This window comes from Ammospiza caudacuta, chromosome 6, assembly GCF_027887145.1.
Source record: "Ammospiza caudacuta isolate bAmmCau1 chromosome 6, bAmmCau1.pri, whole genome shotgun sequence".
Classification (NCBI taxonomy): domain Eukaryota; kingdom Metazoa; phylum Chordata; class Aves; order Passeriformes; family Passerellidae; genus Ammospiza; species Ammospiza caudacuta.
Genome location: NC_080598.1, coordinates 22,301,452 through 22,439,982, shown reverse-complemented (window position 1 = coordinate 22,439,982; position 138,531 = coordinate 22,301,452). Strand labels below are relative to the sequence as shown.

General features: G+C 40.1%; 1 protein-coding gene across 2 annotated transcripts; it reads right to left on the bottom strand.

Annotated features, from left to right (window-relative positions):
* Positions 1-50,935: 50,935 nt before the first annotated feature.
* EHF (ETS homologous factor) lies at positions 50,936-85,148 on the bottom strand. Of its 2 annotated transcripts, XM_058806749.1 has the most exons (10): positions 84,944-85,148; positions 66,520-66,619; positions 63,837-64,082; positions 63,457-63,516; positions 61,019-61,087; positions 60,860-60,928; positions 57,693-57,752; positions 55,105-55,300; positions 54,172-54,305; positions 50,936-51,125 (listed from the first exon to the last, which is right to left on the bottom strand). In XM_058806749.1, the coding sequence occupies exons 2-9, from the start codon at positions 66,614-66,616 to the stop codon at positions 54,206-54,208; spliced, it is 897 nt and encodes a 298-aa protein (XP_058662732.1). In that variant the 5' UTR covers positions 66,617-66,619; positions 84,944-85,148; the 3' UTR covers positions 50,936-51,125; positions 54,172-54,205. The 2 variants fall into 2 exon arrangements, with proteins under 2 accessions (XP_058662732.1, XP_058662731.1); XM_058806748.1 differs by having other exon boundaries at positions 50,943-54,305.
* Between the last annotated feature and the right edge of the window lie 53,383 nt (positions 85,149-138,531).

The following is a 138,531-nucleotide window of genomic DNA, read 5'->3' as shown; positions in this document are numbered from 1 at the left end:
CTGCTCATTCAAACACAGTCTCGCATAATTATGACAGAATCTTCTTTCAAAATCTTCTGGACTGGCCCCCTGGTGGCATCAGTGTAAGCTCAATTGACCAATTTTCTAGTTGGGTATTGAGACCTCAGTCCCAAGGGTGAGCTGAGCCAGGCTAAGTGCCAGCTGGCCCTGGTTTCTGCTAGGGGCTGTGCATTCCCACCACTTCCCTTTCCATCATCTCTGGCACTTTTTTGGAGCTTCCATGAGGTGAATTAACTCTTCGGCCTAAAATAAAACTACTGTGGGAGTGAGGGAAAAATTGTTTCAATTATTTCCTACTACTAAGTCACTGATAAAAACACTGAATCGAGTCAAAGGTGGCTCCAAAGAGAACCTAGAGCCAGGGCAAGAGGAGATGGCTGATGCCAGAGATGGCAGACACCACTTCCCCCTTTTCTGGGGGATGACAATTAAGGTCAGTGTTCGTGTACCTTAGGCATGTTTGCCCTTCCCTCTTGTACCTCTGTACCTGCAATGTGCAACATTTAACCCTTAGGGGGACCTTGGTTATGGTAAATAATGGTTATCACTGAGTAACTACAGGTTGTTTGCTATATGTTTATTGATACATTTTTTCTTTATTAGACATTTGTCAGGGGCAAATAGTTTGTCACTATATTCCACATCTTCTGAGTGTATGTGGATTGCAGTAAGAACTTGTGTGAAAATGCTATTTTTTAGACCAGAGGGTGACTTTGGACAGGCTGCTTCACTTAAGCATAAAATATCTCTGACGTGTGTTCAAGACTTGAGAGGTGCAGCTGACTTTAAGGGAAAGCAGACTGTAATTCTCTCAGCTGTTCTTCCCTGTGGATGTACTAATAAAAACATTTCATGTGACAATCCAATTAGTCTTGAAATCTAGCTGCCACCTATTGATTGTGACCTTTAATTATTTATTTAAACTGTCTGATTTTTGCAAAAAATAACTTTGTGTGGTATTCTGATTATGATTTCAGAATAGGTGATAATTGTATCGTTCCATGATACTGATGTTTTATAAGGATGAAGAACATTTTATATTTGATGTTTTTTTGTTTTGCATACATAAAGACAAACCATAAAAGAACGCTCATGAGGAAAGGTATTTTTTGCCAAATATATTCCTCTGGGGTTGTGTGAGTTACAATATTCACTTTCTCATGCAGCTACAATTTGCTCTGTAGCCTTTCTAAATTCTGTAAATAATCACATTTCTACAGTAGTAGTTAAGTTATTTCATACAGGATTCCTAGATGCTCAGAGTCCCATTTAATGATTTGGAAATTAGTTAAACGCACCCTTCTCCTGTCTTCTCATATGAATCCTCATCAAAGAAATTAATGCCTTCACAACTCTGGTGGCTTCATAACCCTGTGAAATGATTACTGTTTCCTGAAGTGCTCACAAAGCTCTGGCAGTTCAGCTCTGATTATGTAGAACAAAAATAGGAAAATGTCTCATACGATTCAAAGCTTATTGACTCACATAATTTTTAAGTCTATCTCTTTTCCTGATGTGAATATTAGGCTTTTAAGCCAGCTGGGTTTTTTTTTTTGTGTTTGCAGCAAAGACTTGATCTCCACCAAAGCTGATTATCTTGGTTTAGTATCACAGATAGGCTCATGGCAGAATGACATAATTCCCATTTAAATGGCTCATCCAAAAAGCTAAGTAAGTTCCAACGTTTCTCAATAAAAGTAACTTCCTAGCAAACATCCTGCTTGCTTTCCAAGAAGGAAATAAAACTGCAGAATACAGGATCTCGAAATGTTAAAGAGATAGAACTCTTAACTTACCGTAAGCGGTTATGTTGCCAATGTATGTTCTGTTGTAAATGCTGTAATGCCTGAACAATTGGCATCCTCTTCAACTCTGAAATTTTAATTAAAAAATTAGTATTAAAAAAGCCCACTGACTAGTGGAACATTACAAATAAACCAGTAGCCTTCCTCTAAATTGTTTTTTTGCCACACATTTTGGCAAACAGGTTTGTAACAGTTTTTTGCTATTTTACAGAAGATGGCAAATGGGAAAAAAGATCCCTGGAACATTCTAAATGGATTACTCCCATACTGAGGAGTAGAAGAAAATATATAGTTTGATATTAATCCTTCCTGATTTCAAAATTATTAAAAACCTCTGAAAATGCTTCATTTTTCAAGCAACTTCGTATTTGTATTTCAGGTTTGTTCTAAGGGGAGGTGAACCCTTGCAGGCTTTGGTTTTGTTTTGTTTTCCTAGGTACAATAAAAAGTTGTTCCTTACAGAGCCAGGCTGTGTGCAAGGACAGCCCTCCGAGCTGAGACTTTTGTAACAGGGGTAGAGGAGCCTGTGATTGCACTTTGATACCAACTAATCTGACCCTTCATGGGTCTGGATGTTTGCTTAAATTTCAAGTCGGCTTAATGTTGAAGGCTTAATGTTACTCCAGAAGAATGCTACCTGACCTGATTTTTAAGAGTGAATTTTTAAGTCCCTAAGTCTGAAAAAGTGATCTCAGGCATTTATCCTGGTACTGCTAAAGGTTTTGCTGCATATAATGGATGGTAAATAAAATCTGGCTTTTGGTTGACTTGATTAGCACAGGCTTGTATTTCTGCTAAATAGGAATGCCAGAGTTTCAGCATATACTGAGTGCACCATTGCAAAATTATTTTGGAGAATGAACCTCTAGTGGAACCACATCCATTGCCTGTTTCTTAGGATTTTATTCTATTTTAATCTATTGAAATCAAAAGCAATTCCAAATATTATTTTTTAAAATTTTTCTGTAGTCTGCACACTTAATCTAGAATCTTCTAGTTTTTCCTAGAGTAGTCAAAGAAAACCAGTGACTGCCAAACGCTCAGTACAAAAAATGGATTGAGCTTGTTTGTGTGGATGGGAATCATGGAAATTCATATACTCTGAGTAGCATTGACAAACACACTCTGTACTTATATATGTCTGTTGGGGTTTTCAACTCTAAGAGACTGTGCTGTTGGACTAGCAAATTTCTCCCATCTATGACAGATAAAATTACAGGTTAATCTCCAGAAACCAGATCAACAGGAATTTATTTAAGTAGTTAAGCATAAATTCTGTCTCCTTAATGAGCCTCAGATTAGCTTCAATTTCTCTCATGGTAATTTCTGGTTATTAGAAACAGAATACACTGGATATAGAAGAAAGAATAGGTTTTATATTTAAAACAAAGAGCTGGATGTCTAGATTTTGTGGCTGATTGAACTGTTACCTTAAGGTCATGCCTTGAACAGTTCACTTTGATGGGAGTTTCAAAAGACCTTGAATGAATCAGATACTACCCTAAATCCCATTGGAAAGTTATGGGATTCATTTTGTTAGCTCCCCTCTTAACTCCAAGGATGTAGTTGTCTTTATTTCAATCAGGAGTAAGAAAGAAAAAAACCAGAGAAGGTCACCTTGAGTACAAGCTGCCAACTTAATCACTGCTGTGTCCCAGTTTGATATCAAATATCTAATTGGTATTTTTTCCCCATGCTAGAAACTTGTAGTTAAGAAAAAGGTTACATAACTTGATTTCACCTAGAAGGAATTTACAAACCCAAGAAATCAGGAACTGAGCTATCCTGCTTACTCAAATGTGCATTAAGACTACCAAAAGTAACACAGCACAATTTTTGTGACTCTAATTTCTCTCTTCCCAAAGGACACCAGTTCTCTGTCTTTCCAGATGAAACCTCTGTTTTATAATGTCATTTTTTAGTTCCTGTTCTCCAGACAAAGTAGGTTACCCTGCCAGTCCCCTTTGCAGGGCAGTTCCTGAGAACACTGCAATAAGGAATATGTGTGAATGACGACTCCTCATTGCCTGGGCTCTGCAGGTTGCTGGGCACTTAACACAAATGATTCCATTTCTTTTGTCTTTATGCTTTGTCTCATTTCCGTGCTTTATTCAGTTTTAATCCTGCTTTTCTGTAAGACTTTCTTCCTTCTGGTGTTTTCCTTACAATCATTGAAACCAAATGTAAACTTAGTACCATTTGCATTCTGGTTGAACTTTCAAACCCAGGAATATTTTTGTGTTGCAAACATCTCTTTCCTGATTCATCTGCTACATCCCTGACATATCTGGGCATGTCCTGTTATTGTCTGTTTGCAAAATTTTGGTACTTAAAACAGTTAATGTGTCTTTTGTATCTCAGACACACTAGGATTTTGCAAGCAAGTGTCTGTTGATTGCAAGAGCATATGAGCAAGTATGAGACTAATTTCCTGTTAAGGAGTCGCTACATTAAAAGGATATTTGCATAATCATAGACCAAGATAATGTAGGGAAAACCCCTGAGATCATTCTGCTGCCAGGATTAAGCCAAGCCCAGCATGTAATTTATTTGAATGCATGAAAGCTGCTTCTTATCGTTCACTTCTATCTCAAGTCTCCAAGCACTTTAGTTGGCAGCAGCAGGCTCTAACTCCTCCTGGGTAATTCATTATCCTCAACAACTTTTAAAAGGGTTATTTTAAGTTTAACTTAACAGTCCCTGCAACTTAATTAATACAATAAAAAAACTATTCCTTTTATGAATTTCTGTCACGTGTTCAAAATCAAGCTGCACCATCTTCTTGGGTCATCATTTTATTTGATGCCCTCCCCTTCAGGTTATGATAACTTCAGAAATATTGCATGCACCACAGAAACAGGGGTTCAGGACTACACTATGAAAAACAGAGGCAAAACCAATGAGATTCCTAATGCAGGTACTTTTTTAAACTTGTATACAAAGAAGTGTCCTCATAGGAGTTCAGCAGAAGGGCCTCAAAAGAAAGTACATTAGCAATGAAAAATCAAGGCACATACCAGTGCTGTTTCTGAACAGATTAATAATTAGGGCTGGAGGTACCCGATTTACATTTTAAATTCAGGTGCATGCTTGAAATTATATTTGGAGAATCTCATTATCAAAGTAAAGAATTTGTCATACTTGCCACCTGGTACTTCCTCCAGGTAAACATGCTTAGAGGCTTATGGCTAGAGTGCTGTAGTGATACCTGAAAGATTTGGTTTCTTTTTATTTTTTACTCTGCTTGGATAAGTAAGTTATTTGAACCCAGAAATCCAATTACCAGGGGGGAAAAAAGAAGCTAAAAAATCCCAATGCTCTCATGATTGCTTGCCATGGTTAAAACAAATGGGGATACAAAGAGATGTGTAGGTGTAGCAAGAGGGCATCTGCTGTTTCTGAAAAGCAGCTGAGGGAGGAGAGCATTCAGTAGCATTCAGTAGCATCTCAGGGACAGCTCAGGCTATCAAACCTCCAGCCACAGCACAAGAAGAAAGAGCAAGCATTATGATAACAGATTATTAATTGTAGGAAAGTCAAAAAGAGAGATTATAATTAAGGTCTCAGACACCTAAATAAAAAAGCATCTAGTAGCAGTGGTAGCAACATTAGCAGATAAGCACAGTTAAACAAATAGCATGATGATCACTGTCCATTTCAGTTTAAACACCAATTGAACAGTTCTACTCCACTAGAAAATTGTACCATGATTTATTACAACTATGATTAAAACAGCACAGCTCTAGTAGCCTGAGTACTTCAATATTATTAATAAAAGAGGTTTGTACTAACCTACATTAAGATGTATTGTCCTGTTTGAAACTTCTAGTCCTCAGTAAGGAAGACTTCTATACATGAAAAAGAAGGTCTAGATATTTTAAGTAGTTCATACAGCACTGATTCCTACTAAATTTTTGAAAAGGTAAAAGCAAAATAATCCAATACTGAAAATTAGGAACTAATTCCATTCAAACCAGAAGAGAACAAAGACTGATGCAGTAGACAATAAGTGTAACCTGAGTGTAACCCTCGGTGTAACTCAAAACTCACATTGCACAAAATAAATTCTCAAAGACAATGAAATGACAATACAGTGCAAGCTGTTCGCATAGGGAGACAACGGACTGAAGACAGCCATCCCAGCTATATTTAATTTCTCTCCATAACTTGATAAAGGTTCCCAAGCTGAAACACTGAGACCAAAATTGTGGCATTATGCCATATAGCATCATTATGCAAGACATGAGCTTTCCCTTATCATCTTTCTGTGCATTTGGAAATCTATACAGAAATTGATGTGAAGAAATTTATCAGAAGGCTTAATCTCTGGGGGAAAAAAAAAAATCCCAAAACTACTCTGCTTATTTCCTTTGTTATTAATGATAGGCCATTCACAGCTTCACTTCCAGAAATCCTTCAAAGCTCTGCAAGGTTCCAATTTGCTTTACCCATCTTTACCAGTCTCTGATTTTTTTTTCCCCTCATATCATATCCAGAATTGATCCTAACAACACAGGGGTCAGTTTTACAAGGACTTCTCTATAGAAGAACTGCCCACACATGAGAACTGCTTTAGTATGAAAGAAGGAATACAGACTATTCATATATGGTAAAAAATTCCACCATGAACACAACATTTCTGAACAGAGGAATAGGCCGCAGATGAACAGGAAGGGGCATGCTAAAAGCCATAAGTAATTAGTGTTAAAACCCCAGAAAATCTGAGTAATACAAAAGCAGGGATCACTAAAATGCTGTTATCCAGGAAAGGTTAAAATCAGGATAGTTTCATAAATTGTATTTTTGTACCTTGCCACCTCTGTGCTGAAAATGTACTTTTGGCTATAACTAATTAATTAGACAGACTAATTCTATCTATAGAGAAAATTATCACTGTTTTCTATGCTTTTTATATTGACTAGAAAGACGAAAACATTAAAAAGTCTAAGATCAGGCTAGAGATAATTTCACCAGGATAAAGAATAATGTAGCAACTGAAGACTTCCTTGCAGAACTCTTGCACGCCCTCCTTGAGGGGCTGAGCACAGACAGCGATTTCAGGAGCAGGAGATACAACATTTCCTCAGAATTTGCAGATGTCCTTGAGAATTAGCTTAACAGGCTCTTGGGATTACCTAAAATACTTAGTGAATTCAGCTTCAAGAGCACAAGAGCAGTATAAAATCACAACATCTTTCCCCAAACTACAACTTCAACGCCTGAGTTCTTAGAGGAACTCCAAGTTCCTGCTGTGGTTTAATCCCAGACTAAGCCCCACGCAGCCACTTGCTTAATGATCCCTGCTGAGCTGGGTAAGAGAATCAGGAGGGGAAAAAACACAATTCAAGCATTCAGATAAAGGCAGTCCAATAGGTAAAGCAAAAGCCACATGCACAAGCAAAGCAAACCCAGGAATTAATTCACCACTTCGCATGGGCAGTGTAGAGCTATCCCCTGGAAAGCAGGAATCCATCACCCAGGATGATGGATGGGTGATGGATTTAAGGGATGGGATGGACTTAAGAAAAATGCCATCGCTCTGAACATATCCCCCTTCTTTCTTTCCCCAGGTTTATATGCTGAACATGACACCATATGGTCTGGGACGTGTCTTCAGTCAGCTGGGGTCACTGTCCGGGCTGTGTCCTCCCCCCTGTACACCCCCAACCCCCTCACTGGTGGGCTGGGGCAAGGAGGCCTCAGTTCTGTGTAACAGTGCTGAGCAATAACAAAAAACATCCCTCTCTTATCAACAGTGTTTCCAGCACAAATCCAAAATACAGGCCTACACCAAAGACCATGAAGAAAATTATATTTATCCCAGCCAAAACCAGCACAAAGACAAAGGTGTGATTTCCAAGTTAGGTACAAATCAATTCCTGTTCAGAGAAGTAGTATCAGATGTTTGACTCTTCTGTGATGTACCTAAGCTCTGTAACTGTTTTGTTCTTCTTTATGCATCTTTCAAGCATTTTATGGCTTGAAACTGCTGTCCAAAAAAAGGAGGTATGTTTCTGATACCTGTAATGAACTGCCTTGTAAAAATTTTGTACTCAACGATAGAAGAAAATTTCCATTTTTAAAATGCAAGCTGTATGTGAAGTAAAATAAGGAACCAGTAGCAGACAATGGGAGCAGCAGTAGGTCTTTAATCTTGAGCCATATCTGGGTGTTAGACTGAACAGAGTGGAATAGCAGCCTCCTCCTATTTGAGAAATCCCAACCTAGAATCCATTCCTAAAGGTGGATGACTAAGCACTGTCTTTGAATAAAATGCAACCAGGGATTTTTTTTCCTGGGGAGAAGGAAGTACCAGTTCCATCAAGTTGTATCCAAGGCAGTTATTTAGAATTATGAAAACCTGGTACCCTTTTGTAATAAGAAGGTACAACTAAATTTCTCCCATCTCAGGACAAGAGCTAAAACTTTGGTTATCCTAAATTTGGTGGGAATACTCTCATTCCTTTTGGCTGAAAATGTTGTGAAATTATTCATTGGCTCAGAAAGAGATAGCAGTGGGTACCTATGAAACCTCAAGTAACCAATAGGTCATTTACATGGGACAGGGGAGTCTTGAATTTTATTCAGGGTTTAGTTTATAGGTAGATGCTTGCATCTCTGTCCTACTTGTTCGTTGTTTGTTTGTTTGTTTTAGCTTGAGCTAGGGTAAGATGAGTAAGTAGAAGGAAGCTCAAGTACTGTCATTCAGCAAAGCTTTTGTCATGGGAGATGCAGAAATGAAGACCCTCCAGCAGCAGAAGGAATCACAGTGTACTCCGTACTGGAGATTTTTGAATGAGTGTCATTTATATAAAATGGAATTTTAAAAGTTTCTTTTCTGTGTCAGTTACAAAAAACATTTCATTCAGAGCCTGACCCAGATGTGCTCACATCCTCCAAAGACATCAAGATTTTGGCTCCTGAAAGGGTTTAAGTTTGATGTATGTGCTTGGTTGTTCAAGGCTTTTGATTATTGCACACAATTCCAGAAGAAATTTAGATGACAAGGAAAAGAACCTATGGATTTGATATCTGTAATACAAATACTTAAGAAGTTTGAGAAAAGTCCTTGATCTTGAAATGGAAGTTTGAATAAGCACTTTGGAATAAATCTAAAGAAATGAGCAATTACAGATTCCAGGCCACCCTTTTAACAAAAACCTCTTTTGCTTTCCATGTTTCTTATAATCTTCCTTTGGTCCAATCATTCATCTCAGCAAATTTTTCATTTTTCAAATTAGTAACCTTTAATAAACACACCCCTGTAATTTGCATTGATAATCCTTTTCCCTAGAAGAGTGGGTGTTGCTGCAGGAACATGTCCAGAAGTTGCTCACCAACCAGTTACTACTCAAAAAAAACACTGTGCCAGTAGCTATTATGACTCAATAACAGATTGAAATCTCTTGTTATGTGTTAATATGGGATAACAACTCCCTTAGAATTTCCATTAATAATGAAGCATCTTAACAAAATACAGACAGAAAAACAGCTGCTGTTAGCTTCTACTAGAAATTATTCCTGCAAGATCTCTGTATTACATTAGCACTCAAGACACTGAATCCCAATCTTCCAGACACCCAGAAAAAAAAAGATACCAGGCCCAATTCAACTGCTGACATGTAAAAATGAGTAAATGCACTTTCAAGATAATGCAGTAACACAGATACATAGTGCCTTTGTGAATGCAGTAATGTTACAGTGTTAAATCCTGCAGTGTTCTGACTAGAAAGGGGTTAAGTTCACCTGAAATAAAAGCAGAAGCCTCTTTGTGTGGCATGAAAGGAAGGGAGTTTTTAATACCTGTGTAACAGCATCATTGTAACCAGTGAAGTCTATTCTAAAAGAAGTGGTTTAATATAATTCTTTTTCATGGAATACAAGCATACATTGAGGCTTTGAATAAACAACCTCTTATGTTTTTAGAGAGCCTAAAGATCAAATTTTCTCTCTTATCAGCCAAGTGTTTATGTCCACTTTAGAAACTTCAAATCTAATTATTAGATTTATTGGATATGTCATTTCCACTCCAATTAAATGAAGCTGATTCTATCTACCTCTCAGAATTAGAAGTTGGGGTTTGGAGAGTTAATGTCACCCAGAGTAAAAGGACAACAGTCCTTTTGCTTTGTAAATGAGATAGAGCATTAATTTCACCATGTAACTCAAAAAACCTGTCTTCAACCAAATCATTTGCCACACAAGAGGACAACAAAACCAAAAAAGACTGTTTGATCTTCATTTATACATGTCAATCAAGTACCTCTTCTCTTCCTCCTTTCCCCCCAGTTGTGCACCTTTCCCCATTGCCCTACAGCAGTACAAGGATAAAATTAAACAAGGGTACTCGCTCTATTTTTTTCCATTTGTTTTTTAATAAGTTATGATAAAAGTTGTCAGTATTGTTTAGAGAGGTCATGGGAGTAACATTTTCTTGCTGTGTTAGCTTGGGATTTTTTGTGCAAGCATTCTTCCAAAATGTAATTTTAAAATGTTTAAATATCAGTCAGTTACATGATTATTGGAAAATAGCAAACACTGAACGTGCTATCTTAAGTTAAACATGCAAATTATTGCCACTGCTGATAGTTACCACCAAATAATTAATTTCAGTGGAGTTTTTTTTCCACAGCAACTATGCAATTAACTTGTGTGTCTAGTGTTATTTCAAGATGGGTGTACTGTTCAACTTGCTTGAGTTATGCAATACAGGTGTTCTGTATTTGATGAAACATCCTGTAACCTGAGATCCTTGCTACTGAATGGGTGGAAATGTATCCACTCAGCAAAGTGGCCGGGGTGAGTACTGTTCGCTCTGGAAAATTACAACAGAGGAAACAAAGTGTACATAGAGGGTGTGGTTTAAAAAAAAAAAAAAAAGACTGATAGCCTTGTATCAGTGGGACTCATGAACAACCTGGGTTTTCTGGATTTTCCTAAGGCTTTTCATACTGTCCCTCACAGAGTCCTTCCGGACAAGTTGTCCAGCTGTGTGGTGAGTAGGTGCACAGTGTGCTGGGACAAGATGTGTCTGAAAGCCACAGGGTTGTAGTGAAGGGGGCTTCACCTGCCTGGCAGCAATTCAGCAGCAGCATTGCTCAGGGCTCAGCTCTGGGCTCAGTCTCGCTCCATGTTTGTATCAATGGCTCGATGCAGGAGCTGAATGCATCATCAGCAGGTTTGCTGACGCCACCAAACTGGGGGATGCTGTGGACTGGCTCGAAGGACAAGAGGCCTTGCAGAGACATCTGGATAGATTGGAGCATTAAGCAGTTGTTAATGGGATGAGATTTATCAAGTACAAATGCTGGATTCTGCACCTGGGATGGAGGCGCTGAGCACAAGTACAAATTGGGAGAGGAGTGGCAGCAGGGATCTGGGGGTGCTGGTTGGCAGCAGCTCAGCAGAAGTCAGCAGTGTGCCCTGACAGCCCAGAGGTCAAATTCCATCCTGGGGTGCATCAGAAAGCATCTCCAGATGGTCAAAAGAGGTGATAATCCACTGTATTCAGCTTTGGTGCACCCTCACTTTGCTCACTGTGGGCAGTTCTGGGCCCCACAATCTAAGAAGGATGTGAAGGGATGTGAATGTATCCAGAGAAGGGCAAAACAGCTGATGAAGAGGCTGGAAGGAATGTCCTATAGCAAGGAAGCTAAGTCTTTGGCTTTGTCCAGTGAGGAGAAAAGGAAGCTGAGCTGTGGCCTCCTTGGTCTTCACAGCTTCCTAAGAAGGGGAAGAGAGAGGCTGGTGCTGATCTGTTCTCTTTGGTACTGAGTGACAGGACAGCTGGGGCAGGTTCAAAGCTGTGTCAGGGGAGATAAACCCTTACTTGACATTGCAAAGCATTTCTTTACTGAGAGGGTGGTCAAATACCTTGCTCAACAGGCTTTCTAAAGAGTTGGTCAGTGCCCCAAACCTGTCAGTATTTCAGAGGCATTTGGGACTTTCCATGATAATATAGGCACTCTCCCTAATAACAGGTTTTAACTTCTGGTCAGCCTTGAAAGTAGCCAAGCAGCTGGACTAGGGATGATCACTGTAGGTCCCTTCCAACTGAAATATAATATTTTATTCTATGCTATCTTATTCTATCCTGTCCTCCTCGCAACCACAAAAAGCATCTGGTTTCCTTTCATGGGTTAGGTCAAGACACTGAATGGCCGGAGCCATGTTTTCCTTATCTGGGAAAAGAGGATAAAATTCCTTTCTGCTATGCTCTGTAGATTGTGACCAGTATAATATGCCCTCATGGTAGAAGGTCAGTTATGGTCAACTGAGGCTGTTTAAGTACAGTTAATAAATAAATACAATACTGGGGGAAAGGGAGAGGAATATAGAAGAGAGAAAAAGGAAAAAAATAAAAAGAAAGAAGAGAAAAGGAAGCCTATTGAAAAAGTCAAATAGAACAAAGCCTTTAGATGCCAAGGGGACATTAAGAAACACACACATGAAGAAAGCACTAGGAAAAATATAGGGTGAAGAACCTAGAACAAGAGTATCTAAAGGGCAGAAAAATAGTAGAGCTTAGAAAAACATTTACTTTATAAAAGTATTTGATAACAGAAAAAACAGTGATGAAACAATGAGCACTCTGTGGCACACCATTTGTTTTCCCTACGCTGGAAAAACAAGTTTCCTTCCCCTGTAATTGGTTGCATTCCTCTGTGATATAGCCACACATCTTGGACCCCTCTGAGATGAGAGCTCCACAGAGCAGAGACTCCCAGAGAGCTGAGAAGGTGAACCCAAAGTACTTCCAGAGAAAGGCTACTACAAGAAGCTGCCCTGAGGGCCAGTAACTTTAGCTCTAATTAAAGTGTCTGTTAGCAGCTTTGTGGTTCCAGTCTCCCACAGGATGTCCAGAGATGACTTTCACAGCTTATTTCTGTGTGTGTAGCGCAGCTAAGACACCACTCCTGATCCCCTGCAGCAAAGGCAATTACTTTTCTTCCTTTTCCCTCTCCGTGGAAACTTCTGAAGTTGAATGGAGTCTAGGCTTCTGTTGGGGTTCTTTACCTCACCTGTACCAGCCCAGACACTGCAAACAAACATGAGCCAGCCATGACTGAGGTGGTTGGATATGACTTTCCCTCTTAACCTTTGTGTTGATGTTGACTCAGCTCCTTCACCCTTCTCGTGCACGGCAAGCTTCATGCCCTGCTGAAAACAAGCCCAGGGAGATGCCACCAGCCTGCCACCATTCCCAAGGCAGGGAATGGCCAAGGGCTTTGAGCTCAAAATACTGCTGTGAGCTGTAGGAAGAGCCCTCAAAGATGGGAGAAAAGGCAGGGGTTTTGAGGAGCAATGTGCTGGAAGAAATATTTCATGCCTGGCTGAGAATTATTTACAAGTTTGGCATTGAATTATCTCAATCTCAACAGGATCCTATTGATTTTGATAGAAATCTAATGGCTATCCAGGGAAGTCAGGTTCAGGAGTTTTCAGAGGGTTTGTCTTTTAGTTTTTATTTTGGGGGGATGGGGGAGGGAGGGAGGTGAAACTTGTTATTTGGAGGGTGGGAGAGCTAGGGAGGGGGAGAGAGGATGACTAAATAAAAAGAAGAATCCTGCTTTGCAGAATAAAACCCCAGAGTATTTGCTAGTATTCCCCCTTTCTCATGATGCTGCATTATTTTCAGAAAATTACATTAATGTTTTCCAACTTGACTTCTGCTTCTGTTTGCTTACGTTTCATTCCACATGTCCTATACTTCTATTAATTCACAAAAATTTCTTGGTGCAACAACTACACGTGTGGGACACATACAAAAGCTACACACACGTTTTGGGCCAAAAAAATGATCCAGTGAGACAGTGTCTGTGACAGGTTTCTTAAGGCAGAAGCCAGCTTCAGTCCACTGAGTATAAAGGTTCAGAAAAAATTCCTTTGTTTTATCCCAGGGGATGTCTAATCAATGGCCTGGGAGCAAAGTCTGGGCCCTGACTTTTTACCAGGTCCTACAAGACTGTGGCATGGAGTGATCAGACCAGCTAATTCAGAAATACTGATACATGTGGTGGGCAAGGATAAAGACTGGGTGTTGAAGGGTTCACTCAGTTTCTGCTGCACTGTGCAAACACATCAATATGTTGCTCCCTTCTACCAGTCTAAGAAGAAAAGTGACACCCAAGCATTAGGAAAGTGACTGTCCTCAATTTGTGCAAACAATTACTAGAAGCAGTCCCATAAACTGGGATACTCATGTACAGCCTGCATGTATTTTTCATACAGGGCAAATATATAAAGGAATTATTCCTTACTTGACCTAGGGAAACACCACTCCCACTCTGCACACAATTACATCTTTTATGTTCTGCATGAAAGAATATACTGCAAATGAATCTTAGTACAAAGTTTAAATAAAGAATTGCCAAGTAATAATTAACTCAGTCTGTCATTTATTATGATTAGGCACTAAGGTAAGGTCAGTTTCCTTTAATGCTTTTCAAAGAATGTACTCATTTTAGAACAGGTATGACCAGTTACACAGACTTCTCAAAAGACAAAGTGTTCTCCTCTTGGCTTAGTGATGCCCTGGGTATTCATTTTCATTGCCAGTTTTGACTTAATTATCAATATCACAGCCATGTTGGCATGCTAAAAGCCCAGTCACACAGAAGTGACCCAGCACTTTCACCAGCTACCTCTCCTGTAAGGTTTACCTTCTGGGATGAAACACTTTTCACAGCAGGACAAGATATGCTATTATGGTCCCAGTGTGAGCAATCCCAAGTTACACTTTATTTCTAAGCTCTGTTACTGTGGGAGGCTCTTTGGGCGCAAGTGGTCAACCAGAAAACCAATAAAACAGACCTAAGTATGTACAGAATACTTTGCTGTGTACTACAAAATATCTTACAATGGAAATACTTTTTGTTCTCACATCCTAGTCTGGATGGTGTTTTGAGAGCAGGCTGTACCGACTCACACAGGCACAGTTCCACAGATCTATTAACATTCCTCCTTGTCAGTAGGCAGGATTTGTCTGGTGCTGAGGTTCTGTTGTGGCACCCCAGTGCACTGCACATCACCTACTAATGAGGTCTTATTTTGAGACTTTTGGGTTAATGGTAATATCCCAAAGTTATTATTTACTGTTTATATTATAGTTGCACCTAGAAACCCCAAATGAAAGGGTTCCATTTAATTAGGTATTTTGCAAACAATAATAAGAAAGAGTTCCTGCATCACAGATCTAACAGGGTTCTTATCAGACAGGATAAAAGCAACGGATGAAAGAGATGAACAAGGTGGGAGTGGATTGGAAAGTCTGCTTTACAGTTGTAAAGCAAACAGACTTCCCTGCAGCTTGCTACTTGTCTAACTGATGGGAGTGGTTCATGAGCATCATAGCAGAAAAACGTTTTGAGGAGGGATTTAGAGGAGGATAAGGAATAAGGTTTTATGATTTTGGCGAGGACTGGTTTCTGCTGCTAGGGACTGCAGCAGGGAAAAGATTTAATACTTTGTTTATCACTGAAAAAAGCACAACTGCTTAAGAAGTTGCACTAGGCGATCATCCCTCACTTTAAAATTAATTAACGGCTACAACATATGGTGAAAGATGATTTTTCTAATTGACTCAAGCCCATTTGACAGCTATAAACTGAAAACAGTTTTAATTTTCATCTCCTGTGAGCATATATAATTATATCCTCTCTTTGTTGTTTATCCTGAGGTTGATCATGCTCCAGTAGGGCTCAAGTCCAGAGAGTATAACTGTATGTTGAAATGCAAATTGCACAATAACCATTGTCATAGAGACTTAAATGGAAAATTATGAGATTTGTTATAATCTCATATGGTTTTAGAGAATATTAAAAAAAAGAAGAAAAAAGAAAAACAACCCACCAAAAAAACCATTTTGTGAAATAGAAAATATGACCTCATTTCACAAAAATCTCAAGCTTTTTCCACAGTGGGTTGAACAAGATTGTTTCTTTTCCATTTATTTCTATGCTTTCAGTGGAGACAACCAATGCTATCTGACTTATGTTGCATTAAAATATGTATCTAAATTTGAATCAAGTTAAACCCTTAAGAATATAATAATTTAAGATGTCCTCAAACTGACGTGTATGCTATTGGCAGCTGCAAACCCTTCCTTGCCTTCTGTGCCCCTCTGACACTGATCCAGGGTCCCTGGGTGCTGCTCCAGGCCTGGCTGTGCTTCCATCAGCCCCTCAGCCCTGGCAGGAGCCTCTCTCTGCTGCCCGAGGAGAGGAACTTTCACTCAGCCAGTGGCCCTTCACTACCTACTTAAACCCAGACTAGATCTGGTGCTTTGGTTCCCTGCACTGGTGCAATTCAATAAATAACCAAGCATGATGCTGGTCAAGCTTTCAAGCAGGTGAGTCAAAAAAATTGTATGCAAATCTCTTCTGCCTTGCTCTTTAATTACATCTCATCTATTTGTTTTGATTTTCCCCCCTGTATTCCCTGCTGCTTAGCTTCTGTCAACAATCTACAAGGCATTTTTCAATTGATGAATGACTTACCCATACAATATGTACCCATCTAGTCATTTTCTGCCCCATGGGCTCATGCCCTAAGCTTGGTCACTTTTTAGCTTTCATGTGCTTACTGAGACAAATCAGACCCTTTGGTAGACTGAAATAACCTGCTAAATGTTCTATAAATCACCCGTCTCTACCCAGTCAATCTCTCAAGCACCCCATTACTTTTCCTGCACAGTTCCAATAATAAATTCTCCTATTTTTTCTAGGGCTCAATCTCACTGTTTTCACTGACACCTATAAAGTTTTATTTCAGGAAACAGGAAAATTAACCACAATCTGTATTTATTTACATCCACATAAAATAAATCCTTGCTAGAATTGTTAAAGCACCTGGCACAGATTTAGAAACATAATTACAATATCATAGAATCAGTCAAAACACCAGCTGCTCTTTCTCTCCTGTATCTCTTCCATCAGCTACATATCATTCATTATTTAGTGAGAAGATTCAGTACAGATTAAAACTCATCCTAAACCATATCTATTATGCAATCACATCTTTACCTTGCTCCTGTAGTTAAGCATCTCTTGGATAATCTTTGAAAAGAGGCTATGGGGAATAAGCAAACAACTTCTAAAAACAAAGCGTTAATGTTGTCTTCTATCATGTAGCTTGGATCACTGCACCCACAGCACAATTCTGCCACTTCTATTAGTCAGAAATTACTTTAATGTAATTTTGAGAAATGCATTGAAGAAGCCTATCCTTCTCACCAGACTGAAAAGCAGAGAATTAATCATCCACATAAGATCTGAAATAATTCCTACTATGTGCTATTATCTGATTGATAGCAAAAAGTATTTTCAAAGGTCAATAGAGAGGTGGAATGCAGAATTAAATACTGATTAGTCAGGATAACACTGGTAGTTGAAACAAGAGCAAGTTAACCACCTAGTCCAGCAAATAATTACTACTCTTGTAAATTTAACATCTGTGAGTACAGCAAGAGAGGCATGTTCAAAAAAAAAAAAAAATGGCCCATTTCAATATACCTGGATGAAAAAGAATTCAGCAGAGTTCTTCCAGACAGTCTGGCAGGAATCAGCCTCTGCTCATGGGAGTATATTACAGCAGGTACCTTACAGTTTCACCTAGGACACTTCCAGGCCAGCCAAGATATCCCTGCTGATCCAATCTGAATTTGCACCAGATTACATTTTGTGCAATATATGTTCAGAAATGCAGGGAAGCCTCAAAATTTTAATTGTCAGTTAAATACACAGGAATGTGTATTCTGTACATTCACTTGAGATGCTCTTCAGTGGGTGGGAGGCTGGAAAAGAATGCCCAGGTGAACATTTATGCTGTCAGGATGGAAAATAGGCATGTGTTGTGTCAAAATGTGTACCAGAAAAACATGAATGCAATGTAATGAATGTTATCCAGAAAACTTGATAAATGCCTGCTACACTTAATTAGATTAATACAGCCATTGTAAGTGATACTTAAAATCAGCTTTTTGTGAAATATTGGATACATCTCACTACACATGCTCTTATTGTTTCTTTTATCAGAAAAAACTTATTCTGTGGTGGGATTGGATATGGTACTTACCTGTGAAATACTTCCCAAACTGTCTAAGCATTCTCTGCATAAGTACAAAATGTTGCTCTGTTTTCTTACCCCTTGCTGGTGGAAAAGGCTATGCAAACATTTCTCAGTAGCATCAATAAAACCTTGAAAGCTCTATGCAACTAAAGACTGGAGTGCAAGAAAGTCTCTCCAGGCCTGCAGTTGGACTGTACCCTCTGGGTCATCTCAAGAGACTGAGAGATTCCATTGACTGCTTGGCTGGCTGTTTTATTTTCCCTCTATAGTTTAGTCACATCTCTACAAAATCCAGAATTCCCCTCCCCCCTTATTTTTTTAAAGTCAGCTAAAAACTAATAAATATCTGTCAGCAAGCAGTTCATCAAATAGCAATGAGAAACTTTGGTATATCAAAGGGCAAGAGATCATAGAACAGGCATTTGTCTAAAATGTAGCCAGATTTTCCAAAGAGCTCAAGGATAATTTTTTCAAGTGCTCAGGATCCACCTCCATACGCAAATTTTCAGAAGTGCTCAAAGCCATGTGCGCCACAAGTCTTTAAGAACAGGCTGAGTTGATTTCGTTCTTAAGACAAAGCCAAGCTTTTGAAAATCCTGTCCCCTTTGAAATACTTTTGCTAAAGGCTATTCCAGTATCCCAAAGTTATTATTTTGGATTCTATGCGTATCTGTACATCTCCACAAAAGAATCTTATTGTCAACCTGATATTTTGTTAAATGAAAAATAAACACATTTGTTTCAGAACATAACTCTTTCATTTTGTTATTTTTGAAACAGTTTCCTAGGCAGCCTTTGTATGAAATACATCATCCTTGAGTTTTGGAAACCTTTTATCATAAAGACATATAATTTTTCCCTTGCAATAATTTATAAAGCAGGCATTCTATTTTGTTTCCTTTACAGATATACCTATTCCTAACCTAATGCCTATTTTCCCCACTACAAATACTGTGGCTTTTATATTTTAGTCAAATTATTCTGTTGGTGTATGGGGCACTATATTTTACAAAACCCTTAACTCAGAATAAAATATGGAGAAGAGCCTCAGAAAACAATGGTGACTGTTGTAGTTATCAATAAGAAAATTCAAGAAACTGGAAGAAAAACAGATTAGAACTTGAAAAAGGGTCAGGTGGAGGATGCTACACTTACACAGATATGTTCAATTCAACAAAAAAGAGAATGGGCAATTCAAAACTGACTGTTCAAAAATAATTTTGAGTACATGGAGGCAGGGAATCTGCCAAAGCCTAGGCTGCACTCAAGTAAAGATTATGCAGCCACAACCAAAAAATGAGAGACTGACATCACCCTCGGATGTGTGAAGCAGAGCACAGCCCGACAGACACATGAAAAATCTGTTCTCAGTGTTTGTAAGACTTCAACTGAAATACTGAGCCTATGGAACTGATAACCCCACTTCAATAAATATGGCATCTGGAAGTGACAGAGGAGAGCAAGAAGAGGCAGGGATCTCCAAAAGACTGCAAGAACAAGAGACTGTTGACTAAAAAAAAAAATTTCAAATAAATGTGCACTACACTTGCAGTTGCAAAAAGGACAGGTATTATCCCTTTATCAGTGACACATCCATCTGGGAGGAGCACAATTCCCAGGTGATAATCAAGTCTGCCAGAATTCTGAGATACAGCAATATATTTCAGGGAAGGGAACCATAAGTGACTTAATTATCCAGTGGCCATGGAGATTAAAAAGAGGAGGTGAGATGGAGCAGGAAAAGGCTCAGTTCCTGTTCAGCAGTAGGAATGCAGAGAAAGCAGAGGAGCATTGACAGGGATGGCAGTTTGGTGACAGAGTCTCTGTTGTACACCAGACTCTGAAAGTAAATCCCTTTAGGAGATGTCACCAAGGGCATCTGGTGTTGATATCATGACATGAGAGAAGAATATTCCCTGTGGAAAATTCCACTCTCCATACAAATAATGCAGAAACACTGCACAGTGTGGCAAAGACTTTTTTATTTTTTCCAGGTTTAACATGTAAACAAATTTGAGTGGACTGGAAAGAAAGAGGGAAGGTAACTTGAAAACATCCTGCTGACCCAAACCTGGAGAAGTCTCTTCTACATTTCAAAGCTCACGAGACCATTTTTGACTGCGGTTTCTGCTAAAACATAAAATGAATCCTTGGAGACTATCAAGCACAAGATTAGTTTCTGGCTGTGTGCAAACGAAAAAGTATCTCAATGACAAAATGGAGTGTCCAAACAGATCACTGAGAAAGGCTGAGGAATGTGTGGTTTTGAGGGCTTTTGAGACCCATCTGGGCAAACCTTCTACAACATGGTCTGCTTTCATGGTTTGCCATTCTCTGTGATGGAGGTCCGAGCAGAGATCTCCTGGGATCCCTCCCTACCTTTATGACTGTGTGCTGATCCTATGGATTCCTTTTCCTTGAGGTTACCAACCATGGAGGTGACTTTTCTTCTAACTGGAAAAGAAATCTGTTTGCAAGGGAATGCTTGATGGGTCAGTGGGTACCATGAGGGCCCTGTGTGGGGTGAGTATTTCAGGAATGGCCACCTCTGCACACAGCTGTGTCCAGGCCCTGACGCCAGTGGGGACACAGGCCTGTGTGGGGTGAGCATTTCAAGAATGGCCACCTCTGCACACAGCTGTGTCCAGGCCCTGACCTGGACAGGCCTGTGTCCAGGCACTGACCCCGGTGGGGACACAGGCCCGTGTGGAGCGAGCATTTCAGGAATGGCCATCGCTGCACACAACTGTGTCCAGGCCCTGACCCTCGTGGGGGCACAGGGCAGGGACCAGAGGCTGCTTCCAAGCTGGAGGCTCTCCAACGCTGCAGTGTCCACCGTGCAGAGAGACTCCAGTGGAAGATTAAAAGAAATACTTGTGTGTTGCTTGGCTCAGAACACCCAGGAAGGAGAGGAGCTATCCTGAATTGCCTGTGGGAATTTGTGACTAGGAGCAATGGGGGTAAAGTCAGGTAAAGAAAAACAGTTTGAACATCAGTAAAATTTCCTAACTGTGAGCGTTATTAGACTGGAATAATCTCCCCTAAGGGAAGCAATAAAACCAACATCATTTGCATCTTTGCAAACTAGACCAGACAAAGCACTGGGAAATATACTGTGGGGAATAATCCTGTAAAATGATTGCAGTAATTTTTCTCATCTATTCTTTCTTCATAGGATTGCTTCATACATGGAACATGCCATACTCTTTTTCCTGTAAGTTTATTCCCTTTCCTGTGGGTTGAGTAAAACCCTGAAGGAAATTATACCATTCTAACCAAAAAGTAACATATTAAGACAATTTGCATTTTTATTAAAAAAGACATATTTTATCTTTAAAATATAACCAGTGATAGACACAAGAGCATAATCTCTAGGATAATGACACACTTCAGTACACTAGGCAATTAGGTTTGCCTTTAATTATTTATAGTTTGACATGCTGCTCATACAAATGCTCTGTGTAACAGGAGGAAGTCAGTTTGACCTTAATTATTGCCTGTAAATAATTCCTGAATTGTAACTAAGTAGTGCCTTTTAAAATGTAATTATTATAATGCCAGAGTTACAGAGCTCATTGATTTATAATTACTTAATTGTTTCTACCCATTAAACCACAGCTGTGATAGGTTCATCTTGCCTACATGCACTAGCCTGGAAACTGAGGGGTTGTGGCCAAGAACTTGAGTTAATGTTATCTCCCACAGTTAAATGGCTGAACAATCATTCCAGTCTGGTCAAGGCTAGTAGGGGTCACCAGATGGCTGAGAGATCCTGGGCAATGGGCTGGGCATTTCAGCACACATCCTTCAGAATAATAATGAGGGGAGAAGGAAATACAAAATACCCATATCTCCAGGGTCCTGAGCTCTCACCAGATCTCACCAATCAGACCAAAAACTACTTCTTTGTGACACTGATTTTACACTTTTGGGGTCATAATGTATAGTGAGCTATTGGGCATACTGCTAACCATGCTGCTGGGAAACAGAAAACCCAAAAATTATGTAATTTTTTCCTCCATCTATCAACACAGGGTATCTAGCTGTTTTCACATTTGTATGGAAAGGAGAGACTGTCATTTTGCTTCTTGTGACTTGCACTTCAACAGTGTAAGAGCATTTCACAGAGAGAGTTCAACCCACTGTGTTGTGACTCGAGCCCAGCCAGGCACTAAACCCCACACAGCTGCTCCAGTCCCTGTGCTATCAACAGAGTTTCCAGCACAAATCCAAACATAGGCCTGTGTTGGGTACTCTGAAGAAAATTAACTCTATCCCAGCCAAACCCAGCACACACACATGATCCTCCTGTCTTTAATATGTTTGGTTCTTTGTGTACCACTGTCTGGTAATCACCATCCAAACCACTCTGTTATATTACATGTGTTCCTCTGAGAGGAAAAAAAAGATATATTAATAATGAAGCATTTTAAAGTAGTCAGCATGACACACTTTCACTTAATTGGTAAACCTCATCTGCCAGAGGAGCAGAGTTCCTCCGATGTCAATTCTGAGAAAGTAAAGATCCACTTTCTGCTGAAAAGATATACTACATTTTGCTCAAAATGAAGTGGTATTTAGAAATAATCTGTGTAGATTTTAAAAGCATTAAAATTTTTATTTAGTTCAAATAAGCCTTGGTTCAAATCTTTTGCTGTCTTACAGTGCAATCAAAACCAGCAGGTAAGATTGTATTAATTCTGTGTGCTGTAGAAATAGACCCTAGAAGGAGTGTTAGAACTGTGATCTGACCACTCAAATAACCATTCACAAAGCAGGTCCCAGGAACAGGAGATTATGCATGTTCTCAGTATTAATACATTTTTAATGTGTTTCTTAGAAATGCAATCCATATTGAAAGCCTGAGAAAACCTATTCTGTATTAAAGAACAGAGAAGTTAAGAACCATTAAAGAAGTTCCTTCTGTGAATTTCTTTGGACTATGCCTAAGACCCTGAAGCTGAGAATGAAGATTTTTTTGTGCAAGCTGTAGATATACTTTAGGGGTTAAGGCAATTAACCCTTCAAGGATGTGTTCCAATCTCAGGCTTTTCTAGTCTGTACAGTGTGGAGGAAAAAAAAATACCAGCACACTTCATTTCAATTTCTGCATGCCTAAAAAGAGGAATATTAATCATGTAGGTTCACCAGTCAGGTTACATCTAAATTCCCCATGGTAAATGAGACTAAAGAAATGCAAACTATTCTGGTGCTGTACAATTCAGATGTAGTGATAATGCCCTGCTTGTTATTACCAACATTCCACAGCAATTAGGGAATTGTGGAAGAATCCTAAATCTATAGGAAGAAAATCAGATTGCCTCGAAGTGTGGTCCTGTCCCATCATGTGACTGAAAGTGTAGGATTAAAAGAATCTCTATCTCAGTGTTTCTTGTGCACTTTTTAGTTCATAATTGAAGGCAGCCTTTTTTCAACTGTCAGTTAAGCAATTACAACACAGGTTCTTGCCCTCCTGTGTACCCTTCCCAGTCATCCAGACTTTGCAGCCAAACCCTGCTCTCAGTTCTGCCTGCAGAGACCTATTCCTGTCAGTCTGTCTGTGTTATTCCAACAATAGGCGAAGAACAACTTGCTTAAATGTAAGAGCCATCCACTCCAAAGTGTTGATTCCCTTGAAAATGTGATAAGTTTCTTTTATCTATTCTGCTTTTTCAGATACAGCATGAAGAAAAAGCATAAACTTGGAAGCCTGTGGTTTGAGTACATGCACAGAGGTACTTGAAAAACCACAGTTTCAGAGATTACTACTTGATACTAAAAAAAACCAGAAACCCCAATACATCAACACACAGGGACTGTAAACACTCAGAAATAAATTTTCCAGGTCCATGATAAGCCCTTATACTGGGATAAAGAGAATGAGTAAAACCTCTCCTAATAATTTCTAATAGAAGAAATTTACTAATTAATTCTTTTTTTTTTTTTTTTTCCTGGTAAACTAAAGGGACATAGCAGTGAGGTATTCTCCTGTTCCATTGTCAATCCCTGCTTGAATATTTAATGTATACCTAGGAAAGTCTTCTTCCTTTGCCATCACCCTGCCTGACAAGGAGAAAAGCTATTTTCTTCCTCACCCCATGTAGGCACACAGGTGTGACATCCTGCACCTGCACCATCTGTACTAACTGTTAATGTGGAAAAACAGCAAATAAATTGGAACTGTCCTGTGATGATGGCCAGGCACACCCTTAAAGAGCACCCTTCCATAGGAGGGAATCAGGCAGAGGGAGAGCTGAAGGGATGCCCACTAGTGCAGGCAGAACAGCCAGTAAAGACCATGTCATACAGCTCTAAGCTTGCACATCACATGTCCTAAAGAGACCTGCTCTTTCAAATTCACCTGCACAGGCTTGCTTTCTTCTCCTCCAGTACTGCATGGACTCACTCAAGCTTTCAAAAATATTACCTATATATAAAAACATGTGCACAAAAAGTTACTAAGAAAACAATTTGAATTATAAGAGTACCGAGAAGGTAGGGCTTTCTTTTTTTTAAGCATTTGTGTACATTAAAAAGGACAGCTACTACATGAAAAAAGAGTGTGATCAAAGAATAAGATTAACCTCGATAACTGACAGTCTTACTTGAGGACTCCTAAAGCCAAACAAATAGAGGCACCTCCCTCTATTTCACATCTCACTTTATCCTCTCAGATGGGAGGTTCTGTAGGCATAATGCCCTTTTCACACAGGGCCTATTAATACACGGTCTAACACACTTTTAACCCTCTTCTAATTGAGATCTGTAAGTAGTGAAATACAGATTAAGTACACCTCTTTCCATCCAGAGCACTTTTCTGTCAGCTTGAAAGAACTGTCGAAACAGACACCTTGAATTAGCACAGAAGTCATACGTGCTGACATGTGTAATGTAAGCAGATTGTCCCACTTTTCCACCTACTGAATTCTTATTGCTAATCAAATTAATAGCCTCTGATTATTTCAGATGGCCACTTGGCAAGTGACAGCAAAGATAAAAGGCTGGGGCACGTTGTGGCATGTTACTTGGGTTTTATCTGCGCCATTTCCAACACACTTTGCTTTGTGTATTTCTCTCCTCCTCCGTCGCCCTTGTCACTCTTACAAACATGGCACCTCTGCTTCCCAGACTTTGGGAGCATTGAGGCACACAACGATTTGAACACACACAAAACCTGGTTGAATTGGAAGTCAAATACATAATTTTGCTTTCCCTACCTTTTTCAATTCGTCGCCTCTGTTCTTAGTGTCCCCTCCCTTTTTTCTGCATCCCGTTTCAGCTCACCAATACTACCTGGTGCTCATTTTGCCTGCAGGCGTCCCATGCAGCCCTTGCAACCTCACACACCACCCACTGGTACATTGCTGGTCTAGAGATGAGAGTGAGGGCTGAGGGCCATGCTGGGCTGGGCACAACCCATGAGCAGGAGGACAGCCCTCCCATCATCCTGGAGATCCTGCAGGATGAGTATTTGAAGACATAAGGGGTAAAGCAAACAAAGAGGATGCAGATTTGGTACAATATTTGCTTGTTAGATATTTGGCCATATTCACACATTCTGAGAACAAATGATAGGCACTGGAGGGGTAGGATGGTGGCTCCTTTGCCAAGCACAAAGAGGATATATTTTCCCCTCCTCATTATCCTACTCCCTCACCTCAGACTGAGGCTAAACAAAGCCATGAACAACCATGGTGAAACAACAAGGGAAACTACTGGAGTTTTCGGATGTGAAATGATTTGGAATTTTTTATTGAGCATTGACATATTTTCAGTGATAAGAGAAGATGCACATATACACACAAAAAAGAGGTCTCTTTCCAAGAAAAACAATACAGTAAAATTCTGATCATAATTCAAGAATTAAAGCAGTATGTGTATATGTGATAGATCTCACAGAAGAGGATCTTTTGTGATGTTCTGCTACAAGGGAAAGAAGAAAAACTGCGCAGACACGAGAGCGTAGGAGCAAACAAGAGCCTTTCTGCAGAAAGGATCAGTTCATGGAGCACTGAGGGCACACCAAAGGGGCTTAGTGGGTCAGAGTACTTTGAATGCAAACGTGCTGCTTGTCAACCTTTTATACCCACTGCTCTTACACTCCTTACAACTGACTCATCTGCATTCAGAAAGCACTGCCCACAAAACTAACACTGTTCTTATAAAACCTCTGATTCAAATTCCATTTTACTTAGCTGGAAAAAAATAAGGAAATTGTGGAGACATCCCCAAAAGTTAAGTAAGGACCACTAAATGAGTGCAGAGAATAAATCCAATTTTTATATTTTTTTAATCTGAATTTCCCTTGGCAAGAAAACAGACATAGTATGAGTAATAACATTTGTATGAAAACATAGCACTTGTATTATAAAAATATATCTTCTTATTTAAAGAGGAATAGTATAGCTGTGTGATTTTATTTTATGCAAAGTCTACTACAGTAGAGCAGAATTCCTTAACAAAAAGGGTCAAGATTTAAACTATACCAAGCCCAATATTTCACAAAGGCCTCACTATGTTGGAGCAGCTTAACATGCTGCTGGCAATAAATACAATAATTGCATTCAGTCAGACAGAAAAATAAAGACAGGGGCCCTGAATTATCTATCAGCATAGGTCTTTTACCAGCTCAAAAACATTCTCTCATTATTTGCTCCATCCCATATTCTCTTTAGGAAGTCACTAGAGGGCATCATCAGCTACCCAATCCTGCCTGCAGACCAGGTCAGATCGGTCATACCTACCCTGCCCAGAGAAGCTACATTGCTCTCTGTAGGAGTGTCTTCTGCAGAGCTCTGAAAACTCAGATTCCAGTCGTTCCCACAGCCCTAGCAGAGGAGGTCCTGCAGGGGCACACTGAAAATGGCCTGCGTTGGGTTACAGCAGAGTGGAGAATTCTTTAAAATGGCACTACTAAACAGACCTGTCCATCAACATCCTTCACTACTTTGTGGGATTATTTGTTAAAGCACTCCCATACCAACTTTTCCAAACTGCCCTGACCATTTGGAAAGACAAAGTGCTGAATAAAACACGATAAGATGAGTAGCTTTGTCAGACCCAGGGCAGGAATCAGCTCCCACAGATTCACCATGGAATGGTCTCCTGTGCAGCACTCCTAACATCAACCCAGTTCCCATTTTTCCAAAGGGCTCTTACAGTGAACATGAGAGTTGAAAGATCTGGGTGTTGCATGAACTAAAGACATTGGGGAGAAAGTCCATCAGCCCCATTCTTTATTTATCCTTTTCTTACTTGCTTCCTGTGCTTCCTAAAAAGTCCCACAGGTTATATCATCTTCACAGCTTTGAATTTTCATCCATAAGCACAATCCCCACTGTCCCAGAATCCTTAACAATATCACCACTTGGACAGCCTTCCTGGTGGCAAAGCATGCACATACAACCTGGGAGACAGGGAGGTTTTGATCCCTTGAATCTTATTTCAGACAGTGCAACACACGCACAACTCTCACCGGGGTGAAACCCAGGCACAGGCTCCCCCCTGCTTATCATCCCCATGTCCCAGTGCCACAGCTGGGGCATGGTGTGGGTGTGACAGGGCCACAGGACTCGTGTTCCCCTGTCTGTGCACAGGGAGGGCACAGGGAGCACCTGCTGCTCAGCTAAAGGCAGGGCAGAAGAGCTGCTGCCAGTGTGAGGCCTCACTGCTGGCATTTTCCAAATTAATCTCTTCTGTGGGTGGAAAGCTGCAGTACCTTGAGAAAGGTCTTCATCCATCAAAGGACTTGGAAGGAAGATCCTTTTTTCAGGAAATTATGGAGTTCAGAGAGACTGTGGACTAGAGACACATTGGCTTATGGCATGCAAAATACACCTGCCTCACCAGGGTCTCCCAAGAGCAGCTTTGGACCACCTCCAGAGCCTGGAGCAGGGCAAAAAGCACCTGAATTTCCAGTGTTGGAAACACCTGTTCTACAAGAAACAGGTCCATAGGTCATAAAGAGTTTGTTTCATTTTGATTTTCACCTGGGGTTTTCCCTTCAAAGGGTGGGTATGTGGAGCTGTTCTATCTGTGCTAGCTCCCAAGGGCATGCTTCAGTTTGGAGGAAATAAATAAGCAGTAGGGGGATAAAACCCCTGCCCTGCACTCTGGGCCATGGTGTACCTGGCACAATGTGCAAGAGAGCATCTTGTTTACCAAAATAGATCAAGTGTTGGAAGTACAAGAGGAACTGGAGGGGACATTGCTGTCTATCACTGAAATTGTGGAGGAGCAGAACTGTAAAAGGCAAGTGAGGTAAGCAGGTAGGTAGGGATGAAAAAAAGAATGGGAAAACATTGGAACTACATCCCAATTAAAGAGGTAAAACATTCAGACTGAGGCACAAATGATCTCATCACCTTCATTGTCCAAGGCTTGGAAAAGATAACACATTTTAGTTAGAAATATCAATAAACTGCACTCAAGTGAAGTCACAGTTGTGGGTATCAGAAACTTCAAACGTGGTTAAATACCTCTGTGAACATTCCATGTAACTTTCTGGGATGAAAGTTATCAATGCATTCATGGAACATCCAGAAGAAAAATCACACTAGAGTAAAAAGTTACTGTTTTTTCTATATGTACTGAGAGGTGAACTGGAAAGAGTGGCTCCTACCTTCCTGTGTACAAGCAATAGGAGGACATTTGATGAGTATTATTCACTGAAGCAGAGGTACAGTCTCAGTCACTCTAACAGAAACCCACCCGTTCCCAGATCTACAGTGCTTACTCACAAGCCAGCATTTAGATATGCAAATAACAGCACATTGTTATCAGCAGTTTGTCCAATAATATTTCCTTTGTTTCATCAAAAAGGCGTATCAGTTTTGTGCAGTTGGCAGTGAATATGCAAAGAGGAATTTGAAAAAGCAGGACCAGCCAGAACAGCAGCCTCTGCCAGCCTGATTGCAGGCATGGCTGATGTCAGACCATGCATCAGAAGGTTAGGGTGCTAATGACTTGTTGATGTGTTTGACATTATGCAGCCATCTCTGAGCAGGTATTTTCAAAGTAAGTGTTGTTTTTATACATGTTTCCCTATTACTCATGAGCTGGAAGTTTCAAGGGAAAATTTTGAAAACAAGATAAAAGCTCAAGGGGACTGGGAAGAAGAGAAAGAGAAAGCTTGTCTGAATACTCACATTACCTAGTCCAAAACACAGAAATGTGAAATACCATGTCCTTGGTCACAAGCCTGTTAAAAAATCAGAAATACTGGACACTTAAACTCATCTTCTCAGCTACAGTAGTAGAATCATTGAATGGCTTGGGACCTTCAAATGTCATTTAGACCAACCCCTTGCAATGAACAAGGAAGAGTCATTTGTTTATATTCGTGTATACAAAATAAGCTGCAGTCCTTGAAAAGAAGTTAAAACGTATTCAAAAAAGAGGAGAGAATTTGAAGTAATGGATCTAACTAAATTATCATCCTGAAATAATCCAGCTAGTTTATCTTCTTTGGGGTTTTTTGACAGTCTTTCCTTTGGAGATTTGCAAGACAATTTTTAGAGCCTAATTAACTTTTTGCATGAAGATGAAGTCCTTTCATTTTGGAGAATTAATCACGCTTAATCTCCAGACACTAGCCATTATAACAAATCTGTCTGTCCACTGTAACAGCAGGATTATGAAAAAATAAATGGAAAGTGACATTCACATTAGCCTGAGAGTGTTTCTGGCAGTCCCTAACTGGCTTTTCTAGGTGCTATGACTTTAACCCATCATCACTTTTTCATTATAAGAACCGAGCAGTGCAGTGGGTTAGGCTGCCAAGAGGCTTTTTCAGGCATTTGTTATGTCAGTAATGTTTATGTTTGAAATTATCAAGCCCCTTCTGAGTGAATTGCTGTCTTAAACGCAGGGTTCCATGCTGCCAGCTGCAGACCAGCTGTGTGGGGTGGTTTTAGAGTCAGTGTGCTTTGGGCACAGAGGAGTGCGGAGTCAACTGCAAACAGAGGAACCACAAATGCATTGTGGGCTGAATATCCAAAGAACTTTGTTCCAGGACTGAAGGTGCTGGAAAAAGTGTTCCCACAAGGCACTTTGCATAAAACAAAAATGTGTGTATCTGTATGAGAAGGCAACTGAGCAAAAATACCAATGCAGTGAAATATGTCTAAGAAAGGGGAGGGCAGGGGGTGAAAGGAGGAAGGTGGAAGGGGGAAGAACAAGCTCTCTGTAGATAAAAGGATTAAGAACCACGGAAAATATTCCCATAACCATGCCAAAGAAGAAGAGATACATTGTTGGGTTTTGCACTTCAGCCAGAAATGCAATCAGTGCTTTGCAGAATTCATGCAGAAATATGGCTGCCTAGGAGAGTATGTGTTCTGAGGTGATTCATATCAGCTAAATAAAGGTAATTAAAGATATAAAGGACTGAAGCAGTAAAAACAGGACTGAGCTATTTAACCAAGTGTGACAGCTTTGCATGACTGATTATTCATGAACTACTCCTAGGTAGTTAAGAAACATAAAATGTGATTCATTATCTCTAGAAAGAAAACAAGCTATTAAGAAATCTAACTTCTTGGTGTTCCTAAAACTAGTATAAATATTTGAATTTCTGTCTATAAAGTTTCTGAAAAACATGAATCACCCATTCATCCATTCACATAAGGCACATATGTATATATACATCTATTTCTTAGATGGCAGTTAGCAAGTAGGCCTGAATATATGCAATGCAAATGTATATCCCAAAAGCCTTATGCAATTAGTTATTATTTCTACCTAGTTCTTACCATCTATTTTTATGGAGATCAACTCTAAGGAATGCTAAATCAGCAGCCTTTATAAAAGAGAAATGATCCACCACATTATTCTCTGATCAGGTTGAAAGCTCTACTCTTCCCAGGTATGTAATTGTGCAGCACACTAAATTATGATCATAAAGTGTATTAAAAACTCTTAATTAACTCTTCACATGCAGTAATTTCAGCTCATTTACTTCATTAGTTAGCTGCTAATACTGAGTGCACTGGAAACACATGTATGTGAGGGGGTTAATGTGAGAGCCACTACAACACTATGAATTACCAGCTCATTGCACAGCACCTAGAAAATCCCTAATTACAGCTCACAAGCTCATAATGAACCAAACATATATAACTATGGAATGATCTGTTAACAAAAAAAAAAAGCTTACACTAATTCTTGTTTATTCATCTGGACATCACAGCAGGGTAAGAGATAACTGCTCATTTACATGTCATTTGGACTTTTTGTTATTTTTTTAATTTCCCCTGCACTTTCTTCTGCTAAGCATGACTATTTCTCTTGGTTTGCTGGGATTTTTTTTTTTTAACTGATGAGGTACAGTATATAAATATATATTATAAGGAGTCATGCCATTATAACCATGTTTTATCATGAGCCTGCTTTAAATTAAACATAAAACGAACACTAGGAAATTGCTATCAAAGGTATTTGCTATAAAACAAAGTTGCTTGACTATTGAGTGCTGTAATTGGATATTGCTACATTTGCCAGTGTGATTGCAGTTGAACTATTTGGGTATTTTATGGAAGGTATTTTCCTGGAATGTCCAGCTGATTCAAACAGTAAATTTCACAGGCTAGCTTAAAACAGTTTTTCTTTCAGGGTAAAATAATGGCACAGCTTCTCCAGGTTCACTTTTGGAATTACTGCATTTTAGTTAGGTTTTCCTTCATCCTATGCTACTCATATTGAAGAAGAAAAAGAAGATACTTTATATAAGCACCAAAAACCCACAAAGAACAGTATCTTGGTTTGAGACCACTAAGCCACCAAAAAAAACCTCCAATCATACCTCTAAACCCCCTTCATATTGATTTCTACTGTTGTTTTCTAGGTCTTTTTTTTGTCAGTATTTCATTAATAATTGATAGCAATATTTCTAATATTCCTAGGTTTGTTCACTGTATTTTGATTGCAACTACAACCTGGAAACTTGCAAGTTTCCAGGAACAAAACAAAGCTTATATTAAAAAAATATTTTATGCCATATGAATATGGAAATTACTTTTAAAAATTGAGTGGCCCTTTATAAAGTTACTGCTATATCTGACTCGACTGCCCCTTACTCACTTTTCTTTGCCACCAATTAATACTTGCAGCTAAAAGAAAAGGACAGATTTTGCAAGGAACTGCCATGTGATGTTTAGCTTTCTCTGCTTTCACTGGCTAAAGTTTTGTTTCTCTTACTATAGCCTGAGGAAAAATAGTCATCATAACAGCATATATTCTCATTTTCCTCATGGAAATTTTGTGGAATTTAATGTCTAACCTTTCTGTAAAACCTTTAAAACCCTTATGCAGCTCAGCTACAGCAATATCTCTCTTCATGGATCATTAGGGTAAATTACAACATCTTATAAAAAAAAATATGTATGACTTGAAAATATTTTTACTGGACTTTGCAGGATTTCCTCCCTTCATCTGTTCAATATAACTTATCCGTAGAGATTAAATGCAGTTTAGAATCTATGTCCTTGAATGTAGTAACAGCTGTAACACGGTGTAAATAAAATAGAGGCAAATATACTGCCAGAAAAACACACATAGTTATGCAAAACATAAATTAATGTTATGTTTGTAGGATTAGATGTGGAAGATACTTGTGGAGGTTGTCTATGCTGCCTCTCTTTTTTGTGAAGGTTTGAAACAAGTAGAGATAAATGTAGCCAATACCAAGGACACCATCTGTGGTTTCATGTGGTACCTGTCACTGGACAAGAGAACATCCTGTTTTCTGCAGAATACCTGCTCTGCATCATCCTGCAAACCTGCTTTGTTCCAAGAGATCTTTGTAGCACTGGAACAATTAGCCTCAGTGTTGTTACACTGCAACTTCATCAGCCCAGGAGAGGAAGATACACGATGCAAATGATGACCTGAGGACTCGGGAATTTAATATGCAAAAAGACCACATGCAAACTTCAGTGGGGAGAGATCCCTGTAATATGGATGAGTGCTGGCTTTAGAGCAAGATGGAACGATCCTGCTGGAATAAGTCATTGCATAAGTGTGTAACATCCTTCTCTGAACTTGTGGATTCAGACAGCCTGGCTCTGAATGTGCAACACTGACCCCAAAATTACTTTGTGGATAGTCACAAATACTCTGGAGGAAAGCCAGTGGTCGGGCTTTTAGCTGGAGTCAAGGCATTTAAGCTATATGACATAAACGTTTTCATTGCGTGATAAAAATTGTTTGTGGCATCTAATAAACTCATCATCTGGTTCATGTAGGTATTCACTGCTGTTATTATCCCTGTGGTTAATAGTAGTAGTGATAATAACAATCTGCCAGTCTTTGTAGAGACTGGGCTTTGCAAGCTAAAAAAAAAAAGGCAGAACAAGACTCAAAGAATTTATGCTGGAAATGAAATTTCAAAATCTATTTATTTATTTATCTGAGAGGTCGTGTCACACACTGCTGCCACACACTGTTTTAAGGCAGAGTAGCATAAAATAAAAGCAAAAACCAGCTTGTTTGTCTCTATCAGCATATGACCTGGAGAGCGTACGAAGCTGACACTCTGCCTTTTCACTGCCCCTGTTGCAGAGCAATAACAGACAGACAGGTGTGGCAGCCCATCATGCTGTTAATCTCTTTTATCAGCCCAGCATGAATGCATAGAGCTCATGAATCAGAGTCCAAAGGGTGGATGAGAGAGAATTATCTTGCTGCTACCTGTAGAAATGGAGGTGGCATTTCTCCTGTAAAGCAGGACCATTTAACCCACACTGGTCCTTGCCCTCCAGACTACAGGGGCCTCCTTGGCTGGGAAAAAGAAGGAGCATAAATTCAGCACTGCTAGGACAAGGAGCTATCCACTTGGCAGGGGAAAAGAATCTCAAATTCTCATCATAAAGGCAGAAACCACAGTGCTGCAAGCTCAGCAAGGGCTCAGCTAAACAGGCTGGGGTGCCAAAGGGCCGGGTGGTTTTGTCACCCTGCTTCTGTAGGACTGCAAAGCCCATTCAGTTTGCAGATCCCACCACCATGTCCCTGCAGGCAAACTAAACCCTGCAGTGCCCAGGACCATTGGACTCCCTCTCTCCATGCACGCTTCTAGCAGGGAGCAGCCCATCCTAAAACATGCCGGGAACTGCTGGAAAAGTGTGCCAGGGATGCTGTGAAAGTGTAATGGCATAAACAATCAAGCAAGGAGCGTTTCTTCACTGTTCAATTTAGCAGCTCAGATATAACCACAGAGGCCATACATGTTTACTTCCCATCAGAGCTTCCCAAAATGGTTATGTTCAAGTGCCAGGTCTGTGCAGAATTGACCAAATCCACATCTGCTCACATCTCATTCTCTTCAGCAGAATTATAGGAACTTGGTCAGATACAAGAAACATTACTGGCTTGAACTCTCCCAATTCTTGAGACTTTACAGGAAATATTGAATGGGAAAGAAACCAGATATAGTAAAATCTTACATAATCCTCTATCTCCCCCAGCCTGGCTTAGATGTGCTTTCTGAAGGGCTCCAGACAAAACTTTAACTTTTGCTTTTTTTATCATTACTCTTTTGCTTCAGCTTGAAATTAAAACCAAAAAGGAAAAAAAAAAGTTTGCTTTTAGAAACAGATGAATACATTATGCTTGAATGGGTAAAGAAAAAAGGGGATTTTTCTTTAACCAACTTGCCAAAATTAATTTTGCAGTGAAATTATTCTTCCCTCAATCCTGCCTTTCCTTCTTCAATTGAACTTACACTGAAATAACACTCTTAATCCCCAAGAAGCATCAATATTTTTGCTGTAAAGCATTGCACAACTTGTGGTATGGACTAATGCCATGCATTAGCCATGAAGCAAGGTTTGACGTAGCTAAAGAACATCAAGTACAATACCACGTTTTATCAAAACCAAACAGCAGAACAATGCACACAAGGCTCTCACAAATATACCAGACCCACCAGATTTCAATCTGATAAAGTCAATACAGAGAAGAAATATAGTGTACAGTCTGTGTTTATTAGCACAGAAACAGGCACAGCAGTTCCACGCTCCCTCTGCTCCTTCTGCGGCTGTTAACCCAACAGAGAGCTGGACCAGCCTCTTACACTGAAATAGTGGGAGTTTGGAACTTGGAGATCTGTGGTTTTCCACCAGAGCTCACATCCCTCAGAAATGCCCTGGAAGGGACTTGCTCTCCCCCAGGCAGACAGAGCAGGCAGCATTTTGGTTTCCTGGGAGCACCTGTCCAGAGACCTTAAGCAGGGGACTGACCTCTATCCCCATCTCTGCCTGCAGCTGGAAGGGAGGCACACACACTACCAATCAGTTTGCTGGCAGGGCCTTAACATCCATCCCATGGCCTGCTGTGCTTTCATGGGTCCCTAGTAGCAAGGAAGAAATAGGTTAAAAAAGAATGTGGGGTGCACCACAGAGAAAAGGTGGCGAGCAGGAGAGGCTGAGGCCTGGCCATGGCTGTTGAACCAGGGTGGCTCAGCAGTGTCCCAGCACAGCCATGCCTCTCCTGCCTGCCCTGCCAGGCAGCACCAGGAGCACCCAGGACACTGGGGGTGCATCCTGAGGCACACAGGGGGCAGCACAGAGGGGCCAGACCCCAGAGCTTGGAGACCTAGCAGTGGTTGCATGGAGTGCTGCATGGGCTGATTGCCCAGAGGCTTATCCCATTTCCCAGGAAGGTTTGGCTGCTGGCCATGTACACACAATTCAAGTGCCACCAGTACCTGAGCACACCAAATGGAACACAGCTGCATGCCCACCTCCCCGGCACGTTTTCTTATCACATGGGTTGTCTACCTTGACAAGATGGGTGCATAATTGTCCATGTGCCTTTCATTGCCCAGTGCAGAGGAAAAAGATCTGATCAGATGTTTCAGTTTGTCTGTCAGGGTGACAAGCAGTACCATGCAAAATTGTGCAAGCCAGTCCAAACACCAGAAGCAACATCACCCTTAAAACAGAGATCCACCTAATGATGTAAGAGGCTAGCCCTGCTAATTAAGGAGCTACAACAGCCCTGGGCAGCAGGTGAAAAACCACGGGGGATGGATTTCTGCTGCACTGTGCACAGGCAGTTCAGCAGAGCAGCTGTGCTAATTTTGTGGCCACCCTGCTTCCACAAAAGCCTGTACCCAGCCTGGCTGCTCAGGATGACCCAGGGCACCTCAACACTGCACCCTGTCCTGAGTCACACCTGAGCTGAACTTTTTGGCTCTGACATAAGGGGAGCCCCAGGACATCACAACAATTTTCTTGAAAACACAGCTCTTACCAACATTACCATGTTCCTCACTTTTTCTTCTCATTTCTGGGGAAGATGTGTGAGATGCACCTTGCAGAGGGCTGACTGCACTGCTTATTAACCCTGCACAGTCCATGCTGGGGTACAGCATCCCTTTGGTGGGTACCACAGGGTTTGGGTTACACTCCTTAGGGACCCATCTTCATGGTTTGCATTCTGGCTCATGCCTATGGTGAGGCCCAGAGGGAGGTGGAATGGAAGGAAAGGCGTTGACTCCCAACACTGAAGCTCAAATAATTCACCATGGACACATTTAATAAAAAGAAATAAACATCCTCAGTGTTAGGTACATGGTGGTTGAAAAAGTTAAGAAGAGATTGAAGCTCCAAAGTGAAGATAATTAAAGAAGCAAACACTGCTGAAACTCATGTTATGACTAGTTTACAGTAGAGCCAGGGTTTTTCTTAGCCCCATAAATATCCTAATTTAGACACCAATCCAAACCTCATTTAATGAGATGTATGGAAATACTGCAAAAAGAGCCTGCCAGTGCTCCTGACTTTGGAGAGCTTGAAGTTATACTGCATGACTGATTTTCCCCACTATGTTTGTTCTTTCAATCATGATTGAAGCCAGATAACACAAAAGGTATGTTCAAATGTTTTTAAAAAGAAGCTTTTCTGAACCATTATTATATTCTGAAACATTTGTTTTAAGTGAAGATTTAGTCTCCCTGAACAGGTTTGTTCAATGTAGCAACCAAAATTAATAATTTTCTCAACTGTCATTTTAAAGGGCAGGGAATGAACATTTGTCATTAAAGAGGAGATTTACAGGCTGCTCTGATTTATGGCTGGGCTGTCTGGTGTATGTTATGGCTTGGATTGACATGAAGCCATTGTAACTTAGAGTAAACTAAATAGGGACCATAAATGGAAAATGTTTAAAAGGCCATTACATAACTGAATAAATGGGCTGAAAATCTTGTCTGCATGCCTCTCCCACACACATTAGCTGGGGATGACGGTTTCACCTGAGATTGAATCTCATCTGTTGCCGCTATATGGATTGCCAGGCTACAGCAAATATTACTAATCACATCTAATTATTTTTGAAAGAACAGTGAAGGAAAACAAATACAATCAGATAAACTTGGTCCTTTTGCAACTTCACCAAGTTTGCTCTACCATCATTATATGTAACATAGACAAGAAAATGTTAGACATTAATAAAATTATCTTTTTGTGTAGAAACTCGAGGGGACACTTAACCTGGGCACAAATTTTGCCTCCCAGGCACTTGGCTTCACACCCACATTTCAAGGTAACCCTTTGGTTATGCCACCAGCCACCAGTAGAGAAGCCAAGCATTTTGCAGCTCACATGGAAGGAAATGCAGGGTCAGAAACAAAGGGCTGAGAAAGAAAGCCATCAGCTATGCCTTCTGCCCAAAGCTGTGCCCTCTCACCCCTGGGAACGTGCATGACTACAGCCTGTAAACCAAGGGAAACAAAGTCACCGCAGGAGAAATCTGCAGCTCCTTTTGGCCACCTGATTCACAGCAACCACAGCATTGCTGAGCAAACACTGGGGGACAGGGACAAGTTTGTGTGACCCACAGGGACTCTGCCATGGGAACAGCAAGTGCCCAGCCTTCACCAGGCACTGACTCACTGCTGGGATATTGTTCAGAGGCATTGGAAAGGCCATAGAGATCCTACTGTTATTCCTGGGCAGCTCCCTAGTGACCTGCCCTTGCTCTCCCAAATCTTTCCTCCAAGCCTTTAAAAAGCAGTTGTATGCTGGTGTTTTCTTGGGAAAACCTCTCAAATACTTGATCACCTATGCTTATTTATAAAATTCTTCAACTGCTTCAACTACCCCAAAAATTTCATCCATCTGCCAGGTTTTTGTTTAGACTATGTTCTTCTATATGATGAACAGAAATGTATTGGATTAACAGAAACAAGCCACAGGAATGTCCTCATCCTGGCACTGCCTATGTGGCCTGGGATAGCCCCAGTGCTCCCCTGTGCCAACCTGCAGATCTGCCCTCAGAAAAATATGCTGCTCCTCCCTAGGCCAGGCTCAGTTATGTGATGGGTGCTGTGATGGTTGTGAGGCGCTCAATTACCAATGAGTCCCATTTAGGGATGGTTTTTTTTAATTCAAGTATCCAAGTGCATTGCCCAGCATCTCTGTGCACCTCTTCTTGTCATCTTCTGGGAAGGGTTCAATGTTTCTCCATCAGTTGTGATGACTGATTCTCCACGTGCCTCTACATCTTCACTTTACAACAACAAAGTAAATCTGTTATCAGCTAATAATTAAATAAATATTAATCTAAGGTGCTTCATATGAATGCAAATAGCTGTTTGTGAAGATTTCTCCCATAACCAACTCGGCACACCTCTTCATTTTTATTTTTCCGGACATCTTCATTTCACTGACAAATTCAACTGAAATCCAGGCTGAAAGGTTATAGCATATCCTAGATTCTGTAAAGAATAGAGAAAACTCTCAGTGAGAGAAGTTCCCAGTTTCTCTGCTACAATGATTTTACAAAGCTCTTAAAACATGGCTGAACTATTTGGTATGGCAAGAGGCAATTGTATTGATTCATGGTTAACAAATTGCCCTCTTTCCAGAGAACCAAGATGTGCTTTCATTAGAAATTTAAAACCTTGGGGGGTGTTGGATAACTGAGCAGTGAGTAATTGTGATATGGAATCTTTCATCTGCAGCAGTCAGCTGCTATCACAGCTCACGTGAAGAATCACTAAAACTTCTTGCTGGATGGTGCCTATGCAGGACCATCATCCCTGGAGCACCAAGTTGGTGCCTATCAGGGCTGCCATCTCCAGCAGCATCTCTCCAGCCCTCCTCCTGTATCCTGCAGTTGAGAAGGGGTGAGGCAGGAGCTGATTTTAAAATGATAATAAAATCTACAGGGGATCATAAGGACAATTTTACCTTAGCGGTTTCTGGAGATAAAACATTTCGTGCCAAAATATCATGACTGCTTCTGGTCTCGAGCAGGGGAGGACAGAGTTATTCACAAGCTATAGATTTTTTTCTCAGAATGATGGAAACATTCAGAGAGTCTTAAAGCTGTGAGTATCATAACTATAAGCAGATCATTCTGCCACCTTTCCTACATTGCTGAAATCAAATCTACCCATGAAGTGAAACAGCAGCTCTTTGAGAATTTATATATTTAGCTCTGCTTTCTTTTAGCTTTTAAATTCTTTTCATTGACCTTTTAGGACTTCTGTAACTTTTTTTCCCCCAAGAATGAGCACATGCAAATTATTTTTCTGCTCTATTTCCCTCATTAGTAATATGTAACTCTGCAGGCTTGTGTATTTAAATCCACACCTATAGCATATCTTGTGGTCAAGTTGCCAACTCTTCTTTCACATACATTTAATTTCCTGGGATGAAATGCTGATTCAAGTGGACTTAATAAAGAAGTAAATAATTTAAGCATGGAAATGAAGCTGGTGCATGTGAGAGATCTTCTCCAGGCATCTCACCAGTGCATACCAATGGTGCAGTTTAATCTCTACATCTTTTGTTTGGTCTGATTAGGCATATCCCAATTCCTATTAGGCATCAGGAAGAGAGCAAGTTATCCTCAGAAGATAGCAGCATGAGACTGAGTCCTTGATTACTGATATATCCAAGCCCGACATCATTGCATGTACCTGAGGATGACAGAACCAAGTGCCAAATCCATTTTGCTGTGGTCTGGCAAGTGCAGGAAGATGTTTCTCTCTTGTTAACTCTTGGGCCATCATCTCTCTTTTGATTTTGCACTGGAATTCTCCAAATGCCAAGGTAGAGAGAGCCTTGTTCTAGGTAATAGAATTAACTTAGTAGTGCTAAGTAAATTAGTCATTAGCACTTATCTGTTGTTGCTATAAACTGATCTGATACCACAGCCAGCATAGGCTTGCTCTTTCTTTGCATAGGATTTTTACTCTTCCTGCAGTGTTGTGCAGAGTGTGCTGCTGACCTGCAGTGTTTGTCTGCTGACTCTCCCAACACAGGCATTGCACATCCTGCATGTCCCAAACCCACATGCAAACACAAAAATTGTTCCTTCAGTACAGAGGATCCTCAGATAATTGATCTTAGTAGACTGCAGCCAGGCTTTTGTTACTGCCTTCCTACAGAGCAAGAATCACTCAACATGGAAGATCAACACTAAGGTGTTTTGTTTCTATCAGCTGCATTTTGGATAGCTAGATCTCCTTTCCTTGGTGCTTTATTGATAGTGATATGGAAGTTCAATAGTAAGATTTCTCAGCTTTTCTCTTTAGTTAAGAAATCAGCTGAAGACTGAAACTGGAGAGTGAAACCAGAGAATGAAACTATTGCAAAAGAGATGATCCACATGTGAAAAGGGAAAGAAAATAGCACAAACTCCTTTATCTTGTTCTGTTTCTTTTAAAACTAATTCCACATATTCACCTTTCACTGAGTGTCTACCACTGCTCAACAAGAATGGGATTGGCTAAAAGTTTCAATTTTCATGAAACAAAAGCCAACTAGGCTGGCTTATTAACTGGGTAGATGATCTTTTCTGTCAAACCAGAAATATCTATGTTATCTTTCATCTTTTAAGGTAAAGAATTTTTTCTAACAAATAAATAAAACCAATTTAACCTTATTTTCTAACACTTTCAGCAGAAGCGTTTCACAAGAAATGAGAGCGCTTCGTGGCAGCTAAATGAAAGGAAAGGACAATCCCAAGCAGGGCAGCTGCTTGTACCTGGCAGATGCATTTGCATTCAGGATCTATTCATATGTCATTGAGGAAGTTGATTCAGCTCAAGTCTACACAGGCATGTACATAAGCATCTCAAAAACACCAACTAGAGACTGCCATTCTTTTGTGTATAGAAATGGTGTGAGGATTACTGTACTTCTGTTTCTGACAAAAATATTTTGAAGGCAGGATTGAAAGGTATTTTAGGATACTGCACCAGGCTGGATGATGAAATTGTGTTAGATGCATACAGGAAATTTTTTGTTGCATCTTTTTGTAGCTAGGACAGCAGTTATCTGCAGCACATGATGCTGCCAGTGTAGCAGCATAGGCCAATCTAGGTTAATGCTCTCCACAATGTAATGAGAACAACAACCTCTCAATTTCTTTTAACATTTGAACTTTCATTATCACTCACCTGCAGGGAAACAGTACACAGTAAACAATTACCTAGCAGCTTACAAAGGTGAGGCTCAAGCATGACTCAGAGTAGGTCATTGTGAGCTGTTCTCCCACCTGTCCTCTGCAGCCAGTTTGAATACTGCACATATTTGCATTTAAAAGGTTTGTCCACATGCTACTCTTCTGTCCAAAAAATGCCTATGATTTCTTGCAAAATATAGAAAAAATTGACCAAACACAACAGTGAAATCCTAACAAAAGTCAACTTTATGAACTGTCAATGCATGTAGCTTGGTCAGAAGATTTTGAAAAATATTTTTTTTCATGGAGACATTTGTGTTTCATTGGTGCTTACATGATTCATGAAGACATATTGCAAAGTCATAAAAAGCCAAGCTGGAAAAGATCTAAGATGATGCCAGTTCATTGCTCACCCAAAAGAAAGATCATCTGCACTTCCCTAAGATGTTGGTCTAACTGGTTCTTACAAATGTCTGCTGTTGGGATTCCTATCCACACCATCACAAATCTCTTGCGTACATGTAACCCAAATTTCATTCATTATAATTCTGGCTTGCTATTACTCTTTTTGTCTCACTAGTAATGGGGAAAGAGTAATCTTTTTCTGTCTCACAACTTTTTACATGTTTGAAGACTGCTACCATCCTTCTGTAAAATTACTCTGGTTTTCCAAACTTTCTTCATAAAATATCTTTATGAGCTTCCCAGTCCTTCTTGCTGCACTACGAGGTAACTGGTTTTGTTTGGGTTTTTATTTTTTTTAATTTTAAAAGAAGTACCGTGTCCAAAGCTGAACACCTTGCTGTACCTAAAGCTAGTCTCACTTCTGCTGAGTAGGCTGGAAGGGCAGTGTTCTTATCTCACAGCTGTCACACCTATTTATATCCAGTTCTCATCCACTTTTTTCACAGCAGCATGGCACTGCCAACTCGTTTATAACCGGTGAGCCACTGCAACACTGCAGTCCTTCTTTGTACAAAACAACCATCCAATAAGTCATTACCACCTCATATTTGTGCAATTTGCATATTTGTGCAACATATTGAGCCATTGCTCTTGCTTTTGTTTGTCTGGAATGGCCTTTTACTTATTTACTTATCACTTTTGTAGTGTATCATCGTTGCCCTTGATTTTCACCCTTTCCTTCAAAGGGCTGGCTGGCATGACCTACAAACTCAGCAAACTGACTCTGTTTCTTCATAAGCAAAGTCATTAATGAAAATACTGAATAGTACTTGGCCCATGAAAGATCACAGGGGAGTCACATTTAATTCAACTTAGTTTGACAGTGAATCACTAACAGCCACTCCTGGAGTACAATTTTGCAATGAGTTTGAGCACAGTTTAGAGTAATTTCATTAGGATCCTGTTTTCATGCTTTGTTTATGAAAGTATCTATGAAGCAGTCAAAAGCCTAACACAGTAAACCTAATGTGTTCTCTTTCCTGTTTATAAAGAAATGTCAGCCTATCACACTGACACAGCATAAAAGTGGTTGGGATTGTCCTTGGAAATCCATTGTGGCTTTACACGTGTTTTGCAAATAGAAAGAATATGGGTAGCAATTTTGGAGAAGCCACAGTTATACTTTCTGACCTACATTTGACTTGGTCCTCTTCTCCTCACCATCCCCTTTTACAGAACAGTTTCTGCTTTTACATTTTCAGTTTACCATAGCTCTGATTTTCTTCTTTGAATACACTGTTAATTCAAAGATCGCCTCAAACACCTTCCTAAACCATTTGAACAGAAATGGTTTAAGTTTCCATATTTTGGAAAGACCTGCTGATGTGAAACATTCAGTTCATATTCTTTAGTCATTCCATTCTAAGGTGTCATTTCTTTTTTTCTGATCCTAATTTTTGTGGGCATGCTGATCAGGAGTCCAACCAAATTGCCAGTGGGAAAGTTTCAAAAGGCTCTCACTAGTCAGATGGGTACAGAGAAAAAAGAAAAAATAAAAGAAATCTATTCCAAACAAAAAAATAGCTTTTTATATATATTGCAGTATACTTTTTGAAAACTTTCAAGATATTTTTAAAAAATAGTATGTTAAAATTTTTAGAAGTCATAAGTCATGTTTGCTATTACTTAACTGCAACATACTTTCTGGATAAAAAATAGGCATAAAACCAACCCAACACAAAAAACATTGTGATTAATTTAAGAACCTAGTATTTCTTTCCTGTTTTTCCCCTGAGTCATGCATCAAGAAAAACCCTACTAGCAGAAATTTTCCACTTTCATACCATGCTCAGTACCTCGGTTATAGTTTCTACATGGTGAAATAAAACTGACAGGCCCAAAGTAGATTTAAAGATTTATGAGAAAAAAACTCCAGAGACCATTACCCAAGCTGTCTCATCTGTAGGTTATACTGGGGCCCCGTGGCAAACTCTTGCTTTCCACACATTTGAGCAGAAAATAAAGCTGCATAGTAGAGCAAAAGGCATTGCAGAAATGGTCTTTTCAAACATATCACGCTCCAGAAATAATTCAGCAAGAATGGGTGTTGCAGTTGCATCTCCCACACAGACATTTGTCATAAGCCAGCTTTGTGCTTCAGCTGCAACCACCTGAAGCACTGAGAAAGATTTGTGTCTGGATACGACATGGCACAGTGATGAGCTGCAGAGTCTCTGTCTGGAATGGTTGGCACCATCCACCACAAGATCCCTCCAAGTGACTGCAACCAAAACAGTTCTTTTCATATTCCTGTGCACACAACAAAGTCCTTTGATAAGTAACCACACAGCACATCACAGAGGTATGAGCACATCACCCTGTTTATCAAAAGCAGAATTTAGGAGAAAAACATTTACAATTACACTAAAGGAAAGAAGAACGAAGCCTCCATTATCTCAAAACAAAAAATCAGCCTTTGCCAATGAGAAAAAGAGAGGACATATGCTGAAGTGTTTGGTAAGTTTGGACTCCAATATACAGGACAACTTCTCTGGGAATCCACTGATGTATGAACACATGTGACACATGGGTCATGGATTCATTTCCATATCCAGGTAATGATCCAGGTCATAGCTAGGATTTATGCTTTGTTGCATTTGGTAGATAAAAACCAACATACTCCAGAACATCTCAAGATAGTAAAAACCTGAGCTCTCCATGCTACCCCATTCCACTGCAGTGCATGAACCTGCCTTTTCACCAGGACACAGCAGGAAAAGGAGGATGGGCACTGTTACTGCAGTACCTTGGCCTCCCCAGCTGTAAAGGAATTCACCTTCTGCTACCCAAACTTTTGGACCATAGACCTCTTACTACCTCAAGCAGGATATAAAAGGATACTTGTAGCTGTCGTGCATCAAATAAACCCACAAACTTCCTCAAAGTCATATTTTCTTTGCTAATTTTCCTGGAAGGAAGCAGCAGCATCTATTCCTCACAGGGCAGTTCCCATCTGCCCGTGTCCACCACCTGAGGCAGAGAAGCATTGTTGTCTCTACATCACCTCTGTGCCCATGCTCGTGTGACCACAACAGATGCCTGGCCTGGACACCACAACCAAAACCAAATGTGTAATTGCTGCTCAGCATTAGGTAGGAGATGCATTTTTCTGCTTCACTCCTTTGGGCAGATGTATAAGCCCTGGGAAGAATCTAGCCAAGAGAAATTGATTTTCTGCAACCAAGCCTTTGCAGGGGTGTGATGATCCCCTCCACTTGTGGTTTCTTAGGGTTTTTTTTCAACCAAGAATTTTCAGTGGGCTGAGGAAAGAAGTTGTGGGAACTGGCAGAGGAACTGAGCTGTGTGGGTTGATTACAGAGTATTTAAAAAAAAACCAACATATTTACTAGCATATCACATGAACACAAATAATGCAGTCCTGAAAGTTTGAAACTGAAAAAATATGTAACTGCTCACAGCTATCCTATCCTGCTGGTGCCAGTTTGTTATCTGCAGTTTATTTTCCATCTTGGTTTTTCATGGATAGGTGATTGCTCACTGCCTCTGAAAATCAGGCCATACTGGTGCCCGGTGACAGGGCCTCAACCACTTCTCTTAGGAGAGATGAAATAATTATTCTCAGATATTAACAGGCAAATGCAGCATCCAGAGTTCAAAAGGACTTAATGCATCACACTGCAATTTCAGTCATAGCAGTTATAATAGTTTTTAATTCTGACTGTGCACTGCAGCATAGTGATCATGGAACAGCTCTGCAGACCAAGCAGCTCCAGTTACTCAACCCGCCCTTCAGCAGGACAAGTCAAGAAGTTATTCCCAAACCTCATCTTTGCAGTTTCTCCTTCTAAAGTTATATTCCACTACTTATATCTCTTTATCTTGGTGATACAAATAAAAAACACCAACATCATCCCAAGCCCATTTATCAGTGGTTTTGATTCCTTTTCTTCCCTCACTCCTCAGGCATGGATGTCAGAGTTTCAGAGATCCTTGTGACTCATGTGACCTGCTCACCACCCTGTGAGGACACTCACTAGTAGGAGGTATCTTCCTCAAACAAATACCCTGTGTTACTGACTCCCCAGAAAACCTGGCTGTATTGCTCAGCAGAGGAAGTTTGCAATACCCCTGGATTGCCACATTTAGTGTTAAAAGAGTTTCATGCCCCAGTCTTACTGGTCCCTGGATATTTGTGCTTTGATAAGCACACAAAAACACTCTTAAGGCCAGAGAAACAGCATCATAAAAGTACAACACAAAATTATCTCATTACCATACAAAATTAAAATAAAGGTGTTGCTAATTTAGATATTTACACACTTCCTAGGTTCTCACACACATGCGCATGAAGTCTCTCCATGAAGCAGGTGATCACTTGAGGTGTCACAAGCTGGCTTACACTGAAAGAGTTGCTAAAGGGGTAGGAAGTCATCTCCCACTCCTGTTCCTCTGACTGCAGGTGTCCAATTGCTCCCTTGAGTTGGGACTAATGATCCTGTGGCCTCAGAATATGGAGATCTAACACAAAGACTTCCCTTTTTCATTTCAGAGTGACTTCTGGATGTGGCAGCGCTGGTACAAACACTGGGCAACAAACAGGCACAGAGAAACAAGACATGAGAGCCAGAGCTGCCCTTTCAGAAGAATTTCAAATCAGCTTGAACAGGCTATGACTATTATCTGCAATCAAGCTCAAGGTGTTTCACATGGGGGATGATCTGGGACATATGTTTGTGATAAAGCTCAACTTCTAGCCTTGCCTTCCTCCAAGCTGAGGAAAGGCTTGCTGGTGTACACCCTTTGTGGGGCGGGGGATCTGCTTAAAGCCTCTGTGGCCACAGGTCCCCAGTAACTCTTAACCTTGATATCCAAACAAAATACCAGTTTTTAATAGCTCTCCCACAGTGTTTCTGGCTTTTACAGTGTGACTTCTTTTTCTGAAACATAAAGAGTCTTCAAAAATGCTGATGGTCCTTGGGCGTAGCTGCACGGAGTTATTATCTTGCGAAACCATTTATTTAAGGTGACAGCAAAGCTTATTAGCTGCCTTTGTTCTTAACTTGAGTATAAACAAATGGGTTATCCATGCATAGTGAATGAAATTCTTTCTACACACCAGAAAAAAAAAGTTTTAACACCACCACATAACTTTTCATTGTATGTGTGTTTAAAAATTGCATCAGATAAAAAGTCTGGGGAAGTAGGAGGGCAAAGTGCATGTGTGTGTCATACAGTGGCAGCAAAGTAAAAAATTGGATTAGCTTTATCATCTAATGCTAAACTTTCTTGAAAGTAAATACAACTTTTATTAACCCTTCACCTCCAAACCTACTGGAAAAAATACAAAGTGTCCATAAGACAAATGTGACTGCATGGCAGCTGCTGGGTGTGCCATGTGTCCCCAGGCAGAGTGCCCTTCTCCATGAAATGCCTCCTGGCATGCCGGTGATTTCAGTCTGAACATGCTGAAATGTTTCACTCATGAACTATAAAATACTGAAAAATATTGGTTTGGCATGAATAACTGGTGATTCATCGGCATTTGTAATTATTTGGGGGTATGGAGGTAGTCTTGGCTTATTTGTATTCTGATTTCACATGAGAACATTGATATGAAACAGCAATAATTGAATCTGATAAGCTCTGGGGAGCCTTTCCTCAGGAGAGGAGGTACGATTCAGAGAGAGATACAGGAGTACAGAGGGAATTCTAGAAGGATGCATGGAGAGTTGCAGGTTGCTCCACATCACAACTCATAGGTTTTATATACTCTTAAAATGAGTGATCATCATCTCAGGCAAAGCTAATTACCTGAGACATTATGATTCTATCTGCAGTGAGCAGGATGAAATTCAAGGGGATGTGTTCTCTTTTTTTTTTTTTTTTTATTAATTCTATGTCTATTTAAGCTTTCTTTGAAAATACAGGGATCTTAGACAGCATAAGATTCCAGTCTATGAGTATTTGGTGGTGAATGTTGTTTCTCCTTCTGTCAGTGTTTGGGCACAGGCTTCACAGGATGACTGTGTTGAGAAGTACCACAGTCTACCGGCGGCTGGGCAACATCAGACCTGTGGTGTGAGCCTCCATCCTCTATGAAATCCAGTGACTCCCTAAGACAGCCCCTGGTTACAGATTTGGGTTGCACTTTTGAATCTCCCCACTTTGGCAAATTAACAGCCTATAAAGATGTGAACTAGAGCCAGAGGGTTTGGTCTTAGAACTCAACAACTCAAAAGACAAACACCTTATTTACTCTTCTGGGGAAAGAGCAGTTTCCATGGGTACAGCCAGTGATGTCACAGCCACAGCCCTTGGGAAAGGGATGTGAGAAAAAAATGGAGACGGAAGCTGACAAATAGAGAGGAAAGCCAGCAAGACTTGAAGAAGGGAGAGTCCCCTTCTCCCAGACCATTTCTCCAGCTGGCAGCTGTGTCTTAGCATCCTCATGCCAGCATCACCTCCAGGAACTTCAGCAGCACCAGTAACCGTCTGACCTTTCTGCAGCACTCACAAAAGCATCTGCAATGCATTCTTAAAAGTCTCCAGCCCCTCTTTGCTTTGACACATCTGAGAAATGCAGATGAAGGTGTACAGTGGCACTAGACCTCAGTAGAGGGAGAGCCCTGCAGTCTCCAGAGGCTGCAGCATGGATTCAAACACAGCATTTCTCCTCACCTCTGGCTGCTATGAGGTATGCCATCCTGTGCCGTTCCTTAGTGAGCTGTGAAGTACAATAATCCCCTTGCCACACAATGCTGAAGGCTTCATTATTGTCCAAAGCTTTCAAAACACAGGCAGGAGCTTTAGAAAACAGGTTTTAAGGTGTTGAATTCAGCCTCTCAACATACTCAGGTATAAGAAGAGGGCTTTCACAATCTTCATGCTCTGAAGTTCTCTTCACCACTCCTACAGAGGCACAGAGAGGCTCCTCTGCAAAATTCACAAGATGTGTCACTGATACTGTATTTATCCCCAACTTCACATCTTGTTCCCAGGGACAAGTATAAATGCTAAATAAGGAACCAAGAATTTAGAAAGAAGAAGCTACAGTTTGCCTATTTGCTTTGAAATACCTGCTACAATACAGATCATCCATCTCCTTCTTCATTCCCCGTGTTGAGACTGAATCCTATTGTCGAATTTCAAGCCAAGACGAAAGCAAAGAGGATATCATACCCTACTGAATACAGAGGGGAGAAATTCTTCAGCAGAAATAATGCTTCAGTCATTTTTCATAATTAAATTTTTTTAGGTACACAAGATGATGCAGCACACAAAGAAATATTGCTATAATTTCTTGTTCTTCTAAAAGCTATAATTAAACTTGTAAACACTAATTTATGTTTAATTTTTGCGACCAACTTGTGATGGAAAGACTATAAATAGACTGACTTGGATGTTATTAATTTTTTTTGCACATACAGCCTTTGTATTTCCACACAGAATTTTTGGTGCATTAAGACCTGGTCATTGACCCAGTCACTTCTTCCTGCTTTATTTGTTTCTTTCCCTATTATTTTCTTTAACACCGAAGTGACTAAAGGAGCTAAATATCTGGGGAAAGGGTGGCTGTTGGAGAAAATTCTTGGCTTGCACAAAGTTTAGAACTTAAGACTGCATTGTGCAAATCTTCATCAGCAAGGGAGCAAATACTGAAAATCCAGAGAGATAACCTATCTTTCAAATTATTGTAACTCACCCATTTTTTGGAAGCTATTAGTATTGGTAACTCTTAATCACCTTTTTTTTTTGCTAGTACCAAATTTCACTTACCTGAAGCAATTCTTACTTGTCCTTGATGCAGACATACAACCAAATTTATATCATGTTAAGATGTAGGTAGACTCTGTTTACAGCACTCGTTTTATTTATTCTCAATTTACATAGGATTGGTAAACTGAATTTTGCTTTGAATTTTTATTTCACATGGCCTTAGACTGCAGCTGAAAACTGCAGTTTTCTTCAATTTAAATGACAACCAAAAGACGAGTTTTGGTTTAATTTTTTTTAATGGGGGGTGTAGGGGAGCTTATTAGGTGTGCAATTATTTGCATGCTTCCAAACAATATTCTCATCTGTGTTTGTCTCAAATATTGGCCTCAGCTTGCTAGAAATAAAAGCCCCAATCACTTACTGGAAAACCAGCTGTGCTTATTTAAATCTCAGTCTGAACTTGCCTGAAATCTAGTTCCAATTCCTTTTGAAGCCTACTTTGGGACTCCCAGGTTCTTAAACTATGACCACTCTTGGGACACTGATTTTGCATGCTAAACATGGGGCTTGTACTTGGGTTCAAAATTCAAACCCATTCTCCTATTTATGTGGATATAATTGGACCCCCTTTCAAATTCCAGGTTCAAATATATACTGAACACTTCCAGAGCCACCATCCTCCAACACCCATATGCATCATTTCAATGGCAGGGGAACCACTCGCTTAAAATTCTGCACGTTTGCAGATTAGAGCATGATGATGTGGCCTGTCCTATTGCAGTGAAGCTCCTGATTGAGATTCCAGCCCAACTCCAGATGTGCTGGCACAGCAGCAGGCTCAGCTCTGTGTGTCAGACTGGCTGCTCTGCACCACCTTGTGCTGCCAGCCCGGGACACCAGCAGGGCACCACAGGGGCTGCACCCAGCTGGCACAGCCACAGGAGTCTGCCCTGACTTGCTTTTAACTGTAGGCATTTTCACTCTTTTTACCTCAAACTGCAGAGTGAATCAGGAGAGATGTTCCCTTTTCATAGCCACCATTTAGATAGAAAATAACATGAAGGACAGGATTTCTTCGTTTCAGCTGCTTTGACTCAGTAAAGGAAATGCTCGGTTTGAGTAATGGCATCCTTAATCAGCCTAGCCCTTGCACACACTTCAAAATACCTTGAAGTTAAATCAGTGCTGAAGTCAGGCCTTTGTTAAGTTTAGCAGCCAAACAAGAAAGGCAGTCTAGCTGTGTTGACATTATCCATTATTTCGGTGAGGCCTGTGAGACATAAAACAGGTTTGGAAACTGAGTATCTTCACAATAGATCAGGTATTCAACATATCAGTAAATTTAAGCTATTGGATTTTGTTGTTGGTACAGCACTCCTTTCATAAATATTAAAATATTATTCAGTACTGAAAGAATTCACATCAGTCACTTCCAATCACAAGAAATAAAAAAGGGAAGATAAACGTTAATCAAATATATTCTTTCATGAGTGTTTTATTTGAATTTATATCATATTCACAAAAATAGAAACAGTCTTTAGAACCATTTTGTGAATACATTGTCTCCAAGCAGAGATTTACAATGGCAATAGTGAAATATCTAACTTGGATTTGTTTCCACACGTAGACATTGAAGACGATGCTGTGAGAAGCAAGCAGGAATTATGCAATGTGCTGCAGAAAGAAACATGAAAATGTAACTAAACATTTTAATGTCTATGTAGTTCAACAGCCTACATACAGTTTCTCAGGATGTTTTTAGAGCAAGTTGCTCTAATTTTGTGCAGAAAATATTGAGAGTGCTCATGCCAACCCTTTGACGTTGTGATTTGCATCTGACTGTATAAATATAATATACTTTCCTATCTAGAGCTTTATACATACGAAAAATTATGGTACAATAAAAATCTATACACATGGTGCTACCAGTTCAGCAGCTGCTAACTTAAAGGATACATCTAAAAATATGATTGCTCAGCCTCTGAAACACAAAATAAAAGAGCAATCAGAAATGCTTTTTGTTTAAATAGCAATTTACATAAAAATTCATCTCTTCATTTTCTCCGTTTGCTTAGGTCTGGTAAAAAGACTCTCTTTGGTTGGTTGCATCTGTCCTTGGCAAGAACTGTAATTTTAAACAGTCCTTTGTGTTTGTCTTAGGCAAAGGTTTGTAAAACAGAGTAAATGTTGGCTGGCTTCTATTCCAACTTAGTGCTATTGTAATGCTGAATGACAAGTACCTACGACACTGCAAAGTTCTGCAGGGTGGAAACAGAAACTTGCATGATTTCCATGTGCTGAAAGATGTGACAGTGGAAGACCATTTATACTGCACCCCAACGTAAACACTCTCTCAATTTATACAGAATGCTTCTAAGTACAGTTTTATCTTTCAAAACCTTTTAAAAGCAGGTTTAGCTGCTGCTCAGCAACCAAGTGGTGACACGCATATATCGCAGGTTCATTTTATCTCCCAAGAAATTTTGTGAGAGATCAAGTAGAAAGCAAATTCAAGAATTATTACAATCCATTACTATAAGATAAATGTTAACCTAAGATAGAGTACAACTGCATTGCAGATTTGTGATGGTACCACTGATCTCAGATTTTCATCCAGGGTGTGGAGGTGGTGTGAAGAGCATAGAGCAAAGGGCTACAAACAACCATCAGGTAAGAGGAAGAAATGGTCTTAGGAGCAAAGTGAAAGTGCTCTTCTTATCTGGTGGCCTGATCCTTGTTATATGAACTACAAAATGATGTTAAAGGAAGTGAAATGTAGCAAATCAAGATAAAAAATGAAATTATTGAGTTTGCAAAAGCAAGCAAGGCTAGCACAGACAGTAAAAAAAAAAAAAAGAGATACAGACTGAGAGAAAAAAATGCTTTGAAGTACACAGGCTTATTATTTGATTTGTAAATAAGATGAAGCTCTCTCCACCCAGGTTATGAAAAGTAAAAATTGTCATGTATGGGTAATTGATGGTGACAGCTCTCGCATACACAGTGTAGGAGGTGGTGCTATTGTTTAACGTGCCCTACATGTGTAGATAACAAGTTAGGCTCTCATGTTTGCCTACAAATTGTTGCTAAGCACTTTTTATACCCTTCATATTGATACTTCTGTTGTCTCTTGGTTTCATCTCTATTTCCTTTTAAGACAAACAAAAATAGAATATCCTGCAACCTCCAGCTGTATCTTGCTGTATTTCAAGCTAATATGGATTCAAACCCAGGGGATGCCTCAGGAAATAGATATTGGATGGATTTAATACACTTGATTTTCTTTTTTTTGCCTTTTCTTTTTTTAAATTTGGACTTCTCAGTCCCTGTTATTGTTTTCCAAATTCCAATCCCTGAAAAAGTAATTTGAAATTGATCTTGGTTTCACCTCTGTTAACATCACCAAGACAATCCTGTTTCTCGACTCCCACATCTCACGTACTCAGTGACCTGGTGAAGTGCTGCCTTCTCTAGATTTTATTTCCCTACATTCTGCATATGCTCAGTGCTGGCAGAAAGCATTTGTGAGTTGGAGAAAGGAAAAGCTGCTGATGAACACTCAGTGTCTGCATAGTGCTGCTAGAGGTGAACCCAAAATACTGACCCAGATCTGAATGTCCCTAAAATTTCAGTGTCTTTATGTTAATGGGGTTTTTCCTCCAAGAATCCCAAGCACAAATGACAAATATAAGTGCAGTATAGAGTTAGACTTGAGGAAAGCAGAGGGAACTAATATTTTTCACACAGTTTAGCTTTGCATTTCTCAAAGGTTTTTTGAAAGTATCTGTCCAAGTGAGACTTGACCTTCCAGGAGGATCACAGCTGGGGAGACTGCTTCCTCATGCCAAGGGATTAATAAAGGTTCTGCTTGCCCACCTCCTCACTGCTCTGTATGGCACAGATTTGAAAGCTTTAATTAGAAGTGCAAGAGGGTGAGAGGATTACTAACATTCCTACTGGGAAACCAGTGCCTTTTAATAAGTTTTCCCAGTCAGAAAACAATCTTCCTTCAACAGCTTTTGGTCCCCAAGATCAACACTCTTCCAGCAGTTCAGGAGGTTAGGGAGGACACTGAGTATTCAGGTAAGGTCTGGTCCTAAATGTCTGCCCACGAAAAAAGGTCTCAGTGGTGGAGGTAGAATGGGCTCTCCAAATAAATGCTGACAGCCAGCTTGCACAGCCACTGTTCTTGTGGCTGGGATAAGCCAGCTGAAGAGGAACCCGCTGTCTAATTCGAGAAAAGCAGCTGAAAGCCAGCAAAGTATTAAAACACTCAGAAATCAGAGGTGGGAAGGAACAAGTGGTATTGGCCAAGGAAAGCTATAAACCATCTGACTATGGAAGAAGGCTACTTGGCTCAGAGATGCTTTACTGTTTCCTCCACTTATTGTTGCCTTCCAAAGTGGATTATCATACTCCCTAAATGCCCTAATATTTAGCTCCTTCCCTTTCTTTATATGACTCGTAAATCACATTATGCCTGTATGATTTAAAAAAAAAAAGAGGAAAACTTCACAAGAAGGGAAAAATAATCATAATTCTATAATGTTAACTTATATCACAGAAAACTGTGTACATTTTTTCCCCATACAGGACATACTTCAAATAAAATAATTTTAACACCAATAATGATAATGTTCTTTCTTCCCGACAGAAGTAGAATTGTTTTCTCACCCCAGTTTGATACATAAATATAAGAAAATAGTCTTTGAATATTTACATCCACATGTTTTAAATGTTATTTCTTGATATATTTAATTTTCATTTTCTCTCCAACCACGGGCATTCTTTCCAAATTTATATACTAATCTCCGACCATCCACACGCTCAAGGATTTCTCTTTTGTAATAGTATCTGTTAAAATAAAAACAGAAAAAGATACAAGAGTAAATTCACCTGTGGTACTAAAAGGCCACTGCCAACTAGACAATTCCTTAGACTAGCTTAAAAAGTCTTGATTTTCTATTGAGATATATATATATATAATATCTAAGATCATTATAACTGAATGACAGAGAAGGAAAAATTGATGTTTTCTTTTTCCTTTATATTAATTAGCTTCTGACTTTGAATTTCACTGTGTTTCAGGTCAAAGCATATTGCTGTATTTATCACACATTCTTATGAGATTTCACAGGGTTTTTTTCCAGATAAGCCAGGATCTGAAAATCAGACCGAAAAAGAACCTCATCACCTTTTTAAAAATATATTTTGAAGTTTCAGAGATTATGAAAAAATTCTCAAAATGTTGAATTAAAGAGGAAAGAAAATCCTAACACCAATTTTAAGACAATGGATGGTGGGTTATACCTAGTTTCTGAATGTTGCTGGAAATACCAAGTTCTCCAGCCATTACTGGGCCATTTAAACATTCTCAGGTTTCTGCAACCAGATTCCCTTCCTACATTGGTTGTCTGGATGGAGCCAAACAGAATTTACTTATCTATAAGCAATTATTTGTGTTTTATATATCATATATTTTACAGAAACAGGAGAAGAAAAGAACATCATGCTACAATCTCAAAACTGGTGTAAGAGACTGTCAAAGAAAGCAACTTTTGCTGTTGAGAAATCATTTTTAAAAGTCAGACAAATCCTCCATCCAGCTGGTCTGTGTACGTGCCACAGTCTTCCTCAGCAACATGCAGCTCACCTCATAGCCCGGCTGAGTTTCTCGTAAGTCATGCTGCTGTTGTTTTTCTTCTTTCCCCACAGCTGAGCCACAGCTTCAGATTTTAAAAATCTGAAGACACCTTCTGACCGGTCTTCCCACTTGATTAATCCTGGGTTTTTCTCAGGATTGAGAAGAATATCTCGAATAAATTCCCAAAGATGAGTTCCTCGAGGGTCTGAAAAAGGAAAGAGGGCAGGAAGGAGTGTCTCCAGAGTTCTCTGGGCTATGCTTGCAATTTTTATGTCATCTACAGAGGGTGAAAACTCAGGCCATAGTTTCTGGAGCACAGAACCCCCAACTCAGAGATATACAGGTGAAAAACACTGGCAGCCTTTCGACTGAAGCATTGGCCTCAGGCAGGCAGGCAGGAGCTCCAGCAACCAGGGGAAGCAGAGTCCAAACCTCCCACTGCTTCCTTCTGCCTTTGCCACTGTTTCTGCCCTAAAGAGAACATGTTTAAGCCTTCCCCTCATCTCATTTGCCCATTTCTCCTGATCTCTGTCTACAGCACAGCATGTAACCTGATATTATTGTGTGGCACATGAAACAGCTGAGATTACTGTGAAGAAGGCACCGAACCTCCTTGCATTTAAAAGACAGACAGAAGGCACAGGAGGTGAACTGCCATTCTGCATGAATAAGTAAGTAAGAAGGTGTAGAGTGGATAGAAAGACACTGACAAAACTGGCCAGCCAAAACTGTGTCTAAAAAGGAAACCAAAAATTTTGACCATGGTGTACAAAAGACAAAAACAGATCTCCAAGTTCAACAGGTAGTTCTCTCAGTTTAATCACAAATACGTCTTACAGTTACTATAAAGATAGCACCAGAAAGTCCAGGTAAAAAAAAAAATTAAATAAATCCATCAAGTCAGATGAAGTAGTTTACAAATGAAGAATAACAAACGCAGTGACAAGGTGAGCCAGAGAGACAGCAGTCCTTTGGTCTGACTTCAAAAGCATGCAATTAGACCAAATTAAGCAGGAAACAAGCTAGTCAAAGATGTGAAGGTAACTTGAAAATGGTATGCAGTGCAGTATAAGTAGAATTAGATTTAAGTCAACTAATCCATTATTTTTCTTTATTATTATAATTGTTTCCTGGACCCATTAAAATATGGTAGACTATCTGGACATCAGTAACTTATGGTCACGATATGGAGCAGTACTGAAGGAACTGGAAATGAAGAGGATTAGCCCAGACTGCCAATGTCACCTGTTTTATATGCCCAGTCTGTTACTGATGAGATGTTAGAATCACAGAATATATCAAGTTGAAAAGGACCTATAAAAATTACCAAGTCTTACTCCCTGCTCCTTGAATGACATCCCAGAACTAAGCGATATGACTAAGAGCATTGTTGAGACACTCCTTGAACTCTGTCAGTCTTGGTGCTGTGATTGCTTTCCTGGGGAGCCTGTTCCAGTGCTTGACCACCTTCTGGGTGAAGAACCTTCTCTGTCGTGCAGTCTAAACTTTCCCTGGCACACCTTCACTCCATTTCCTCATGTCCTATTACTGGTCACTAGACAGAGGAGATCAGCACCTCCACCTCCACTGCCCTTCCTGAGGAAGCTGGAGACTGGGATGTGTCAACCTTCAGCCTTCTCTTCTCCAAGCTGAACAGGCTGACAGACCTCAGTTCTTCTCAGGACTTTCTTCAGACCAGTCCTGTCTAATCCTTTCATGAACAACCTTATTATAAACACAGACACACAAAAAAATCCCGACGACCCAGATATCTGTGTACAGATATAAAGTTCAGGAGTTCTGCTGGGGCAAAGCGACAGACCAAGAGTAAGAAGAGTCAGGAAGAGGCATAATCTGGAGGTCATCTTGAAAAAGGATGAACACAAATACCACAAAATGCAGTGAAAGACCAATACTAAGATTTCCTATTATAATCAGGGAAATAAATAGGATGGAAAAGACACACATAGGATATTTTCAGCATCAAAACATCCTGGTAAAGTACGTAAATGGAACTATGTACAGAAATCACAATTATGGTATCTTGTCTTCAGAGTCAGGTTGAATAAAAACTTGCAGAAAATGTAGGTGAGGGGAGCAGAGAGACTGTCATATCAGGGGATAAGAAGGTGGCAAGACTGAGGTACAGGTGCCTGCTTGTGATGTCGTGCGTGAGAAGTTCTGCAAGGAGATGCTGAGCAGGGTCTGTGGTGTGTGCTGCACCTGGCAGGCACAGGCACCAGCATGACTGTGCCCACGCACAGGCCCTTCTGATTAAATCCTGGGTCTTCCTCATCATTCCTTTACTCCACTCCACCAGCCCAGCTCAATACAGGGCAGAGGAAGCTGGTTTCTGGTTGCTTCCCCATAGGCCCTCACTGATAAAACAATTTGAAAAGTTTAACAATATGGAGTCCAAAAATGAGGTAAACAAGCAGTACTAGATAGTCAGATCCTTTCAGAATTCATTCACAATAATGATTTAACAAGTTTTGCATTCAAAATGCTTCCTCTTCCCTCCCAAATAGGATCTGATTTTCATTTGTTTCTTTTTCCTTCAATCAACTAACCAACCCTTATAAGCATGGATGACTTACTGTGCTTCTTGGTGTGGGACTTTGGGGTATGATCTTGCGATTTTTTTGCATCTGAAGAGTCTGCAGAGAAGGAAAATGAAGCCTATTTGTAAATTTGATTAAAGGCTTTCCATTGACTAGCAGGTTGAAAGAAATAAAACCACAAAAAAGAACAAATATCTCCTCTAAAGATAATCACTTTTCGGAAGGTAATCTAAGTGAGGAGGGAGAGTTTTGTTTTCTGTACTATATGTTAATCAGCACACTTCTCAAAGAGACCACTGATGAATAAAGAATGAATGCGGAGGTAAACATTTGGCTTTTGAAAGCTAAATTTGATTAACAAATACCTCACCTCATATTGTGTGTGAGAGAGAGAAAAATAGGATGATCACATCTGTAAAAGGAATCCTGAATTGTCCCATTATCTCAGTCTTTGCTGAAGCACGTATCTTTGGGGGCTTATTTGTTTCTGAAGAGATGATCTAATGGGAAATGTATGTGCTGGTACCAATGCACAGAACACCCACCTGACTAAAACATAATGAACTGGCAAAGCGCTGTTGTTTAGGGGGGCAGGGTGGGGGAAAGGGGCTGCGCTGGTAGGAGTTTTTGGCAGCAGGACAAGCATATATTTCTCTGTGGCTCAGAGCCATAGGAACAAGCCATTTCTCATCAATGGTACTTTATCACCTGCAGCCAGCCAGAGGAGAAATAGGATTTCTGGCACAAGCATTTCTTCAGAAATGAAAAAAAAATAAGTTCCGCCTGTTCACGACTGTAACCTACCTTGCAGTCTGCACGTTCAACCCTCCCGCCCCCAAACCACCACAGCCTGGCTCTGCTCTTGTACTTAATGAATAACTTTCATCTGATTGCTCTAAGTCTCACAAAATCTGTGGGATAGACCTGAGAGGGAGCCCCTTCTGTGTTTGCTTTTCAGCATACCTTGTCCCTGAATCCCATAAAGCAAAGCTTAAGGTCCCACGCATGTTTTCCCAGCTTCTATGAATGCACAATTATCATACTTTTCATGGAAACCAGGCATTTGCATGGGAAAATGACTCACAGGAAATATTTATTTGCATAGAAACTTGTCGGATTTGCACAAGCTACTGCAGTAACTGCATGTGAAAAGGTAGATGCAAAGTTATTCACACACTTGCTTTATTCATACATAACTGGAAACATAAGCTGAACAAGACCGTGGGGATAGGTCTAACCTCTGCTATTCTAAGTCTGATAAATTACTGTCCTTGACCCCCAAGCAGCAAACGTGCTCTGAGTAATTTTGCCTTCCCACTCTCAAAGAGCAGCAACTAGCCTGAACCTCACTCAGTTTGGAGGGGGGTGTGGTATGGGGCAAGTAAGATGAGGCTTATTTCACTGCCTTTCCTCAGATTATTATTGCCCATATGTTATTAAAAGCCTGTGGGAACTCCAGGTAACGACTGCAGGACCCAGTTCTTTATTTGCCCTGATATAAATCCTTCTCATTTTAAAATCCCACAATTCGCTTGCAAATGTTTGTCATGCTCCACTTAGCTGGAAATTTATTCTTGGAAGTTCAGCTGCCTTCTGCCTAGCCAGTGATTTATTCTGGATTTCAGCTGTGTAAATAGCCTCCTGCTCTGCCACAGCTCCTACGTGGAGACTGGTTTCAAACATGCCATGTTAGGAGGCTGGGGCCTGACAGATGAAAAGAGTTATGATGCAGTTTCAACAAAGCCGTCTTGCAAAACTTTTGACAAAAGGTTACACATTATTTGCATATGATTCAGGAATGAGGCATTTTTTTACGGGATATACAAATTTAGTTTTTACAGGAGGCTGTGCCCTTGGCGTGCCACCCTAGCTCTAGGCTTAAGCAGTCAGCAGATAAACACACCGTGCCGGGATCTGGACAGGTCCCCAGCCCTGTCAGAGAGTCCTGAAATCCTGGTAGCCATCTTGTGAGAGTGGGTGGAGGTGGTGGAGAAAGATAGGCTGTTTGGTTGGGGATTTTTAAGGTTTGGTGGTTTTCTTATTCTGGTCAAGTTTTGTCCCTCTGACCGTTTTTTGGGTTTTTTTTTTTTTGGGGGGGGGGGGAGGCATTGGTTTTTTTTTTTGTTTGTTTGTTTTTTTGGTTTTTTTTTGGTGGTTTTTGTTGTTTTGTGTTTTTATTGTTGGTAATTCTGTTAATGTGTTACATCTTTTTGTTAATTTAATTTATGCAGCTGAGTGCATTTGTTTAAACTGTATGTCACTTGACCAGTCCAGCTCAGGAGGCTGGAAGAGCAGGGGACGGCAGGTACAGGGACTGGGGCCATGGCACATGCAGAAGCACAGGGCTGTCCCCAGAGCAAGGCTGGACTACAGCAACACACTCTCCTTTCTCCTCCCAGGACCTCCAGCGCCTTCTCCCTCAGATCTCTGCTTAACAGCCTCCTAAGAAGAACCTGCCTTCCCTCCCCGCTTTCTCGCTCCCCTGCCACCTCTGCTTTATTCTTTCCCCACTGCCTCGCTCTCCCGCCTCCATGCTGGTGCCAGGACAGGGCCCACAGGGCCTTCACCACGTGTGATCAGACTGCACTTTGGCCAGGCACAGCTTTGCTGTGTCTCCTGCCCTTCAGCAGGCAGATTTGAGCTCTCCCTCACGGAAGGCAGGGGGTTCAGCGAGCAGCCCGTGTCAGCCCAGAGAGGCTGCAGCACAAGCCTTGCGCCGGCTCGTTCGGGCACAGGGCTCGGTGCCTGCCCTGCAGCTGCCCCAGGCCGAGCCCGGCCCGGCCCCAAAGCCAGCAGCCTGCTCAGCATGAATCACGGGCTCACCGGGAGCACGGCCGCTTTGGGGAGGAATGGGGCACTTGTTTGCCCCGTGTGCTGCACCTCAGAAAAGCGTGGTGTAGCTGGAATGTCTTGTATCTCTGACACTAATGTTTACCTCTTTGACTCAGTCACTTTAAAAGATATGTGGAGATTACAGATTATTTGATCATCTTCCTCTTGACAGAGAGAAGACAGAAGCATTTCTTTAAAGAAAGCTATTGTAATAATGACAGCTAATAAATCTGTCAGAATCATCATTGCTTGGTTTAAAATTACTAGAGGCTCAGATGCAATCCTACAACAGAAGACCACAGAGACTATTACATGTCGGTAGCTCTGGGACAAGTGACAAACAATTAAAAATATAATTACAAGTTTCTTACCAGAAGATTGGTGACTAGGTGTCATCATGGAAATCTGAGCACGACAGAATGTTTTACTGTCCAATAACTCTGGGAATTAAAAAGAAGACGTTTAAACTAATAGCCTCAGACAACAATAAAGCCATCTCAGAATACATCAAGTATTGTGATGTTAGTTACCTACTGTGCTACCATAGCCACTGTCATAAAGATAATTCTCTTCTTTCCAGGATACCATTAATGACGGATCTGAAGGTAAAGGACCAAAAAGAAAATGAGATCACCAAAAGAACATTTTTCAGCACAGGGGTAAATATTGAGCACTGAAAGAATTTAAAATGTGAAAAAAAGAAGGAAAAAAAAAGCCGTCAAGAGAACCAAGAAGTGAAGGGGCTATGTACAAAATTATTTCCTTTCATTCAAATTATGCATGGAGTTTTGCATATTCAGACAAATGCATTTACACAAAGCACTGACTTTTAGAAATAAGTCAGTGCTTTGTGTCAGCTCTTCCTTTTCCTGACTAATATGTCATTTATGCCTGGCCTTGGAGGAGGTTTCCTATGCCAGATCAACTTTAATTCTACCCAATCCAGTCCTGAATTCTCAGCCCCTGATGATTATGACAGTGCGTTGGAGCCACAGAGATGAAAGTGTTTTCAAATATCTAGTAAAAAAGAAGGATGCTTATGATGAGTATTTATTTCTACAATGGTAGAACTCGAAAGTCCTCTCTGAAACACAGTTTATTGTTTAAGCACATAGTGAGAAACATCAAAGCCTAATCCCAGATGAAGGGCCATTTTATTCCAGGCACACTATGTCCCCATCCTTAACCTAAAAACCACCTTCATGATTAAAGAGGAATAATTTTTAGTGACCTTCTGGTCACATGGATCAATATAAGCAGAACGGAAGTATTGTCTTTATGACCTGTACGCTGGTCTGGAAATTACTTCCTTCACAGTGCATGTTTAAGGTCAGAAGCCTTAAAAATCTCTTTTTCTTTTGAAACTAGGTCAGAAGGGATGAGATAGAAGGTTCAAATCTAGGTTAAACCTAATTTTTTTCATGTTCACATAAATGAAATCAAAAACCCCAAAATGAATTACAGCTAAATAATCATGTTTGGCCAAGTTACCACTTATGGCATAGGAATTTAGCAGGCATGCTAACTAATAGCTGCATGTTTGGGCACCCAGAGCTTGCGTTCCTACAATAGCACACACCCTTTGCTTGCTTGGACACCTGATCTGCCTAATGTTGTCTCTGAAAACAGGCCTTACACAGCCAGAACATGGGGAAAGTGTTCACCTTTGTTCATTTTTCCCTTTTTCAGTACCCATGTCTTTGCAGCTGTGATGATTTACTGGAGTGAGCCGGGCTTCCCCTCAAAACCACCAGCCCTGTCCCTGCTGCCTCACAAGACGTAACTTTCCCAGCAGCTCTAATCCACAATTCCTGCTCTCTAACATGCAGAAACTTAACCCACTCCAACTGGCCATGGTTGGCACCACCAGAGGCCCACCAGGCCATTCCTGATTCAGCACATCCAGGAGAACCACCCATCAGTTAGTCCTTTCCAAGATGGGCAGCTGAGGTGCTTTGCCTCATCTCTGGTAGGAGGAGGAAATAATATCATACCAGGATCTCATAAATCAGGACTTAAAGGATTACTGGAGTTACTTCTATGGAAAGCAGCAAGGCTGCCTCATGCACATCTCCCACAGCAGGAGTGGACTGCAGATTGCAAGCCTTGCCTGCTGCAAGGAGAACGTGGAGAGGCTGGGCTCCAACAGGTTAAGTGGATAAACAGGCTGACAGTATTTGTTGGAGACGCCACATGCAACAGATCAGTATTTTTTCTGCCAGCAGATATCAAAACGTGGCTCATGGGCACACCATACAAAGAGGCTGGGACTAGTGGGATAGAGAGTGTGGATATGGACAGGCATGATCTGGCAAAGGAACAAGGCAAATAATTGTGCCTGAAGAGGACGGTTGAATCAAGCTCAAGTTCTTTTCTCAGTTGAACAAAGCCCTGGAAGGAAAGGGATCTAGCTATAAACACAATCAGAAAGAACTGCAATAGCAAAACTCATATTTGATCAAACCGAACTACTGCCTGAATTTCAGTTTCATTGAAACCTGTGAAGAAAATGTAACATTTAAAATGTAACATTTTGTTTTCTCTCCAAGCTGGTTTTTGGAAATCTCCTTGTGTTTTAAACATTACAGCACTTCACAACAAAATATTTGTTCTTCCTTTCTTTCTTCCTTTTTTTTTTTTTTTAATGGAGCAGATTGTTAAAATAGTTGTTTTGAAATCTTTTGAATGAAGTATAGAATGAAGTTCTCCACAAAGCTGCTTCCATGGAGCACCTCAAATTATTCCAACTTTGAACATCAGTGTAGAACTGCTGATACTGCAGAGGTCTCCCAGGAAAAGTGGCCATATGCATGTGGTATTACCTGCAATTTCAGAAGTAGGCACAGACTGACATCTTCTTAAATTCTGCATGATACACTTTCCATTTTATTTAATGCCACTTTGATTTGTCTCCCTTGGAAGAGGGATCTCCTCTTTTCAAAGGACAATTTACCCAACTGCTACTCACCTGTTTGCTCTGTCTTCACAATGACATTATGAGATTGGTACATGTCACTTCCACACTGACCTGCAAGAAAGCAAATTGGCAGATGGGAAGTATGAGAAGGAGCACAGAGGAATCAAATGTATTAGCTCCAAGCAGCAACTTCTACACTTGAGCCAGAGGGCTGATTTTGGAGTAGAAAACATTCCCTCTCTTCTTCATCCTTCAGATTTCATCCTTAAGTCATATCCAAGAAATTTAGCAATACCATAAATGTGCTATAAGCAGAATAACAAACATAGCAAGTATAATCTGCCAGGCAGGCTTCTGGGGAACATAAATGACTTCTGAAGATCTCAGAATTCAGACTAATGTACACATGTCTCTCTCTAGTATTTATTTACCATTCCATTTTAGGTGCTGGAGGTTGCTGTAAAGCAGTTGTCCTGCTGTCCCAGCTGCCTGAGTGAATTCCTGCAGGCTCATACTACACAGATGTTCCCCATTGATATCAAACTCCTGGAAAGGTATGCAGTTGGCATCCAGTTGGTTGGTATCAAGGAGGTGCTGCAGCCACTCCCAGACTTGAAACTTAGTCCAGTACTGTGGGTGTATTTCGTGCCACTGGGTTCCATAGAAGCTACTGGATACTGGAAAAGAAAAAAAATATTTACTGCCTCTGATAGCATAATGGTCATCAACAATAAGATCTACAGCCAAATTGCATAAGGTCTTGGAAGTCTGCAGATCTAGATGCTTTTCTCAGGCCTTAAGATTGTCTCAGTAGCTATTGCTGGAGAAGATATTGTGGGGGTTTTGGCGTCAGTTTTCCAACTAAAAATTGGGAATTATTTCATTACACACTTCTTGGCTCATTGATTTGCAGGAATTAACTTATTAATGTTGGCTAAATACACCAAAGTTCTCTGAGGGAAGATACTTTACAGAAATACTGTTGAAAAGGGATGTGTGGGAAAATTACTTTATTGCATCAGAAAATTATGGAAAAGCCTTGCAAAACTCTCATAAGGAGACGTGGAAACTTTCTTTGAGTAAGAACTTAGTAGGGGCTAAATATTAATTACGGGGTTAGGAAAAAAAGTTTAAAGCACTCTCATACTGTTCCACAGTAAAAGCCTATCAGTGTGGGCCATGGTTCCACAACAGAATTGGCAATCTGATGGTGCAGATTATTGTTGTAGTCATGTAAGGTGGTTTCTGAATGTAGTTATAAAACTAATTTTTAGCTATGGAAGCTGCCTAATTTTCTTGTTAGAATGTCTGAGTCTTTTCTTGGCAATCTCCTTAACTGCTCTCAGTTGTATGTCATTGCACGACAGTAATTTGCATGTGCAAATGGAAGAAATTCTACATGGGACAGGATCATTATGTAAGATAAGAGCAAAGGCAGGATTGCTTTGGTCTGTCCTTACAGAGTTCAGTGCAATTTATTCCCTGGGAAAGGAGGAAAATGGACTATGCCAGACTGAGGCGACAGTGAGATAAAATGTTCACAAGTGCAAGAAGGGTTTAAGGCTGAGGGAATGAGAGATTACAGAGGGAGGAGAGACTGCCATGGCCTAGCTCTGCAAGGACCTCGCTCCAGGATATGGCACCAGTCTGTTCCCAGTCTCCTCTAGAATAAAAATAACCGCACAGTGAGAAACACTGACAGCAGTGGATATTGCCAGAGGACCACAAGCACCAGAATTGGCACATTTTAGGAAATCACCTTAACTCAGGTGCACTAGACCTCAGGCTTCTTCAGCTGAGGTACAGGACACAGTTTCCAGGTAACACAGAAACAATACCCACAGTTATTTAGCTTTCTTTTCAATATTAGCCAACAAGGCATGTGTAAGTAACTTAGGGAGTTTGCAGGACTGTTCCTCATCCTACTATTGAAGGATGTGGGGAATGAGTGTGGAAATTATTTAAAATGTGGTATGTCAGAGAAAAAAGGTATGCTGGAGCTGTCATATATCCCCTGAAAAGGAGATTGATTTGTATTCTTATCACTTCAGAAGAGTAAAGTGATTCCAAAGGCCATGAGAATCCTAATGTTAGCAAAGATACTTTTGTGAGAGAAGAAAGCAGCTTAGGTAAAAGTTTAGCGGTGAGTTACTGGGCAGGCTGGTCTGAGCTTTGAGATTCCTGTCCCTCTAAAACATAAGTGAATCCTGAGGAGTTTCACCCTGCAACTTGGATATAGACCCCCACCATTTGCCTCCACAAAATCCTATGGAAGAGTGAAACTCAGATGTTACTTTTTTTGTGTATGACACTGTTATAGAAAAACAAGCACATTTATTAAGCACATGTTGATGTATTCCTGTGTATTTAGATATTACACAGCAAAAAGAATAAACATTTCATTAAATGGGAACTGTATTTGTAAGGTTTGTTGTAGTATTATTTTGATCAGAAGAACAAGAGTATCATATGATTGTCCACTTAGATTTTAAGTTTACCTGTCCATTGAACAATGAAAAGAATTCTAAAATTATGTCAAGCACCTATAGAGATACAGGTTTATATATTTTTTATACTGAGAGGATATATATGAATACATTTTTATATACCCAGATATATAATCAGAAAACAGTAAGGAGAAATAAAGAGAAAAAATCACAAGCCACAAGCTACCTAGTGCTCTAATGCCAGTCTAATTAAAAAGCTATCTAGAAATTTGAATCGAAAAAGCAAATACAGAAAAGGAGTAAAAATATTATTCCCCTGGAAAGCCAGAGGGGTGATTAGCATTAAACAGTAATGTTGGCTCAGAGGAAGCACGAGGGGTAAAGGTACGAGAGAAAGAATTCTGGACTGAGAGAGAACTGGCATTTTCAACACCATTAAATTTTAAGAAAGAGAGACAGTAAGGAAATGAACAATAAACTGGTCCCTATTGTAAGTTCAGCTTTTTACAAATATAGTAACAAATGAAATTTTTTCTTACCAGAAGTGTAACTCTGGTAAATTAGTACTACTGAAAAATAATACTTGTACATGCTTAAAGGTGTAGCAGCCCCTTTCCCCTGGCTTTATTCCCAAAAATACTGCTCAGAGCAGTTCAATTCCTCCTACCATTGCATGTGGAATATCCGTCTGTCCAGGAAGGCTGCTGGTGGAGTAGATTGCTGCTGGAATTGATACTCATCCTGCCAGCTCCTTCCAAAATCATGATCTGTAAGTGAATCAAACAGCTTGCTTAGTGAGCGGTGTCTAGTCCAAGAGGTAAATGGCAAAAAAAAAAAAAAAAAAATCCACTGAAGGTGAAGCAAGGAGGCCAATTCCATTTGTAGAAGATACAACTGAAATCAAGAACATGTTGACACAACCCCTTTTCCACTGCCACAAAATCTCCTTATGATAAACATTACCATGATTAATTTGCATACGCAAGAAGCAAGTTTCTACAGCTGCCCATCCATAAATGAATAATCTGTAATCAGAAAAGAAGCCGAATGAAAAGACAAGGCTTCTGACAGAGCAATACACGAAAACTGCCAAGCTTTGAGAAATTAAATACTAAATAGTTTTACTTTTTTTTTCTGCTTTAAAGAGAAATGTGATTTAAACAAGTTCTTCTCTTTTTTTTTTTTTCTTTTTTTTTTTTCTTTTTTCTTTTAGGAGAGAGAAAGAACTTTCCAATAATTGCAAATGAAACTATACAGTAGACTACAAGCCATGCTCAGAAAATCCTTCACACAGAAGGATACCAAAGTGTTACAGGGAGGTAGACTTACAGGGAATATCTTGTCAGCTGACCCAGTTTCTTATCTGATCTGTGTCAGCAGTGTCTATAACACTTCTTGGTAACAAATATCAGAGATCATACATTTCAACTCACCAAAAAAATCAGATGGTCAAAGATCTTGTAAATGAGACAGCCATTCTTGTGGCTGTCTGTACAGAATCAATACAGTGGAGTGACAGCACCCCCAAGACCGCATTTTCTCTTTTAAGCAAACTTTCCTTTCCATGTATTTTAGCATTACCACCATGAGTAAAATGTCCTGTACTTTTTTATACTTTAAAAACAAAAAACCTACTTGTATGACATTCTAGAAAAATGTTACATTTATCCCGTGTTTAACCATTCCAATGAAAGTATACAAAATTCCCCAGTGAGGGGTACTCTTGAAGTTTTATATTATCTTTCAGTGGTGTGAAGTTGTAAAGCTTAAAAATATATATAATAACTAAAGATATTTGTGAGGACATTGGGAAAGTAGTTTGTTAAACATTACAAAGGCTTTGGGTTGTAATTCTTATATACACAGGGGAAAAAAAAAGAAAACCAAACCCCTGTTCAAAAATATTGAAAGCCGCAAAGTCTGTAAAAACAAAACATTAGACATCAGGATGGCATGTGCATGCAACTAGACTTCACCCTAGAATTAAAAAGGTTATGAAATACAAAATAGACTTGTGAAGGGTAAGGTCACTGGTCTTGGCTGTTTATGCACTGAGGCCAGTGAAAAACATCCACTGAGAGCACATCTGTACCCCCTACAAGCTGATGCCCAGCAATCTTTTTGATAAAAGACAAGGAGTCAACAGAAAGACTTACAGCCTTAGTTTTAAAGGAGCAGTCTGAAAATTACCTGGATTGGTATTTTCCTCAGTCATTTAAAATAAACCACGTAACTTAAAACTTACAAGTATCTATTTCTTCCCCCTCCTCCCTGCACCCTGCTACCCCCGATAGGTATTAGAGAGGGAAAAGGAGAGAGGTTACTGACAATTGCCTAAAAAGCCAAAGCCTTAGAAAGTTCAAGGAAGTTTATCACAGAGAATGGTGCTTTACAGTATAAAGTAGTTTAAGGCTTTTTTTTTTTTGTAGATACACAGAATGGCAAAATCAAACCATGGATGATTTTTCAGTCACTTTCCACTTTTAATTCTAGCCAATCTGTGATTCAGTGAACACTAGCAAGGAGGATTTAATTTCTCATAGTAGATATATCAGGTTATAAAATATTAACAATTGAGAGAGATTGTTCTTGTGCCATTCTGGCCAAATGAAAGACGATTATCACATCAGTCAGTACATTTATACAAGTTAGAAGACTTTTTTCAACCCTGCGTAAATGCCAAGTGACTTAGTATTGTGAGTGAGAAGGTGTGAGGAAGAATTTGAATTCAATCTCATGATTATAAACATGTTCAGCCTATAATGCATATAAATTATATACTTGACGTGCAAGAACTTTTAAGCAATAACGTATGCTTGACAGTCAATACATACACTTCTGAGGCTATAAAGGTTGATGATGTATCAAGTTATTTCTTTAAATTTGGTTTAAATCGTTAAAGACAATTAGGCATGAATGAATCAAATATCAATGAAAAAGAGCTTATTACAGTATCAAATAGAGGTGAGGTAAAATACCATCTATTCTAGGAAAACAATAAAAATTGAGGATTAGGAAAACACACTTAGAAATTTAGTTTGTTGAATTCATTTCTTTTTAAAAAATTATAATATGCAATTCATAACTTAAATTCATTGAACTGAATTCACAATTTCAGAAGCTATCTCAGAATTAAAAGTACTCTGTTATGTGGTTTTGTATTCCGCAACTTCTGTAGTTTCTGGAATTCTACACAGAATTCATAACTTGTGCAAAAGGCTTACAAGTACGTCTGGGAAAGCGTACACATGAACTGAAATTATTTCTGTGTAATTTAGTCCTGAAAATTCAGTTAATTTTTTCTTCTTCATAAGTAATCAGGTGAATTTCCAAACCAAAAGATCCTCTGACACTTTTATTCAGCAACTGAAGCTATGGATATTTAAATAAACCAAATCATACGTCTTGCACAGTTTTTCCACCTTAGCAGTAACTAAAGCCAATGCACATTAGAGATGTGAAAAGAAGAACTTTGACAGCCTCTTCCTGAGATCTGGATTTTAGTTATTTTCCTTTAAAATGTCCTCTCCCTGTCGCAGTCTAGCAGACAATTGCCCTTCACCGTATCCCTGAACATTAATATTATTTTCAAATAATGTCCAAGGAACCTGCTTTACAATTTAACTAATCAATCATTCCAGTTTGGGAAGCTAAATAAACTACCTCAACCTCAATAACTCAATTAATTTCTAGTATCACCTGTAGGAACAATTGTGCCTAAGAAGGAGAATTTACAATGACATTAATCACAGAAGAAGGACTGGATTTAGCTTTAACCTAAACTTTGCCAAAGTTCTGCGTATTACTCAAGCTACAGGTTTTTTGGAGTCTTGAAAATTTTCCGGTCACCTCCTTTATCTTAATGCATGGGTGTTCCTTCTTTGGAAATCATTCTAGCACTTTGTTCAGGAGGATTATAAAGTCCTACTAGCAGCTTCCACACCTTTGCTTGGAAGCATACAGCATTATGCTCCACAATATTTTCTGTATGAAAACTAAACTGGGATTTTCTTGATGTCATCCTATATATGCCTTTCTTTGCTAAAAATTCATGGAAGATTAATGCTTATAGCAGTGGCTCATCCCATACTTGAAAAGATTCTGAGTCAGGATATTGGAACCAGCATATTCCTCATTAGTCCAGGGCCAAATGCTCAAATCTCTCCGGCATACAGACAAACCTGGTTAAAGTGTGTGAAACCTCAAGGGGAAGGACACATAAGATGTTCAGTTTTCTTTTAATTATATTCCATGTATCAAAGTGAATTGTGGAACTAATGAAGCCTTGTTTCCTATGAATGTGTATCTTGTGGTTGGATTCTCTAGTGTCTAGTAAGATATGAGTGCTGATTGAAGTTTTTCCCACGGTTGGGGCATTCATAATATCTCATTGTCTCAAGGCAGTGAGCTCAAGCGTCACTCTTTCTTTCAGATCGAGTATTAATGGATTTTCCTTCGGTACTTGGCAGCCAGTTTTCATTAATCTTGTAAAGACTTCATATCTCTGGGACTTCTACCCCCATATCAAATTTAATTAAAATTGGTGATGAAACTCAAAGACTGTTACAGGCCATATGTAAAAGCCAAAACAGAATTACCAGGAAAGCCTCATTTCCTCTGGAACCTGTATTAAAAGGGTCTCTAGCTGAGCTGATATTTTGGAAAATAAAATAAAAATAAAAAAAACAAACCCTTGAGATCTTTCCCTCTACTATGACATCGTACATTTTAAATGAAAGCACGGATAAAATATCATTTGAGTATATAATCACATGTATTTTTATAGACATACACACACAAACGTCTATGTCTGCATGGCAGGTGTCTGTACACACAATCCCATTCTGTTCCCCCGAAGAGGTGCTGTCTCCGGAGCTATAACACTATGCAAACAACACTTCATTCAGCCAGCACAGTTAGATATAGCTGTGCACTGGTGTTCAGCAAAATTCCTTCCAGAGAGAGTCCTATTAGAAGGGATTAATGCATTTAAAAAAAAATCCTTCACCCATATTCATTATATCAGGTGGTATTTTAAGACCAAACCCTGAAGGTCTCTCTTAGTAAAAGCTCTCACTGAAGTCTGAAGGAGCTTTGGCTGAGCCACAACCCAGCAAGTTGGCAGTAGAAGCAGGTCATTTGCTCTGCTCTTCTTCTCTTCCATGACCACCTGACCACCCTGAGTAAACAGCAGTAATGGAAAGAGCAAGGAGCCATGGCCTGCCTGTGGAGCAAACCCAGCATTACAGAAAAACGTATTTACAAATCCTTGAACCTTGAACACTATATAGTGCACTCTATGCGAATTATTTTATTGCACTACAGGTGTGCTCTGAAAATAAATTACTCTGATCCCCATTTCCACATTCAACACAATGAATCTTAACAAACATGGAAAGAGTTTCTCCTTTCCTTGAACCAGAATCTTTTGAGAACAGCATATATTAAATGACATGAAAATTCCAAACATGGGAAAGGCGAATAAGTGGTACAGAGAAAGTGACTGAATCCTGAAGTAGGACAACCAGAGTGATTGTTCTGATATCAGTTTGTATAGCTGCTCATGGACATAACTCTGAAATGAACTTAGGGGGCGTGGAAGGGGAGCCCATAAGAGAAAGGGGTCCACAGGGGAAGGGGCCCCCAGCCATTCCACCATCCCATGGTAAAGCCATGCACTCTGCTCAAAACACAACAACAATGTCTAGGGCAAAACAGTCTGAAACTACTAAGCCATGACTCCACCTGTAAGCTATGCAAAGTCTAAGAGTGACTTCTAGCTGAGACAAGCTCAGTGCAGCTCCTCCTGGCATGTCCAAAAGGGTGGATCTCTCTTGGCATATTTACCTATGGGATTCTTCCCCATTTTTCCCCTTTTACCATCATGGCTGAACTTCAAATGTAGATTTCACCTGGGCCTATTTTCTTTGAAGTGTGTTATGTACACAGTGAAGACACAATCCCTGCTTTTCAGGGCTTGGAGTTTAGGGAACAAGTATCTACAGAGTATGTTAAATATTTTAGATCATTACTGCATCTTGGATTACAGTCAAAGACTTACACAGTGATCTAAAATAAATAATACCAAGTGGTAATTGCAACTGAAGAGTAACAAAATCTGGAATTTTAATCCTTTTATTGAAAAATTAAAAGACTACTAAATGTAGTTTTCAAGACATGACAAAGGACATGTAGGACATAGCACGTGGACTTGTTTCACACATACGGCTACTTCGGAAACATAAATGCCTTGTACTTGTAATGTATATGATCAATTAGCTGCTTTGCATTCCAACCAGCTATTTTACATCTCCAGTGGTGGTAAGGGCAGGCACAAACTGAATATATGAATGTTGAAAGCCTGTTTGCATGTTACTGTGAGCTTTGGGTCTTCTGTTCTGGTTTTTTCTATTCTCTTTTATTTAATGTGCATTTACTACCAGGGCTCCAGGGTCCTAGTCTGAGCCAGTGTGGCTATACATACAGCCATGGCTGACCCAAAGATTGCCCTGTGATCTTTATCTGTCTAATTTGCAAAGGTCTCAGGTTCACGCCTGGTGTCTGTGCCAGACTCCTACATAAGGTATCATCCTTGCTCACTTTCAGATGTGACCTTTTCTGCAGTGTGTTAGCATCTCCTCTGGCCATGTAGATTCAGTTGTAGCTAGCACACTACAGGTTTCTTGTTTCCTTGTGTTTAGCTAGCGCACACACTTCCTTGCTTCCTTACCTACAGTACCTACAGAGCAGAGAGAAGATTCAGAAGAAACAACTCGTCTGCAGGCTGATTATGCACAGGCATCTGTTTCACAGCAAAAAGTTCAACTTTGGACTGCTCTGTTGTGGCCTGCAAGGTACCATTCAGGTGACAGTCTATGGAGTTGACGTGTTTGATGATAACCTGAAGACTCACAACTAAGACAACTGAAAAAGTCTTAGAAAGCTTTGAAGAAAGTTCATATGAAGAAACACTCTGATCACACTCAGTATTTGTTGTAAAACATACCTAGCATTTGATGCATTTCATTTTTAGTCCATCTCACATGCCTTTGGGCCACAGTAACAAAATCTGGTTACTGAATCACATTATGACTATAAAGTTCAAGGAATCATTTTTATAAAAACTTTACTAAATAATCTCCAAAATTTTTAGTATTCAGGATTCAGGTTTGGGTTATTTGGGCTAATCTTATTTCCTACTACAACTCTTTAAAGTGCACGATTCTTTGCTTACATATTTTTGGAGTATAGAGCTGTGGTTCATATGCATAAACCCACCTTTACATGTGCAAAACTGGTGAGCTCTCAGTGAGCTTTCAGAGACTATATTGAGACCTTGATCATTTACTGTTGTGGGCTTTTTGAAAGGAAGACTTTGGTTTATTCTTTTGTTTTCTTTGAACCTTGTACATTAAATGTATACATGAAGGTAAACAGAAAGACCAGAAAAAGGAAGATGAATGGGAAAGGAATGTTTAACATATACCTACATTACAGATAGGATCGTGATAAACAAAATCAAATAAAGCTTGATTGGAATATTTTATTACTAAAGATCTTATTTTCATGATGCACTACAAGGCAACTTTTGTAAGAGATATGTGGTTGTTGTTTAAACATGTTCATATGGATGCTTCAAAATCTTGCATATATATTTTAACTAAAGAGAACCTTGGGTAGAAAAGTAAGGATCTAGATCTGTATCTGAGCTATCCCTCTGCTCCAGGGTTTGGGTTTGGTTCTTATCTCTCTTTTAACGATGTAATTTAAAGACAAAACCATAGTTCAGTTTCCTTTTTGAGAGAGAACAAAGTTCGCTTTATGAATGCAAGGAAAAAAATTACTTGATGATATGCAAAGTTTCATAGGTTGTTTCTCTCTGACCCCTTTTTTTCCCCAATAATCTTCATATGAACTGAGTTCAATTTTCAAGGTGCTTATTAGTAAAATGAAAATAAAAGGAAGAATTTTAAAAGAGGAGGTTTTTTGTTTGTTTGTTTTTCTAAATCAGAAGCAAACAGAAGGCAAATTGTGAACAGAGAATCCTCAAGGCATAGATGTGTCTGACAGCGTTAACTACCAAGGGCTTGTACTTCAAATTTTCCCAATTGTCATGTTAGTTTAGCAGAGAAAACAGTGAAATGCAACCTGCCACTTAACAAGAATCTGGTGTTTCAGATCCATACTTTCCTGTCACATCGCAGGCTAGATGTGCACCTTCTTGCCATGCCACTAGTTTTTTAATATGAAAAGAATTATATCATAATTTATTTTACTGTCAAAATCCTCATCCTCCTTTTTGCCAAAGTTCTGTGCACAGATCCATATAATAATATTAGTGAATTAGCTATCATAGAGCTGATACAAAAGTGAGTAAAGAAAAAAATATTTCTTGTGATAGATATTTGGATTATATTTGCAGTAATGTATTCTTAGAATGTTTGGAACAAGTAGACAGGTTCACTAAAAACTGGCCAAAAAATAAGTGGGCTATTTTCTTTTTTATTTTTCAGAGTTGGCTTTGACTGGTATATAGCAATGCTTTCATTACTATCTGTCTGCACCACCTCAGCAAGTTCATGATAATTTGGGTCAACCATTTTTTCCTGAATATTTAGAAGTCATTTGCCATAGATTCATCAGGCTAGCCTCAGGGATACAGAGTCTTGGAAACGCAATAATGGGAAAAACTGCCTTTGCTCTTTATTCTTCTTTCAGCACTTAATACCACACCTCATGGAACAACTCCACACCTCCTTTCATGCCCTTCCTATCTCTCTGGTACATCCTTCCTCTAACCAGGAGCCAGCTCATCTCCCTAATCTCCTTCTGCTAAACACCTCTCTTTTGCTTACAATACACTAAATATACAAATGGCCAAAAAGCACTCTAGATGGCCCTGTAACTTGACAAGCCACACGTCTATAATTACACATGAACCTCATCAGCTAACAAAATATTACCATCATGTTCTAACACCTTCTCCTTCTCCCTTGGCTCTGGTTCCCCAACCACTTCCCTCTACCTTCCACAACAGCTTCTCTTTGCATTGCTTTAAAGACTAACAGCGTATTGAGGGAAATGTTTTCCATACTGCTAATATAGCCTGTGTGACTGTTCAGTTGTTAGTGAATAATGACAATAATAACAGTAATAATTGTGTTTGTATTCATGTTTGGCTCTCATTAGATGCTGACTCGGTGCTGACATAACAGCCACTCAGATACATGCTGCAGCAGCAGCCAGTATTTCATGTGGAAGTTCACTTTAACCACTATCACCACCAACACTTCTCTTTTGTTATGGGACTTTTGTCTGGTTTTCAACAGTAACAACCACTAATTTGCCTACTTAAAAAAAAAAAAAGCAATTGTGTTTTTTCTCTTTTCTTTTTTGTAAACGCTGTTTCATATGTTTTGTTTTAATAAAGGGCATCTACCTGGAAACTGCAAGGTTCCTCCTTAGGGCTGGTTTACGAGAGAGGAGCAAACAGACTAAGGAACTTGGGATGGAGGCCCAAAACAGCAAGATGCCTTGGGGAATGTGCAAATTTTCCCATTGGACTACTACTTTTTACATTAATTGATTCATTCAATCAACAAACTGATTGTACTTCTTCATTAAATATGTGAGGGCTGCAGCACAAATTAACAGAGAAGCTGAAAATTAAGCACTAAGAATTTTATGCTGAACTATGCAGCTTTCTGGGGATCCAGCCCAGTTGATAGAAGTATTTATACCATGTTACAACCCACTGCCTGACTAACCACAATATGATCACTTCTTTGCTGATGGGATAGGAAGAGCATATTTCAAAGAGGAGATGTAGCACAGCTATTTCAGGGTTCATAGTGGGAAGAGTCATTCTGCAGAGCTGCCAGAGAGGGTTTTTAACTCCTCTACCACATACCCTTGCATCAAGCTGGGACTTGCTGATCCCACCTATGGGATAGCTCCATCCAGGATGCCTGCTTGCCCTGCATTCCTCCCCAGAGTACCAAGTATCCCAAGGTGAATCTCTGTCCGCAAAGGAAATTGTCCCCACATGGGTGGCTATCACTGAAACAGCCCAGTGGGACCCACCGACACCGTTTTAGAAAACTGCTGTCAGACCATTACTTTTGCTACGATGCAGTCTTTCACATATGTGTTTTCAGTAAACATTTACTCGGAGCCCTGCTGTATCCATGCAGTTTCTTCATATTGTATTTGTTGAGAAAAGCGAAAGAGATTGCAAGACCAGTCCCCTGGTGTCCCACTCCAGTGGCTGCATAAGGGCTGTCTGCTGTACTGCTGGTGGAGCAGCAGGCTCACTTCCCCCTTGCTCCCAGCACTGTGAGCCTCCCAGAGCCACATGTCACTGGGACAGTACTTTACATATATGCCACCACCTGCTTATGCTCACTGCCTTTATTAAAGGAAACAGAAAATAGGGGAATGAGGTTTCCTTGCTCTGTAGCCACTTGCTGCAGGTAAGTTAGGAAGTTGTGGGAAACAATGTCTTCCCACCTCTGTAAAAGCCAAGAACACCTTCCCACCTTCCTTGTCTCCCTCCTGCCTGTGGTTAGAAGAGCAACGCTTCTGTGGCGTCACTCCTTCTCACCTGGCACAGCAAGAGCTGCCCATCCTGTTTCCATTGATTTCTCCAGTGGTTGCGTTAAACAATACAATGGAGTATTTATGTGTCAGTGTTAGGAGCAGGTTATTAAGTAAAACCCACCATAAATAGAGCCGTTAATTCAGTTGCTGGCATGGCTCTCTGTTATCTCCTCAATACCTCCCAGAGGGTATTAGTCTTACCCTTTCGTTTGAGTTGGCAGCAGAGTTATTTTTTTGCACCTGCTGCTCTACTCCGATAACAACACAGGTCAGCTTTGATTTGTTGGAATATAAACAAAAAAGGCAAAGCCAGGCATCTGCCTCAACAGCCGGGGCTGGTTTGACGGTAGAGCTTTTCCCACTGGGTTTTGTACAAATGTGCTCTTTCAATTCTTACATGAACTCTCTCCTCTTTCTCAAACTGTCCTTTGCTACAGAGTAACCTGGTGTCAGAAAAAAGCTCAATGCCATTCTTTTCCATCAATGGAACCAGTCAAAGCAACGCACTGTTCTAGGACTAAACTCAGAAGTATCATGCAAAATGCACAAAGAAAAAGCAGCTAAGACATGGTGGTTCAAAAATTACTAGGAAAAAGCAGCAAATTAAGTGTAAAGTAACTTTCTTGAGAGATAAAACCTGAAAGACTGGGAGGGTTTGCTTTCCCATATGAACCCACACACTCTCCATCTCCTAATTTACTATTTCACAGGAAACAAAACCAACATTGAGTCCATGAGAAGTAGGTACTCAGCTGGGAACTAAGCTACTTTTAAGTCCTTCTGAAAATTAAGCCTGCAGGGCTCATCTACTCTAATAGCATCTATGGTGATGGAAGAAGTGAAACACTGACAACCACGGAGCAGAAGAGTCCACACACACAGCAAAGGCAGTAAATAGCAAAAAACATAGAGATGAAGGAAAGAACCAGCACTGCATCCACATTACAAATAGGAAAACTGAGACACTGAGCTGAAATTATTCACTTAAGACACGTAACAAGTCAGTTGGGAAGTCAGTCCAACTCATATCTTCCAGCTCAAGCTCCATTGCTATCCATTGCATCACGTCTCTGGGAAATCTTTCAACATGCAGATGAGTTAGGTTGAATGTGGTTTTTCTGAGGGCAGGGAGAAGGTATTCAACAAGAGAAAGAATTCTCAAGGAAAAAAAAGGAGACCTGTTCAGACTGAAAACAAGATTCTTCTATGCATCATGGCTATTATATGAATAGTAGAGATTTGAATGATAAGTTAGCCAAACAATTAAACCTACACTTGAAGTATTAAATCAAAAAAGCTACCCTTGACCTATGTATGATCCTGAAAATGAGCTAGGAATTCCTAAGCAGAGCTGGCTGAAATTCAAAATTTCTGTTCTGTGGAACTGTGGCTCTTTCTACAGGGGTTTTTCCTTCCTTCCTTTTTGTTTGTTTCTTTGTTTGTTTGGGGTTTTTTGTTGGTTGGTTGGGTCTTGTTAGTTGTGTTGGTTAGAGTTTTTTTGTTGGTTGGGTTTTGGGTTATTTTTATTTTCTCTTTCAATCACAATGAAAGGAATTTTTAAAAGAAAGTTCCCTGGCAACAGGGAATCAACTGACATGTAAAAACATATATTCAAGTTGTTCAAGCATCAAATGTACAACTCTGTTACGTGGAATTGTTTGTGAAAGACAGAAATGTAAAGCATAAAACTAAGGTATACAGGCAGTAAAATCACCCCAGAGCAGCTGTGCCGGGAGCAATAAACTCCCCTAACATGGCTGCTGTGCACATGGTGATCAGGGAACCCTCTGCAGAGCCCAACCACGCTAATCTTGAAATGCAGGCAGCCTCAAAATCCAGCTGGGATGTGAAGTTTGTGATCCCCTTAATTCTTTTTCACTGAACACCTCTATTTTTCTTCCTCTTTTACTTTTATTTTTTACATTTTTCTTTCCTTTTTTCCTCTCTTTTTTTAATTTTTTGCCTTTTAATTAGTCAGGCTGACTGACCAGGACAAGTAATTTTTCTTCAATACACCATAATCCTGTAACCAGAAAAACAGAATAAAATAACATCTTCAAGTATCTATCTGTGGCACAAGAATGCCAGGTCTTACAGTGACTGCAGAGCTGGACTCTGGGAGGGAGGCTGGAGGAGTCAGAAATCAGAAAACGAACTTTGCTTCCTCCAGTTCTTTTTGCTCTCCTGTACTGCTATGTATCTCAGTCATCAATGTAACTGGAAAAGATTTCCCAACAAAACCAATGAAAATATTTCCAGGCTATTTCAAACAACTTTTTTCCTCAAAAGTGGATTTTTTACCACAGAATCATACCTATTTTAACAATGTTCTGAGAAAAGAGCATTATCAGATATCCTTATAACAGCTATTTGCAGACGCTGGAGAGTTTTTTCTTCTTTTCTTTTTATCTTTAATGATTAAATCTTCATTAGATTTTTAAACATTTAAGATGTTTTATAGCATAGGGAAAGCTGATGCTTTGATCTGCTGCTTATAGTCCATAGTTTGGGGAAGAGCGGCCCTGGGCACCCTAGCTCTCAGGCCATACACGTGTTCCTGCAAAAAAAAAAAATCTACTGCAGCACAGGGCAAAACCTGCAGGCATGCAAGTGGAAAGCAGCTCTGTCTAGGACTCGTGGCATGAACAGCCCCTCTCTCTCTACAAGAAAATGCCAGCCACTCACTTACACCTACTGACACAACAGACATGCCAAATACCAACAGCTGTGCATTTTAAAGGATTTTTAAATCAAGGAGCCATGTAGATTAGAAAACAAAATTGGTTGGGATTGGAGAAAAAAAAATTGAATTCCTCTCCTAAAAGTTACAGGAAGAAAGCCTGTGAAGGAGATAAGGGATTTGCAAGTCTTACAAGGAGCATTTGAGGGAATTGGGGTTTTTTATCCTGGAAAAAAAAGGCTCAGAGGAGACTTTACCACTCTCCACAACTACCTGAAAGGAGTCTGGGTGTTAGTCTCTTTTCTCAGGTGACAAGTGACAGCATGAGAGAACATGGTCTCTAATTACACCAGGGGAGTTTTAACTGAATATCAGGAAGCCAAAAAGGTTAGCAGGCATTAGAACAGGCTGCCCAGGGAAGTGGCAGGGTCTCCACACCTGGAGATACTTAAAATACACATAGATATGGCACTTAGGGATTTGGTTTAGAGGTAGACTCAGCACTGCTGAGTTAATAGTTGGACTCAATGATCTTCGAGATTTTTTCCAGCCTAAATTAATCTATAATTCCATGTATTTAGAGCAAGGTGTTTGTTATGACTGTTGAAATTAGCAACAGGCAAACAAAGAAATTTATGGGATTGACTCTCATCCAAATATTAAATGTCATTAAATGTCTTAGAGAGGGTAAGGATATCTGCGAGTCACTAAATGTAGAAAAAACTGCATCTATTTCATTTTGTACATTCCAATTTTTATAAGTCTATAAGGATATCTTACTCATCTAATCACCCATTAATTCAATCTTCCAAAACTTTTTCATCTTCCTCTGTCAGGGCAGGTGACTGGGAATATTAAGTCTTTTATGTGAGTGCTATGTTAGATCTTACGGCAAAAGAGATGAGAACAGCACCCTTGAGTGTGTCAGAATTTGACTCCCTGATAAAGCCCCTCCAATCTATGAGACAATTGCTTAACCAAGCATACTTTGAAAGTGCATCATCAAGATGCAAGCTTTTAAACTATTGTGTAATAATAATTACATGTTGCAGCAAAAATCATTAAGAAAGTTTAGGGGTAATCACTATATCATGAACTTAGTCTGATTCCGGATCACAGCATCTTGGGCAGTTTTACAAGGGTTCTTTAACTATATAGCAACATAAATTAGTTAACTGCTCACCGCTAAATGAAAGAAAACCTGGAATGGTTTTAAAAAACAAAACTAATTCTTCTTGTGATGGCACTATTAATTTAGGCAATAGAATACATTTTTACACATAGTTTCTTAGTCCTTACAGATTTACAGGGGCTCAGGAGACTATTCTAGCTACATCTGATTGTGAGTAGAGAAAATATCTCAAATACTTATGTCTGTGTCCTTCCTCCATAATAGCCAGCAACTTTTGTTCCATGTTTTTGCAGCTTCTTTAGGTAAAATTACTTTTTTTCCACCACCACAAACCAATTCTCTTTTATTACCCCATCTATCTGGTCTATAACCAGTGATTACCCAGTTCCAGTTGGCTGTTCTGTCTACTAGGTCGCATGCTCTTTCCTGTGAAGCACATTTCACAAGATCAGCAGAGGAATAGGTAATGATAACCATGTGCAATGTCAGCTTTTGGAAAGGCAGCCTTTGAGAGCTCTTCCTTGGAGGGAGACATGCAAAATGCCAAATGCCAGTCGATTGCTCCACTGGCTACATGACTCCATGTTTACTCATTCTCACCCGTCTGTAGACCAATGACCAACAAACGCCCCAAGTATTCTAGGCATTCATGAGGGATTTGGTGCAAACTGCATCCCCAGTAGAGTTCAAAGGAGCTGTCATACTAGGACTCCTGATGACTTCCTCAAAAACAAAAATACATCCTTACTTTTTTTTTGTATATCACCTGTGAGAACAAATCCTTCTTTGCTTAACCTTCCGATCTGCAGTGTTACTCGTGAGTTTCACTGTTACCAAGTCTACAATGTACCTTTTTCTTGAACATTTACTGAAATACTTCCTGGGATCATCCGAGACCATAACACACATGGGCTGCAGAGTGTGCTGAGGCAGGGACGTGAGGGAGAGACCCAGCTATTCGTGGTTAGAGATCTTGCAGTGCCCTTGGACACCGGCTGAGCGGCTGAAGCCAGAGCGCTTTGCTGAAGATGGTGTTGAACTTCACCAATGCTCACAGGTGCTTATTATTAGGAAGAAAATTTCACGAGCTTATGGCTGAAATTCAGTAGTAGTGAAGCTGTGAGATGGGACAGACATTTTATTAAATATCACAAACTATGCTAGCTACAAAAATAGTGTTTCTGCTCATTTCCTTGTGGACATGGAAAAAAAAAACCTTTACATTTCGTTCTACCACATCCTAATATTGTGTGTCATTAGTAATGACAAATGACAGCTAAGTTTGTGGCTGTTTTCTTTTTATGTGCTGCTTGTTGCAGGAATGCCTGTACCTCAGCAAGAATACCTACTTTACAGCTGTAGGAAGGCTGATGAGAAAGAGAGCCCTTTAAGACCAGAAAATCCTACAAAGGGTGGACACATTGCCCTCAGATTAAGAAAGGGTCATTCATGTCTATCTGTGTCTTGATCTCAGCACACTGACCAATTTTTAAGCCAGACAGGTCTGTCCTGGAGCACCCACTTTCCAACCAGCAGGTCATTGCCCCAGTTCACAGAGATGGTATTCATAGTATTGCAGAAAGAGGTCAGGCAATTTCGTGAGGATTGAATCTGAACAAGTTAATAGGAACAGAAAGCATGTGACTGCAGACTCCACAGAACAGATCCAGGCTACATTATGGTTAGCGAGAAGTTTTCCTGGCTTGGTCTTGTAACTAAGTGAAACATGTTTATAAAAAGCATGGAAGGGGTGAACAAGGAAGGAAAGCTAAGCGCTGATTCTGGAAAGGTGTCATGGCTCGTGGGCAGTTCTCTGAGTTTGCTGAGTCAATAAAATCATTAATCCTTTTCTGTGAGAATTGTACATAAATACACACTTCTTCAGCAGGTGTAGAATTCCATCCTCACAGGGGAGTTTGGCACAAATTGCTGTGGGACACGCAACAGACTAACATATCCCTGCTGCCCAAACACAGATGCACAGACAGAAATCCTTCTTTTTTCCTCTCTAATCTCCTTCCATCTGTGTTTCTGGATGATTATTTTTTTAGTTTGATCTCTTTCCACTGCAGCTTGCTACCTTGCACTTCCCAGACAGAACAAGTACAGATGTTAACAAGAAAATTCATTGGAAATGAAAAAAATTAAGGAAGTTGAGTGGGAGCCAAATGATTTGATTTTTCACTTGTCCAGCTGTCCCATTGTTTCCACCACTGCTGATAACCCACAACACCCCGAGAATATTTAAAGTAATAAGAAATTACTGTGGCAATACCACAGCATATTCTCTCAGGTGACAAGAAGGTAATAATGTCCCGTGTAAAGCAGAGCACATTCTACTACCTGATCTCACCACAACTGGGGTAAATATATGGTTCTCACACTATAGGTGGCTGTGAAGCGCGACCTAACTTGTGCTGGGGCAAGCAAAGAGATATTCTGATCTGATATGAGAGCTTTTATTATCAGGACTTGGGGAAAATACATATTTTTACCATTGTTATAGGCTTTACAAGTGACACTTGGAGTAAAAAAAAAAATAGCAATGCTAAATGCAAGGGAACAGTGACTCTGCTAATGATAACCTAGTCCTGCATACAGGACCAGTGCTCAAGGGGGAGAAGGGTGTCTGGAGGATGGCTGCTCTAAGAAAGCCTTGGGCACACTTCATAAACCCCTGAACTGGAATTCCCAGTGTATTGACTCATAATATCTCTGTTTGGCACGCTACAGACTCTGATCCATCCTGACATCCAAATTTCACAGCTAATGTTGAAAAATTAGAGGAGAGAATTGAAGTGATTAAAGGATGGAAAAGCTTACAGTGAAACACGTTAAGATCCTTCACTATACTGCATGTTTCTCCATGAAAAGGAACAGGCTTTGGAGCGCAAACTACCACAATTATCAGAGACTAGGCTAAGAAAGAACTTGTCCCCAGCTAACCACACGAGGAACAGAAATTTCCTACCCAGGGGAACTTCCCAATAACCATCAAAAGACAACAAAATCAGGCGGCTGAATGTTAAAACAAGACCATGTCAGACTGAAAATGAGATAAAATGTTTTTAGAAGAATGGTATTTAATTGCGGGGCACTTGAAAACATTCTGGGGAATTTCCCATTACTGGACTTCTGGACTTTTTTTCAAGATTGGAAGTTTTCTAAAATATATGCTCTGCTTGAAGTCACATAATTATCTCTGAAAAATTTTGGCAAGTCTTATGTTACTATTGCAACAATCACTTGGTTTTGAAAATTGTAAGGGGCAGGAATTAAACTGTCATTGTGATATTTGTAAGTGAAACACCTTAATCCTGTTTTTTTTCTAGTTTTAATTGCAGCCTTTTTCTTTGATTTCTGCATTTGCATTAAATATTAAACTGCTATATTTTCCAGCTCTGATATTTTCTACAGTGCAAAATAGATGTCACACAACTGGCTTAAACTACACCCTGCAAATTTCCCATCAAAGCAAAACTTAAAGGAGCGCTTTATTTAATATTACTTAAGTTTTCACAAATTGCAGGAAATACTGGTGCATGTTACATCTGTTTAACACGGCATCAAGTGAGACAAGTATAAATAAAATGACTAAATGAAACTTTTACCTCAAGGTACATTTCTGTCATTATGAGCTTGTTTAATTCTAACAGTTGTTTGGTTCTAAAAAATGTCAAAGGTAGGAAAGAAAGGATAGTTGAATGTACTTTAGAAGCAAACACAATATATGCCTTTAGATAGTAATCAAAAAGCACATTACTGATATAATTGAATGACTCTATAACAATATACACACAAGTATGTGCCTAAAATGTCTCATGGGGTGCAATGCAAACATTTGTCACTGAGTCCATTACACATATTTTACAAAATCAACACAGATTTGGAGCAACTTTTTCTTCACATTCTCTTTTACAACTACCTTAACAATTGCGTCTATACCTTAAGGGGCCAGTTCTGGTTCTATTAAAATAAAATTACCATTGGAACAGAAACAATTTAAACAAGCAGAAACACTGCGGGCCTCACACTCTATTTACCTACCCAGTGCCTGAGCTGGGTTCTCTGCAGTTTTTGCTTAGACAGAACTAAGATCAGCAGAACCTCCTTCACCATACAACTGCCAAGAAACTGCCTTGAGGCTGAAACCAAGCCAAATTATAAATCTACTTTAGGGTTTTTTGTTACAAACACCATGTCCATCAACATCCTCATCACTAAAATGAACCGAAACACAGTCATTGTGGAGTGTATCCCAGTTCTATGACACAAGGACTCCCCATAGCATTGAGAAAGTCCACTTTTTCACCCCTTGTCTTACTGAACAGATGACAACTCTGTTGACAAAAGTAGCATGTTCAGGACCGGGAATATTATTATATTCATCATAATAGAAAAGATTCTCAGGATCTGGCCCCATTCAAACGCATACACAGCAGAAATACTTAAATAGAACATACAAGTTCAAACCAGGAAAGCAGAAATCCTTATTGCAACATTAAAAAGCCTTTTGAATAAATGACCTTAGCTGCTGTTCCAAAATGGGAAGGGAGAGGCTTGGTATAGTGGCCAGGAGTCTAGTAGACATTTTTTTTCCTTTTTTTTAATTATTGTCACTGGTGTTATTTTAAAGGAAGTGCATTTAAGAAAAGAAAATAAATACCCCAAACACCTTACCTCATTTAGCTGAAGATTCTGGAGTGGAAATCCTGAACAGAGGCAATGGGAAAACTGTCTACAGAACAGTAGGTTGGGTAAGCACAGGTACTAGGTTATGTCAACTAAAGACTCCCAGGAGTGAAGATAAATGGATGTGATACTAATTTTAAAACATTTTGCTGAACACTCAAGCAGCCAATAGGGGAATTCCTTAGGTCACTTCCTGTTCATTTGATTGGACCTGCAACGACAACAACCAAGATGAGGTTGAGAGCGTTTGCATAAGGCCAGCTCAGTCCTCGGCATTCAAAGAGAACAGGTCTAACCGGGTTACACGCGTGGCTCCAGAACAAAAGAAAAACCTGGTAATGGATGAGGGATTGATTTCTTTGTAGTTGTTTTTTTAAGACCATCCCTTCATTTTTATTTTATTTTTTAAATTGAGGTTATTTCAGGCAGATAGGGAGATCATAATTAGAATGGGGAGAAGTGTATAGCAGGAATGTCCTAAGTTAAAATTAGTCTGGAAATAACATTAGGAGATGGATTTGCTGACAGAGAGGTAGAATGGGTGAGCTCATGTGATGAGCTCAGACTTTTCTTTTATACATTGAGAATCCCGAAAAATGCATGAAAGGGTGGTCTATTAGTCTTTCAGCTTCTCTAAGTATTTGAGAGTAGGTAAGAAACAAAATGAGAGAAAAAATAATCAGTGTGGGGGTATATGGGGCTGAGTATGAAAGTTCAGCTATATGCAGGTCAGCAGGGCAGAGAATCAGTAGATGTGCATAGTCCAGAATTTTTCTTGACCACGTGTGAGTTACTCCTCCAGCCTGCAACCATGAACCTGAGCAGGAAACCAGGTGCCCAAATGAAAATAGGAAACCTCCTCTGTTTCTCATTATTTCACTAGTCAAACAAGGCACCAACACAGAAACAGTTAAAAATGCACTAAAATGTGGGTAGGTTCTGAGGTTTCATTAATTTGTATGTATAAACCAAGAAATGCTAAAAATTATTATTCAGTGACTGTTCAGTGGTCTGTGTGAAGTGAATTTTCTAGTCTTTGCTCATTTTTGGTCCCAAATCTCATCATAAATCTTCCCCTGACAGATGCTGACAGGAGTTCTCAGTGCTAGATTTACCAAGCACAGGAAATGGATTGTCCTTCAACATCCAGAGATATTATTAATTATTAATCAAGGCTCATTGTCAATGTAGAGGAAATATTTCACAAATACTATTTATGCTGAACCTGATTTCAAGATAAATAATGGATCTCAGACTCAAGGAATGTCACCTTTGTTCCTATCATCTACACTACCAACAATTAAAAACTAAGTTCCTTTTGATCACATAGATAAGGTGCACCTGTGTACAAGTGTTGCTTGGGAAGATTCCATTATTTCTCACCCAGGTTAGGTCAAGTTCCATGGCTTCCATTGAGTCTCACCGATCAAAGAAAGTTTTCCCTGAGGAAGAAGGAAGACTGTAAATACCCATCTTGGAGAGCTTCATTGTCTTGCATTTACAATGCCAAGGACTGAAGGACTGAAGTTGTCTCTGCAGACAGCTAGGCAACGATTTTGATAGGCGTAGCACTTACAAGATTTCTCTAAGTGTTCATGTCACTGAGTCCAAGTATTTGCATACCAAGTCATGTCTTGATGAGTATTTATAGCTTTCATCATCAAAACAATGCCTTAGCATGATATCAGCATGAACAATTAGTCCAGAGCAGGAAAAGCTAAGAAGCAAAGAACTAGCAAGCAGTAAAGAGCACTTTCCTTCCCAAGTAGGGTACCTTTAGGAAGAAACCCAAGTCTTACATTGGGCCGCTGAACAAAACATGGGAGATTAAAGAATCACACTGAGATTCATCTATATGCTGCAGAAGCACCACAGGAGGATGTGACCACTAGATCTCAACATAGACAGGGAAAGCAGAATTTTCCTTTTGCTAGAAAGGACATCAGCAAAAGCAGAAAATAAATGGTTCCAGTGTAGTACTGACACTGGAATGTCACTTTCTGTTTGTGTGACTGTTGGCCTTTTCTGTTTCAGCTCCTAAGGGCAGAGACAGCTTTGGTGGCTAAGACGCAGAATACTTCCAGACAGACAAAAAAGCACATTGTACCAACAGGTCTGGACAGGGTGAAGCTAGCTTGGTCGGCACACCAGCATGCATTATTTATTACTGTGCTATTTTCAAAGGCAAGGTGCCATACAGGGTGGTGGCTCCCTAAATTTACTGCCCTACCTGGCCAACTATGCTGCCCCCATGCTCCCAAGTATGCTTATTGACACTTACATGTGGTTCAGCTCAGAGAGGATTACGGGTGGCTTTCGGAGACAGCCAGGCCTTTCCCTCTACATATCCTTCTTTAGCACTGCAGCCACAAAATTAACATGAATTTGGTCCCCACACAGTTCTAGGTGGCAGAGAAAACATTAAAAACTTTATAACTAGGAACTTGGAGGCCACAATCACAGTATGGCAGAAGTGCCAGTGCAGATTCCCAGAATTAATTTAATTATAGCCATCAAGCATCAAGGAAATTACCTAAATCTGTCTAGATTCTTAAATTGGCGTCTCTCACTGTAATGTCTGACACCTGATGAAAACAGACAACAAATGTATGGAAATTTCTGTTTTTTCATTAATATTAATCTCTGCTTCATTTGTTAAATTCCAGTGGAATATCAAAAGGTGGGTATAAAGCTGATATGTAGGTTAGACATGACAAACAGTTTGAGAATACAGAGTATTCTCAAATAAAATGAGATTCCTGCCTTCATTCTGCTGCAACAAAATCAGAATGGATTCATAAACTTTGGAAAAAAATACATTTTCTGTAAAAACCTCGCTAGAGAAGTCAGAAGAAATAGGAGAGATACTCTTTCCAAGCTGTATTCTATGTTACAGGCAAATGCCACCTATTGCTAAGGTTGCCAGTTATTTAGGCTTGCAAGACCTTGTAATTTTTTCTTCACAGTTTGCTAAATTTTAGCCTTTAGCTCTTTGGCTAAATTGGAATTTTTCCATCATGGGCATTTGCTCTGCAACAAAATTTTGAGTAATTATCAAAATTACTAGTGTTAATATACTAGTATATGTTTTTCTGACAAATTCAAAAAAGGCTAGGGAAAATTCTGTACTTTGTATTTATAGTTTGTATTTGTATTACTGTCTTTTCTTTGGACAGCTCAGGAACATTTGTGTTTGAAGCACAGACTGATTACAACAGGCTGTCAAATTACTAGTGTACTATTTACCATTCCAAATAAAATCCAACCAAAGTTAGGCAGTTTAAAACTTATTGACAAATCACAGAATCATGAAATGGGCAAGCTTGGAAGGGGTCACAGTGGGTATTCTGGTTCAACCTTCAGGGCCATCCCGGAGCACATGGCACAGGATTGTGTCCGTATAGATCCCGAATATCTCTATTGAGGGAGACTCCACACCCTCTCTGGGTAGCCTGTTTCGGTCACCCTCACAGAAAGTTCTTCCTCATGTTCAGGTGGAACTCCTGTGCTTCAGTTTCTACCCATTGCCTCTTTTCCTATTGCTTGGCGCCACTGAGAAAGGCCTGGCTCCATCCTCTGACACCCTCCTGTCACACACCTACAGACATTGATAAGGTCCCCTCTCATTCATCTCTTCTTGAGGCTGAACAGGCCAGACTGCCTCAGCCTTTCCTCCTAACTGAGATGCTCCAGCTCCTCAATAATCTCTGTAGCTTTCTGCTGGACCTGCTTCAGGAGTTCCAAGTCTCTCTTGTCCTGAGGAGCCCAGAACTGGACACAGAATTCCAGATGTGCCTCACCAGGGCTGAGCAGAGGAGCAGGATCGTTTCCCTCGGCCTGCTGGCAATGCTGCTCCAAATGCACTGCAGGATCCCATTGGCCTTCTTGGCCACTGCTGCTCATGGACAGCTTGTGTTCCACCAGGACCCCCAGGTCCTTCTCCACAGAGCTGCTTTCCAAGAGCTCAGCCCCCAGCCTTTGCTGCTGCAGGGGGTTGTTCCTCCCCAGGAGCAGGACCTGCACCTGCCTTTGTTCAATTTCAGAAGGTCCCTCTCTGCCCTTCTCTCCAGCCTGTCCAGGCCCTTCTGAAGGGTTGCACAGCTCTCTGGGGTATGGGCCACTGCTCCTGGCTTTGTGTCTGCAGGAACTTGCTGAGGAGGCCTCTGCCCCTTCCTCCAAGTCATTGATGAATTAGGTAAACCAGACTGGGCCCAGCATTGAACCCTGGGAGACACCACCAGTGACAGGGCCCCAACCAGACCCTGTGAGCTGAACACGACCCTCAGGGATTTGCCACTCAGCCAGTTCTCAACCCACCTCACGGTCCATTAATCCAGCTCACATTCCTGAGTTTGCCTACAAGGATGTTGGGAGGGAGACAGTGTTGAAAGCCTTGCTGAAGTCCAGGGAGACAACATCCACTGCTCTCCCCTCAAATCAAAATCCATGTGATGGATTCATGAGCCAGAGCCTCGTTCCCTCAGCTTTCTTTTGCAGCAAGTGTTCTCCACTTCCTGGCTTCACAAGGCTTTCCTAGCAGATAAAATAGGCTATTCCTGTACATCTGCCAACTTGAAAAAGCAAATTTTCCAATGAGTCCTCCATTTGCTCCAGCAGCTACTCTCAGTACAGCTGGCAGAGATCTGTAGGGGGGAGCTAAAGGATCAACCCACAGGCTACTCAATGCCAAAACAGCCATCTCTGCACGCCACTTATTCAAAACCTAGGAACTGTACACAGGGAACAGAGCTAAGAGAACATTATTAACCTTGGGACAGGTTGGGAGGCAGAGTACTTAGGGCACAGACCACAGGGTACTCATTCAAAGGGAAGCTACCCAATACTATGCATACAGGGAGTGGCCCTGAGCTGTATTTGCTGCATATGAATCAAACTTGTGCTGAAAATTTCTGTTCATTTCCTCATTAGTTTTCTTATGCTGTTCATCCTCATGGTATTTTAGGTATTATAGTTACACATGTACTTATAATGTAAATAAACATTTAATATATGTAGATTAGTGTATTACAGTGTACTAATGCATTAGCACTAACATTACAGTATTAGCACAAAAACATTTATTGATCTTCATGAATCCCTAGTGGGGTGAGAAAGTAATTTATTGTCCCTATTTTAATGGAGAACCTTAAAAAGATCAAGACAAAGGTGTTTACTAATTTAAGGTATCCATTTTCAGCTGCCTGAGCACCATGTATTTAAAACACTTATTCTATAGTTATGTAAAGTACTGAAAGAACATCTACTATTCATTCTCATTTCAGATTTTAATACTTAGCAGTTCTGTAAATCAGACTTCTTTTCACACAGAAAAGAAGGAAAAAATGTTTGTTTTTTTTTAATATTACCAAATAATGGCCTGAGTCTAGAAAACAGCCTAAGAATTTTGTCTGCATTTTTCCAAACATAATCAATCTCAAGAAAAATCTATTACAGTTCTGCCAATCACTGTCTAGACAAATTATAAGAAAGTAATGATAAGAAGGTTGACAATGGTCACAGCAGAATATGAGTTTTGCAGACAATTTTGTGAAGATTCAAATTTTAAACCAATACAGCTATATATTTTAGTATTTCCACAGCTTCTTCACACACATAATAGTCATCAAGCAGACCCCAACCTTCTGTTAGTTGATCTGATGAACTGAAAATCATTAAGTAACCAAGTTCCTTCGGTCTATGTGTTCTCCCCAGAAGAAGAATGTATCCTGAAAATCCAGATATGCCTCAAAAGAGGTACTGGATAACCTGATAAACAAAGGGATAAAAAACCAAACACCCTCAAATTCCTTTCCCACAAATACATCTGCCAACCAGAAAATACCATTTAAGCACCCCTTCTATTCCTGGAGACGACCCCCACCACCCTTTGGTCTCCTTGCCACACAGATCAAGAGTTGGATTTTTTTCTTGAAAACCTTGCAGTGGTTTCTCTCATCAAGTCAGTCTAAAGGTACAGCAAAGGCAAAATCAAGTGTGCATCTGTGAATTGAAAAACTTGCATAAAAAAAGTTATGTAAGAAACTTTGCAAGGATCACTGCAAAACTGTTTATGCTCTGAGAGAGAGAGATTCATAAGAAAAAAAGCCACAGACATCTGCACTGAGAAATAGAATGGGGATAGGGTAGAAAGAAAAAAACAATATAAATAACATATAAAGCTTTCCATGGAAAAGAGAAGGGTAATAAATGGCCAGAATGAACTGTCAGGGCGAACACAAATTGCTTATAGAAAGAAAGAAAGAAAGAAAGAAAGAAAGAAAGAAAGAAAGAAAGAAAGAAAGAAAGAAAGAAAGAAAGAAAGAAAGAAAGAAAGAAAGAAAGAAAGAAAGAAAGAAAGAAAGAGAGAAAGAGAGAAAGAGAGAGAGAAAGAGAGAAAGAGAGAAAGAAAGAGAGAGAGAAAGAGAGAGAGAAAGAAAGAGAGAAAGAAAGAGAGAAAGAGAGAGAGAAAGAGAGAGAGAAAGAGAGAGAGAAAGAGAGAGAGAAAGAGAGAGAGAAAGAGAGAGAGAAAGAAAGAAAGAAAGAAAGAAAGAAAGAAAGAAAGAAAGAAAGAAAGAAAGAAAGAAAGAAAGAAAGAAAGAAAGAAAGAAAGAAAGAAAGAAAGAGAAAGAAAGAAATGCAAATCCTAGAGATAATATAGGTTTATAATTAATTATTTATTTGTTTTAGTCTCCTCAGTGTGCAGGTCAAACCAACTCAATGCACCATTGTTGTGCAAACCATTGGGAATAAACTTGTATGAGAACTAGGGAGACAAAGATTAATACTAATAAATAATATCTGTGACACATAAAATTATGCGTAGCAATGAGGAGGCCATTAAATGCAGGGCAGCATCAATTATGTTTTGCTTGTGATTTGAAGGAAAAATGTTAAAAATGTGTATGGAGTCCACACTATCAATTGTAAGAATCTATTTATAAGACTATCTTTTGCCCATATGAGCTGACACAGTCCCCTGGATTTCTGTGAGATTTTGACAATGTATATCTAATAGTATCTTTATATGGCTGTGTATACTGCCTTTTCAGGACTCCAAAAAATTTAATATATTATGAGGCAACACTGACTGTGCAATGCTTTCTCAGAGGAAAACTTCATAACTATGCAATAGAGGGTGTTAAACAACAAGCAGGGCAAAATGACCTAATGGGTCTTTTCAATCTGTTGTGGTTTGAATCTCTTAGCAAACACTTTGAAGCTGACAGAACCAAAGCAAAATCATGAGAACATAAAGAAGGCAAACACAAAGTAATGCACAAAGATTAAAAAAGAAAGGAGCACAGATATCCTGAGATAAACTTTTAGTAGGCCTCAAATACTTCTGCTGTTCCATTAATAAACCAGAACATGCTAAAATCACAAGGAATCAGGAAAAGCATAACCATTCCTGGGTGTTGTACCTCTCACTCCCAAAATTTGGTGAATATAGAAATTGTAAGTTTGTACTAGGACTGAGATAGGAACTGGAGCACAGCTATAGAACTTAGAAGAGGTCTTGTGTCATGTAGATACTTTGAAATTGTAGTACAATTTTAAGGAAAGTAAGAATAAGCACTGTAAGGGCTGTACAGTCACTGTAAGTGACTGTATTTCACTATATACAGAATATATCAAACATTTTAGGGAACCTGCAAGTGGGTAAATGGCTCCCAGACACAGAGTGCTGATTCTTATGATGCAGTGTGTTTTCCCAAATTAAACTTTTCCCGGTTAAGAGTGTTGGAATCCTTAAGAGCCTTATAGGGTCATTTAAAATCTAAATGGTTGGACTTTCCCAAACTTAAAAACTGTTCAGAAAAGAGAATTTAGGTTGAGCTAATCTCTAGATTAGTTTATTTGGGTTATAGGTCTCTAATCTCTAGGAGGGACCTACAAGGAGCATGCATAATTTGTGTTATGTACTGGGAAAGCAGAAAATTAAAAAATAAAGACAACAAGATGCTACCAGAACACATTAGGAGCCAATAAAATCAGATTTAAAAGGAATGGCAGGACCAGTTACATGAAAAAATGGGAGTTGTTCACACTGTAATCAGCTACTTGCAAGGCAGTCACCCTTGTAATCCATACAGCATGGGATAATGAAACAGGGATGAGGGGTCAAGGACAACCCTGGACAAAATTACCCATGTTTAGATTTAGATCAAAAGCAGTCTTAGGACAGGATGGCACAACACATGTCCTAACTGAGAATACAGAGACAGGCAAATTGAGATCCAGAGCAACTGACTGAGAGATGACAGATTTGATTAGTTAGGAGGGATCGATGGTAGCACTGCTACTCTCCTGGATTGCTCAAATTAGAATATGCCCAGCAAAGGCCCAGGACAGCATGAATTTGATCTTCAATGTGAGCTTCTTACTCTTCATGACTTTGAAGAGCGGGATTCTGGATGAATGCATTTTCATGCATGTCTCCATGCATGTGAGTGAGCATTGCATGACTGAATGACTGCAGAGGGGATAAACTGAGAAACTTCTTACGCACTTTTCTGTCTTGGTGTATAAATGTGAGCTGAGTGAATTTAAAAGAGTACATTCGTGCATTTGGGAAAGAATATTAAAGAAGACTCCAAGATTTCAGCATTTAGAGTCAGGCAGTGGATATATCTGCCATTAGGTTAAGTTGGAACAGCTTCACAGAAATGAATGGAGGGGGGTCTAAAAGCTATATAGGTACAAAGGACAATAAAAACCCAACCCTTCATGGTTCAAGTTAGCCTTAGGAGTCATACCAGAACAGATCTTTTGAGGGCATCTCAAAGCAAGCAGCTACCTGCAAGACAGAGATGTGAACAATTCATAGGCTAACTTCCAATCTTTGTGATTATGAGAGGATTTCCTTTGCCAACATCTGAGCAGGGGAGTGAGGGTTAACCCTTGAACATAGCTATAGCAGGCAAATCTTTCGAAACCAGTTTATCCCAGTTCCAGTAACTGCACAATGTTCAGTGCCTGTGAGATGCAAATATCAAGTTTATGATTAACTGCGTTAAATTCCATGGAACTGCAAGGACTTTTATTTGTTTGTATAAAGAAATTGAGACAATGCACCCTTTCCTTACTAGGCTTTCACTTTAATAACTTTTAAGAGAAAATCTTTCACTGGATGCCTGTGCTATATCCTTATATTTCCAAAGAGTTTTTCTTCGCATCCTTTAGTTGGAAGGGGAGTTAGCACACTATCTGCCAGGGAATATGCATGTCTGATGCATGTGTGACCAGAAATATCATTCTAAGGAAGATGGGGGATAGAATAAGCAAATATTTAACACTGACCCCATTGGAAGTCAGCTGGTTCCCGCCACAAAACTTGCACTGTGGAGAGAGACTTTCTCTAAGCAGGAGAGAGAGAGGCCTGGGTTAGTCCTCTGGATTCTGTCAGAATCTTTCAGCAATTTGCCTCTCAAGGTTTCTCAGTCACAATGCTAAGGAGGCTACACTTCTTGAAACACTATAAAGATGTAACACTACAAAGATGAGCACATTCCTGTTCATGAGGCATTCCAAGTTCCATGTGGTTATGTCTGGAGATGAAGACTCCACAGAGTTTATTAGAGATGCCATAAGGGGAGATATACCAGACTGTGTACCAGGCTATTGCACTAGCACTTATCATGCTAATTAAACTTGAGGGGGACAGAAGTTCAGCCTTTATCCTTGGAGTTCTGTTGCATTAGTATTTGAGGTGAGCTGTTCATGTCTAATAATCCTAATATTTTCCAGATGCCTTTTACTCAGCAAAGATTTCATGGTTTTTTTTCCTTACATCTGGCACGTTGTTCCCAGATTATAGCACATGTACATCACTTTTTCCAGGACAAGGGGCCAAAGTAATTCAGTCCTGTGGATGTTTGCACTGAGGAGCTTCATCTGCCTCTTACAAACCAGACTATTCAATCTGGGAGGTTACATTGTGAACAGTATCACAGGCACTGCAGTGAGGCACACTGACATGAAGCTGGCACCTCATCCCCCCTGTATAGGGTTACTACACAACATTGCATTAGTCAGAATTAATGATTTATTTAGAAAGAAAAACCTTCTCCCGGGTTTCTCCCATGCCCTTTCTGAAATGGCTTTTAGCAGCTGGCATTCTGCATCTGTGGGAGGAAAGAATGAGAAGAATTGTAGTGACTTTAATAGGATTTATTCTGTGGCTTGCAAACTGGGCTCAGTGACCCACAGCAAAACAGCCCTGAATTTCAAAGGAGTGAGTCTCTCCTTGAGCTGCTCCCTAAGACAAGGAAAGCCTTGGAGCTGGAGTTGTGATCTCCAGGAAACTTCATCACTGGTCTCTTGCCCTGCAGGAGATGCTTCTACTTACATGCAGACATATTAAGAGGCAGCAATGCCTCTTGCAATCACCCCACTGGTGGGAATCAGTCCCCCACTGATTAGGGAGACAGGTGGCTTTATCATGCACCCCCACACACGTACACACACTGCAGAAATGCCTCTCCAGAGCACACCTGAGGGAAACACCTACTGAGGCTGCCAGATCTGGAGGAAAGAATAGACAGAGACTTTCAGTCTATTTCTGTACTAGGAGATCACAACATTGCTGCTAAAATGGATTGGATATTCTGTTCTTTCTTCCAGGTACATAATTTAGTTAAAGGTCTTGATGGTCTAATCTGAGTGGGGGGCAGGCAAAAAATCTGTAGATCTGAGCATTCTTGCATATGGACAGATAGAGCACAAGGATCATGTTCTCAGATCACAACACAGGAAACACAGGAAAATAAGTTAGTATTCCCAAAATTTACAGAAGAAGTGATGGAGTGGAGAAGAAAAAGGAAGAGGCAGAAAAAAGTGGGAAAATACAAAGAGAAGTTTCCAACTTCATAGGAAATGGTGTGGTCACTTTCCATATCTTTTTTCTCCACCATACATTTGATTGTATGTTTTATTTGCTTTTTATATTTTCAGATGTCCTGCAGTGGTCCTTTCTGGCCTTAACCACTCTGTGATTTCATAGGACAATTCAGGCTCCCAGGGACCTCAGAATGTGTCTAGTTTAGCTTCCTGTTCAAACCAAGCCAGATAAGTGATCAAACCAGGTTGCTGTAGGCTTTAGGGTTTTTTTGTCCCTTTAAAGCAGTCTCTTGGTCAGTTCATGTATTTCATGAATTGAAACTACTGTTATAATTATCATTGTAACCAGTCTATCATCTAGACTAGTTTTAAACATTCCTCAGAATGGTGCTCATACCTCTTTCTTTAGATTCTTCAGAGATTTATCACATTCTTGCCAGAAGTTTATTCGGCTCAGTTTTGCCCTGATCATGTTGAAAATTATACTCCAGTTGTAATCCACTGTCATAGTCCTCTCACTATGTCATTTCATCTTCTAAACTGTACTCCATATCTCTTTTTACATCTCCAATAATACTGGTAGGTAGAGGCACCAAGGCACCATAAAATCCATTGTCCATAAGGATACGAGTTGAAAGAAAACAGCCATCTGTTCATGTGCAATTGTGTGCAGTAAAAATATAACAGAAGCATATTCCCCTGAAAATAGTGGTGAATTATATGTGAGTCCAACCACTGTTAAATATTACCTTCAGCATTTTTCTCCACATAGCATAGTTGCATAAAACAGATTCCATTCCCAGCACCCAGTCTCATCCCTGGAAAATCAATGGCAGTGGAGGCAGGTAAGCCATGATATGTTCATACATTGTTTCGTTGAAAGATACAACAAAAAAGAAATTATACTAGGACTTGAAGGCATATCAGCCATCTTACTATTCCAAACATTTATCATACAAATACTGTAGCATATGAATTTGATGTGAGTTTCTAATGACATAATTCTTCATGGAATGTGATTTGTTTATAATAATAAGAAATATAGAATGTGTCATAGAATCCTGGCATAAAATAATTTGGTATGCAGCTTCTAAGGCAGGAACATAATGTTTCTATTTGCTGTCACTGAACTGTCATTATTAAAATAATGAAAAAGATGGGGAAAGAAGGGGAGAGAGACTGGCAATGATCTATGAAGCACCATTTGGTAACTATTACTATTCTTTGAGATGCAAGTTGAAAACCTGTGTGTAAAATGAAGACCACATTTTAGAATCACCATCAAGATCAGATTTCAATAATTTAAAATTCAGAATTAATTTCTATTTTATAAATACATGTATTATATATATACATATAATTTTGACTGAAATTTATCTGAATAGAAGTGACCATTTGCAATATTTGAAAGTGAACAAAAGCTTTAAACTATACCATGTTTTTGTATAGACAGCTGAGAGCTGATAGAAAGAATTATTTGCTGTTCACTTCTGACAGACTGCACTGTTAGTAGCCAGACTAGCATATTCAAAAATTCACTGGATTTTTTAAATGCCCTGTTAACATGGACTCTCATTCCCAGTCATGGGTTTCACAGCCTGGTGGCCTGGGAGCAGAGGAAGGACCCCAAAGAGTGCAGCGATGCTCTGTTGATACTCATTTCAACTCTGGGGCTGGCTCAACTCTTGGGTGCTGCATTTGGCTATTTAAAATCAGCTTCTCTTTACTAATATCCAGTGGTGTCACTGCAAATAGCTACATCACCTGGCATTTTTCAAATGGTTTCAACTGCAAATTTTATAGACAGATGAGTCCCTTGGACATAGGTATGAAAATAACAAATCTCCTGTACGAAAGGACAATAAATCATGACTCAGGTGACTCACTCCCTGCATAGAGGACAGAAAATGAAAGAGTACGCCTTGAATAAGAACTGACTGAGACCTGAGTGAGACCAGTTACTGAGATAATTAGCTAAGGTCTTTTCATTTATACATTAATGAACCAGAAGATCAAAGACTTTGGCGAGGGCTGTAACCACGACTGCAACATTGTCTTGCTATGCAATAATGAACTCGTTATTGGCTGCTTTCATAAATTACATGTGGTAGACTATTTTATTTTTAATACTGTACATAAAGCACAAAAACAACTACAATGTTGCTTTAGAAAATTTTAATTGCTAAGCACGCACTTTCATGTAATAAGTGCATTCTTACTTTCAGCTGATTGCTGCTACCAATTTTGTCCTTTCACTGGAAATTTCCTGACAGGTGGCAAACCTTCTCTTATTTTGTGGAAGAAAGGGGAAATAAGTGACTGAATGACCGAAGTGAACTTGAAGTATGTTGCATCACTTGAGAAAAATCTATAAAATCTACCTCAGAGGTAGGAAAAACAGATTAACATGCTAAGATTATGTAAGATTGAGAAAAGTAAATGTTCTAACACTCAACTTCACCCTATCTTTTTGTTCCAGCATGTTTCTGCTATTTAACATATTAAGGACAGTTATGTCTGGACCCACGACCACAGAGTTGATGTTTAGCTTGGAAAATTATGTATGTAAGGCTCTGGAGTTGATCTTAGGAAATCTGGAATGTTTTTCTACTGTAGACTTTCTGCAACATTGAAGACAGGTTATATGATATTTATCTTTCAGGTCCAGAGCTGTAAAGTACTATATCATTTTACACAGCTGGGAGAATAAATGTATAAATGTTCACAATCTATAGTTGAGAAAAGTTTACAAGCCCACATCTAATTGAAATTTCCAGATAAAATCACAGCAGTTCATGAAGGAAGTTGTTGACTGTTACTGTTGGCAATAAGATGTGATATGGAGAAAAACTTTGTCACAAATGGGCAAGTTATTATTATGTGGGCATGTTAGTATATGCTCTCCTTTTAAACGGCAAAAGAAAGAAAGGTATTTTATCTGTTGGCAAAGTTTCTGATGCAAAAATGATATATATATATATATTCACATTTATTTATGACCCGCTCAGAAGATCTGACACTGCTGGGGAGAAGTTTAAGCTTAGGCATTAAGCCATCAGTTGCTACAGTAATGGCAATTATTCACTGCTCTGGGACATAGGGTAAACCTGACACATTGATTGCCACCCCCTCCTCCCTCTCCGCCCCCTAAATTTTTTACTTAATGATTTACCTTCAAGCCGGTGATCGGATGATTCACAACTCAGATGAGAATAAGGGCGAGGGAATCCCAACATCGAACAGTTTATTCAAAAACTCTTTTCTCCTGGAAATTATCCACAAGGTAACATTTTTCCATGTGCTTCATTAATTTGAATTGCTCTGCAAACTTTTGTCAACCCCCACAGTTCTCACCAAGTATTCACCAAAGCTTTTGTTTCCAGCATGACTATTCATAATGTCTTATTCATCTGTGACCTCAGTAACATGTTATGGTTGTTTTTCTCCCTAACTGGATGACTTGAAAACCCACAAAGAAGAAGGCTGCAGGAACACTTCCACCGAAAATACTCGAGCATGTCAGAGCATGTCATTGCAGAAGTGTGGCTAGGTGGATGTTTATGGCTTGTCCCTATTTCACAAACTCTGTAGTAAACAAAATGGCAAAGCCAAATGCAAAGCCCAGCAAGTACGGTCCTGGGTTGTTATTAAAATATACATTCCCAAAGCTCTTTGAATGACTTCAAAGTTCCCTTGAGAAAGACATGGAGAAACTCATCATTGCTTCACTAATGTGTAAAACCTGTACAGTACAGTTTTGGTGTGCTCTTCTCATGTCCTCGAGAGAAAAAGGGATGTGGTTGAGAGACCTTCAGCTGGATGTAGCTCCCTAGGAAATGCTCACAGCCTGTAAATGATGCTTCCCCCATAGGAACTTTAATGTCCCAGTGGGTGCTGTCACTGCCAGTGCTGCAGAGTGCCTTCTACCGTGCCTTTGGAAGTCTTTTGTCAGGATTTTAGTGGTGAACAAGAACTTGGTCTAGACACTGAGCTCTTTTTGTTAAACAAACCGAATGTTTACTGTAGTGTCTATGGAAAAAATAAAAAAAAATTAAAAAAAAAAAAAAAAGAGCAAGAAAGGAAGAAAAGAGCCTTCTAGCACCTAACACCCAAATCTAAATGCACGGAGCAAAGTAAGAATATGTGTACCATCAGCTTCAAGGACACCAGCAATCGATACCTGCATGCCAGGAACACTGCCCATCTGAGCTGCATAGCTGGAGGCTTCCTGGAAAATATGTCCTTTTTTTCCTCACCAGCTCTGAATCACAGCTGTTCCTTGGTAGTCTTTTGGAGTCAGAGTCCTCTCCTTCCTCAGAAGGTCCTGCTTCACCCCACCCTAGCACTAGCTTCTGTAGCCTGCTAATTTCAGTGTTGAGATAGAGCTAAGGTGTTAGGTTAACCTGTCACTCCCTTTGTCAGTGCAGGACTATCTTCATTATATTATATGAGTCTATGAAACATCAAAAAACTGTTTCTCTCTGTAACTTTTAGCCCATTAATTATCAGTAAGCATCAAGAGTCCAAATTGCTCCAGCCCAGCAATGGAGTTATGCTTCCATTGTCCCCATTTGGCTGGTGCAGGGAGGAAGCAGATTTCTAGACCTGTTCCAGATCTTAACATTGCCTTTTCTTCTGCCTACCCATGCCTGAAATTGGTAATGAGAAAGCTATTCATTCCTTTGCTCTCAATACAAAGCATTGTATTAGCCTGCTGTCACTTTGAGTGCTAGCTTATCTCTCTCCACCTGCAATTAAAATGTCCAAGGAAGGGCATCACAGTCTTAAACTGCACCTTGAGATAAAACCCCTTTTTGTTGGATTAACTCTTCTGCACACACACTGCACAATTTGCATTCTTGCATCACAAACAAGTATTTCCTGCAGTTCTATTGTCCCATCCTCATCAGAATTCTGGCTGCTTCTAAATCAATTTTCACACCGACCATTCAATGCTCAGTTTGTCCTCTGGCAAAAATCATTCCCAAAGACATGTGAATCAAGCCATTCTGAATGGGAAAGAAGGAATATCTTTAGCCACAAATACTCTAAAAGGTTGTTGTTTTTTGGTTTGTTTTTTTTTTTTTTCTCTTAGGTAGTGAACCAGATGAGAGCATAAATTCTTCCAGTAATTTTCCTTCTCCTATAAATGCATCATACTATTAAGGCTGCTCGAGAGTGAAGATGAGAACACTCCAATGAATTCTTTCTGAAAGGAAGCAAATGTCTGGGTAGAAAAAGATCTAAGTGAAATAGGCTTTCCAATCTGTACTAACACACTGATCTTGAGCCATAACATTTACTGTCATTAATCCGTGAAATATTTGGCACAAAGACATGCAATGGCTGTGTCACTAATCAGAACTGTGGGAGAGTATCTTTGCTCCTGTTAGCTTAAAAGTGGATCTGACTGTGAAGGTTAGAACATCCAGGCACTTGAAAATGTGGGACATACAAACCTCACAACAGGTGACATGATCTGATGCATCACCAAGACATCAAGGAAAATTGAATTTAGGATGAGTCTCAAGGTCTGTGCAATCAGTCACCCTTCCTGCACATGGGCAGAGAGTGAAGAAGCTGTTTCTAGGACACCAATGCAAGGAAAAGAGAAAGAAATAGAATGGAATTTTAATTCCACTTTTAGCAGAAGTCCCAACTGTTTTTAAGCTGGCTTTTGATCTATGGATGTAAGGACTTAAGTGAATTAGCAACATCCAGCAAGAGAGAATAGGACATGGCAGTTACAATGCTTAGCTTTGTTATAGCCATCTAGTTTCACTGAGGTTTTCTTTACTCATTTTAATTCTCTTTTAGATCATCTGTTGTTTCAGAGTCCCAAAATGCATTACGGAATTGCAAGCTAAAGCCAAGGCATACCCACTCAACAGTGACTCACTGTGCAGCCTGGGCAAGTGTGTGTCTCAGTTCAGGAAGAGGTGAATGGGGCAGTGATAGTTCTCAGTCTCATAAAACACTTTAAGAACTTCCTGTGAAAAGGAGTAGCTCTGTCACTGCCTCAGTCGCTTACCTGCCTCCTTTCTAGCCAAGTAACATAGGAAGAGCAAAGGACAAAAGCCCTGCAGAAAACTAATTCCTCCTGCTCAGCATCTGTTTATATCAGATGTTGAAACCCTCACATATCCCTTCCTGCCACATCTGTTAAGTGTATCTCCTCCACAAGGCCAATAATGCACCATCATGGGAGAGTGGGAGGTAGGGTGGGGACTGACAGTAGGAAAAATATACTGAGAGGGAGAAAGAAATTAAGGGAAAGCCTTACAGCAAAGTATATGTTCACTTATTTCAGGAGTTTTCTTAATAGCCGGTCCATGAAAAAGGCAGAGGGGAGGGCTATGGAGGGCTGTGAGCAGGTTGACAGCTGAAGAATGGGGCTGCAGCTGGCTCTGCTATGCCCAGTAAGCATCCAGTGGCTGGAGGCTTGTCAGGTCCCAGGAGCGTTCCTTGTGGGTCAGTGCCTTTGCTCTTCTGTGCAGTGTTGATCCATACATCTAAAATGGCAGAGAAAAAGTAATGGGACATAGTCTAAACTTTTCATACTTTTAGTAGAGATAAAGAAGCTTTTACAACATCCTTTTCTGGCTGTCCTCCTGGTCCTAGATAAAAGTGGAAGTTACAAGTGTACTTTGGTGATCTGCTTTGGGTGAGCCGAAGTGCCTATGCTCTGGCTGGTGCGAGATCAAACCTTCTGCAGGGAGCAGTGTCAAGGTAAGAGCAGTGAGTGCACTGGAAAACACAGGCTGCAGACAGAATCAGTGCTGTTTCCTGCTTGACTCAGCCTTTGTTTTTAATTTGGTATTGTGATCCACTTGTTTACACTGATAGAGACCTAGTATGGATAAACCAATCCATGATTTCCAAACAGCTAACACATTCCATCACGGGTCGTAATCCCACGCTTGATTGATCCATCATGGCCTATAACAGTCATGCCAGTCTGTGGAATTGCACACATTTCTTGCTTTGCTTGTCTCAGACAGTGCCACAAAGGTGAATGTGAATGGTGGTAACAAAGCATTGGGTTCTGCTGACGCAACGTTATTGGGCTCAGCTGCAATATCACAGTTTCATAATGCAGAAGGCTTTGAAGAACCAAACAGACCCCAAACAGCCTGTGAAGCATAGCTGCAGGTCAGAGCTGGGAGAGCAGTGTTGGCCAGAGGGACACCAGGTTGGCCAGAGCAATGCATCCAGGTGTACAGGGTGGGTAGAGACAGATGCAGAGGGTCTGATGCAGACAGGTATTACTCGATAGAAAGAGCAACATCAGGACAAGGGAAGGAGCACCATCTGGTGGAAAATAGGTCAAAATTAAAAGCAGTGATTCTCCTGATCTTTTCTTCATCACCTGGCAAAGAACAGTGGAATTACTATCGCGTCTAACTCACTTTGGACAGCTCTGGTAAACCCTGATTTACTTTTCACAGAATATCAGATCTGTCTCAATGTATGTAATCTGTGCAGCTCATCACATGACATAAAAATGAGTCTCTGAGTCTGGGGAAGCTTGAAGTTTTAGGATGGTTTTGATCTGAATTCTTAAGCAGAATCAGATCCAGGTATGACATGTTTGTTTGTTTTTTTTTTTAAAAAGTCTCCTCTTTTCTCACCTGACCATTTCCACTGACCCTGTGGTGTCCTCAGAACTCAAACTCATGTGTCAAATGAAGTTAAAACTGGTCAATAGCTAAAAAAGGTCCAAGGAGGCAAACAGAAAAGATGCACATGAACTGAGGCACACATTACCTTTCTTAGGAAACAAGAGTCCAAACAGAAGAAGAAGAATGTGAGCCATTAGTTCACCCTCTTTTTTGCAATGAATGGATCTCAGTCTATTGATTGCAGAGTATTTCTGCAAGAGTATTCAACACAGCAGCAAAAGGATATCAAGCAGCTATTTGGTATACAATTCAGAAGAACTAAGTGCAACATTCATTAAAATTAAGAGAATGAGTTAGAAGTCCATTCCACTGATTCTCTAATTTGGAAAAAAGAAAACATCAAGCAGTAGTTTCAGAGTTTAATATTGAGCAAACACCATTTAAAGTTTCTACAGTAGTGAAGATCCAAGGGTCACCTGGAAAGAAACTTCAGAATCAGCAGCTTTGCAAATTACCTTAGAAGCAGGCTGTATCAAGTTTCTTAAACTGTTCCCTCAATTAGGGTCAGTTTTTTCCCCACTTTGATTTTAACAACATTTAGCTCTCTGTATTCTGTCCAGCCACTTGCTTGCTCCCTGTTGGTGGGAAAAGTGAGAAAACTCATCAACTGCAATAAACTCAGTTTATTAGGTAAAGCAAAAGCTGCACATTCAAGCAAAATAAACAATGAATTCATTCACCACTTCCCATCCACAGGCAGGTGCTTGGCCCTTCCCAAGAAAGCAGGGCTGTGTAACAGCTAGTTGGGAAGACAAACACTGTAACTCGGAACATGTTCCCCTTCCTTCATCTTTTTGTGGATTTATGCGTGAGCATGATGTACAATATGGAGCCTGACCAAATCTCACTGTCGTACCTTTGCTGTTTACTGTGCTGGGAACCACTTACACAACAGTAACAGTTGCACAAGGAAATAAGCACTTCTGTGTTTTCACAGTTCTAACAACAGACGTATTCCTTTAAAATCCGCCCTCTAATTTGGTTTGGGGATGTTTCTTTGTGCACTTGTGTATTCCTTCAGTAGAAAAACAAGACCTCCTTTTTTTTTTCATTGTTTTTTAGCTGGAAAATCACAGTTCAATGGATGAAGTACTCTCTTACCTGGATTATCATTTTGGACATCTTCTGCTCTAAGAAGCTGTTTGCCCATCCTGCTGTTACCACTTAGCTTCACATATTTGAACCAGGTAGAATTCACCACTCTGTTTTGACCAAGAATGCAATTTAACGTAATATTCTTTTGAAGTTGATATATTTTCACAAAATATTGCAAATTTTGTCAAAAAGTAGTTTTCTGGTGGAAAAAATGCTGCCCTGGCAGATTCCTCACAAGCACTGCATTTAAGTACTTACAAAAAAATGCAATGAGTATCTAAAAAAATTCCTACCCTCTTCATAGGAACTTGGATCTTTTGTCTCACCAAGGAGTCATAAAGAGGGTGGTTAACCATGAGCTGCATTCCTCAATGACACACTGACCTGCTAGGGAAGGCAGGATATACGCCTCCTACACTTGCCCATGTAGCTTCTACTGCATCAGCCAAGCAGCAACTGCATATTCCAAGGAGAAATTTCCAGAGGTAACAGAGGTAGTAGTGAAGTCAGATGTGGAGCCAATGCTAAGAGAAGTAAGAATTTGACTTACTTGCTGAAAGTATTTGATCAGTCCTGCTCCCTGTCTGAGACCCATGCCTTCCTGGGTGTGTTTAATGCAGTCATCTTGCTTTTTTGCAGGTAATTGTGGGTTCAATACATGTGTATGTCCTCTAGAGACATTCCCTTCTTTTATTATTTTTATTTTTAAATGGAAATTTAATTTAAACAAGGAGCTACCTTTTCCCACTCTGCAGTTAAACCCAAAGGCTTCATAAGTTTAAGATATATACGTGTTGGTTTGAAACTTCAGGTTTCAAGATTTGTATGTAATTATGTTATGATCTCAATGAACACAGACTGCTTGCTTATTGTGTTCTTTATTGAAAATTCTTTATCCAAATTGAGTTTGAGGTTTCTCATTGCCACAAGATATATAATTCTTTCCTTGACCACACTCTTATTATTCTGTTTGTTGTTTGGGATTTTTTTTTTCTGTAATGAGCTAATCAGAGGGATGGTTGCAAAATGAGTCTACAGGTTTCGTGTAAAGCTACTGCAGACAGTTGAAGCCATTTCTAGCTTAATTGAGTAAGATACATGACAAGTTTCAGATCAGAGTTCCATTTTGTGAAGTAGTTACATGCATTGGCAGATGATGGATAGATAGATAGATAGATAGATAGATAGATAGATAGATAGATAGATAGATAGATAGATGATAGATAGATAGATAGATAGATAGATGACCGAATTTTAATGGAAGGGTATTCAAACCCTTGGAGCTCTAGAACACTTAGCAACATTCTGAGTGAGCAGAAAGAAGCCTTTGCCACTGACAATTCCTCATATTTTATCCTTGTTCTATAGGCGGTTATAAACAGGACTTTTAAGCAAATTGAGGTATCCAAATCTGCTTTCTGTTGAGGTTTACAAATATATTCCCCTCTGAAAATTCTAGGTTTTGGATGGTTACTGTATTTATTTCAAGAAAAATATTGAAATGGCAGATTAATCACTTAGATGATACCTACATTTCAATACTTAATAATGCATGTGTCTTAAAGGAATTGATTTACCTTAATGGCAATGGCACTCTAAAATGTACCTCATTGTGTGTCTAAATGGAGGAGGACTAGGTACTACAGTCACACTAGGTACTGAAGACTTTTTCTAGGCACAACTTTAAAAAAAAGGGATTGTTCTTATTTGAAAACTGAAATGCCTGTTAAAAGCCCATTAAATGCTAGAGATTCCTTCCAAAAGGTAATGTTCACAGTTTTACAGGGAAAAAAACCACAAAGAATAATATTAACTGGGGGCTAAAAACTGAAGCAAGAAGGATGAGTGGTCCTTGTGGCTGTAAAGCTTACACTGTCAAACATTGCAGAAGCACTATCTGGTAACAACTGTATCCCACTCTCATATAGTCTCTAATCTATGTGACAGCTGATGCTGTTGTAATGCAGACTCCTGGTTATCCCAAAGGGAAAACTGAAGGTTTGAAAATACCATTGCAGACCCCAGCAGTGAAAATGTACAAACAAACTTTCCTCATTTTCTAGGGGTTTGGCACACATGTAGCATGGCAGCTCCCCATTGCTCCCTGCCTCTGCCCTTCCAGGGCACCTCCCAGCTCTTCCCTTACAGAAATGTACAGACACATATTAGAGCAAATGTTCTCCAAGCATGACAACTGATTACTATCTGACTTGGCCTTGGTAGAGCCTGAGCATGTTAAGACCTGACAGTATTTCAATGTTGTAAAAGGAATTCTATGTGCAGTGAGGGCATGCCTCCTAAACTTCACTGAAAGTTGGTTTGGGAGAGATCTGCAAGCCAGCATCACAGAAAATTAATGCATGGTAATAGGAGTAGTATAGCACATGTAGTCCTAGCTGAGTTCATTAAAAAAAGAAAAATATAGCAATTGTTGCAGAAACTAACATTGTACTTGCTAACTCCCAGTTCTACTCCCTGGCTTTCTGGCTGACCACTGTCTGTCATCTGTCTATTTAGGAAAGTGGACATGAATTAGTTAAGTCGGTGAAGTTGTTATGTATATCTTAAAGGAAGTTAAACCTCCAATTCAGTGCTCTCATATAGCCTTAAATCTCTATAGCCCAATCTTCAAGAGTAAAATGATGCTATTTAGCTCTCTAACAAGCATAATTTATCCTCCCCTAGCTGTCATTCTATCTTCTGTCAAGTTTTTGCAGAGCTCTAGTCATATACTCCTGCATTCTGATCCTTTCAGAATGTGAGGAGAATGAGGAAGTTCAGATGTGAATCCTTTGTGAATGCAAAATGAAAGCCAAATGCCCCTTCCCCAGGGCCTCTTCACTGCCCACCCAGACCACGCAAATGTTTATTGGGATGTGTGAAGGCTTAAGAATTGTTCTTCCTCCATAACAATGTGCATTTATCTGTTAATCCTTCGTGCTCTATTCCTAAAACATCAAAAGCATTGTTTGAGCCAGGAGCATTGGCAGTATTAAGATTTCTGTACTGCTCAACATTCCTGAGGAACAGCAGACACAGAAATGTTCCTTCTCTGTCCATGGATGAGAAACACAAAGTCTTTCTTACAAGCACAAAATCTTTCTTAGGCTTTTCTCTTGATACTAATCTAACCTCATGAAACGTTCATGACTTGAGGCACAAGAAACAGAGTGAAAATACTCATGACAGCTTTAGTTGGAAAACTCAGTTATGAGAATTAATAACTCCTGCAGGACAGCATGATCACCAAGGGACTTAACTGGAACAGTTCACAGGTTGAGACGTATTTGCTTTTCTAGTCACTAAAGCCTATAAGCTGCCTTTGCAGGCAGTGGCAAAGGCATACTCAGGTTTGTGTAGCAACTAAGAGGTTAGTTTTCTGTGCCTTTGAGTTTCAAGGATTTTGAAACAGGTCCAAACAATTTCTGAAGTTTCGTCTTTCACTGACTCCCTTAATCCCCCCTACCTTGGCACCATTTCTCACTCATGTTTATATTTTAATCTCAAGTTTCTCGCTTGAGAGCGATATTGTTTAAACCTGGGGCTGTCAGTGATGGTGCATCTGAGAGTTTTGTTACAGATTTTCCAGCAGCTTCTCACGATTTGGGGTGTGTGGGTGTGTGTGAGGGGGGTGTGTGTTCAGGGAGGATGCGCATGAGCTCTGCATGAGGCTGATCACATCCATGGTAGCTCATTTTAACTCTGCATGTTTTGTCACTGGGCCTGAGTGCCCATGAACTGACATACCAAGTAGTACCAAGAAACTCTCCAGCCTGTTACAGCCCTCTGGATATTATCCACTACTGTCCTTTCTGGTGAGCAGTGATGAAGTCCCAGCAAGAAGTCTGAGGTCAATCAAGAGTGACCTCACAGCCAGGTTGAAGGATCTGGAGCAAAAATGGTGTTCTCCTCTATCCTGCCAGTTTCAGGGAATAATGGGGGTAAAAGCAGGAAAATCACACAGATGCCTACAGCCTCACCTGGCCCTGAGCCTGCTGTTACCAGCAGAATTTTGTTCACAGGTCAGCTTACATGACACTGAGGTTTCTGGCAACAGATGTTAAAAAAGGATCTTTGCTCAGAAGTTAGCTGGTAACCCAGATTAGATGAGGGGAGGGGACAAAACTGGGATTAGCAGGGATAAGCACCTCAATTTCTGCTGGTTTTATTTTCCAAGCACTCTGCCTATCCTTACTAGGACCCAGAGTCATCCTTTCTCATGGACCCTGCTGGAGGTGTGCAAACCCAACGTCTCCCAAACTTGCCTAGCACAAAGGGCTTCAGCCAAACCTGCCACAGGGCAAACTGCTCCTCAGACCAGGTTGCTCAGGGCCCCATCCAACCTAGTCCTGAACACTTCCAAGGATGGGAGCATGGACTTTACAACAAGGGGGACTCAAACTTACAAAGCTACAGAATCTGCAAGGTGTAAAGAAAGGTAGAGCTTTGTTCAGATTTACCTAAAGCCCTATTTTCATGCCTTATGCCTTTCTAGGCTCTGGTGAGTAGAAACAAAAAATTTGGCCTCAACTTAAGAATGATTAAATGTATTTTTCTAAGACACAGAAAGATTTGTTAAACCAAGAAACCTATTGTGTGTACACATCTCTAAATCAGCCTTTCATATTGTCCCACACTTTTTAAACAGGAAAGTAAAAACATTTTTAGGGAGCATCAAACGATGAGTAGCACCAACTGCATACAGATAATGGTTCCCAAGTCAGAATAAATATGAGATTCTTTACCTTTGGATCCTTCCTTTACTTGCTTTTACCCAAAATCCTTACTTTGATGTAGAGGTTGTAGTGAGGTGAGTGTCAGTCTCTTCTCCCAAGAAACAAGTGACAGGATGAAAGGAAACCACCTCAAGTTGCACCAAGGGAAATTTAGATCATATATTAGGAAAAATTTCTTCACTGAGATTTTCTTCACTGACAGTCAAGAACTGAAACAGGCTGCTCAGGTAAGTGATGTGCAACACCATCCCTGGAGATATTTATAAGAGCTGTAGGTGTGGTGTTTAGGGACGTGGTTTAATGCTGGACATGACAGTGGTGGGTTAATGGTTGGACTTGATGATCTTAGAGGTCTTTCCCAGCCTAAATAATTCTACGATCTCCTGTGTAGATAGACATCTTCTTGAATGTTGGCCATCTCAATTTCTGAGAGAAATAGGCACTTTTATTTTGCCTTTTTTATGGGCCTTGTAAATGAAGAGATGAAAGATATTTTTAAATGGTGATAATTTTTACAGCACTAAGTTGATCTCTCCTACTGTTTTCTAACCCTTGAGCTGTCTCAGATTGATCAACTGTATTGTTTCCTAGCTCCTCTGACCTGAATCTCTAGGGAAATTCCCATCATATTTCAAAGGTCAAAGACACACCCTTGCTTTTTCTTCTTTTTTAAAAAATTAAAGAAGGTTGTGCAAAGCATTTTGACCCTCATTTCTGGTGACATGAGAAAAATGGCTGTCACTCCACCTGATACTCCTTAGCAGGGATACATCTACATACTTTTGTTTGTTGGACAGCTGCCCACTCACGGCATGTAAAACTGAAAGGTGGCTAATGTACTTAGAAGAAGAGTGGGATCTAAAAGGATAACCATTTCACATCCCAGTGAACTGGATTTTGGGTTAAGAGACCAGTGCCTGTGCCAAGTCTGTGGCCCTGCTTCCTTTCTGCCAATTAGAAGGCAAGAGAGAACATGAGTTCTCCCATAATGTAGTAAATCAAATTTCTTGAGTTAAAAAGTGCATAAAGTCTTTTTGGCATCAAAGCATCCTTTTCTGTAGAAAAGTCAAAATCATGCTGTTAGGTTTGGCTGGAGAACCAAAGTTTCCTTTCTGATCCATGTCCTACAAATGCAAGCAGCTGTTGCCAGACAAACTCAAAAACTCAAGTGTTGCCTATTCTTCACCACCAAGGTTCTAGTCAGGCTTTGTTTTTTCTCAGTGTTTCTTTCTGTCACCAGATTTAATTTTAATACTAAAAACATTCAACACTGTCTTCTCACAAGAATTTCTGAGAGCAGGAAATGTGCAGCATGTGAATCTTTAACATAGAGTGATCACTCCACATAAAGCCAAGGAGAATGCCAGTGGTTCCATCATTCTCCAGCTCCACCCTGTCTGGTGTAGACAATCTTTAGGATACAAGGGAATGGTATCTCAGAGGCGACCTGGGAACTTGTTCTATGATACAGCCTTGTTTATACATGTTCCTGGTTTCTCTTCACTTATGGGCTCTGCTGTCTCCAGTCAGAAGCACTGTTTTGTGTGGGATTACACCACAAGAAAAAGAAAAAAAAAAGGAAAAAAGTGGGGGGGGGGGGAGAGGAAAATCTGTACCTTTTCAGGGGATAGAAAACATGTGGGAGTAGTTGCTACAAAAGTCAGCAAAAGCCTGATAAATGCTGAGTGTGGCATGATTATTATTTAGAGGATTTACATGTATAGGGATAAAGATGTGATGCAGTGTGTTCATGACATGCTCTGCTATGACTGACCTTGAATTGTTTGGTGTTGGTGAGCCCTGAATGGAGTCAACAGGGTTAATCAGATTTCTCTTCTTCTGTAGCTGAAAGAAAGGAAACTAGATTAATATTTATGGTACTACCATCCCCACACTTTCTACATCATATAAGTCAAAGTCTCGGGTCACTCTTACAATGGTGAGCGATAAAAAATAATATCAAGCTATAAACTAGGAAATATCAGATGAAGCCGGTTTAATAGACTGTGAACAAAGTTCACTTTTTCAAATCAAAATTAGAGATGTATCTGAATCCAAGACATCTCACTATGGAATTCTTCAGCATCTATTTGGACACCCCAGCAATACTTCTCCAAGTGGTCTGAGAAGCTCTGTGATTGACAATTTTATTAAAAATTGTGAAAGACTGTGTCATGGACTAATCCAGTGATAACTTCTGCCTGCTAATCTCAAGAGTTTAGTCAAATTTATTTAAACCTGCACCTTTGTTCATAAGCTGAGCACTAAGGCTCAGGTACTTCTGTTTGAAACCAAGTACACAGCATGGACTGGGGCTGACTTGAGAATTCATAAGTGCAGAAGCACATCTGTAAGACTGTATCAAAAAAGTAGTCTGTTCCCACATCCTTAAGAAATGAGGATTTTATTTAAATATCTGCATGGAGTAGCAGAGAAAGGAGAGGAAATCTCTTTTTTATGGCTCATTTCTTAGGGTTATACCTATACCTATACATTTTGTTCATACAGCCTTTGAGATCCCTTCTGTACTGTGCAGAAACTCCTTATTTCTACAGCTACTGATGTTTACAAGGTTATAAACAATTTCCTGTCTGGATTATCCCACAATTTATATGCTGCTTTATCAATGCAAAAGCCGCATTAGAAGAAATCAGACGGTTGCTTTGGACAAAGTGATAAGCTGTTGCACAACCTTATGTGTTCGGTCTCACAGACTGAGTTTCTGGAAACTGAGTTTCTGGAAAGATCTTTCTGCAACGGAAGTGCCCCAGTATATATGCATTTCCCCTAAAGGTAGAAGTGAATCCCATCATTTTACCATTTTGAAAGAAATGTGAAGAGCGAAATACAGAAGAAAGGTAAGCAGAGAAGGAAGTTGAAAAAGAAGCACAGAGTAGAGAGATCAGTCAGTTGAAGGAGAGCAAGGAGAGTGCAGTGGGAGAAGGCAGGCAGGTCCTCTAAGGCTAAAGCTTTGCCCAAATGGAGCCTGTAGGGTTTAGTCATGTTTGTCAGCCATCATCTTGTGTAACAAGAGGCAATTCTCCTGGGACAATGTGCTGTTCTGAAGTGGCTGGCTGGGACGCTGCACCCGGGTGGCCTTCGCCCAGCTCCATTAGCAGTGTTTCTTGGCATGGCCCCTATTGTGCTGGGGAGGTAAAATGTGGCACTCCCTCTGAGTCACCTCTCCTTGTATTCACACCATGCAACATCACCTTGCATCAGAGCTGCTTCTCCCTCTGCCATGTCACAGCACTAGCGCGAGGTGCACGGGACAGCAGCACGGTGAAGCACAGAATGCAGCAAAGAAATGCCTCCACTTGTAGTGATACCTGCCTGCATTTTTTGCTCTTGCTGTTTATGCAGGCATCCTCAAGAGACTGCTAATTAAAATAGAGTTCTGGGGCACAAAAATAAGAATTATTCCTATTTTATATTTTTTTGAAAGTGTCATGTTGTGTTAGATGTATGGTTTTCTGTGGGTACACAGTTTGTGGTAATTGGGAGTGGGGCTGTGGCAGAATCTCATCCCTAATGGGTACAGCTGTGAGGAGCAGGTGAGCAGCACTGACAGCAACGAGACCTGGAGTGCCCAGGGGCACTGACCAACCACCAAAGGGAACAGAGGGCACACAGGTGCAGTGCGTGAACATGAGGGGTATAAAAGTTTGGGCTAAAGAACAATAAGAGCAGACACTTCTAACCTTCTGAAGTGAGGTGGTGTTGCTCTGTATGGGTAGACATCTGAAGTCTTCTGATGTGGTATGGTGTTACTCTGTATGGGTGAATGCTTAAAGCCTTCTGCAATTCTATGGTGATGCTCTGTGTATTGTGGCCCTCTCAACTACAGCATGTGCTGTGACAGTTTTCATTCACCAATTCATTATCACTACCTCTAGTGTTGCTGATCTGCTGCTCCTAATTGTGCCAAGCATCCTATCCATGAATCCCATTCAAATCTCTTGGTTATCATTTCAGGCCTAAAAGCAGCTGCATCTGGGCTAGAGCCCAGCAGGCTTTTGTAGGTCTAAGAGGCAGAGATGTCACCTGGCCTCAGGTGAGTGCTGTTCATTTTCTAACACCCACAGTGGTTTGCTGTGTGACTTTAATCCAGTTACTTTTCTGCATCCTGGTCTTTGCCAGATGCAAACAATGAGCACACCACTTCCTGGGCTTTGAGAGCTCTAAACAAAATGTGATAGCCCTTCTTACATGCTAGGGTCACAAAAGAAGAAGTGAGAAGTGCTTAAACAGCAGGTTTACCTGGGTGGTCCATAAACCACATTTGCATAAATCAACAGAAAGGATTGCGATTAGAAGGAAAAAAACCATGATGAAGATAAACTTTCTGTACTTAAGAGTGTTTCTCCCCCGTCTCTGGGTATGCTATGCTATATTATTGCTGTCATCAAAAGGGATGTGCATAAGAACCTGAAAAACCAAACCAGCCTGTCGCTAATTTGTTCCATATATCACAGTCCTGCAGGTGGCTTTATTCCTAAAGTGCTGGGCTGTGCTGATGTTGAAGCCTCTTGCTTCCAAGACCTACTTCTGGACTGAAGTGCTGCATCAGGATTAATCACCTGCCTAAAAGTAAGCTCAATATTTTTACTGAAGTCATGGTTTATAAAAGAGCTGTAGGCTGCCAAAATGGTTTTGCTGTGATGATTTTATCAGGCACTCAACTGATGTACTCCCTGCCATTCTCATTTCTGCATCACTGGTTTTCTCAATGGTAAACAAATGACTTTGCTTCAATGAATTAATTGTGGACACAAACATGAGCCTCAACACCTTTTAATAAATTAACAATCTCAGCCTGTATCACTAAATCAGAAGAGATTGCTTGTAATGTGAAAACTAATTTATAGATTTTGTGAACACAATACCAGGTGGACTAAAACTGAGAGCTGTAAAGCTCTGCTGTTGTTTGGGGGGAAAAAAGTGCCTGACCCTTCCACTTTCTGTGTCTCCTAAGTGTATTTAGGAAGATATGTGCATACATAAACAGCACTGGTTATTAATGAGATACTATTCAATGTGTCCCAAACGAATATCCTGTTTGCATAAAATGCATGAAAATATATTCTTTTTTCTAATATTGCTAATGATTATCTTAAATTTCTGGAGCATCCAGAGCTCTATATGGGATGTTCCAGAAATTAATGGTAATTAATCATATCTTTACATATGGGTAAAAGAAGATTTTTCCGTCCCCAATAGCTTTTGCTGCCTGTAAGGCATGTGGTCAAACCTGCTGATAGGATTTGAAGGTGGCACCTGTACCCCACACCTGTGAGCTCAAATCTAGTCCTCAGCGGGGACTGAGGTTGCCATTCCACTTCACAGAGAGTTTCCCAGCTTAGAGAAATAAGCTGTCCTCACAATAACTACAAAATCAAGCACATGCCTGGTTCTAAGGGGGTTTTTTTAAGTCCAGTGGTTTGGAGGTTTTTTCACACCCTTTGCTTCTAACAGTTCATCCATCTTCCCAGCTACTTTTTCAGCTTAAGGATATCTACTTTCCATTGTTCATGGATTCTGGATTTCATTCCAGACATTTGTTTGTGGGAAATCCTACACATTGGGAGGCAGGTATAAAGAGTGAATGAGATATTTTAAGCAGGTTTTTTTTGCAATTATTCTTAAATTGTGTCTCTCCAATGATCTTTGGAGATATTCTGTTCTCTCCAAGATGGCAATTGGTTTTCAGCTGCTTATTTCTGCCCACTGAGTTGCCAGCACCACACAACGCACCACTCCAGCTGTTGAGTACAAGTGTGAGATTTGGTTCCTAAAATTCTCTGTAGCTTGGTAATGAAAGCAGTGAGCAGGTAAATACACACTTAACTGGCAAGGATAAGGATTCTGACAGGCACCAGAGAAAGGCATCTGTAATAATGCAGGAGTTTCCCAATACAGAATTGCCAGTGTTAAGAGAGAGTAGTTAGTCTGTGCATTGGAAACCCTATACTTTACCAGGCCTTGCACTTCCTGTGGGGAATCCCAACTCTGTTTGAAAGAGTTAATTCCAAATGTTCTGGTATCAGATCTATATTCAGAAGCTAAAGTAAGTACTGCTTTCTAGAAATCTTCTCCCTTCCAAACAGTTGGTTCACATTCCTAAATGGTCTTGATACTCTTCTCTGCACTCAGGCTGAATCATTCTGAAAAGGGAGGTAGTACAACCCACTCATGTTAATGAGCCAAATTTTTGGTCAGAACTGGAGAAAAATAATGGATGCATGCAACATTTTTCTCTTCCAAAGCTGCTTTTGTTCATTTATTTGACAACACTGCTGATCTGCTGGAAAAGACCCTGCCTGCCAAGATACAGTTTGAGTAATAACAGTAATTTCCACCTGGCTTCTGGTGATGCTAATCCAGGACCACTAATTATGTAGTGTTTTGTTTCTATATCACAAAGTTTGACATATGAGGTAGAATGTAAATATCCTTGCTTCAAGCAAATGTTTGTATTTAAAGCCCTGCAGGAATTGAGTTTAAAATCATATTGTTTTAATATTAGTTTTCATTCCATCCTAGAATACAATTCTAAATTTAATTTGAAATTACAGAAATCACAGAAAATATTCTGTTCTAAAATTTAAACATGCATTTTAAATACCTCATGTGATTCACTTGAAGTTAATTTTGGATCACTCTGATTAATTGCTTTGATTTTTATTTAAGATTTGCCTCTTCTTCCACTTTTTTAAACAAACATACAAAAAAAAAAAAAAAAACCCAAATACAAACCACACAACACTGAAATTGAAATAATCCTAGGGAACTTGCGATATCAGCAATTGCCAAAGGCAAAGCAGCCCAGCTGAGGCATTTTGGCAGTTTGTAGCTTTACTGCAGACTGTTACTTGTTACCAGTGTAAGGTCTGGGACGCAGCAGCTGCACAGCTCTGACTTCATCCAGGTGAGCAGCAGTGCAATATCCACACCCCAGAGAATATGCTAAATTGAATTCCCTGTGTGGCTGAGTGTGAGCTCCCTGCACTCTTAAGGGATGCAGCTTTACTCAACAATCAGGTCAGATGCTTCTTGCTAAGCAAAGATGAGCTGAGGAAATAATGAGCCTTCTCTGACCAAGGAATGCTTCTTCCTCCACATGTTTTCTATTGCTCAGCTCCTGATGCTTTTAAGCTTTCCAGGAGTCCTTCACAGTTACAGTAGTTTCTCTCCAGAAACAAATTCAAACTGACCTGGGAATTCCCTTGTCATTTCTTCCACAGTAGCCTAGAAGTACATGTTGAGCACACACAGATAAAGCCACTTGAGCAGTGCCACCAGCATTGCACAGGCAGCCCTTGAACAGAAAAGTACTTTGCTGTGAAGCCAGAGAAGAATGTAGGTCAGCATAATAACATTTGACCTACACTTTCCTCTGGTGACAGTAATAGGCTTAAGGACTGTGATCCTGATGCCTTTTGAAAACCTGTTTTGTGCTTGGTAGAAACAGAGTAGAAGTTTAATTAAAAGAGATGAAACTGTGGCAGCAAGACTGCCTAGAAATGAACAGATGAGGACCACTGATTTACAGGCTATTGCTGAGCTCAGCTTCTCTTTTAGAAAGCACACTGCTATTTTAATGTATGAGCCCAAAGCCAGTTTCTAATGTATTTTCTGCAAAAATGTGGAATAGTTCTGGCACACCTCATCAGAGACAGGATCCTGGTTTTAGAAGGACTGCCATGAGGGCCACTGCAGCCACCCCCTGATGTTCCTATGGGATGAAACACAGGGTAAGTTTGCCTTTCCATTCCCACGTTGGTCATTTTAATGCTTTCATTTTCTGGCAATCAGAATATATCAGCATTTATATTTGGGAGCATTTTTTCTAATACAAAGTAGAGTACATTAACATTTGTGACATCAAAAATATTGTGTAGTTTTTAATTTCTGTGCTTTGTTTCCCAGCACTTGTTAAAAAGAGGAAAATTACCTTAGAAGGCTGGAACAGGAAAGGTCTTAATTCTATGGTTTTTCCTCCATCTTCAGCTATTCACCATCATCCTGCCAGCTGTCTTTCCCCACGCACATCAAGCTGTACTTTTAAGAACAATTACATCACAAGGGGGTGTACTGGGTCTTTTGTTCTTGTATGGTGGTATGAAATTCTACCTGCCCCTTTTTTTTTTCTCTAAAAAAAATGTCCCTAAAGTCTTTCACAGACTCTTTGGCTGATCTTTCCCTCCTCAGTGGCATAATACCTTGATCAAGTTCATAATTTAAAAGACAACAAAGCTCCCTGAATTCTTTACTCTGATATGAGATATAAAAGGTATGAGCACATGTGAAGCTGAGGTCTCAGTGCCAGCACCTTTAAAATGCTCATCAAACACAACAGTACTATAAGGGGCTGTGAAATATTTGAAAATAATGATCTGAGTCTTTCCAAAACCAAAGCAAACTGGACCAAATGAGTGCTGTTTCAGGAATGAAACATGTCATCTCATATGACAGTACAAATATTGCCAGAGAAGATATTTATCAAAGTCAGATCAAAGTTTCAAGCCCAATGGACAAAGTATTTCAAGGTTATTCACTGTACCTGTGGATTGGCAGAATAAATACTTCTGCTTTTCTTTCATATCACCTTTAGATAGAAGAACAAGGAGCAATCCAGCACTCTTGTAGATAGAAAAGCAATGTCATGAACTTTTCACTTGGAAACACAGGTAAGGGAAAGGGTCTGGACTGGCCTGTGGCAGTAGCTCACAGTAGCCCCTGAAACACAGGGCTGGATTCATGCCCAACCCCACAGGGATGCTCATCTCTTCTAAATCTGTCTAGTTGAGGATGTTGTGATGTTCTAGTTTTCCTAAGGGAGGCTGGAGGCTGTTGGCAGAGGATTGGAAAAAAAAGAAAAAAGTGTGCCTGACACAGAAAGGGATCAGTTCAGCCTTCTTCTTTTCTTGAGCAGCCTCTAAAGTTCCTCTAGAGCTAAAGCTTAATTTTAAAGCTTTTTGGGTTTTTTTTTTTTCCCTGGCAGAAGACCTGTGAGCCTGCACTCCCATTCTCCCCCACAGAAGCCTTCAGACCCTGACCTAGCCAGGTGTGTTCAGTCTGCAGGGCTTACAAAGCTGATCCAATGTCAAGCTCCTCTGATTTTCCTTTTAAATAATGAGGTGAATGAAATCTGAGATTCAAATATCCTCAAGGTATGGGTCTCAAAAGTCAGACCCAGACCTTCTGCCCACCTCTTGGCTTTGCTACAATGTCACAGTAGCATCTCAGGGTTTAAAACACAGCATGCAGTATATTACATGAATTCTGTATGTGCATACACATGAAGATATTTATAGCATGGGAATGATTCATGAAAGCAACCACAAATTCCTCTGTAAACATTTAGGAGTTGTAATTAAAGTAATTAGAAGTATTAATTACTTTACAGAAGCCATGTAGGATGCAAGATCCATATTACAGTTATTCTGTCACAATTTCAAGCCCTTTGAATTAATTTTACTCTGGAAATTCCTCCAGCCTATTTGCATCATTTTGCACTCTGAACTTGCTGTCTAGACAGACACTCTTCACTCAACTTGCAGTGCTATCATTAGCCATTTTAAATTACAATTTCATATAAGCAATGCCTAAAATCAAATTTTCTGGATTCAATTGAAACTTATTTAGTGAATAATGAATGACAGGACTAAGAAACTGTGAAATATAGGTCAAGTGTTGGATGCTGTGAGATGTGAAAATAACTACATTTTCAGATTTCTTTAAATTACTTTCATTCACATCCTTTATGTGATCATTTACAGGCCTTTCTTTTGCTATTTACTGTTCTGCAACTGCCCCACTCAAGTGATAGAATAAATATTACAGATATAAATATCTGTAATATTTATTCTATCACTTGAGTGGGGCAGTTAATTTTGAATATATTAATATTTAATATTAATTTAGAATCCTTAAAGATCCTAAAGCAATAATTCCTCAAGTCTTGTATTCCTGTAACTGCTTAAGAATCAAAACTGAGAGAAATTACTAGTCCTCCTTTAAAAGTTAAAAATCCAATAACAAAGCCTGTGTTTTGAGTCTAGGAAGAAAAAAAAAATAGTGCTTGTGTCACAAACTATGTTTGTTAGCTGCAGTAAATATATCACACCAGGTCTAGATTTTATACCAGTAATAGTTAAAAATGTTTTTTCTGGGGGGGAAAAACATTTATTGCAAATATATACATACTTCTACCCAATTTCCTGGTAACAGCATTGCTGAGGTGAGAAGTTGTTAAAAATTTGGAATTTGATTTGCTACAATTGTCTGGCAGAGTTACTTGGAAGTTCTTTGTCCAGTGATGTGTGTTGAGAGTAATACATTTTTCATTTCCTAATCTAGCAAAAAAAATTCCCTATGATGGCATTAACATTATTTTAGATGAACTGAGTGAAAGAACTTTCTGGAATTGTATGAAAAAATGTATAAATTAATATAAGTTATCTCTCTGCCATAAAGTGTCGCTAGGTGGCTTTAACTGAGTACTTTCCCATCTAAGAATTGAGTTATTTAAGTCTAGGAAGACATTACTGCTTTTATTGCAGAGAATTCTCACAAATTCTCTTCTTTGTAAAAAAATTTTCGTTGCAGTTTTAATAGAAAGTTTTTATTTCCAGGTGAAACACTTTCTCTTGAAATATCTTGCACACAATGAAGTACAAAAGGCCGTGCAAGAGAAAGCAGAAATAGGCCAAACCCAGGGCTTGATTTGCTCTGCAGGAATAAAGAAGGACGACTGCAGTCAGGAGAAAGCAAAGGTATGTTTTGCTTGAAATAAGCAGTTTTTTGCTTGAAAAAAATCAATGTTTATGTGAATTATCCATTGCAGTTTTTCCTTCTTGTCAAATACATTACAGATTCTAATTCTTTCTGGACATCCACCCTCTCAGAACAGTGGAGTGAGCACAATGTCTGTGAGTGGTTGCAGTTTTGCTATGACCAGTACAAACTAGATTTCAAATGCATTTCCTTTTCCCACTTTGATATCAATGACTTGGATTATGCAACATGGCCCAGGAACAGCTTGTGGATGCTGCAGGCCTTTGTGGAGAATACTTGTATTTCATCTTACAGAAAAGCAGGATGCATGGTTAGCATTCCAGAAACTGAAGTCAAAACATAAGGCATTGCCTTTTTATGTGAGTTTAACAAAAAAATGTGGAATCCACATTCCTGAGCATTGAAAAAAGGCAAAATACAGAGGCCACTTAGATCCTACAGGAGGAGTATGCAGAAAAGGAGCAGGCAGACAGCAATCTCTGCAAGCTTTGGCCTCAATCACACACAGTCCAGGCTCATCTTTGCAAACCAGTCAGGTTTCCAAAGGGACACAAGCTCTGCTTTCTCCTTTGTTTTTCTACTCAAAGTGGTCAACCTGAATGCTCTAAGGGAGGTTTGAATTCTGACAAGATATAGAAAGAAACAACGTGTTGTTATTCCTGTATCTTGTAGTTTGCTTCTTAAAGAGTAAAGGAGAAGTTTTGTTTGATGGTGTTATTGGGCATACTGCTCTGACAATCCACCTCATTAGAAGTGTGCTTAATGATGCACTTGAATGGAAACACTTTTAATTTACTATTTTCAACCTTGTGTCAGAAGATTTATTTTTGCATAAATGAGCTGAGATTCAAAAACTAAGCAATTGCTAGTTCAGTGTAAGTGAAATAGAAGTGCACTTGCTGCTGTAGATGCCCTTTCTTGCTCTTCAGTCCTGCCAAAGATCAATTAGTGTGCATGCCAGGCTTTGGCAATTCTACCCAGCTCCATTGTGGTGATACGAACAAAGAGTTTCCACTAAGCAGGGAATTTCAGAAGGTTATTTCCCTATGCCCTAGCAAGGAGAATCTGAGGAGCCTTTTAGCTGCTCAAATCCCTCAGTGGCTCAAGCCTTCTCTGGCTTACAGGAGTATTTGACCAAACTGGAGTTTTATGACTGCTGGAAAAGGATTAAAGGCTTAGGCATGCAAGTCCTGGAGGATCTCGTGGGAGCTGCCACTGCCAGTGGCTCCCAGGGGTGAGTACCTGCTTAGTCACAATGTGCTGGAATTTATCCATCCCTCACTGGTCCACTACCCACCTTTGAACTGCCCAGTGGGGAGTGGACGCTGGCAAGGCAGAAAGAGCAGTAGAGGGTGACCTGGGTACACAGTGAACAGGGAGGGGCAGGCTGAAGCTGAAACAGCATCACTGACAGACTGACAAGACCAGAGGCAAAGCAGTAGGAAAATACATGGATAAGCTTTATCAAAGTGCAGCAGGGCTGTGCAGTGACTGAGACTGCTGTCAATAGGCTGGGAAAGGTGAGCAAGACTAGAGACTGTCACAAGAGCAAAACAACCCTGTGTTTAGGTTGGCACTGCTCTGCTGTGGGACTGACAGTCATCACTTTCTTCCACACAATGTTCATATATCATGTCAGAGAGGCCATTCTGAAAGCAATTATTAAATGTAGGAGATAAGGAAGTTATTAAGGGAATTAAATAATACAGAGCTGTGAAGAAAATCTCATTAAGAAAATTAACTTTTTATAGTCTGTAGAAAGATTGGACATTTGTCAGGAAACAAACTACAACAGCTCATGAATATCCCCCTCATGAATAACACAAGGCCTGTGAGAAAAGACAGTGGTCCAGCAATGCCAAACCTTACTGCAGCATAATCAGTGGACCAAAACATGGCTGCACAAGCAGACTTTATTCTAGTTTTTCCCAGTTTTGAATGCCACACTCACAACATGAGTTAAGTTCCTCAAATGCAGATTTGTGTATGCAGGCATTTGCTTATGTTTTGTGAATTTAATTACTCCTTTAAAAGGTGATACTGGTCTAATAATGTAGACAAGTTTTAGCCCTGTGAAAATCTGATTTCCACCATTAGAGATGATTTTTACTTAGGAAAAGAAGGGAGGGAAGACTGCAGGAGCAGTTTTCCAGGCACAAGGAGCTGAATGAGAAAGAACTAACCTAACTGTAAAGGAAGGGAGAGAAACTGGTATAGAGGATGGCAAAAATGAAGTGCAAAGGGACCACAGGGCAAAGAAACAAAATACATGAATCATAAGAACAGAAACATACAGACACAATGCAAAGGGTAAGAAAAATACCCCAGAAGTTAAAAAAAACCCCTAAAACACTAGCATAATCCTCCCCAACTCCCAAGTTTTCAGGATAGTTATGAAAGCTATGTCAGGAAAATTATGAAAGAGTGGAAGTCCTGACATAGCTTTCAGAGCTATCCTGAAAACTTGGGATTTGGGGGAAATGATTGAGTGAATGGTTATTTTCTTCATGTTTTTTTCTATAGGTCATGAGGTACTACACTGGGAAGCATTAAATTCTGCACTATTTCACTGCTTTTTAAAAGAAATTCTTTAGGTACATTTCCCAGTTAGGTTCCTATACTTTGGAGTAACACAGAAAATTTTCTTTAATTTCATAAGAAAAAGCTTTTTTACCCATTGTACCCTAAAGCATTGCATTTCTCAGATATGCTAGGATTCAACATGTCATCTAGAATGAACAATTCAATCCTCTCTATTTGTCTGGATTGAATCTGTCCAGTTAACCAAGCTAACAAATAAAAAAGACCCTATTCTGAATTATTTATCAAGGAGCTACCTTCTTTGCCTATTAATCTCATCTATGCAGACGTATCAATACATATATATTTGGTATATTTAGTTTTTTGAGCCAAAAAAGAGTTTGCTGCAGTTATTTAAAACTCTTCTTTGTGCTGTATTGAGAAGTTGTAATTGCTCACATGATTTTTTTAACATGGCAGAATGAGTAAGGTTTTTACTACAAAGAATTTTCAGGGAAAATATTCACTGAAATCCAAGTTCACTTTCTACAACTTCTCATGCATGTAAGTTTGAATTTTCTTCTACTAACCCTTTTGAAGGTGCATTCAAGTAACTTTTGCGTTTGGAAGAAGCAGTTCTGGAAAGGGTATAAGAATTTGCTGAAGTAGAAATTTTGAATATAATTTTGAAATGCAAATTATTATTTGTGGCAAAGTTTCTCTAGAACTTTTGCCCACATCTATGCAACCATAGTTTTAATTCTTCAAAGCAGTCTATGACACACAGTTTTACATACAGCAGTAACAATTAATGTGCAGTAAGTGCTCTCAGCTGCTCCCTACCTAAACTTCACAATAAGTAAATTGGTTAGAATAAAACATGATCTATGAAAATTCAATTGTGTTTTTTGAAAGCATCAGAACTGTTTGGTAGTTTTTATGGATGCTGATTTTTATGCACTACAAATTAAAGCAACAGCTGTAAATCCATCAACCATTTTAGGCTAACCACAGGTGTTTTTCGGGGCTCTGATGTTGCTTTGCAGTGGGCTTCTTTGCAGCATGTTATTCCCCATAACCTCAGTTCACTGTTGAGTTCCTTTGTTGTTTAGCCCTAAAGGTCTCATTCTTGAAAATCAGAAGACTTATTGCCATGCCTGCAATACAGTTGTGTTTTACAGAAAGCATTTGGTTTAAGAACTGGAATTATCAAATCAGGTACTGCTGCAATAGCAGATTAGGTTGGTACAGGCTTTGTGGGCAATGGCCAGCGTGGCTCCCACTGCCTGCACACCTGCACCACGCCCTGGCTTTGTCTCTACCAACCAAATGTTACAAAACTCAGAGCAGTAAGGGGAATGGGGGCAAGGGGGGCAGGAGGGAATGACACTATCATGTGTTCATCTCTTACCTTTCGTGTCCCTTTCTGTGTGGATTTGAGAACCAAATGCCATCCTGTGTACTCCATGGTCCTCTGAGTGCCATTCCTTGTAACCCAAGGGCCCCATGTACACTTCTGTTCACTTTTCATCCCTCAGATCACTTTTTGTGCAGACCTAGAGCAGCAACAGCTCTCTGTCCTGGAACCTTTTCTTTGTGGGGAGCAGTGGCTGCACATTGTCCATTTTGGAGCTATGTTCGGTTTGATTTGGTGCCAGGGCACATTTAGTTTCCTAGGCAGGTGCATTGCCCCATCTAGTGGTGCTGTGGAACAGGGACAGAAGGAATGCAAAAGACCAGCAAAATCTGTCATTCCTGACAAATTTTGTATGGTAGCAGTGCCTGGGAGCTATCAGTTTTGGAGCTGGGCTCTGACAAGAGTAAATACTGTCACAGTACATTTAGATGGGAAGGAAAGCAAAGAATCCCAGTGCTGGTCATGCAGTTTATCAGCTGCAAGCGAAGGTGAAGGCAAAGTAACAGCTTTCTGTCCAGGCAAATTTTGTGTAGGAGCAGTCACTGGAAGTTTTCAAGTTTGGAGCTATGCTTATGGTGTTTTAGAGAGTGTTATTGTAAAGCTAAATTTCCACAATTTCTGGAGTTATTTTCTGAAGTGTCCTGCCAACACTGGGACTATATGCCCCCTTCCCACCCTCATATTCTCATTCTGGAGCCCAGCTCTAAAACTGCAAATGTTCAGTGGCTGATCCCACAGTAAAGGTGACAGGACAGAGCTGTTGCTGACCTTCCACTTCCACCTGTAATCCCCCCACACCAGGCCACACTCTGTGTGCCCCACCCTGCCCAGAGGGAATGCTTGACCCAGATATCTGGGGCTCTGCTCTGGGAAACCGGGGGTTGATCACTAAGGAAAGCTGGTCAGACTGTGTGAGTGTGGGGAGTCAGGAGGGGCGCCCAGGGATCACTGGTGCCACTCTTTGTGAAGGAGCCTCAGTCCCAGCAATTAAAGCACCTGGAGCTGGGAGTGTGACTGCCAGTGTGGCTGCTGGGTGGTCAGGCAGGAAAGTTTCCTAACAGTAGATTTGGGTGGGAAGGAGATCCCATAACCACAGTGTTTGTGGTGCAATTTATGGGCTGCAGGGCAGAGTGAAGTCCAGCAACAGCCTTCTGTCCTTTTGTGTGGGAGTCTTTGCTGAACATATTCTGGTATGGAGATGGTCTCTCTCCAGAGGGGTCATGTGTGATGATTTAGTTGGCAAGGAAAGTGCACAGCCCCAGTTTTGGTGGTGCAGTTAACAGTATACAAGGAAAAGGTGCCAGCAACATCCTTCTGTCCTGGAAACTTCTGTATGTGAGCAGTCTCTGGATGTTTTCAATTTTTGAGCTGGAGTGTGCTGAGAGTAAAAAATGTGGTGGTGTATTTAGGTGGGAAGGAAAGCAGATCTCCCCAGAGCTGCTAGTGCAGCTTATGGACTCCATGCAGAAAGAAGGCAAGCATCAGCTTTCTGTCCTGCCACTTTTTCTGTGGGAGCTGTTGCTGGGCTTTTTCTGGAATGCAAGTATGACATGGCATGTTTTTTGGGAAGGAGAGTGCATAAGCTCAGATTTGGTGGTACAGTTTAGAGGGTGAAATGGAAAAGTGCAGATGAGCAAGAGCTGGCTCTTTGCCTTTCCCCGATGCCATCCCAAAACACCACTAGATGGTGGTATGCACCTGCCTAACAATCTAAGTGTACCCTGACGCTTCTTCACCGAACTCAAGTGCAGCTCCAAAAATTAAAACGTCGGACAAATGTCCCCACACAGGAGCTAGGATAGAAAGATGTTGGTGGTCTTCAGTTTCCCATTGCAGCTCATAAGCTGCAGCACCAACATTGGAGAGAAACATTTTCTTTCCCACCAGCAGCTCATCCTTCCACGTCTGGATGTAAACAGCGTCTCCTGATTGAAAGCTGTGGGCAGCCACATCCAAAGGAAGGGAGAATCTGTAGATTGAGGAACCATGCAAAGAGAACAAAACCCATGAGAGAGAGAGATATAATAGATAATTTCTCAATATACCATGGTCTTTCACATGCATTTGATCACCTTTTGTCACCACAGTATTAATTGGATGCAATCTGCCATACAGAATTTCAAAGGGGTTTACTCCCTCTCTAGCACATGGAGTAATCTGGATTCTCATTAAAGCAATAGATAATACATCTACTTAAAATTTGACAATTTGTCTTGATAGTCTGATTCAACCTTTCTACTTTTTCATTAGATTTTTCTCCAGGGAGTGGGCAAATGCCCCTTAAACCAAAGGAAATCAGGCAATCCCTGAACCACCTCTTTGAAGAAATGTACTCCACTGTCTGAAGATAAACCCTCTGGAATTCTAAATCTAAGAATTATTTCTTTTATTAAAATTTTAACAACCTCCCTGGCTCCACTGGTGCAGCGATAGAAAGCTTCTACACATCCTGCAAAAGTATCAACCAGAACTAGCAAATCCTTATAACATCTACATTTAGATAACTTAGAGAAATCTCTTTTCCAGTATTCCCCTGGAGCTATTCCCCCTTTTACCACTCCTACCGGGGTTTTAGGATTATTTGCATGGCAGATTGATTTTCTACTGGTTGTGAGAATTTGTCAATTTATAGTTCATGATTCAAAGTTCACAGGCAGCCAACCATAATCCCACAAACCACAGTTAAAACACTTAAAAAGAGTAAATCTATTTCCATCATTAGGTTAACTGGGGTGTCCCCAAAGCAACACCCAGGCAGAGGCACACACAGGCTCTGCTGAACTTGTCCATGCTACAGCCTCACTGGCCTGCCGTTCACACTGCTTTATCAAGGATTATTCCCAGCTGCACAGTCACTTGAGCTATTGACAATATTCCTCACCTTTAACCCATTCCTCCCAAAACAGACTTATCCACCAAACTGCAGGAATTGTTTTTCTTTTTTGAATGTCTCAGTATTTCTGCCAATTGAACTTCTTTCATTCACATATTGGCATGGAGTTATTTGTCATTGTAACCTGACCATTGTTCCAGTTCTTTTGCAAATACATTACCAAACAGAGTAGAGCTGTTTCTTGATCTCTGTGGTAGTACTGTCCAGCACAGCTGCATCTTTCTTCCCATTGCTGGATTTCTGCTCATCCACCAGAATGCAAAAGAAAGCATCTTCGAAATCCAAAGCAGTCAAAGAAGTACTTGCCCATTATTTATTTGGATTATTGCTCTGAAATCCTGCACCAGCCTATGCTCTTCAGAATGAGCCTTCTTTACTGGGAATATATTATATTCAGATTGACACGCTAAGCAGCATTCAGGATTACATCCAGGATGTCATTCTTGGGTTCCTCCAAGGTCTGGTTCATTCATTTACAGGATCGAGCCTTTCGTGCCTTTTCCTGTGGATCTGCAACTATGTGAAATTTCCCAGCTATGTGAGCATTTAACTTGCATAATAAATCACATCCTCTTTATCTATCCCTGCCCCAATGTTATATAGGGTGAAAAGGGGGGAACTCACATTTTCCCATCTTCTGGCTCATCCCCTCTGCAACACACCACAACACACCTTGCTGGTTTTACTCCTCCTCCTCAATACATGGCATCAGCATAACTCCTCCAGTTCACACCAGTGGCCTGCTCCTCCCCTGCCATCTACTCAGCCACCAATGCCATCATCAAAAGCTACAGACCCCTGCTTCTTGCTCCCACACCATCACAACAGAGCCACCAGTGACCCTGCAAACACCTGCCAAACCCAGGATTTCCATTCATACACAAGCAGCTATTATGTTCAGCAAGGACATCACAGGCAGCTGTGCAGGGCATGGAAAGCACATACAGCCCCAGAGTCTGGAGTGCAGTTTATAAGCTCTACAGAGAGAGGAAGACTAGCGACAACTTCTTCTCCTGGCATTTGTTGGGGGGATTTTTGGTAGAAAAACACCCTGGATGATTTCAGGTTTTGTGCTGTAACCTGCTGAAAGTAAATAATAGCATAGTATATTGAGGTGGGAAAGAAAGCACAGGCTGTGTAGTTTGTGGGCTGCAATGCAAAATTGAAGGCCTGCAGCTGCTTTCTCTCCAGATACCTTTTGTGTGTGAACAGTCACCATACATACTCAGTTTTGGAGCTGCAATTGTGGTTATATTGTGCCACGGTGCACTTAGTTTGCTAGGCAGCTGCTTATCCCCATCTAGTGGGTTTGTGGATGAGCAACAGGGGCAAGGTAGAAGCCAGCAGTAACTTTCTGTCCTGGCACTTTTTGTATGGAAGCTGTGCTTGAAAGTTTTTAATTTTGGAGATGGGTTCTATGGAGTGTAAAACACTGTGATAGTTTACTTCCTTTGGAAGGAGAGTGCTTAGCCACAGTGGCAGTGGTGCAGTTAATAGGCTGCAAGGCTAAAGAGAAGGTGAGCAACACTCAGCATTTCCTAGGACAAGGTTGTTGAATAGAAAGCACCGGGAGATAGGGCTGCTTGGGAAGACATACCAGACATGCAGCAAGTAAATTACAACAGCTTGAGACTGGCTCTAGTGGTTTGTGGTGCATGCCATTCTTGCTTTTCCCTCTTTTAAAGCTTGCCTGGCTTTGTTTGTAACCTGTGGGATTTTTCTGTGTTATAGTTGACTTTGTTCAGTTAAAGTGAATTAAATGTTCCAGGCAACACTTAAGTACTTCTAGGAAGTAGATAACTACCCAGTTCCTGTAGTTCATAAACACACCTTAGTTTAATAAGTCATCAGTTACAGGGAATTCTTGCACAATTTTTTGCCTTTGGAGCTGAGTCTGCATGTCTCTCAGCAACTTTTTCCGTGCTTCACACTGTTTTGCTTCTTATCCCTGTATATTGGTGAAAATTACTTCTGAAAATTAACTGGCGGTGGCATCTAGCAGAGAAAGGTATTTGAAATACCAGACATGCACCAAAAATTCACATTCTTTGGATTCTGTCTTGTCACTCCTGTTAGTGGGACCGGTGCTCTTGTAAGTTGAAGGCCAGGTTCCACTCTCTAATGTTGCAGAGCCCAAAGGGAGGCTTCAGTATAAAAATCACTGCTGAAAGTAGTTGTTTGAGCATGGATGTCACTCAGATGGAAAGCCTGAAAATCTTAAAAATGAGAAGTTCAAATACCATGTTTTGGTTAATGATGCTCTTGTTGTTACACTTCACCCATCATGTTAAGGACTTGTTCTCCTGTGCAGCAGCCATCAAAATGCAGGTTCATCTCCAAGCACAGCAACACTGACACAAAATGCACAGGTGAATGATTTGAATGCTTTGCTGAATTGCAGCCAGGGACTCAGCACCTCACAGTATGGACTTCTCTTGAGAAGACGGAGGATCTGCAACTGATTTTGGTTTTGTCCTTGACAAGAGCCCATCACTAGAAGTGGAAAGGGCTTGCCCCAAGAGTCAGACAGGACTATGGACAGGACTATAATTATTTAAAAGTCACCAGGATTCGGGTGGAGTAAGCACAATCAACAATTTTGATGAAGTGCTGTAATTCTTAGGGCTGTGTGTGCACTATGACCTGCAGCCTAGAGGAGCATGGATGTGCTTGAATGTGCTCCTTGGCATTGTCAACACAATCAGCTGTCAGAGACAGGATCTGGCTGACTGAATTAGCAGTCTTGCAGTGTGGGTGTAAATCTTTCTACAGTAGTTTCTTCACCCAGCAAGGCAGTGTCTTTCATATAATGTCATGTGGGAAGTTCACCCTAGGCTCCCAAGCATTCCCACACTGTCTCTAGCCAAGAGAATTAAGTATACTGGGCTGGATTTCAAAGGAGACTCCCTCAAATTGCAGATATTTCTTGGGATGCCCTGTCATTTAAATGAAGATAAAATTAGTCACTGTAGCTTTCTTCCTTCATTATGGTAAAATATTTTGCTTTAAAGCTGATGTTATGAATCACTTCCTTTTCTAATTAAATGTTTCATTATTTCAGTTGCTATATAGACACAATGTCAGAAGACACAAAAAACACCTAGTCAGAAGACCAAATCTGTAGATCAAACCCCCACAGCAAAACACTTCACTCACATTGTATCTGGCCATAAATAAACATTGCTGGACCAACTTATTTGAGAAGGAATCTATCTCACTTCAATTTAGGTGTCTAAGAATTAATTTTAAGTGTAAGGTAAATGTTGAGGGCTCCTCTGCTAGCCCCAGAGAGTCATTGCAATGCCCATGGGGCATGTTCCAGCTGCCTGGAAAAGGATGTGTTGCCACTGCTCACAGAAGGATCTGGTATCAAATTTAGTGGATTAAGTATCAGAGAGGCACCATGAGTAAGAAAACCTCTGCTATGGCAGACTGGGGCAAGTGCCTTGATGTTGGCAAATTTTCATTAAACTCATTTCCTTGGCCTGAAAAACACCACCTTGTCTTTATGGTACTCTCCCTTTCTAAAGTGGGAGGTTTCCCCCTTTAGCCCCCTGAATAAACTGTGCTTTCTCCTTCTGAGGCATAAATCATAAACTCTCCATGTACATGAAAACACCAGTGGCCTCACTACCCACTGCAGCCCAGGGTCTGGGGCCATGAGGAGAACCTGTGCCACCCTGGGACTGCCCCTGAGAGCTGTGGCACTAGCAGGGATGCTTTCTCTAGTGATTTTCCCAGCCAAGCATGCAGCTTCATTGTCTTCTTTTAATTTGTGTGAACAACTTCATCTGTTGTTAAGCCACTTCCACCATGACTGATTGGTATTTGGTGAGATTTTGCTGAACAAGATGTGATTGAGCCACACTTGTCCACCTTTTCTGTCAGCAGGCTGAAACGTAAACACCAGCATAGGTGATAGTGTCCTAGCACCAGTATTTACAGAGAGAGAAATTGCTAAACCTCAAAGCATGTATCTTGTCCAGTTCAAGAGTCCATTTTGGGCAAGGGTGCCAAGTGTTTTCGTGCCTGTGGCCTTCTTTTGAAATGACAAGCTGTTTGAGAAAGACTCCCTCTATTTGTCCTCACCACTTGTTTTTAAGGGATGATTCAAAGGTCTCTACTGTCTCTTGACTGCTGCAAGAGTCTGTGTGAGGGAGGGGCAGGAATGGAGAACATGTCTAAATTTTCCCAGTAAAGTCAGGTCTTACATCTGATATTTACCCTACAGGCACAGTGAATGTGTGTAGCCCGTGTGCAGCTGCACATGCTGTAATATCCATTACTTAACTCCTGGTAAGGAGTAAGGCCAATGACAGCATCCTACACATGAGACTCCAGGCAAACAAGGGCATCTTTGGTGGGTAATGGCCCTTCATGCAATGCTGGAATCCCATGACACTGATGGATGACATCTTCACTGGAGCACTGCAGGCACAATGTGAAAGGTTAATCATGGGCTCACTGTTAGCCCTATCACTGTCATCACCAGGTATCAGAGGAAGATTATGAAGGTGTGCACCCTGTGAAAAAATTGAGATTTTGCAACTTTATCTCTGTTGCGGCATTGTTATTGTAACTGTCATTGTTATTATTAATATTGTTTCTGAAAAGTAGTGATGCATAGAGCCAGAATCCCCTCCACAGAAGGCCAGTGATGAAAGGGGATGAGGGAAGACAGCTGATATCTCCAGAAGCTCAATCATATTTGCATCAATATTCATGCTCTTTGTACACTATCACAAGAAATCCAGCAAAACTGCACACTTCTATCTCTGGAAGTCATATCCAACTCAAATCCCAGGAGAGGGCTGAGAATTGCAGATGTCTGTGAGAAGCCAGCATTGTGCAGGCCTTTTTACCAAGACAGAAATGAACAAACAAGCAAACACCTTTCACTTTCAAGGCGCTTTGTAGAAGTACACTCTGAAAAAGTATGCAAGCAGAGTAATTCTAAGGTTAGCTAATTTCTTAAGTGCAGTAATGCAAAACTATTTAAACATGTCTCATGCTGGGATTTAAGAGGAATGTTGACCTCCATGCAGGTAGTCCTATGCCACTGAGAAAATGATGAAATAACAAAAGATCAGGCACAAAAATGATAGGATGAAAAAAGGAATCCATCATTTCCTTCTTCTCTCCAAACAGATGAGCTGAAATGTCTCCTCAAATATAGAAGAGTCCAGGAAAAGGTAAAGGTCAGACAATGGAAGGTCAATGGGTCATCTAGTTGAGTCCTGCTTGAAAGCAGCTGCTGGAAAGTCAAGAAGAAAAGTTTCACATTGAGAAAAATATGCAATCTATGTTTTGTGAGTGCCTCTTCTTGGTAGTTATGTTGCATTAAACCTGAAGCATACATTTTCCAAGGCCTTTGTTTATAATTTCTTTTAGCAGCAGCCACATGACAGCACTATGACCTATTTTCTACTGCACATGTTGCACAAAGTGCTTGTTCAATAACATATCCATTGATACTTGCACTCTAAAGACCTAATGTGACACAGTGCAGTACCTCACCAAGTTTTCAAAGTGAGGATCACTTTGAAATCCTGAAATCCTGAATTAAATTCAGGATTCATGAAGATACATACATTTAGGGACATGGTACTATGGCCTTTTTAAAATGCCTTTATTTTAGAGCATGTATCTTTCCCCCATGCATCCTTTCCAAAGTAATTTTCATGCAATTATTTCTAAAAGAAAAATCTTCCTGCATAAAATTCATGACTCAAATCATATTTTCTTCCTGGAAGCCACATAAAATCAGTGAGTGGCAGAGTCATTCTTGCTTTGTTACAAATACTAGGCCTGCATAAGATACTCTGAGGAATAGCACTCCACTATTCTCATGAGCTTTGGTAGAAAGCACTCTTTCCTTGCATCCTGTGATGTTTCACAATATTGATTTTCTCCACTATTTTTCATTTTTAATCATTAAAAAAGTACAGTGTTTGAAGGAGAGATGCAACTGCTGTCCCTCCTCTGACCAGTTGATTTCTTTTATATTGTCTTCTATACAGAAGACAACAAACTTCTCAGCCTTTGCCTTTAATAATTCCACATACCCATGCCTTTTTTTTGTCTTAGCCATTCTCCCCTGACCCTAAACTGCAGGAGTTATTCTAGTCATCCAGCAGTTCATCTGTGTGACTGCTAAATTCATTAGCTTTCCAGGCACAAATGCAAACTAGGCTTGTAGAGTGTGAAGCCCCAGCAGGGAGAACAGGGGGACTTGCAGTTGTCACTCCCTGGCTGACATGGATTACCTGGGAAGCTGATCTGCCCTCAGATTTGTAAATAGCCCACAGAGTTGGGCATATTGTAATTGTTTAGGTCCTGAAAATCTTGTTTGTGAAACATGTTGATGGTCTGTGCTTCCAGTCACTTTTACTTATCTGTTCCCAGCTCTTTATGTGGTTACAATACATGTTTTAGATGCCTGTAGGAAGAATTTGTGCTTTGTGTACGACCAGGAAACTGAGCAGAGTTACACAGACTAGAACTGTTCAGTCACAAACAGGAACAAAGTCCATTGGATGCTTCGGGTCACTCCACAGACAACCCAAAGAGCAGGAAAGGACTTGTGCACTTGGTTTGCTTTCTGCTGCCCAGCTTACTATGACCTGAACTTAATTTTGGTAAATAGGTTAGTCAAACATTTTGCTGTCTGTAACAATTTTTTTTACTCCTTGGGATAGTTTGATAAACACAGGGTCATTAAATGTGACTAAATAATTCAATTTCTCCAGAAAATTCTTAGCTGTTTACTCACAGAGCCAGTCTTTCACCTGCACATGCTTAGGTGAAGTGTACCACAAAGTTCACTACTTCTTGCACCCAATACAAAACACCTTTTTCCAGACTTGCTTTGCTTTTCATATATGTAGATACATCAATGTTCTCCAGAAATAACAAATTACAAAAATACAAAGGCAATACATTTTGCCTATTAAGTGAGGAAGGAAGACCAATATGACAAATTGTTTGCTCTAGGAATTGCTCAAGCAGTGCTAATAAATAAAAACAGCAAAACAGACAACTGTAGAGCAAAAACACCCAACAACCTAAGTAACTCTTGAATCAATTCTCCGCCTTTAAACAATTTTGCTCTCTAATGAGGCCTTGGTGGTAAAACTAGCCATTGACATTGCTGGTTAGGTGTCAGTTTCTGATGAGGGGAAAAAATGAAAAAAAAAAACTGTCTTGCTTGATGTCAGATATTTCATGGCAGATATAAGGAAGATTTGGGCTTTTAAGTTAAACATTCACAAGCAGTAACCAAGATTCTGGTTTGGAAACCACACATTTCTTCCTGGTAAGGATGTAAGAGGTTTCCACATGTCATCAGGGACATCAAAGGCAAGAGAACACAATAGAAGGGGAGGAATACTTTCTAATGTCCTGTCCCAATTTCTGAAGGATTTCTCCCTCTTCTTACCAATTCAGCACTCTGTTTTGCTTGAGTTGAAAGTACTATAGAAGCTAAAGGAAACACATGACAAATAAATTATGCTTTATTATGGCTGCAAATATAAAAAGATAAGGAAATTCAACAGAAAAGGTACAAAGGTGGATTTTAATCATATGTGTACACTCAGCTTTGACTGAAGATGAGTCTTGCTTACACCACAAATCTACAGGGCCTTAAGATCTGTTGGTTATGCATTATACCTCTGAAACAAAGTCTAAGGAATTGAGTTCATATTGCAGCTTATTTATAGAAATTACTGGTGTGATGTGAGAGAAACCACAGCACTGAGAGTTTTTACTTTAGGATGAGCATTATAATGAAAATGAGCCCTCTTTCAGGACTAAAGTTAGAATACTTTTACCCTTCCTGAAAAAGTGTTTGAGGAACAGTCAAAACATTCCGTTCATGAACAGTAGCACTGTGGATCTTAGTTTGATTGCTGTGATCGTGGTGTTCAATACCGGATATTTTATCTGGCTTAGTTTGGAAATAGCTCTGACACAGAGGCTAGATGCCAAGAGAAACTGGATGGGGACACAGTTGGTGTGATTCAAATTTCCTGTATTTTCTGGGAAGTACTCTGAAATGTAGAGCAAAAAAAACAGAAAGCTCTAGGTAGGATGGAAGAGTATGTCCTCACACTGCTGTACTCCACACTAAAGAAGGCATACCTGAGTGAGAAGGAAATTTAGTAAGGAAGATGAGTGGATGTGCTTCAGTCAGGCAGGCAGAGATGATTGCTGAGGTTTGAAGGGAAACACTGGGCTACAGTGACACAGCAACACTATGTACCCAACAGCAGTCCTAATGAGTGTTGCAAGGCTTGGAGGCTTCATTTCAGTAAAAACTATGAGGAAAGAGGAATAATCTTTCAGTTCACTTCAAATCTTTAATCTATTCAGCATGCAGTATTATCCTGTATATTTCTGAGTCTGAGAAACAATGGCAGAACCAGGTGAAACAAAAGGACTTTTCTTCTCTTTACTCCCCACCTGCACAGATGAGGTTTTGTGTAGCCTTCCCATGTCCTCTGCTTAGCTTGAACTACAGGAGGAAGTCAGCTGATAGATACTCTTTGACTGTAAATTAGAGTAGCAAGGAATGAACTCCCTTCATTTAAAGTTTTCTCTCTAAAGAACAGTTCAATCTATTTCTGAAACCAGTCTGAGAACTACTATAAGGCATGTAATTGGTATACCAGAAATCAAGCAAATAGTCAGAAATAATTTATATTATTGTCATTGCAGACCTAGGTGGGTAACAAACTGTTCTGCTTCCATCCAGGAGACTGCAGCAGAAAATAGCACATACAGTATCTGTGGCCCAATGAGTAAAAAAAATCTGCAATGACAACCCCTTCAGTTTGGCTGGCATTTCAAACTGTTAAGGAAAACTGTGCTATCAGTTTCAGAGTGATCGTTAGTCTGCATTACAGATTTTCCACAGACAGTAGATTATTTAAAATATTTTAGGAGTGGACATAACAGTATCTTTCCAAAAGTATCTGCCAGATCCACCAATCTGAAAATCCAGCCTCTAAATAACTTTAAAAATAATCTCTAAATACGCCTCTAGTCTTTGCTAGAAACGATTAGGTGTATTTTCAGGCCACAGAGTTTTCTTTCTCAAAGTTTTGCAGAGTTCAGGGAATGTCACAAACTCAACCACCATTAGGTTGCAACATTCACTGTGGTTTTTTCTAATATGGTAACCTTTAATACAATAACCTTTCTAAAACAGTAACCTTTAGTACTGCATTTTTGACTTGTTCCCTTTACCTTAGAAAACTTCCAATTACTTACTTTCTTTTCAAAGCTTGGCCAGGCTCCATTTTGCTGCTGTTAACATAACCTTAGGCACATGCTGTGAGGCTTGCATGTAATACCCTTTGGACCTGGGATGTTGTTCATCTTCTCACATGCAGGATGGTGTCAGATCATCTGTATTCTTCCCCTAATGTGACTGTGAAGGACAAAGTCAGGAGCCATAAATACGCAAAGCAACAAATAAGAAGTGAAACATCAGAAGGAGAGAAATGAAAACCATGAGATCTAAAAATCTGCATGTGATGCAGTTCTGTCACTTGCTGCAGGTGTTCCCACCAAATGGCCTCTTGGCCCATTTTTCTGAGTGGAGGATCCCCTATGAACTTGCCCAGCAAGGCTCTCTCTTCTGTGTGCTAAGCAGTGCTTTCATTCTGGTCTTTCTGGCCAATATGTACTAAAAATAACATGGAGAGAGAGTGAATTGCTTGGAACATTGAATGTGCAGATGTCACCTAATTTCTTTTGAGCTCTTCTGCCAAAGATGCTCAGGCACTTTTAGGAAATCCCAAAGGGGTCTACTCATGGTTAGTTAATTAAAAATTTTAACTTTCCTTAAAAAACTTAGGTACCTGCTCAGTTTATGGACATTTTGGTCAATAGTGTATTAGACCTATACTTGCCCACTTCCCAGTGGACATTGATTAGTGCTTGTGTTCACTTGGTTCCCGGGTCATCCCTTTGGAGGTATTGTTACAAAAGGTGAGACTATCTCAGCTGTTCCACACAGTAATACCAGAGACTGGGGACATAACGGTGGCCATGGAGAGTTACTAGAGAGGATTTAATTTCTAAAGCAATAATGTGTTGCTTAGTGGTTAAATGGCACATGCACTTTGCAGACAAACTGTAAAGACCATTTAGTTTGTCTGTACACTTATTTTATTTGGATTTAAACTCCCATCAAAAGTTGTGAAACGTTTTGAGTGATCATTTTGCCATTCCTTAAAAACAAAACACCTATCTCACTCAAGAAAATGAATAAACTAAGTGTTCTAAAAAGGATCTTGGTTAGGAGAAGAGGGGCATATTTATTTTCCCAAAACATCATTCTGTTGTTGCAATCCCAGATGTACACCACATGTTCTGTGCCAGATCTATCTCAGGGTAGTTTGATAACCCTGTTGACAACTCAGTCAAGTGAAGTTAGTTCGGGTTAAAAAAAGCAGTGCAAGACACAGCAAGACACTCTGATCTGCTTAAATATCTCTTGAATTGTTACTGCATCTTCATGAGAAAGTATTTTAGAATGGAAAAAGACTAAGCCAGCTCAAAGTCTGAGACATTAGTGTTCTGGCAGAGCTTGGTGTTACTCAGTATAACAACAGTGGATGAGATGGTTGATTCATACCAGTGAGGGCTTGGGGCATATGATTGGTCTGGAACATGTAAGAGAAGGAGGATGTGGCAAGGCATGGGCAGTATTTGTGGTATATGAAGTCACTAAATGATTTTTGCTGGCCAGTAATGTGCACTAGACAGTTTTGAAATATTTTGATCCTGACAAAACATCTTCTTCCTTCTGGCTACCAGATTTTGTAAAGACTTACATAGAAGTCTCTTTCATAGAAGCACAGAGTTGAAAGAGACTCATCAGGATCACTGAGTCCAGCTCCTGGCCAAGCACAGGACACCCCAAGAATCCCACCAGGTACCTGAAGGCATTGTCCAAACGCATCTTGAATTCTGTCAGGTTTGGTGCTGTTCCAGTGCCCAGCCACCCTCTGGGTGAAAAACCTTTTCCAAATATCTAACTTAAACTTCCCCCAGCTTCATGATGTTTCCTCAAGTCCTGTCACTGGTCATGAAAGTGACAGGACTTGAGGAAACAGCACGAAAGACATCAGTGTCTGCCCCCCCTCTTCCTCTCAGGAGGAAATTGTAACTTGAATGACTGTAACTTCAGTCTCCTCCATGCTGGACAGACCAAGTGACCTCTGCTGCTCCTCACACAGCTTCCCCTCAAGGCCCTTCACCATCCTCATGGCCCTCCTTTGGACACTCTCTAACAGCTTCATGTCATTTTTATCACACTGTGGCACCCAAAACTGCCCCCAGCACTGGAGGTGAGGCTGCCCCAGTGCAGAGCAGGACAATCCCCTCCCTTTTCTGGCTGGTGATGCTGTCCCTGATGCCCCCAGGACAGGGTTGGCCCTTCTGGCTGCCAGGGCCCTGCTGGCTCAGATCCAGCTTCCCATAAACAGGACCCCCAGGGCCCTTTCCATGGCACTGCTCTACAGCCTCTCATTTCCTATCTATACACACAACCAGGGCTGTTGCCCTGTCCCAGGTGCAGAATC

Bases quoted from the DNA above. Each gene is read 5' to 3' on its own strand.
- EHF (XM_058806749.1), bottom strand. From the start codon at position 66,616: ATGATTTTGGAAGGAGCTGGCAGGATGAGTATCAATTCCAGCAGCAAT. The intron at 60,929-61,018 runs GTAACTAACATC...TTTAATTCCCAG, and splicing joins TGGCTATGGTAGCACAGTAG to AGTTATTGGACAGTAAAACA. The intron at 55,301-57,692 runs GTAAGTCATCCA...TTCCTTTTTCAG, and splicing joins GTCCCACACCAAGAAGCACA to ACCCTCGAGGAACTCATCTT.